Source organism: Mobula hypostoma, chromosome 2, assembly GCF_963921235.1.
Source record: "Mobula hypostoma chromosome 2, sMobHyp1.1, whole genome shotgun sequence".
NCBI classification, from domain to species: Eukaryota; Metazoa; Chordata; class Chondrichthyes; order Myliobatiformes; family Myliobatidae; genus Mobula; species Mobula hypostoma.
This window is the reverse complement of record NC_086098.1, coordinates 24,227,251-24,371,429: the sequence shown is the minus strand read 5'-3', so window position 1 is coordinate 24,371,429 and position 144,179 is coordinate 24,227,251. Positions and strand designations below refer to the sequence as shown.

The following is a 144,179-nucleotide window of genomic DNA, read 5'->3' as shown; positions in this document are numbered from 1 at the left end:
ACTGGAGGAAGAAAATTTACAGTAATGTTACCCAACATAACTCTCCTCATCTCCTTTTATTACATCCAACCTATTTATCTGCAGAGAAGCAATACGAAATCTACTGCAAGGAATAAAAGATCATTTTGAAAAGACTCCCATAGTCACATAAGGCTTTAAACATTCAATAACTTTGTTCCTGTTGGACTTTGTGGCAAATCTGTCTAACTCTAGGTAAGAGTACTGTACAGTGTTTGCTTAAGTTCGGAAAAATAAAACCATCACAATGTGGATGTCAGAATGAAATAATGCAGCCATTTGGTCCAATAAACATTTTTAAGTATTCTCTACTTCAAAACCCTCAATTACATCTTTACTAATCTTTCCAAGGTTTCTGTAATTGTTGCAATGTCAATGGTTCAATTATGCCATTTAATATCAGTGAATACACGGTATACAACCTGAAATTCTTACTCTTTGCAGACATCCACAAAACAGGAGAAAAACTCCAAAGAATGGATGACAGAAAAATGTAAGAACCCCAAGCACACCCCCCCCCCCACGCACAAGCAGTAGCCAAAGCATCAACACTCCCCGTCCCCCTACTTACTCCATCTGAAAGCATCAGCTCCCCACCACCCACCGTCCTTGGGCATAAGTAAGGATCACAAAATAAAATCTGAGATTTGGTGATGAACTGTCTGGACCTGACAGGATTAATCCAAGTTAATTTCTAGCAAACCACTGCTCTCAGACAATGCTTTGGTCTGTTCCAGCAATGATGACGTCGGTAACAAAATATGTTTACATAGCACATCTGCAACTGTGAATCTGAGAGCCAGCAAGGAAGGTTTCTGTTTAGTGCAGATGGTATCGTGTATAAATTTACCATTGCATTTATTTTTTTTAATCAAGTGTCCTGAAAGTACACCCCACAAGATCAGGCAAAGTGCTTCACTAACTAATATAACACATATTCAGCCGAAGTTCCAGTATCTATTCTCTTTTCCCTGACATGAATTTGACATCAGAATTTTGAACAGTACGCTGATAAATGAGGCCATGAAAAGTTGCCACATGTTAAGAGTCAAAGCATCTTGATGTATTAGAATGTATTAAGAAACATTAATTTCAATCAGGTTGCTGAGTCGAGTGGAAGCTGATTTTGATTAATATTGTGGTGAGTGATTCAAAGAATTGATATTTTGTGGTGATTTATTTTTTTGGCTGGCTTTAAATTAATGCATCTGGAAAGCACATGCAATGTACAGGTCGCGCAGTGTCGTTCGATTACAGATGCTGGGTGTTTTAGTACTCGATGTACGCTGGAGAAAGCATGTACAGTTTCAATGCCACTGATTCTATGATGTCCTGGTCTCCTGGCTGCTTCTGCAGAAGGGGATCACTTTAAGAATTTGTAGAAAGAAATGGATTATCTGAAATATTGCAGAATATGTTTTAAACCAGTCAACCAGATCACAGCGTTCAATGAATATCCACTTGAACCCCAGAGGAATACATAAGCCAGCATTCTGAAGAGGCAACATCCGCAACTGTGACTGATGATGGCTTCTCAATTGGAGCCAAAACGTCTGCAACATTTTGCCAAGCTCGGCGATCAACCAAACTCCCAAATACATGGATTATATTTGATAATCATTTAGTTGATTTGCTCAGTTACTAAAAATCAATATGGCACCTCATTTCCTGTAAATAATGCGGAAATTATCAAAACCTTCACTGAATTCTATCACAGCACTATAAGACTTCAGTTGAGTAAAATACTATAAATCATTTTATAGTCACTATAAATGGTTAATCTTCTGATCAGTAATTCCAGTTAGCCCATGCAACACCTCCCCCATCCATTACCTCAGTTACTGGCCCTTAAACACTTTAAATCACTTCTAATAATGCTCTTTACATTGTAAATATATGCTGATATTTATGCATCTCCCCTTCCCTCTCAGTCCGAAGTGTCTCGCCCAAAACGTTAAATGTTTATTCTTTTCCATAGATGCTGCCTGACCTGCTGAGTTCCTTCAACATTTTGTGTATGTAGCTTTGGATTTCCAGCATCTGCAGGTTTTCTCATATTTTTGGTATTTATGTGTGTAGCCCCCTGGTAAGCCTCAGGCTCACTCAGCTCGCTTCCGTCTAGGGGGAGCAGCCTTTGGTCCCGCCAAACTGGGTAATCAAGTTTGTGTGGATGCTATGTGATGTACCCCACCCCACCCAATAACAGACAATACACCATATGCAATTAAATGATTACACTTTATAGATCTTACTGGAACTATGTAATTAATAGAGATAAAATATAAAAGGAAAATAAAAGGCGCCAAACTTATCAAAGTTCAACCACTTCGTGCACAACCGTTGGAGCTCAATTAACCCTTTCCACCCTTCGATCCCCTCCGACCCTCTCGACCAGCCGCCTGGGACCAACCACAGTAGTCGACCAGACGCTCCACAGGAGTCTGTCTTCGTCTCCTCTCCTCGCCAAAGACCCTGGGCCTTGGACTCCCGCTCAGGGTCGGTCCCGCCGCCCAGAGTCACAGCATCGTGTCTCCTCTCTCTGTCCCCATGGTGTCTTCTCTCCCCAAAGCCCACAAAAAACTATAGCTTACAGGCACACAAGAAAGAATAACATCTATCCCAATTGGTTAGCAAATGAATACAATTCTCTTTATAACCCAAACAAGCTGCTAGAGAGAGAACTTTCTCAGCAGTTAGCATAACAAAGAAGCCATTTTATTCTAACATAATAAAAAAGCCATTTTGATTAGCCTCAGCAGTAACATAAAAGAAGAAACCCCTTACATGTGTATCTTACTCCATATGCACACTTCTAACATCATGTTTATAGAATTCTTTCTTCTTCATAATTGTTGAATGTTGTTTTTTTGTTGTTGCATGACACACCCTGACCAAAACACCACAGTAAGTTCCTAATACTATAGCATTGTGTAGAAGTCTTAGGCCCATATATATGGCTAGGGAGCCTCAGACTTTTGCACAGTGCTGTAGTAGTCTTACATATTGCACTGTACTGCTGCAACAAAAAAAAACAAATTTCATGACATATGTGAGTGATAATAAAGCTGATTCTGATATTGGACTCTATTGTGGACTGAGATCAATAGATCTGGGGTTGAAAGAGTAAACAGCTTCAAGTTCCTCAGCATCCACATCACCGAGGACCTCACATGGTCTGTGCGCACCAGCTGTGTGGTGAAAAAGGCACAACAGCATCTCTTTCACCTCAGACGGTTGAGGAAGTTTGGTATGGGCCCCCAGATCTGAAGAATTTTCCACAGGGGCATAATTGAGAGCATCCTGACCGGTATGGGAACTGTACCTCTCTTAATCACAGGACTCTGCAGAGAGTGGTGCGGACAGCCCAGCGCATCTGTAATTGTGAACTTCCCATGATTCAGGACATTTACAAAGACAGGTGTGAAAAAAGGGCCCAAAGGATCATTGGAGACCCGAGTCATCCAACCACAATCTATTCCAGCTGCTACCATCCAGGAAATGGTACCGCAGCATAAAAGCCAGGACCAACAGCCTCTGGGATAGCTTCTTCCACCAGGCCATCAGGCTGCTTAATTCACGCTGATTTGAGTATACTCTATATTACATTAACTGTTCTATTTATTATAAATTACTGTGATTGCACATTGCACATTTAGATGGAGACGTAAGATAAAGATTTTTACTCCTCATGTATGTGAAGGATGTAAGAAATAAAGTCAATTCAATTCAGAATGGGAGCAGGTAGGGAGAGGTAAATCATGTCTGGGAAAAGGGGAAGGGAGGGTGGAGGGAGCGGGAAGCACCAGAGAGACATTCTGTAAAGATCAATAAACCAATTGTTTGCAATCAAATGACCTTGCCTGGTGTCTCCGCCTTTGGCACTCCTTCTGTCACGTGTCCCAGCCCCTTGCCCCGGAACTCCACTCTCACCATCCACAACATCCATTGCTACCTCCAGATTTGACAAACTCGCTCTCTGCTCCATGTTGACAAATACAGTACTGTGCAAATGTCTTAGCACCCTAGTTATATATATGTGTGCCTAAGACTCTTACACAGTACTGTACATAGTACATAAGGCCAATCCTTGACCCTTTAAATGCAATAAACATGCAATGCCGAGGAACAAAAGATACTCAGTGGTTGACGACAAACATGGAATACAATGCCATTGTCTTCTACTTGAATGCCTACGATTTCTCAGTAATTTTGGAGCTACCGCAAAATCTGCCAGGGGTCTTAGTTAAAGGAAATAAAATGCAGATGCCACATCTGCCTTTGTACCTGATACCACAACCTAACCATTATTTGCATTCTGTGAAACCCTAGACTCTGACAAGCTGTCCAGCTCTAGGTGAGAGCACATTGTACGTTTATTTTCTCTGAGATAAAACTACCACAGTGTGTATGTTGGAATGAGGTAATGCAGCCACTTGCTTCAGTAAACATTTCAAAATCACACTTGTGAAGCATTCCTGTACTTCAAAGTTCTCTGTTACATCCTTGTTAATCATTCCAAGGTTTCTGTAATTGTTGCTTCGTCTTTGGCCATAATCAAGGATTGCAAAATAAAAGTCTAAGATTAGGTGATGAACTGGATTTGATGGCAGAAATACTCCAGGTTCTTTTCTAGAAAATGCTGATTTTAGTCAGTCTTTGGTTGACTTCAGTAACAATGATGTCAGTAACAAAATATGTACTCGATGGCCACTTTATGAAGTGCACCGGTTCGTTAATGCAAATATCAAATCAGAATCAGGTTTATTATCAACAGCATGTGTCATGAAATTTGTTAATTTAGCAGCAGCAGTCCAATGCAATACATAATTTGGAAAAAAAAACAAAACAAAATAGTAATAATAATAAATAAGTAAATCAATTACAGCAGGGGTGGCCAACTTTTTACATTCCATGCATCAATTTTTTCACGCACAAGTTTAGATGCACCATACAACTCTTGCACCCCCATTCAATTCTTGTAAAAATATGTTAATACAGACATATTTAGCATTTTTACATGATATATTGACTTAATATAAAACAAGATAAACATTACTTACCTTAATGAGACTTTTGAGTCTGTTTTGATTTCACCAAAGCTTTAATGTTTGGAGGTAAATTAGATACTGAGAGCAGCAGAAAATTCTTCAAATTTGAATCAGTCAATCGCGACCTCATTTTCTTTTTAATCAATTTCATGGCTGAAAATGCTTGCTCACATCTGTACATCGTTCCGAAATGACAGATATAACTCTGGCCAAATTTTCTTAGTTCTGGAAAATGTTCACAGGGTAATGATCGCCAGAAATTAATCATGTCAGAAGCATTTGGGACTGAAGGAAGCTCATCAAATTTCATGTTCAATAATGAATTTGTTTTCAATAAGTTCCATTTGTATGTTACACACATAAAAAATGCTGGTGAACACAGCAGGCCAGGCAGCATCTACAGGAAGAGGTACAGCTGACATTTCAGGCCGAGATAAGGGTCTCGGCCCGAAAAGTCGACTGTACCTCTTCCTATAGATGCTGCCTGGCCCATTGCGTTCACCAGCATTTTTTATGTGTTTTGCTTGAAATTCCAGCATCTGCAGATTTCCTCGTGTGTCCATTTGTATGTTACTAGGCATCTTCATGATTTTTAGTTCACTAAATGAAAATGCGTTTATAAATGCAAGTATGTAGTCTTCTTCTTTAGCAAAATCACGAAAACAACTTTCAAATTACTCTTGCAATAACCTGATTTTTTCAATATATTTTGTAAAATTGCCATTATCTTCAGCACATTCACTTTGCTCTTTTAAGTATGGAAATTGGCTCAATTCCTCATTTTCTAACTGAGAGGTGAACAGTTTTAACTTCATCTTGAATGCATTGATATCATTTACTAAGCTAGGAATCAATTTGTTCTTGCCCTGGAGTTTCAAATTTAGATCATTGAGATGGCTGGTAACATCAACTAAAAATGCTAAATCAAATAGCCAATTGTTATCATATAAAGGGGCTCTTTCCTCAGGCAGCTCATTTTTCTCTTCTAGAAAATTATGAACAGTATTTTTCAGTTTCCAAAATCTACTCAGAACCTGTCCCCTAGAAAGCCTGCTCACCTCACAATGAAGGACGAGATCGCCATATTCCAAATCTAACATTTCACAATATTCTCTGAATTCTCATCTGTTTAATCCTCTTGCTCTAATTTTATTCACGCATTTCACAACCAGTGACATAACATGCTGCAAATTTAAAAACGCAAACACGAGGAAATCTGCAGATGCTGGAATTTCAAGCAACACACATAAAAGATGCTGGTGAATGCAGCAGGCCAGGCAGCATCTCTAGAAACGTCAAGTGTACCTCTTCCTAGAGATGCTGCCTGGCCTGCTGCATTCACCAACAACCTTGATGTGTGTTGCTACAAATTTAAAGTTTTTCCACACAGTGACTCTTGGTGATATTTTAGTAGAGGACAACCTAAAAGGTTTTCAAGCAAAGCTGTAGTCCCAGCAGCATTGACGGTGCTCCGTCGGTACAAACACCAATGAGTTTACTAGAATCTAGTTGTAGATTTTCTAGGCATGATTTTACTTTGTCAAATCAGTCGGATCCTCTTGTTTTTCCAGGAAGCGACTCAAGACCGATAAGTTCTTCAAAGACGCTAAAATGATCATGAATTTCTCTTATAAAAATGCTTAACTGGGCTACATCACATATGTCAGCAGATTCTTCCAAAACTAAAGAAAAGAAAGTACAAGCATGGACAAGGTCTTTCAGTTGCTCAGATACATCATGGCAGAGTTCCTCGGTGTGTCTCGTAACTGTTTGCTTTGACAGAGCAATTTCTTCTACTTTCCTTTCGGTATTTTTATCACCAATACATCTTGCAAATATTTGGAGACAAGGCTTAACAATTTCTTCTCCATCAGAGAAAGTCTTCCATTTTTTGGCCAATACTAAAGCAATTTCATAGGACGCTTCTGTCATCGCCAAACTTTCACAACTTGTTTAAACAAATATATTTTGTCTTCTTTTGATTTCCTCCTTTTTCTTAATCACATATTCTTTCTGTAACTCAGACCCAAGCACTAGTTTCAGTTTTCCTTCTATTTCAGTCTGATGTTGTGCTTTATAGTGTCTGTTAAGATCATGTCTTCTATTATGTGAGAAAGTGTTTTCACAAACAATGCACAACGGTGTTCCTGATGGACCCGCGATAAATAAGAACTCATTTTCCCTCTGTTCATTGAATTCACGCTTCCTATCACTTTCTGGTTTTCTTTTGCTCATTTTCTTTTGCACTGTGATGGGTAACTGAATGTAAAAACAAGGCTTAATTTTCGAAAAAGTACAAAACTGCAAATGCTCACAATGGACGAACAAAGCACAACTCCGTAGCGTACGAGTGTCAACTGTAAACTGACTGCCAAAACCTGCGATGCACCGCTGGTGCAGACGCCTGGCGCCTCAGGATCAAACAAGTATCAAACGTGCATTGAACAATTATGGAACGACTGCAGAACAAAAGTCCTTCTTTCCTAGTTTGACTCATTGAACATTTTTTAAAAATTGAAAACAGATTAATGTTAAAGAAGGTAACATTCGCCAAAAGATGTGCATGAAATAATAAAATCGCTAAAAATAATTGCTAAGTTTTAGATTTATTCTCAGTAAAACCCATTTCTAGCTCTAAGCTACTTGAATTCCTGTTGTAGATTTTTTTTCTACAAATCGGTTTTTGGTTAATACCTTTTGCATGAGTAGGCTTACTTTTTTATTATTATCACTGGGGTGCAACGCGCCACTTCTAATCATCCAATGCGTCACTTTTGGCACATACGCCATAGGTTGGCCATCCCTGAATTACAGTATACGTATATTGAATATATTAAAAATCGTGCAAAAAACAGAAATAATATATATTACAAAAGTGTGGTAGTGTCCAAGGATTCAATGTCCATTTAGGAATCAGATGGCAGAGGGAAAGAAGCTGTTCCTGAATCGCTGAGTGTGTGCCTTCAGGCTTTTGTATCTCCTACCTGATGGTAACAGTGAGAAAAGGGCATGCCCTGGGTGTTGGAGGTCCTTAATAATTGACGCTGCCTTTCTGAGACACCGCTCCTTGAAGATGTCCTGGGTACTTTGTAGGCTAGTACACAAGATGGAGCAGACTAAATTTACAACCCTCTGCAGCTTCTTTCGGTCCTGTGCAGTAGCAACCACACCGCCCCCCCCCCGCCTTACCAGCCAGTGACGCAGCCTGTCGGAATGCTCTCCACGTACAACTATAGAAGTTAGAAATCAGCCTATCAATGTGGCAGCAGCTCAATATACAAAGGAATACAGACATGGTCAAGAGGTTCAGTTGTTCAGACCAATCATCAGAATGAGGAAGAAATGGTTATCTAAGTGACTTGGACTATGGAATGATTGTTGGTGCCACACAGGGTGCTTTGAGTAACTCAGAAACTGCTGATCTGGGATTTTCATGCACAACAGTCTCTAGAGTTTACAGAGAATGGTGCAAAAACAAACAAAACAATCCACTAAATGGCTGTTCTGTTGGGGGAAATGCTTTGTTAATGAGAGAGGACAGAGGAGAATGGCCAGACTGGTTCAGGATGACAGGAAGGTAGCAGTAACTCAAATAACCAGGCATTATAACACTGGCGTGCAGAAGAGCATCTCTGAACACACAACACATTTGTCCTTGAAGTGAATGGGCTGTAGCAGCAGAAGATCACGAAAATACACTCAGTGGCCGCCTTATTAGGTATGTGAGATAACTACTAAAGCGGCCACAGAATATATTTACTTCACACTTTGAAAGCTGCTTAATGGGTAGGACTACTAGCTGGACCACAGGGTAACAGTGAGCACAGAGGACAGAGTAAAACTTGTTAACTCTCCGGCCCTTTTGATAGACACTGAAATACAATTAGAGCATGAAGGAAAAAGCAGAAAGCAGAAATCAGAAATTAAAGTCACTTCTTTGCCAGTATGTGAAGCATACCAGAATTAATTGTGGTGCAGTGCCAAGCACAAACCACACTAATTCAATTTAAAACAAACAAACAGTACTGAGATGAACTCAATTGTATATAGAACATAGAACATTTCGGCACAATACTGGCCCTTCGGCCCACAATGTTGTGCTGACCTTTTAACCTACTCTACGATCTATCTAACCCTTTCCTCCTGCATAGATTAGATTAGATTATGAGGACACGCAGTCCTCTTTTATTGTCATTTAGTAATGCATGCATTAAGAAATGATACAATATTCCTCCAGTGTGATATCACAGAAACACAGGACAGACCAAGACTGAAAAACTAACAAAACCACATAATTATAACATATAGTTACAACAGTGCAACAATACCATAACTTGATGAAGAACAGGCCATGGCACAGTAAAAAAGTTCAAAGTCTCTCGAATGTCCCACATCTCTCGCAGACGGGAGAAGGAAGAAAACTCTCCCTGCCATGCCCGATCACAGTCCGACTCCGAGTTGTCCGAAAACTTCGAGCTCTGATCAGCCCTCCAACACTGAGTACCGAGCACTATCTCTAACCGAGCACTTCGACCTCAGCCTCGATCGCCTGCAGCAGGCAAAGCCAGGGATTTTGGGGCCTTCCCTCTGGAAGATTCTCGATCGCACGGTAACATTGGCAGCTAACCAGCATTTCAGAAATTTCTCCAGATGTTCCTCTGTGCTTTCACATCTGTCTCCATCAAATCAGAATTGTCCACGGCCCCTATTTAACAGATACGATATCATTTTTAGCCACCCATTTTTCTAATTTCATGTGCTGCTATTCCAAGATGATCTTCAATCTAGGCAGCTAACATTTTCTTCAGTGTTATTTTTGTTGAATTTCACATTTCAAGCTTTCAATCTGACTTCTTTTGAAACAAATTACTTACTTCCAATGCATATTTACCTGAACTACAATTCAGAATGAGGTGATTGCCGAATGGCCTACTTCTGCTCCTTTGTCTTGTGATCTTGTGAACTCGGAACAAGGTCTTGAATTTCACCATTATTAAGGTAGTTTCTAGCTCCATATTAATTATTTAGGCATTGTCCAGTGCCAGAAGGAGTATTGAGTATGTGGACCAGAGGAGGTACAGAGATACTGAAAGGAAGGAAATAGCTATCAATGATCCTGTCTTTCAGAAAGCATCTGGCACAATGACAATGCATTATGAATCTCTGCCTCTCCCCAAAGCCATTCATTAAGGGGATATTTGAAAATGTAATACCTACCAAATGACAACAGCAAGAACATGAGGCACATGAGAGACTAATGCTTATATTGAGTTGATGGCAGTATCTGATGCAGTTGGAATAATCACTCTGGTACTTGTCTAGCTCAGAACCTGAAATCTGCACAGGTGGACATTTGGGATGGGGTTGGTGGCAAATCAATGGGGTCTGAACAAAGTTAAAGCTAGACGGACAAAATGCCGGAGGAACTCAGCAGGTCAGGCAGCGTCTATGGAAATCATTGAACAGTCGATATTTCCACACAAGCCCCTTCTTCAGGACTGAAATAGAAGGGGGAAAATGTCAGAATAAAAAGGTGGGGGGAGGGGAAGGAGGATACCTGCAAGGTGATAGGACAAGACAAGCAGGTGGGAAAGGTAAAGGGCTGGAGAAGAAGGAATCTGATAGGAGAGTGGACCATAGGAGAAAGGGATCTAGGGGGAAGTAATAGGCAGGTGAGATGAGACCAGGGAAGGGAATAGAAGTTGAGTGGAGGGGGAGGAGAAATTACCAGAAGGAGAAATCGATATTCATGCCATCATGTTGGAGGCTACCCAGACAGAATATAAGGTGTTACTCCTCCACTCTGAGCATGGTCTCATTTGGCATAAGAGAAAGCCATGGACCGACGATGTCTCATGAAGCTAAGGCTCATTCCATCTTCTGCAAGTATTTGTTCTCTTGTCCGCATGTACCCTGAATTAACAGTATCTTTGATAATTTCATTAATGTTTTAATCAGCAGGGCCATTAGAAACAACAAGGAAGGTGCTCCTTTCTTTCCAGGTTCAGATAGAGAGTCTCAGATCCAAAGTTTCTCTTTTCAGTGATGCAGTCTAACTGTTTGAATGTCTCCAGTATTCTTTGTTTTTATTTTAGATTTGCAGGGTCGGCACTTTTTTTTTAAAGAAAATTATTCACAAGGAGCATTGTCTATTTTTAGATTTTTCTGTAAATCATGTTTTTATGTGGTTAGCAAGAACATAACCCTACACTCTTCTGACATTTCTGCCGTGGAGTGGGGGGGCAAATTAACTCCAGCATTTTTGCCTGGAAGGTGTTGTGGTTGGCTCCTCTCCCTGTTCTGATTGGCATTTTACAAAGCTTTGAGTGGATACTTGATGCTTCATGATCACTCCTTCTTAAGGCAGGGGTTGTGTGCAGGATGGTATCCTTGGTCCCTGCTTTACACAAGGTTCTGAAAAATCCCCCACAAGCCTGCTCTATAGGACAGGATCGTTATAATCTTTCCTCATGCCTTGTTGTACTGTAATTCTCCCCTGGTTACATCAAAGTCGTCTGTTCTCTTTTTGGAATGTGATGTGGCTGAAGTCCAGTACAGATCAGAGTTAGCCTACCATTACCAAACAGGGGAGACCCAGGCATGGTCGAGGCAAGAGAAAACAAGAGATGCTAGAAAATGTTTAATGTTTTTGTATGTTTTGTCAAGATTAGGGGTGCATCTGCAAATGCCATAAACCATAATACATTTATCGAACATTGTATTTCTTCCTCCAGGTCATTAATGTATATAGTGAACAACTGGGGGGGAGTTATGTAGAACATGGTGTGATACTGAAGATGGATCGCCATGAGCTGAGGTGAACCTGTATAGATCACGGGCAGCAGGGAGCAAATGGCAGATATAGAAAAGGATACGTTAAATCAAAATTCTGCATCCACCTTCACCATTAAGGGCACTGCAAACAGCCCTCAGGTAACAAAGGGGTTCATTTCAAACAACAGGGAGGAACTTGTAAAAGTTCCAGTCAGACAGGACAAGATGAGACTGGACGCAGGGCTAAAAGGACAGACAGAGTGCTGGGACCAGATGGCCTGCTCTTAAGGGTCTTAAGGGAAGTGATGGCCACAATTGCAGACTTATTGGTTAAATATTTCAGAACTCTGCTAAATTCCAGGAGGCTACTAGAAGATCGGAAAACAGCCAACATGACTTCCTCGTCAAAGACAAGGCCAGTTGGTATAACATCAATCATTGGCAAGATGCAAAAGACAAAACTCAAAGAGGAAATAATTAGTCATTCAGAAAGCTGAAGTTAATCAAAACAAGATAAACCTATTTACCTTTACAGAAGGTAAATTAGTTATGACAAATTTGCCTGTAGATATAGAGTATATAGATTTTCAACAGCATTTTACAGGGAGGACCTATGCAGAAATTAAGAGCCAAGATGCTGGGGAAGTCTGTCAGCATTGTTTGTAAACTGACTATTGCTGTATGTAGAAAACTAAAAGATAGAATTAATGGTCAGTTCATTTTAAGGCCTGAGAGATACAGTTAGAGGAATATGCCATGGCAGCAAGGAGGTTAGCGCAATGTTGTTACAGTCCGGGGTTTTCCGGTGTTCACAGTTCAATTCCAACACCATTCTGTAAGGGCTCTCCGTACATCCTCCCCATGGAATGCATGGGTTTCCCCCGGATGCTCCAGTTTCCTCCCACAGTCAAAAGATATAGTGGGAAGGTTAATTGGTCATTGTAAAAATTGTCCTGTTAGGACTTAGGGGTAGTCGAGGCTGTGGTGTTGTTGGGGCAGCGTGGCTCAAACAGCCAGAAGGTATACTCTTTGCTATATCACTAGATAAATAAATACCCCAGGGATTGGTGCTTGGCCCTCAGTTGTTCACAATATTAACTAATGACCTGGAGAAGGTTTACGGGATTTGTGGATGCACCCCTGATCTTAAAAAATCATGCAAAAACAGTAAACATTTTTTTGTCATCCCATTTTCTCTTCTGAGCACATGTCTGATGTGGACAATGTACAAGCATAGTCTTACTGAAAAGCAAAGTAAACTCTAAGGTCCATATTGTCCACTTGGACTTCTGTTTACTATGTTCTTATTTAAAAACTAGCCACAAATGTGAGCTGAGGGTACTTTCATCTCATTACAAGATCTGTTGGAGAGTAGGTCATCACAGCTGTTGCTCACTGGAGAGAAGTACTGGTGGTTATGAAGCATTCTCTTTATTCAACAAATTGAGACACAGCAGGCATCATATTGAGCCCCTTTCAGAGGAAGATGTCTGCTAGACCCAAAGCCTAATGACCTGGAGAAGGTTTACGGGATTTGTGGATGCACCCCTGATCTTAAGTGCTAAAGATCAAAGGACAATTCCATGGTTACAATGCTACCTTTGAACTACACTCAAACTTCACAGCTCCCCCTTCACACCCATACCACAAAATGCATTTTAATCAGTACTGTCTAGTCTTCCTGTTAACTGTGATTCATGGCCTTTAGGAACCCATTGTTCAGAGCTGCATTTTGAATTTAATCTACAATCTATATTCATATTTGAAGTTTGGAGGCTGAAATTATTTTTATGTGCTAACCCCAAAAACAGTGTTTCAAAAAATATTGCATGAAATAAACATTGCATTTGGAAGAGCCATTTAAGTGTAACGAATAGTATTAACTGTTCTGCAATAATAAAAATATTAATGTGCCTCAGTTATCTATCCATCTAAAGATAGTAAATTGTCTCAGCTCATGATTCAATTCTGCAGAACAGGCTGACATGAAGTCTTCTCCCTTAGTTGTTCTAACAGCCCTATGTTCACGGTGGAGTAGTGCCAGCCCCAAATGAGGTTCTGCTCTTTATTAGCCTTCACCCTCCCACTCCCCCTCTCAATTTGTCTTTGTCTTTCTTGTGAAGTTTCTTTCATGTTCATAAAGGGATTTCTCCCTCTGAACGAACTGAGTTATCTTAGTGCATAGAGCAAAGACCAGCTGAGTGTTTTAATAGATATAAAAAGAAAACAATGCAAATTTTGCCAACACTGGAAATATAAGTAGGTCAATCAGCATCTGCAATTGGAATGATCTCAGAACGATTAACGTTACCTCCTCTTTCTCCCTCTTAGTTCTCCCTTGGCCAAAGTTCACTCAATGACAAACTGTGGCTACTTTCAGAACCCACTGAATTATTTTGGCTTTTATCTTGAGTAACCCTGCCCCCTCTCCCCTTGTAGTTCAGTCCTGCCAGGAGAGCAACAAATCCACATTTTCATAGATTTGTTGCAGTTCCAGGAGAAAGGAAGCAGTCTTGTTTATATCATGGGACATAGCCAACAGAGGAAGATCAGTAGACTTGTCATCAGCTACACGTGTGAGTTGAAAAAGCTTTTGTCAAACAAAACCCACACACTTCCAGTTTATATTGGCAGTAAAAAAAAATCACCATTGAGATTTTTAAAAAACTGGGCAAAATGCACAAAAGAATTTTTTTTGGTTTTGTCAAAATAAAATGCCCTCTAAACTTCAAGAGCAGTTTGTTCAGCCAGTGTAAATTACCAACATATTGATGGCTGTGATTGCAGTAAATGACAGTAGCCACGTTGGCAAAGACAAAAAATCCATGTGGGTTTTATTTTTGAGGAGTAAATATGAATAAATATAAAGATTCTAAATAATTGCTTCCTGCAATGTTGCTACCAAACTATTAAGCTGTCACTGAATTTTTCATTCAGGTTCAGTACATGGTGATGGTCAAACATTTACAACTAGAGTACACTGACATTCTAAATGGCTGACCATCCAGCAGGTTCTCAGTCCAGGTAGCAAAGTCTGTACTACCCAGTTGCTACTCACTGACAAAAGACTATTCTCCCAAAGGGTTTAGCACCCACTTCAAGAAAGGGTGAGTAAGTGAGGCCGCAGGATATATGCATATCCTTGAACATAGTGCACACTGTAGGTCCTGGAGTAACTGGATCCAAAGTTATGTCAAAAGAGCCAAACCCCATAGCCCAGCCTTCCCCCTATGCTACAAGCACTTACTTGTCCTCAGCTTTGCATTTTATCACAACTGATTTCTACCTCATTCCAGAAACTATCAGAAAGGCCCTAGCGGGGTTGAAATTTGCAGACTTTGGCCAGAGAGAGATGGAAGATGTACGGATGTTTTGTTTTGCCCACTAGAAGCTGTCTATCTGCTTCCCTAGGGCTGAAATGATTGAAAAAAAATGTTAAACTGCACTGCTATGTTGCTTCTCTCAATTTAAGGGGTGGGGCCTTGAATCCTCCCCTCAGATGCCAACACAGTATTAAAATCAGTGCCATTTGATACTCTCAGTTGTCAACATTGCAATTTATTGGATCCAAGAGCTTACTACATGCTTGCACAGTTAATAATTGAGAGAAATGTGCATATCCTTGAACATAACTGCTTTAAGGAGAACAACAGAAGATTGTCTCATCTCCATGCATCAGAAGTCACCCTGCCATCTTTTTCCAAAGCCGTGACATCCTATGTAAAACTTGCTTTCCAGAATTGACACAATGTCACTAAGGCTGAGGGTTAAATATTGATTTAATATCTGTTGTCCCATAACTCTTCTTCCTCTCTGTAATCTATTTATAAAGATCACAAATTTTGTTATGTTACATATTTTTTTAAAGTTAAGATGTGTTTGGTGATAGGTACAGTAGATGACCCCAATGGATTTGCAGGTGAAGTGTTATCTCACCTGGAAGGACTATTTGAGACCCTGAGAAGGGGAGTTAAGGTCCTACCCCTGAAATCAATATACAGTCGGCAACATAACAGTCCTGTTTAAAACTTCTGATTCATTTCACCTCCTCCCTCACCTCCATTCAAGGTGCCAAACAGTCCTTCCAGGTGAGGGAAAACTTCACCTACAAATCTGTTGGGGCCATCTACTGTATCTAGAGCTCTCAATGTGGCTTCCTCCACATTGGTGAGACACGACTTGGAATAGGGGGGACTGCTTTGTCAAGCACTTTCACTCAGCAACAAGCAGGAGTTCAATGCTCACTCCCATTCCAACATGTCAATCCATGGCCTCCTGTACTGACACGGTGAGGAGACTCTCAGGTTGGTCAGGGTTGTCTCCAACCTAATGACAAGAACATTGATTTCTCTAACTTCCAGTTATTTTCCACCCTCCCACATATCTCTTCTTCCATTCCCCACTCTGGCTCCCCTGTTACCTCTCCTTGTCGCCTCCCCCGGTGCTCCTCCTCCTTCCCTTTTTCCCATAGTCCACCCTCCTCTCTTATCAGATTCCTTCTTCAGCCACTTACCTTTTCCACCTCTCATCTCCCAGCTTCTCACTTCATCTCCCCCTCCCCTACCCATCTAGTCTCACTTATCACTTTCTAGTTTGAATTCCTTCCCCACCCCTGACCATCTACTCCCTTCCTTTCCAGACCTGATAAAGAGTCTATGTCTGAAACATCAACTGTTATTCCTTTCCATAGTTGCCGCCTGGCCCACTGAGTTCCTCAAGAATTTTGAATGTATTATTTTGAATTTCCAGCATCTGCACTTCAACAAAATAATCCAAATTTCCTTCCTTTCCTTTCTTAAATTCAGATTGAATTTTGGTTTACCCACAAACCATGATTTCCCAAAGCTGTGCAAATCTTTTTTGATCCTATGTCAAGAATACTATTTGCATTGCAACAGAGCCATAATGCAAAGATTTTTACTCCCTCATGATGTGGGATAGATGTAAGATTTAAACAAATTCAAATTCAAATTCAAATTCAAAATTCAAGTTGAAATACCGTGGCGTGCAAAAGTTTGGTCAAATGGTCAAAATTTCTGTTACTGTGAATAGCTAAGCAAGTAAAAAGATGAACTGATTTCCAAAAGGCATAAAGTTAAAGATGACACATTTCTTTAATATTTTAAGTAAGAAAACGTTTTTATTTCCATCTTTTACAGTTTCAAAATAACAAAAAAGGAAAAGGGCCTAAAGCAAAAGTTTGGGCACCCTGCATGGTCAGTACACACTTAGTAATACCCACTTTGGCAAGTATCACAGCTTGTAAACGCTTTCTGTAGCCCACTAAGAGTCTTTCAATTCTTGTTTGGGGGATTTTCGCCCATTCTTCCGTGCAAAAGTCTTCTAGTTCTGTGAGTTTCTTGGGCCGTCTTGCATGCACGGTTCTTTTGAGGTCTATCCACAGATTTTTGATGATGTTTAGGTCAGGGGACTGTGAGGGCCATGGCAAAACCTTCAGCTTGCGCCTCTTGAGGTAGTCCATTGTAGATTTTGAGGTGTATTTAGGATCATTATCCTGTTGCGGAAGCCATCCTCTTTTCACCTTCGGCTTTTTTACAGATGGTGTGATGTTTGCTTCCAGAATTTGCTGGTATTTAATTGAATTCATTCTTCTCTCTACCAGTGAAATGTTCCGTGTCACTGGCTGTAACACAAGCCCAAAGCATGATTGATCCACCCCTGCGCTTAACAGTTGGAGAGGTGTTCTTTTCATGAAATTCTGCACCCTTTTTTCTCCAAACATACCTTTGCTCATTGTGGTCAAAAAGTCCTATTTTAACATCATCAGTCCACAGGACTTGTTTCCAAAATGCATCAGGTTTGTTTAGATGTTCCTTTGCAAACTTTTGAATAGAACTGTTTGGCAGAGCCTACCATAGCTGGGACTTTGGACCTGGACATTTTTCCATTTATTCACCAGAAGAGTAAGGGCAGATACTAACTCAGAATGCTCACCTTTCCCTGTGGGACGGGGACTAACTAAACATTCCAAATCCGACCACTCCTTCCCCTCACTCCTCACAAACGATAGAACCCTGGCTTTGAAGTCTCCACCCCCAGCTACGGGAAACTCGACTTGTGATTCGGCCTGCTCCACTGCCGCTACATCAGCGCTAGTCTGCAGTAAAACGAGGTCTCTGCCCACCATTTTATCAAACCTCTGCCCCTCAATTGTAACTTTGCCGACAACTTTAACAGTACTTGGCAGGCAAATTAACAATTCATCCAGAGTACAAATATCTACCCCACTCAACACACACGCATTAGTTACCGGTAACCCCCGTGGATGAACACCATCACTCCACCCCGGCAGTGTCCATACTAGCACAAACTTAAAACACACAGCCCATCGGTTCAATGCCCAGGGCAATCACGCAGCATCCAACGAAATCAATCCTGGAAAGATACCCCCACAATTGTAACCCCCAGGTTCAGCAGGCTGCATTAGTCTAGGGGAAGACAGTCGCTGCCCCCGCCAAACTGGTGAAATCTCGTTTGGGTGGATGCTGCGTGATGTGTTTGTTTGTTACAAATCAGTACCACAAAATAACAAACAGTACACCATATGCAATTAAAGGATTTAGCTTTATAATTCTTAATTTGAGGGAAGGTTAGTAAAGAAAGCAAAAAGAAAGGGGCCCATTTTAAGGAAACAGTCTAACGTGCACGTTGGAGCTCACAATTTTCCCGTCCATTCATTCTCCGTCGATTTCCCCCAGGTGTCATCGACCCCTGACCCCATTCCACATCCGCTCAGTCCTGTAGTCTACGACCTCTCCATTCCAGCATCTTCTCTCTCCATCTTCCACCGAACAAAAGTCCGCGAATACCTTGCTCTCAGGCACACAAGAAAGAAAAACCTCCCCTCATTGGATGCTGCACATTCCAAAGCCCCCCGTTATCTCTAGTCATAACCCAAACACACTGCTGCTACAGAGAAACCATTACATGGGCAGCGAAACCTTTCCCAGGTCGTTACACTTGCCACCATCCTCATAGCTCCCTTAGCCCATACCTCCCGTTTCTACCTCGAACCCAAGATCCACAAATCTGCCTGTCCAAGTAGACCCATTGTTCCTGCTTCTTCCTGCCCTACCAAACTTATATCTGCGTACCTTGACTCTGTTTTAAGCCCCCTGGTCCAGTCCCTTCCTAGATACATTCGTGACACTTCACACATTCTGGATATTTTCAGTGACGTCAAGTTCCCTGGGCACGATCAGCTCATTTTCACTATGGATATCCTGTCCCTATACACCTCCATCCCCCACCAAGGGGGCCTTAAATCTCACCTCTTCTTTGTAGATAACAGACACAACCTTTTCCCTTCCACTACCACTCTCCTCCATCTGGCAGAACTGGTTCTCACTCTCAATAATTTCTCCTTCAGCTCCTTCCACTTCCTCCAAACCAAAGGTGTAGCCACGGGCACTGGCATGGCTCCGAGCTATGCCTGCCTTTTTGTTGGTTATTTGGAACAGTTTATGTTCCAAGCCTACAACCCAATTTTTCCTATGCTACAATGAGGCCACACTCAGGTTGGGGGAGCAACACCTTATATTCCGTCTGGGTAGCCTCCAACTTGATAGCATGAACATTGATTTCTCGAACTTCCGGTAATTGCCCATCCCCCACTTCACCATTCCATTTTCGTTTCCCACTCTTGCCTCATTTCCTTACCTAGCCATCACCTTTCTCTGGTGTTCCTCCCCCTTCCCTTTCTTCCATGGTCTTCTACTCTTTCCTATCAGATTCCCTCACCTCCAACCCTATATCCCTTTCACCAATCGACTTTCCAGCTCTTTACTTCACTCCTCCCCCTCCCAGTTTCACCTATCACCTACTACTTTGTATTTCTTCCTCTCCCACCTTCTTACTCTGACTTCCCATCCTTTTCTCCAGTCCGGATGAGGGGTCTTGGCCCAAAATGTCGACTGTTTACTCCTTTTCCACAGACGCTGCCTGACCTGCTGAGTTCCTCCAGCAGTTTGTGTGTGTTGCTTGGATTTCCAGCATCTGCAGGTTTTCTTGTCTTTGAGTAATGTGGGCCAAGAAACAAAGTTGATGTTTCAGACTGATAGTCTTCCATTAGATTATTATCACAGCCTGCTATGGAAACACCAATGCCCATGAACTGCAAAGCCTACAAAAAGTAGATGATACAGCCCGGTCAACCACAGGAAAAGTCTTTCCCACCATTGTCCACATCTACAAGGAGCACTCCACAAGAACCCCACCATCCAGGCCACTGCTACTATCAAGAGGGAGGTACAGGAGCCTTAGGAACCACCACCATCAAGTTCAGGCACATTTCCTACCCTTCAACCATCAGGCTCCTTCACCAGCGTGAGTAACTTCACTCACTGCAACACGGATCTGACCCCGCAACCTTTAGACTCACTTCCAAAGATTCTACATCTCATGTTCTCAAAATAAATCATTACTTATTTATTTATTATCATTTTCTTGCACTTTGTATTCACACAGATAGCCTCCTTTTGCACAGTGGCCATTTGTCCATCCTGTTCATGTGGTCCTTCATTGTGTTTCTTGTACTTACTGTGAATGCTTATAAGAAAACATATGTACTTTGATAATAAATTTACTCTGAACTTGGGACTTTGAGATAAAGAAAATGTTCCAATTAAGTAAAATTTATTTATGGAATTTGTGAATTTGCTTTATAAATAAATAAAAGTCATCCTAAGCTGCAGAATACAAACTGTCAAATACAGAAAACAAAATGAAATCTAAATGGCCAGCAATGAAACAACGGCATTGGCGGAAGGTCCTCAGACCTGGTCTACAAATCAAATCAAATATCTTCATAATCTATCCCAGCCAGGAAAGTAACTATTAATATGAATGTAACTATTTATGTGGAGGACTATAAAGTCACACAATCCTCCAAGAGGAAATTCCTCTCCGTCATTGTCCTGTGGTTGACGTCTTATAATGCATAGTTCTAGATTGTACCAGCAAGAGAAACATGTTCATAACGTTTACCCTGTCAAACCAATCCAATCTAGAAGCTTATCTCCAGATTGAATATGGTGTACCAGATTTTCTTTAGTTTGTTTGGATATTAGATAACTGGCCAGTGAGAACACAAACCGGTCTGTGGGTGAATGAGAATTCTGTCATTCTTCTGAAGACGTAGACAGTGGAGGGACAGCAGTTCCAAGAAAATCCTGTGGAAGCACAGCGGTGAAGATGTCATACCCTTAGAGAGCCTGCCCAGGATTATCGCATGTTGGAATTTGACTCTGCAGCCCAGGCTTCACCTCAGAAGACCACAACTTTGTCATACTTTGGAGTCTCGCCTGCCTCAGTGACCCAGAGAGCTATGCTGGCTGGAGTCAGGGCGTTATGCTTTGGCCCTTGGTAGGGTCACTCATGCCAAACAGGCCAGACTAAGAGTGGTCCATCAGACTTCCAGGTTCAGGGGTTCAGCTCAGGGCTAACAACCCTGGCTTGTCAAACAAAACTGTTGTGGAAGTAGCAATGAAAAATCCTTCTACATCTGAGTGCGGCAGTATTCCTGCATCTCCACCGTGGACTTGCATGACTGACGGTGGTGAAAACTGAGAGGAAGCTATAACTTGGCACCGTACCGTAGAGACAGAAATAAGGACCACGAACCACACATGGGATACAATAGAAAAGATGTCCAAGGACAGACAGCAATGGAGGACCTTGATTACTGCCCTAAATGCCAGCAGGAGTAATGGACAGTAAATATGTAACAGAGGTTAATTGGGTGCGGCACTAACTGGCTCTGGCAAGAAAATATGATTCAATGACCTAGATCACATAGAACAGTGCAGATCCTACAGACCACAATGATGTGCTGACCCTATAACCTACTCTAAAATCAAATTACCCTTCCATCCTTGTAACTATCTAAGAGTTTCTTAAATTTCCCTAATGTATCTTCAAGGAGCGGTGCCTCAGAAAAGCGATGCCTATTATTAAGGATCCCCATCAACCAAGGCATGCTCTCTTCTCATTGTTACCATCAGGGAGGAGGTACAGAGGCCTGAAGACACACACTCAGCAATTCAGGAACAGCTTCTTCCCCTCTGCCATCCGATTCATAAATGGACGTTGAACCCATGAACACTACCTCACATTTTTTAAAAATATATGTTATTTCTGTTTTGCACTATTTTTAGTCTATTCAATATACATATATATACTTACTGGAACGGATTGATTTATATATTATCATGTAAAGCATTGAACTGCTGCTGCTAAGTTAACAGATTTCACGAAATATGCTGGTGTTAATAAACCTGATTCTGATTCATAAGACATTCTGAATTCCTGGAATAATCAATTACTGGGAGTTATAGGTTATAAAGCTGTAAGTTACTGTTGCTGCTGCTAACAGCAGAATACCTAAAGCACTTCGATAGCAGAATTGTCTGCTATTGCAGCAAACCCATTAATCTGTTTAATCAACATAACTACTACATTGAATGAGGACATTGAAGCAAACAGCTTTAATGTGTTTACCTTGTACACCAGCAATGGCATTTACAGACAATCTGGTATTTACTTGAAGCTGTTCAAATTAATCACAAGATAGAGTTTTCTTGTGGATTTCCTGATCTGGGATGTGCACGACGGCTGAAGTTTGACAGAGTTGCCGTTGATGCTGTGCCACGCTAAAGATGAGACACTGAAAGAACCCATTCAGGAACTGAGTGTAACTAAAAACAAGACGGACTTAGAGGTACAGATGTGCTAAATACCGCAAACAATAACATTTCCCCAACTAGAAATGTAATGCAGTCAGACTCCGATGTGAATGGAAAGATGAGAGGCTAAGTTTTCCTGACTTTTAACATGGCAGAAAACATCCATCATCAACTCTAAGAAAGCGGTATTAGAATTCATTTTTCTCAGCTTTGAACATAATCTGTAGCGCACGTGCTAGAGAAATGATATGTGCCCAGCCTCTCTTCCAGTGCTGACTTGCTCCATCCTGTGAGAACATCCGTGCCAGACTGTCTGAAATGTTGTGACTTTTTATCTTTACCCTTGTCAGGGCATTACTGAGTGATGTGAGAAGTTGTGAATGGCCTATTCTGTATAAGAAGAACTTGGTGTCAATGTCATCCTGGATTTAATGGCTTCCAACCATTCCCTGGGGATGCGGGATACTCACATCTTCACAAATGCCAGTACTACCCACCCCCACCTTCCTTTCAGCTGCTGTCTTATATCGAGCATTGTCAAAATAAAACAAAGTTCAAGCTATCTACTTCCTTGCCTGTTTAATAAAGTCTAACATTTGCATTTAAACAACACCTAGAAGAATGTCAGCTTAATGTATTTGGTGCTAATTTGTTACCTGCTGCACTTCATAAACAATAGATGAAAATTAGTTGAGACCATTTAAAATGACCAGCATAGCGAATTTCCATGGGGGATTCCTGATCTACCTTATCTATGATGGATGATCAGTGGCCTAGTGGCATAAATGAAAACATACACTTTCGCCATTGATTGTCTTTTGTAACATTGGGCAATATTAATCCTCCAGGAGCGGTGGGTTTCGGCCCAAAACGTCGACTGCACTCTTTTCCATAGATACTGCCTGTCTTGCTGAGTTCCTCCAGCATTCTGTGTGCATTTGAGTATTGCTCCTTTTTCATTTAAAAACTGTAGCAAACGTCCACTGTACTAAGATGAATTATGACAAGAATGATCCCGGGAATGAAAGGATTAATGTATGAGGAGCATTTGATTCCTCTTGGCCTGTACTCACTGGAGTCTAGAAGAACAGAGGGAGTATCACATTGAAACCTATCAAATATTGAAAAGGCCTAGACAGAGTGGATGTTTCCATTAGTGAGAGAGTCTAGATCCAGAGAACACAGCCTCAGAATGGAAGGACAGCCTTTCAGAACAAAGATGAGAAGGAATTTCTTTAGCCAGAGAGGGGTGAATCTGTGGAATTCATTGCCACAGACAGCTGTGGAGGCTAAGTCATTGGGTATATTTAAAGCGGTTCACAGGTTCATGATTAGTAAGGGGTTCAAAAGTTACATTAAGACCATAAGACCATAAGATATAGGAGTAGATATTAAAGGCAGGAGAATTCAAGTAGCAAGGGATAATAAATCAGCCATGCTCGAGTGGCAGCAAAGACTCGATGAACCGAATGGCCTAATTCTGCTCCTATGTTCTACAGTCTTAATTAAGAAAAGTTTAATATCAGTAGATTAAGAATATATATAGAAAACATAAATATTGTTTTAGGTTCAAGTTATTTGGAAATATCATGCTGTCTTATCATTCATATTTAAGGAAGAGAAATAATTCACCTCTAGAGGTACTAGCACAAGGTGGCCTTTAAAGGTGAATTTGGCGAGCCTCACAGTGTTTGTGCCCTGTTAATATGATGAACTGAGATGGCTAATATGAATAGGCTTGGGCCTACTCCGGCTTGCACCAGGTAGCAGACCTAAGGACTCATTCTGGTTCAGAATGCTGTCGTTTGCTTTTATTGTTTGCTTGATGTGTGTTTTATTTTCTCTTTTATGGTCTTTTTTTTTAATTGGGTTCTTCGGGTTTCTTGTTTAGTGGTGCCTGTAAGCAAACAAATCTCAAGTTATATAATTTATATAACTTTGATAATAAATGTACTTGAATCTTGAAACGAACTTGAATCTTGAATCTTATTTCTTGCTGCAGTGGTCTTGAAGCCTGATAATTTTGGTGTTATTTGATTAAAATTTGACTTTCCTGGAGTGAAACATAACATCGATCATTTCTGAGTTGCTTCAAAATTTGGGATTGTATTTCGGTAAAATTCAACCAAACACATCCGGCAATGATTTCCCAGTGCACACCTGTCAGACTTCTTTTGGAAACCAGCAGAGTTAAACCACAGCAGATGGAGCTCAACTTGTAGAAGTGTGAAATGATACACTTTGGAAGTTCGAACTTGAAGGCAGAACAGAAGAATAATGGTAGGTTTCTTAGCAGTGTGGAGGAAGAGGGGGGTGGTGGGTCCACATCCACAGATCCCTCAAAGGTGCTGCAAAGGTTAATAGGATGATTAAGCTGACAGAAGGCTTGTGGTGTGTTTGCCTTCATTAGTCAGAGGATTGAGTCAAGAGATAATGTAGCATCTCTATAAAACTCTAGTTAGACCACAATTACAATATTGCATTCAGTTCTGATCACCGCCATAAGAAGAATATGGAATCTATAAAGATGATGCAGAGGAAATTTATCAAGAAGCTGCCTGGATTAGAGAACATGTTTTGTGAGGAAAGTTGCACAATCTAGGGCTTTTCTCTGGAGTGAAGAAGGATGAGGGGCGACATGATAGAGGTGTATAAGATGATAAGAGGCACAACCAGTACTTTTTTTCCCAAGATTGCAAAGACCTATACCAGAGGACATGTGGTTAAGCAGAGTGGAGGAAAGTTTGGGGAGATGTCAAAGGTTATTTTTTTTTACTCCGAGTGGTGAGTCTGTGGAACATATTGCCAGGGATAGTGATAGATGCTGATACAGTAGTGACATGGATGCAAGAGAAACAGAGGGTTATGGGCTGTGTGGGAGGGAAGGGTTAGATTGGTTGTGGAGTTGGTTTATATAGGTTGGCACAACACCATGGGTTGAAGGTCCTACACTGTGCTTCATTGTTCTATGTTATACGTTCCATGGCTCTGGGACTGTATTCGCCAGAACTCAGAAAAAGAGGGGTGACCTCATCGAATCCTATCGAGTGGTGAAAGGCCTTGATAGACTGGATGTGGAGAGGATGTTTCCTATGATGGGAGTGTCTAAGGCCAGAGGGCACAGCCTCAGTAGAGGGGAGTCCTTTTGGAACAGAGATGAGGAGGAATTTCTTTAGCCAGAGAGTGGTGAATCTGTGGAATTCCTTACCACAGGCAGGTGTGGAGGCCAAGTCTTTACATATGTTTAAGGCAGAGGTTGATAGATTCTTGACTGGTCAGGGCATGAAAGGATATGGGAAGAAGTCAAGAGATTAGGACTGAGAGGAAAATTGGATCAGCCATGATGAAATGGCAGAGCAGACTCAATGGGCCAAATGGCCTAATTCTCCTAAATCTTATGGTCTTATGTTTATGTTTTACTAGGAGTGATGGTTATTTAGTCCCACCTCTAACCCTTACACAGCATCTATCCCTACACTGCCATCCACGTTCTCACTCCCAATCAACTGATTTCCACCTCACCAACCTTCCAAAATTCCAATCAACCTGCACCTCAGATTTTCTCCACATCCTAGTCCTCAACTGCTTACCCTTGGACTGACCACTGTCCAGGAACACCCACCACAATCTCACTTTATTTGACTTGAGGACACGAGTATTTGGGAAAGATTGAGTAGGTTAGGACTTCATTCCCTAGAACATAGAAGATTGAGGGGATATTTGATAGAGAAATAGAAAAAAGACAAAAAAACACGTACATTTGAATGCTCTTCATAGATTCAGTTCAGCATTCAACACAATCATTCCTCAGCAACTGATTGGCAAGCTGAGCCTACTGGGCCTGAATACCTCCCTCTGCAACTGGATCCTAGACTTCCTTACTGGGAGACCTCAGTCAGTCCGGATTGGAAGCAGCATCTCCAACACTATCACATTAAGCACGGGGGCCCCTCAGGGCTGTGTGCTCAGTCCACTGCTGTTCACTCTGCTGACCCACGACTGTGCTGCAACACACAGCTCGAACCACATCATCAAGTTGGCCGATGTCACGACCGTGGTGGGTCTCATCAGCAAGAATGACGAGTCAGCATACAGAGAGGAGGTGCAGCGGCTAACAGACTGGTGCAGAGCCAACAACCTGTCTCTGAATGTGAACAAAACAAAAGAGATGGTTGTTGACTTCAGGAGGACACGGAGCGACCACTCTTTGCTGAACATCGATGACTCCTCCGTAGAGATCGTTAAGAGCACCTAATTTCTTGGTGTTCACCTGGCAGAGAATCTCACCTGGTCCCTCAACACCAGCTCCATAGCAAAGAAAGCCCAGCAGCGTCTCTACTTCCTGCGAAGGCTGAGAAAAGTCCATCTCCCACCCCCATCTTCACCACATCCTGCAGAGGTTGTATTGAGAGCATCCTGAGCAGCTGCACCACTGCCTGGTTCGGAAATTGCACCATCTCGGATTGCAAGACCCTGCAGTGGATAGTGAGGTCAACTGAGATGATCATTGGGGTCTCTCTTCCCGCCATTACATTCACACCACACGCTGCATCCGCAAAGCAAACAGCATTATGAAGGACCCCACTGACCCCTCATACAAACTCTTCTCTCTCCTGCCATCTGGCAAAAGGTACCGAAGCATTCGGGCTCTCACGACCAGACTGTGCAACAGTTTCTTCCCCCAAGCCATCAGACTCCTCAATACTCAGAGTCTAGACTGACACCAACCTACTGCCCTCTACTGTGCCTATTGTCTTGTTTATTATTTATTGTAATGCCTGCACTGTTTTGTGCACTTTATGCAGTCCTGGGTAGGTCTGTAGCCTAGTGTAGTTTTTGTGTTGTTTTATGTAGTTCAGTGTAGTTTTTGTATTGTTTCATGTAGCACCATGGTCCTGAAAAACATTGTCTCGTTTTTACTGTGTACTGTACCAGCAGTTATGGTCGGAATGACAATAAAAAGTGACTTGACTTGACTTGAAAATTATGAGGGGTCTAAATGGGCTTTTTCCACCAAGTTTGGGTGAGACTACAACTGGAAGTCATTGGTTAAGGATGAAAGGTGAAATTTTTAAGGGGAACATGAGGGCAAATTTTTACACTCAGACAGTGATGAGAGTGTGGATCGAGCTGCCAGCACAAATGGTGGATGTGATTTCAATTTCACCATTTAAGAGAGATTTGAACAGGTACATGGATGGCAGGAGTATGGAGGGCTATGAGTCCTGGTACAGGTTGGTGGGACTAGGCAGTCAAAATGGGCCAAAGGGCCTGTTTTTGTTGTGTAGTTTACTATGACTCTATAAGATCCATTCCCACCAACCCTAACCACCTTCTCTTAACCTAAACCTCTTATTGCTAATCCAATCCCTGCGTCTGATCCTCAATCTATCCCCACATACCCCCTTTCTCCCCAGCCATGCCCAATTTGGAGAAGCATGGTCAGATTAGGGTTAGTCTGCATGGCTTTGTGAGGAACAGATCTAACAGTCTATCCAACAGTTTCTTAAATGCCCCTAGAGTATTTGCCTCTATCACAATTAGATGATAAGATGCATCAACTGAGTGGATAGCCAGACTTCTTCCCAGGGCAGAAATGGAAATTACCTGGTGCATAATTTTAAGGAAAGTATAGGGTGGATGTCAGAGTTAAGTTTTATACACAGGGTGGTGAATGCATGGAATGCCCTGCCAGGGGCAGCGGTTGAGTGTGGGGGTATGGGATGTCCGATGAGGGGGTAGCACCTCTGGAGAAGAGGCTTGTTGTGTCCATTCCGTGGCACCTCACTCTCATGTGGTCCCCACTGAACACTCAGCTCTCACTGGTGGTTCCAAGTAGCTGTGTGTGTGTGTGTGACAGTGGCCACACCCCGGTACACCGCTTTGACAGGTGGTCTAAACCAGGTGAGGTTAACCAGTGGCCTCATACCCCAGTGAGACAGGGAAATGCCTGTCCTAGCATGTGAAGGCAACTCCAGTGGGCTGGGTGGATGAGATGTACAGTGAGATCCAACGGCCAAGAAAGTGGTTCTGCAATGCTCCACGGAGAGTGAAGAGCTTGGCAAGGCACAGGAGGTCATCCACTGCAACAAAGGAAGACCCCAGTTCGTACCACTGGACCTGGACTTCTGAAGTCGAGAGAGTAGAACTACCCCAGTGCAATGACTTTTCCACTTTAAAAACTCTCCTCCGCTTCCTCTCATCATTAGACCTGCTGGACAGCAACCAGATAGGAACATGGATGATAGAAAAATGAAGGGTTATGTAGGACAGAAGGGTTAGGTTGACCTTAGAATAGGTTAAAAGGTCCGTACAACATCAGAGGCCGAAGTACCTGTACTGGGCTGTAGTCTTCTATGTCCTATATAATACTTAGCCTGCGCAGCCTACCTAACTCAATCTTGATTCTTATGAAATACTCAGCAGTCTTCTCTTCTTCACCCCACCACCCACCTACATAACTTACCTTTCCGTTCAAAAAATCTTAAACATCTCTCCAGGTATTAGGACACTAAGGGGTGTGGTAGAATACAGGGATATGGGAACATAGATCCATAATTCCATGAAAGTAGCATCACAGGTAGAGAGGACTGTAAAGAGAGCTTCTGGTAAATCAAAGTATTGAGTACAGGAGTTGGGATGTTATCTTGAAATTCTTTCAAAGTTTCAAAGTAATTTATTATCAAAGTACATTTATGTCACCATATACATCTTCTTGCAGGTATTCACAGTAAGTACAAAAAAACCAAAGAAAATAATAATAATAAATGAGTAATAAATATCAAGGACATAAGATGAAGAGTGCTGGTTGTGGGAAAAGTTCAGTGTTAGAGCGAGAGAAGTTGAGTCAGGTTATCCCCTCTGGTTCAAGAGCCTAGTGGTTGAGGGGTAATAACTGTTCCTGGTGGTGTGAGTCCTGAGGCTCCTGTACCTTTTTTCTGATGGCAGCAGTGAGAAGAGTGCATGGCCTGGGTAGTGGGGGTCCTTAGTGATAGATGATGTTTTTCTGCAACAGAGCCCCAAGTGGATATGCTCAATGTTAGGGAGGGCTTTACCCATGATGGACTAGGCTGTATCCACTACTTTTTGCAGGGCTTTTTTGTTCCACAGCATTAGTGTTTTCATACCAGGCCACGATGCAACCAGTCAATATACTATCCACCGCATATCTATAGAAGTTTGTCAAAGTTTTAGATGACATGCGAAATCTGCGCAAACTTCAAAGAAAGAGGCACTACCATGTTTTCTTTGTAATGGCGCTTACGTGCTAGACCCAGAACAAATCCTCTGAGATCATAACATAAGAAAGAAAACATAAGAAATAGGAGCAGGAGTCGGCCATCTAGCCCGTCGAGCCTGCTCCACCATTCAATAAGATCATGGCTGATCTGGCCATGGACCCATCTCCACCTACCTGCCTTTTCCCCATGTAATGCCCTGATTCATATTTTCACTGTTATGCTGTACATATTTCATTTTGGCAGTTCTGTCAGAGCAGCTTGTTTGGGTTACTATTGAAGGTAAGGGATAATGTGAAATGTGTGCTTACCAATTAGTGGGAGGTGTTCTTGGTGAGGGACAATAAGGTTGGTCTTGGTCTTTTTTCTGTTCGGCAGGAGGCAAAAAGAGACGATGCAGGGGAGAACTGGTCATAGCGTACGATCCAGTGGGAGACCCGCTTGTTCAAGATGGATTGCGAGCGACGTTCAGAAGGTGGTATGGGTATTAACACTGACCGAGGGCCCAGTGCGTGACTGACAGAGAAGTTCAGAGGGGCTCCAACTTGTGAACATTTGACTGTTTAATTAGAATGGGGCCTTTTCTTTTTTGTTATTCTTTACTAACCCTTTAGTTAAGTAAAGATTCATAAATATAATTCCTTTACTCATATGCAGTGTACTGGCTGTTATTTCATGGTTCCAATTTGTAACGGGTAGCAAATTACACAGCATCCACACAGACTGGGGTTTGAGGTGGAAGAGTTCCTCAATCTCACTATTTTGTCTTCCCTAAACTTATGCAGCCAAGCAAACCAGGTGTTTCACCCATAACCCTTAATTCCCCTACTATGCAAAAATCTATCCTACCTTGTCTTAAATATATTTACTGAGGTAGCCTCCACTGCTTCATTGGGAAGAGCATTCAATAGATTCACCACACTCTGGGAAAAGCAGTTGCTCCTTATCTCTGACCTAAATCTACTCCTCTGAATCATGAGGCTATGTCCCCTAGTTCTGGTCTCACCTACCAGTGGAAGCGACTTTCCTGCCTCTATCTTATCTATCCCTTTCATAATTCTATATGTTTCTATAAGATCTCCTCTCATTCTTCTGAATTCCAGCAAGTACAGTCCCAGGCAACTCAATATCTCTTCATAGTCTAACCCCCGATCTTTGGAATCAACCTGGTGGACCTCCTCTGCGCCACCTCCAAAGCCAGTATATCCTTCTTCAACTAAGGAGACCAGAACTGCACGCAGCACTCCAGGTGTGGCCTCACCAGTACCTTGTATGGTTGCAGCCTAAACTCCTTGCTCTTAAATTCTCTTTAACTCAATCCTTCTAGCAATGGCCAACATTCCATTTGTTTTCTTGATAGCCTGCTGCACCTGCAAACCAACCTTTTGCGATTAATGCACAAGCACTCCCAAGTCCCTCTGTACAGCAGCATGCTGCAATCTTTTACTATTTAAATAATAATCTGCTCTTTCAATTTTCCTTCCAAAGTGGATGACCTCGCATTTGCCTACATTGTACTCCAACAGCCAGACCTTTGCCCGTTCACTTAACCTACCTATATCTCTCTGCGGACTCTCCATATCTTTTGCACAATTTGCTTTTCCACTCAATTTAGTATCATCAGCAAACTTAGATATATTACACTCAGTCCCCTCTTCTAGATCATTAATGTATATCGTGAACAGTTGCGAGCCCAGCACTGACCCCTGCAGCACACCTCTCACCACTGATTGCCAACCGGAGTAACACCCATGTATCTCAACTCGTTGCTTTCTATTAGTTAACCAATCTTCTATCCATGCAAATACATCACCCCCAAATCTATGCATCCTCATCTTATGCAGCACCTTATCAAACCCCTTCTAGAAACCTAAGTAATTCAGGTCCATTTGTTCTGCTCCATCCACTGCGCTCATTATATCTTCAAAGAACTCCAGTAAGTTTGTCAAACAGAACCTGCCTTAGCTGAATCCATGCTGCATCTGCCTGATGGATTCATTTCACTGAGGAATTTAAAGTTGCTGACTCTCTCCAGCTCCGATCCCCCAATGAAGACAGTCATGTGGACCTCGTGTTTCCTCTGCCTGCAGTCAATACTCAGCTCCTTGGTCTTGCTGACATTGAGCGAGAGGTTGTGTGGCACCACTCAGACAGATTTTCTGTCTCCTTACTATATGCTGATTCATTACCTTTGATTCAGCCAATGACAGTGGTGTTGTCAGCAAACTTAGATATGGCTTTGGAGCTGTGCTTAGTCTCACAGCGTATAAAATGTTGATAAGGCCATTTTTTAGAGTACTGCTTTCAGTTTTCACCCTTTATCTACAGAAAAGATACCAATAAGATTGAAAGACTAGAGAGAAAATCTATAATGACTTTTCTGGGACTTGGGGACCTGAGTTAGGGAAAGATTGAATAGCTTAGGACTTCATTCCATGCAGAACAGGAGAATGAGGGGAGATTTGAGAGGCTAAATACAAGCAGGCTTTTGAAGAGCTTATTCACTCAGAGTGGTGTGAGTGTGGAACTAGCTGCCAGTGAAAGTGATGGGCTTGTGTTCAATTGCAACATTTAAGAGACGTTTGGATAGGTATATGGATGGGAGGGGCATGGAGGATGATGGTCTAGGTGCAGATTGATGGGACTGGGCAGAATGACAGTTTTGGACTAGATGGGCCAAAGGGCCTGTTTCTGTGTTGTGGTGCTCTCTGACTCCACGTTGATTCAATGCCAGCCTTGTCCTTTGTTCTGTGTCCGCCAAACCTCTCTTCCACATTGCTCTCCTGCTGGATTGCGCCCCGTCCAGAGATGGGGCACTGGGTCATGATCGACTCCATCTCAAAGCAGCGAGGAAGATCGAAGCATCGAGGTGAAGGCCAGGGGGTGGGGGGGAGGTGGTCAGCCATCACTCCCGATGAAGGCCACCGGGGTGACTCCGCAGCCTGGTCGGCGGCATGGCGGTCACTCTTCACGGAAGGATTGAGTTTGCGCGGGCACTCACCTCGTATGCTGATGGAGATGTTTTCGATATTCTGAGATTTATGTGATTATTGGACTGTACTCTATATTGGTCTCCTTCAGGTTTTTGGCGTTTTCTTTATTATAGCCAAACTGTTAGTTTTTTGTGTGGGGGAGCAGATTTTGATGCTACTGTCGCTGCTCTTTTCTGCGAGTGAGGGGCTCGGAGATTGTTATTGTGTCTGTTTTTTTTCTGTGGGGAAGAGATTTGGGTTTTTTTTTATTAAATGCAATCGTGAACAATAGCCAGATGAGAAATGCTGATCAAGTCAACTAGTTCCCAAAGAGAACTCTGATAAGCCAAACAGATGGTTCACTGCTGCTCAGCGATAGAACACAAAAAAAAATCATATGTACAATTATGTAAATCGCTGCAATTCCTCATTTCCCTCTGATGTAGATACCTTGCCCTTATGTTCTCAGAAATGTTCTCCAGCGACTGTATGTTTGTTATCAAGATGTTGGGTAGAGGGAGTGTTCTGCCTTTGCATCTCAGCCTGCCTTGGAGTCCTCCCCTCCTCCCTCTCTTCTGGCTATGGCGATGTGCCTCCATCCACTTAAAGGTGCAGTACCTGCATACTTGAGAGCCAAGTCTGCCCAGTCCTTCAGAGGATCATCAAATCACTAGTTCATTAATTCATTACGATGGTTCAAAAATAGATTGCTCAAAGGGAAATTATGGGCTGCAGTCTGCAGAAGAAGTTTATTTAGAAGTTTTGTAAGCATCCCAGAAAACGTCGCTGTGGCTCAGAGATACCATCCTGCTTTGAGCAAATGTTGGTTTTGATAAGGCACACATCCTAAGAAAATAAAAAGAATGCTCCAGAATTAACTGCAGAGCACCCCAAGCCATCTAAATCCCTGTTTGAGGACCCAGAAGACTATTTCCATGATGACCTCGTGCCTCTCATTTTCACAAAATGTTTCGGAGATTTGTTTCTTTTTATTTTTCATGCCAGCCAGTGAAAGTTGATACCTTTTCTTTCAACAACCCCCATGCTCTTTCTGTACTTCCTGGCTCTCTGGAGAAGACAAATATCAGAGTTGTATTGTACACGCATACTCTGACAATAAAATGAACCTTTCAACCTTCGGATACTTGCATGTCATTCCTATTTCTGGTTAAGATGGCACTACCGAACATGTGTGACAGCTTTCAGTGGTCAAAAAGATAAGAAATCTAACTAAAAATAACTCTAAAAAATACCTTTTCTATGGCAAATTGTGTTAAATTACTGGCACAAACAGTGAAGGGGCGAGCGATGGTGAGGCGAGTCGTGAGGTGTTGCAGAATCATTGCAGATGGAGTACCGATGCCCGTAAACTGACCCAGGCGTGAGGTTGGGATGCTCTGGGTGCCAAAATAAGTCAGGGCCCAGGCAGAGAAGTTCTGGTGCTTGTGCAACTAGCCCAGGTGTGAGGTTGGAACGCTTTGGCCTCTGAGCTGATCTGAAGAAATTGAGAGCGGCTTCGGGCTGGGGGGGTGGGGGGTGAAACTTAGGCCTGGAGTGAGTCACTGGGCGCCAAAATCTGGGGCCGGAGCGAGTCGCTGAGCAGTGTGGTCTAGGTCTGGGAACCTTTGTAGCAGTGGTACCTGAGTCATAGTGCAAGGCACTATCTGCTGCTTAGAAAATTTAAATGCCGGCCCAGATCAGAGGTGAGAGCCAATTTTACTCACTCTCTGTGATCTTCACTCCTCTCTCCAGGCTTCCAGAGCCTTTCACTGTTTCGTCATTGGGTCAATTCAAACACTGGCCCAGATATACTGAAGAGGTAGGCTGTCGGGTCGGAACAAGTGCTGATTTCACTCATTCTCTGTGATGGTCATCTCCATGGCATTGAGACTACAAAGACTGCCCTGGCTGCTAAGCTCCTTGCCCGCCAATATGGTAAACTGATAAGTGATGCTTTGGGCCTACTACGGGGTTTGGATGTTGGGACACCATTTTGGATGTTAGGAAAGCTGTTATTGTTCGCTTCAATTGCTTGCATGATTCTTTCTTCCTTTCTCTTGTGCATTGAGTATTGGTCTTTTATTTTTATTTTTACAATTGTTTTCCTTTAATTGGGTTCTTTCAGGTTTCTTGCTTTGTGGCTTCCTGTGAGCAAGCAAGTTCATACAATCTTTAACAATAATAAGTGAATCTTGAACCTTGACTCTTGCTCCTCGGCCAATGGCCTCTATCCCCACCAAACCCACTTTATACTATTTGGCACATTTTCCGCTCTATAAAGTGCAATGCCCTCACAGTAGTCATTGAATTATACAGAGTAATACAACAGAGAAATAGACCTTCCCACCCAACGTGGTCATGAGCTGGTCACATTTGCCTGGGCTTGGCCTATGTCCCTCTATACCAGGGATTCCCATTCTGGGCTCTGCAGACTCCTTGCTTAATGGCATTGGTCCATGGCATAAAAAATGTTGGGAACTTCTGCTCTAAATCTTTCCTATCCATACACCTGTCTAAATGCCTTTTAAATATTGTGCTCATACCTGTCTTTAACATTCTGTAGTTAGTACTACATACTCATCACTCTCTCTGTGAAAAGGTTGCCCCTCTAGTCACCTTTTAAGTCTTTCCTCTCTTATCTTAAACCATGTCCTTAGTACCCCCACCATGGGACAAAAAATGTGGTGCTCGGGGCCTTGGGTAACCTTGAAATTTGCCCCGTCAGTCTCCTGGCAAAATGAGTCAGCTGTAATACCCATTTGGATGCACGAGACCCTTCAGGCCACAGTTTATCGATATCTGGCCCTTCTCAAGAGGACAGCACTATTTTTCTGCAACCTTTGCAGAGCAACTGAATTAAAGGCCCAGCTGCTCTATCAGGTAAATGTATAATATCCTTCATTACCAGAATCAACATTTACCCTCAATCTATAGCACCAAAAATAGATGCACTGGTTATTAAAAACTGCTATTTGTAAAGGCTGATTTTGGACAAATTATATGTCTTCCCACCACTGTAATGGTGATAGAGTTCCTTGTCCTTACCTACCACCCCATCAGTCTCCATATCTAACACATCATCCTCTGCAACTTTGACCATCTTCAACGGGATCATATCACTAAACATACCTTTACCTCCTCATTTAGCTCCACTTTCTGGATTGCTCCCTCTGCAATTCCCTTGTCCATTCACCCCTCCACACTAATCTCCCTCTCGGCACTTATCCCTGCAAGCAACCTGCCCATTCACCTCCTCCCTCACCCCCATTCAGGCCCCCAAACAGTCCTTCTAGATGAGGCAACAATTCACCTGCAAGCCTGCTGGGTTTGCCTGTTGTGTCCGATGCTCCCGATGTGGCCTCCTCGACATTGGTGAGACCTGTCATAAGATGGAGGACCACTTCGTCAACACCTTCACTCCATCTGCTACAAGCGGAACCTCATGATGACCAAACATTTTCATTCTCCTTCCCGTTCGGACATGTTAGACCATAGCCTCCTCAGGGTGGAGGAAACAAGGCCTTATAATTCAGTAGCCTCCAACCTGATGGCATGAATATCGATTTCTCCATCTGGTAAAAGAAAACTCCCCCCCTCCCCTTTTTCTATTCTCCACTTCCCCACTCTGACCTTTCACCTCTTCTCACCTATCTTTCACTTCCCTCTGGTCTGTTTCTTCTTTTCTTTGTCATACTGTCCACTCTCCAGCCCTAGGCCTTTCCCAGTCACCTGGCTTCACCTATCACCTTTCAGCTAGCCTCCTTCCCCTCCCCCCACCTTTTTACCCAGGGATCTTCTCAGTCCTGAAGAATGGTCTTGGCCTGAAACGTTGACTGCTTATTCATTTCCATAGAAGCTGCCTGACCTGCTGAGTTCCTCCAGCATCTCCCGTATTCACAAATTAAATATCACCTTCTTACTCTACAACTGTAGTGTAAATGCTGTCTTATTGGCTGTATAGCACTATGGATTATCCAGAGCTAATAAGTTGAATTATGAAAACAAAAGATGCTTTCTCCAGACATAAAAGACAGAAATGAAGAAGTCTGTTCCCATCAAATCTACAAGGTAAAGCAGAGTCAATGGACTCCTGATTTATGAAAGACCTCGACCCGAAACGCTGACATAGATGCTGCCTGATCTGCGTAAGTTCCTCCCAGCACTTGGTGTCAATGTCAGAATCAATGCAAACTGGATTGCTTCTGCTTGAAGCAGTTGTTTTCTATAAATGATTCTCCTCAGATTTTAAACCCTAAATATGAGATGGAATAATGTTCTGTCAGGGATCTGCACTGGGCAATGTAATAGAACAATTACAATAGAACTGTATCATGTTACAAAGAAATAAACTTTTTTTTTGGAAACATTGTTTTATCAACAATATTTTCAGGATGTCTTTGACATAATGCCGATAAGAGGACATTGAATTGATTCTTTCACTTTTTCAAGCATCGTGTCAACGAAATAGTCTGTCAATACTAAGTTGAGTCGCGCTGGCTGGTGGCGTAGTAGCATCAGCGTCAGACTTTGGATCAAAGGCTCCTGAGTTCGAATCCAGCCTGTTCCCTTGCACGCTTTCCATCCGTGCTGGGTTGAGCATCCAGCTAGCAACTCGGCCTTGTAAAAATAAGAAAGCCTACTAAAAAAACGCCAACATGATGGTGTCCCAATGACTTCACTCTTCTTCTTTGACTAAGTTGAGTCAGTACCGCATCCTTCAGTTCGATGCTGCCACTAAAGGATGTGTTTATACAGTGCTTCATATTATTTTCCCAATGTACACAAAAAAACTTCTGAACTGCACTGAATAAATTCAAAAGCTAAGATCAACAAAAGCAATGATGTAATGTTGAGGCTTTCTAAGGCAATGGTGGGGCCTCACTTGGAGTATTGCGAGCAGTTTTGGACCCCTTATCTATGAAAGGATGTGCTGATATTGGACAGGGTTCAAAGGAGGTTCAGAAAAATGATTTTGGGATTGAAAGGCTTATCATACGAGGAGCGCTTGATGGCTCTGGGCCTGCACTCACTAGAATTCAGGGGAATGAAAGGGGATCTCACTGAAACCCGTCGAATGTTGAAAGGCCTCGATACAATTTTATTCACACTGGAAAAAAATGTTTTAACTACATAACAGCTCATAGGCTTGATTTTATTCTCACAGGTCAATGAATATGTTGTTAAAAAAAAGATCACTCCCTACTCTGTACATAGTTTTCTTCTTTCGATTGTTCTTTCTTTCCTCTCCTTTCCATAAGTGGAGATAAGTATTATGTGGAGATTTGTGACAACTATGATTATATGATATATATGTACAGTATCTGAAATACAGATGTCCATTTGTACATCTATAAATGTACAAATTTATACATTTATAAATTTGGTAATGTTGCAGCTATATAGGACCCAGGTCAGACCCCACCTGGAGTACTGTGCTCAGTTCTAGTTGCCTCACTACAAGACGGATGTGGAAACCATAGAAAGGGTGCAGAGGAGATTTACAAGGATGTTGCCTGGATTGGGGAGCATACCTTATGAGAATAGGTTGAGTGAACTCGGCCTTTTTTCCTTGGAGCGACGGAGGATGAGAGGAGACCTGATAGAGGTGTAGAAGATGATGACAGGCATTGATCATGTGGATAGTCAGAGGCTTTTTCCCAGGGCTGAAATGGCTAGCACAAGAGGGCACAGTTTTAAGGTGCTTGGAAGTAGGTACAGAGGAGATGTCAGGGGTAAGTTTTTTTACGCAGAGAGTGATGAGTTCATGGAATGAGTTGCCGGCGACGGTGGTGGAGATGGATACGATTGGGTTTTTTAAGAGACTCTTGGACAGGTATATGGAGCTCAGAAAAATAGAGGGCTATGGGTAACCCTAGGTAATTTCTCAGGTAAGGACATGTTCAGCACAGCTTTGTGGGCCGAAGGGCCTGTATTGTACTGAAGGTTTTCTATGTTTCTCTGTTTCTACGCAGCGGTATGCTGGGGCAATGGTATCAACATGGCATCAAAGGCTGGCTCTGATATAGGAGTCAAAGTGGGCACACTGGAGGCTATGGTAGAACAAAAGACCCTACAGAAAACCCTGTCAATACTGCACAATGTTTCTCACCCTCTGCATGCCACCTTGGCTGAACAGAGGGGCACTTTTAGTAATAGTCTAAGACAACTGCTCCAAACAGTATTATATAAGGTCATACTTACCCTCGGTCATTAGGCTCTATAATGTGTCAACCTATAACCGGGGAAGTGATGACCCCTTCCTGTTAGACTGTTTGATGTAACTTATTTTTTATTCTTTCTTACTACTCTTGTAATATTTGTATATTTGCACATCTATGCACTTGTAATGCTATTGATACACTGTAATTTCCTTTGAGATCAGTAAAGCATCTATCTATCTATCTAAACCCAGACCCTGACAAATCATGCTTGGCTACTGTAATCACGACTCTTACTGATGGTGAACTTCCATATTTCCTAAATCCCGTTTCCTCAGAGCTCATTTCTAATGTAAATTAAAATTATTATAGTACCATAATTGGCATTGGATAGCTTGGCTTGCCACTGCTGATCTCCACTTTTTCAAGTTCATAGTGATCCATTCCATTGAATATTGTGAAACTCAGAAGATCATTAATATCCTTAACAAAGTTCAGCTAAGGAAATTTGGCTGTACACTGTCATCTATGTTTTTCCAATTTGTTAACTTTGTCAATTATTTAGAAGAGAAATTGCCCAGCAGGGCAGATTGAGACTGCGCCAGCATTAACTTCAACATTTGAGTAAGACACCAGTAAGATAGAGCCAGCACCCTTCATTGAACCAAGGTCTGCAACTCTTCAAGTTGTGAGCTGCCAAAATTAACACAGATTTTTGGCCCCATAAAAAGCAGTGCCACAATTTTCAAATAGAATACTTATAAAGAACTTAAAATTAAGTGAGAGTGGTCTTTTTCTATCTTTGTGATAGTTTTAAGGTCAAAGTCAACTTTTCTGCCATTCTAAATTTTAAACCATTAACTATCTCAGGAACTACAATCTGCAAAAAATAATAAACCTCTGTGTGCATTCTTTAAATTTTAGAACATAGAACATGGAATAGTACAGTACAGTACAGGCCCTTCGGCCCACATTTTTGTGCCGACCCTCAAACCCTGCCTCCCATATAACCCCCCACCTTAAATTCCTCCATATACCTGTCTAGCAGTCTCTTAAATTTCACTAGTGCATCTGCCTCCATCACTGACTCAGGCAGTGTATTCCACGCACCAACCATTCTCTGAGTAAAAAACCTTCCTCTAATATCCCCCTTGAACTTCCCACCCATTACCTTAAAGCCATGTCCTCTTGTATTGAGCAGTGGTGCCCTGGGGAAGAGGCGCTGGCTATCCACTCTATCTATTCCTCTTAATATCTTGTACACCTCTATCATGTCTCCTCTCATCTTCCTTCTCTCCAAAGAGTAAAGTCCTAGCTCCCTTAATCTCTGATCATAATGCATACTCTCTAAACCAGGCGGCATCCTGGTAAATCTCCTCTGTACCCTTTCCAATGCTTCCACATCCTTCCTATAGTGAGGCGACCAGAAATGGACACAGTACTCCAAATGCGGCCTAACCAGAGTTTTATAGAGCTGCATCATTAGCTTGTGACTCTTAAACTCTATCCCTCGACTTACGAAAGCTAACACCCTATAAGCTTTCTTAACTACCCTATCTACCTGTGAGGCAACTTTCAGGGATCTGTGAACATGTACCCCCAGCTCCCTCTGCTCCTCCACAATACCATAGGACCATAAGACATAGGAGCAGAATTAGGCCATTTGGCCCATCAGGTCTCTGCCACCATTTTCATCATAGCCAATTTATCATCCTTCTCAACCCTATTTTCTTGTCGTCTCCCCGTAACCTTTGACGTTCTTACTAATCAAGAACCTATCAACCTCTACTTTAAATATACTCAATGACTTGGGTCATTGTACTATTAATGAACCAATTTCTTATTTAATTTCAGTGTGTGAGAGTGACAAAGGCATTGGGGATAGCTAAAAGGCACATGAGAGAGAATGGTGAGGGAATGGGGCTGATGGGATTACTGAAAGAGTCAACAGAAACTTTATAGGTTGAATAGCCTCCCTTTACATCACAAGAAGATAGGAAAAGATGCAAAACCAACAGGGGACTAAAAGGAACTCATTTAAAACATCTAAAAGTAGACAAGAAGATTCTCCTTTTGATCTGAAGCAAACAAATGAACCCATAATCAAGATGCACTTTTTTTTCACATTCCTGACAAAGTACAGAAACTGTGAATTTTTCCCATTTCTATTCAGAAAATATTGACTAAAGATTTCATTTGAGTTGCATAAACATTACTTTGTCAGATGTGGTAGTAAACAAGAACATTAATTAACTGTGTTTATGAAAAAGAGATTTGGAGAAAGAACATTCAAAGGCATGAAATCAACCCAGATAGAGTCGATGTGGAGAGCATGTTCCCAGTAGAATCACAGAGTCATAGAAAAGTACCGCACAGAAACAGGCCCTTCAACCCATCTAATCAATGCTGACCCATTTAACCTGCCTACTCTCTTCGTCCTGCACCAGGACCATAGCCCTCCATACCCCTACCATCCATGTACGCATCCAAACTTTTCTTAAACGTTGAAACAGAGCTCACAGGCACCACGTGTTGGCAAGCCGTTCCACACTCTCACGACCCTCTGAGTGAAGAAGTTTCCCCTCATGTTCCCCTTAAACTTTTCACCTTTCACCCTTAACCCATGACCTCTAGTTGAAGTCTCACCCAACCTCAGTGCAAAAATTTATCCTCTCTGTACCCTTGTATATAGTGGGAGAGTTTGGGATGAGATGGCACCATCTTAGGACGGAGGGACTTATCTTTAGAACAGAAGTGAGGAGGGATTTCTTTATCCAGACGCTGGTGAACCTGTGGAATTCATTGCTGCAAATGACTGCAGAGGCCAAGCCACTGAGTGTATTTACAGCGGAGGGTGATGGGTTCTTGATTAGTAAGGGCATTAAGTGTTACAAGGAGAATGGGGTTGAGAGGAAAAATAAATCAGCCATGATTGAATGGCAGAGCAGACTCAACGGGCCTCATGCCTTGCAATTATTTCTGTTTCAATTCCTTCTGAAAGTCACCATTGAATCTCTATACACCAACCTTTCAGCCACCGGGTTACTGGTAATGACAATTTCTAACATCATTCTTCTTTGTTGATCTCACTAGTTCTTCTGGCAATTAACTTAATTCTTTGTACAAGTGCTTCTTTTTAAAATTTGCTGTTAAAACTCCTCAGAATTTTGAGTAAGTCTCCTAAATTTCAGGTGAACCTCCAATGCTCTAATGAAAATAAATACTGACTTCCAATGGAATAGTAAAAACACATTTCTGATTTAGTCAGATTTGGATTAAAACCATGTTCAGTAGGTTGTTTATCTTGTGTTCCTGGCATTATAAATGCTGGTGAACAAAGTCAAGATGAATAAGCTTGGCAGCCATCAATGTCGCATGTTCCATCTGCTCTCCTTCAAGCAGAAAGCTTATAAATGGCTCATTATTTTATGTTTCTAAGAATAAGAAGTGGCATTATTCTGAATAAAACTTTATTATTAATACTTCACACTCTAGAATGAATTACCCCATTGCCAAGTGCTACTTGGGCAACAACACAATTTCAAACTCAAGACAATCTTGTATGAATGGTGTACTTCTTAACAATGAGCATCAACCCCTCCTACTTCCTTACTGTGGTTAAGCTGCACTCTGATCCCTAGGCAATCAGCCCTGGTTTGAACTGCTGCTTAGATATGGGGGAGGAGTCAGTAATAAATTTCCTCTGGATTTTAGGCTTTGGCTTGTGGAAAAGCCATTGACTAATCAATATCATTAGGGACTGGACCTTTGAGGCATTTTCTCCTACAGTTAGCCTGAGTTATTACAAGATGCCCTCTCTTTCTGGTTCCTCGGCTGTACTTACCCACACAGACTCCATCATATGCCCCGATACTGTAAATACAAGGAAATACAAGGTTATTTCATTCCGTCTTTTTTAAATGTATCATCGGTGACAAATCTGATCATTTTGATTATAATTTCTGACGGGGACATGGGCTGCTGACAGCCATTTCTGTAATTCAAAACGGTAGGAGGTCCCAGAGTTTAGCCCCGCAGCTCTCCACTTAGAGACATCACTCCCCCACACTAACACAACTCCTCCAACAAGTACTCCTTGCTTCCTAACCTTTGACCAGTGTCTTATCCTTATGGGCTATCTTGAAAGTCCAGAGCTTTGAATTTAATTGTTCATTTGAATCTACTTAAGTCAAGATGTACCATGTTAAGGAAACTTCCAGAGCTCACTTGAGATAATACTTCTTCAAAGTCACAGAGGCATCAGACATGATATTCTCTGCTGAATGCATTCTGTCAGTCACTAGACTGCTATTGCACAGATGTCCTCGAATTTACTCTGATTGTAAATTCCATTATCTCACATTTATTTTTGGACATGTTGAGAACCAAGTGTTTTATTCTTTGATAGAAACAGGATGTTAACAGGTTGGTACACTGGAGAAGAATTCTGAAATTTTGAGAAGTGTGTGTGTGTGTGTGTGTGTGTGTGTGTGTATGTGTGTGTGTGTGTGTGCTTGCGCGCGCACGCACATGTGCGTGTATATGCACTGGCCACATTACAGATTACAAAATTCAACAAGATCCATTAGTTAGTAGGATTTCATGGATCAAGATAATTATGGATGTAAAGGGCCATTTAACCCAAATTAATTAATCCATCCTAATGATTTTATGATTTCCCCTATTTCATCATTACTTACTTACCCCAGCTGAAGAACAGACCACAAACAGCAGTTGGCCAGAGTCCTCTGTCTTGGGACAGTCTTTTGAGTTGTCCCCAGATGCAGCCCGCCTTCAAAGATCCTTCCTCTCCCAGGGATGAGGTCTTTGGAGCTTCTGTTGGCATTTCTGCATCTCTGGGTTTTTACGGGGTGGGGTTGCTAGAGCCATGCCCAATCCTCCTCCTTTTGCAGCCATGGCAGAGTTCATCATATAACTATTTTTCACATAGTTCAGTCATTTTCACTATTACAGTTCTCTTAGGAAGCCATTCAATTCATAGCTTACTGTGTAATGCATACTTCTACATTATGTTTTAAACTGACTTATTTCTGAAACTGTATCATTTGGTCCTAGTCTCTTGATTTAATTTATTTGCCACAGGATAGCAGGATTATCTCTTGTATCTGAGGTTTTATTGCACTTGAAATTTTGTGAGCAGGTTTAGGCCCTTATCTAAGGAAGATATGCTGGCCCTGGAGTCTGCACAGAGGCAGTTCACAAGAATAATCCCAGGAAAGGGTTAATGTATGAGAAGCATCTGATGGCTCTGGGCCTGTACTCACTGCTGTTTACAAAAATGAGGAGGACCTCATTGAAGCCTGTTGAATATTGAAAGGACTAGATAGAGTGGATGTCTCGGACCAGAGAGCACAGCATCAGAATACAAGGACGTCCCTTTAGAACAGAGATGATGATAAATTTCTTTAGCCAGAGGGTGGTGAATATGGATGGATGGATGTGGAGGTCAAGTTATTGGGTATATTTAAAGCAGAGCTTGATAGGTTTTTGCTTAGTAAAGGTGTCAAAGATTATGGGGAGAAGACAGGAGAACGGGTTCATGGGAATAATATATCAGCCATGATGGAATGGTGCAGCGGACACGACAGACTCCTATGTTCTTCTGGTCTCTATTTCCTTAGGAGTCTACAGAGATTTGGCATAATATCAAAGACATTGAGTAACTTCTACAGATGTGCAGTGGAAAGTGTATTGACTGGCTTCATTACGACCTGGTATGGGAACAACAATACCTTTGAGCAAAGGGTAGTGGATTTGGCCCAGCACATCATGGATAAAGCCCTCCCAACCATTGAGCACATGTACCTGAAACGCAGTCATGGGATCCTCACCACACCAGCCAGGCCATGCTGTTTTCTCATCGCTGCCGTTAGGTAGAAAGTACAATTGCCTCAGGACTCACACCGCCAGGTTCAAGAACACTTACTACTCCTCAGCCATCAGGCTCTTGAACAAAAGAGGATAACTACACACATCTACTGAGATGTTCCCACAACCAGTGATCTCACTTTAAGGACTCTTTATCTTGTTAGTTCATGCTCTCGAAACTTATTCTTATTTACTTATAGTTGCATTTGATCAATTTGTTGTCTTCTATGCTCTTGCTCTTTTATTGATCCTGTTTACAGCTACTATTCAACAGATTTGCTGAGAATGCCTGCAGGAAAATGAGTCTCAGGGTTGTATGTGGTGACATACACATACACTGATAATAAATTTTACTTTGAACTTTCTTTGGTCTTATAGTCTATTGACCTTTTCGTACACGCCATTATTTTAATACATTCTACTTTCCTTTGTATCTTTCTCACTTAACAGTTAGTTGTACTTAATGCCTATAAAAGGACAATTATTATTTTAGCTGATTATGCATATTCTATTTTGTCATTTAATATTAAAATACATTTCACACTAATTACTTCCATATCTGAAATAAGAAACTATGACAATCAACTAAAAGGGATCTGCATTTATTAACTTAAAAAGTCTCTTACAGATGAAAATATATTTGAGCTTCTCAGTTCTGGGTATTTCTATTTTCCTTAGAAATCTTCTTCATGACTCCACTGAAATATTTCTCGCGGAATGAATTGTGGCCGACATATGGATTATACCTGGCATCATTAAGGTGGGCATATCGATCCTTATCCTAAGGGATGAAGAAGAGAGGTAAGCTTGAAGGAGGTTGTTCATATCTAATGTAACAACAGTAGAACTCCCAATAAATTGTGGGCTGCTGTTGTTTTGTAACATATGCGCTTACAGTCACAAAATATAAATAAACACATATCTGCAAATGGACCCATTTCATGTCAGAGCCAAGTAAGATGAATGATTGAATTCTTTTCCAATCACTCTCACTATAATATTGCCCCCTAGCTTTTCCCTTCAAAAAGCTTTCCTTGTAAGCTTGTCATCTTCCCTCTCTCCTTTTGAATGTCACTTATTTCTTTCGCAGGGTAAGGGATCACTGGGAAAGGACCCGTTCCCACCCAACCACATCTCCTCATCCCTGCTTCCCAACCTCATGCTTTACAGTATTCTTCAAAGATAAATTTGCTTGATTTTAAAAATGAATTCAATGAAAACGCTCGATGTAAAATTCACAAAAATGAATGCTGTTCTCTCAAAAGAGGATTCTCACTCCCAACTTTGGTGTCTCTTAACTGCCCCTGATGCTGATCTTGCCCTGCCTGATTCCAGCTCAGGGCTCCCCATGATAATAATTTCTCTCCCTATTTCTCTTGCTCTCTGTTGTCCTGGTCTTTCGTACATACATACGAAACAGAAGGGTTGGCCATTTGGCTCCTTGAATTGTCTTTGCCACTCACTGTTCAATTCTAGCAGCATCCCTGTACATCGTCCCCATGGAATATGTGGGTTTTCTCCAGGTCCCCTGGTTTCCTCCCACAGTCCAAAGATGTACCAGATCAGGTTAACTGGTAATTGTAAATTGTCCTGTGGTTAGGTTATTGTTAATTGGGTTTTTTCGGGAGTTGCTGGGACAGCATGGCTCGAAGGGCCAGCGGGCTGTATTGATAAATCAAAAATAAATAATATGGGGGAGTTAAAGAACAAGTCGGATTACTGTCAGAGTAACGTAAACAGGAGGTTGCTGGTCAGTGGCCAAAGAGCCTGTTTCCCTGCTGTATCTCTCAATGACTCTGTGAGTATGGGATCGACCTGCTTCACTTCTTTTCCTAAAACAACTCTTTCATCTTCAGAGTACAGCAGTGACCCAGGTCCGAACTGACTACCGGGTATGTAAACGCCTTCCTAAACAAGGAAACCAAAACTGAACATGGGACTCTTAATTGTGAGCTTGGTAATATCCTGTGCAATTGTAGAAATGTCGACTGTTTATGCCTCTCCGCAGATGCTGTCTGGCTGGCTGAGTTCATTGAGCAATTTGTGTCTGCAACCCATTATCCTTGATTTCCGTTCATTCTGTGATCCTCTATTCATGCTAATATACTATTAGCTCTTACTTTGCTGCACTTTCTTTCAATCATTTATGATTTATTCAATATAAACAAAAAATCTGGTAAAGCTGTGCATTCTAAACACTGGTTCTTTCGTGTCTGATGTGTGCAGTTTCCTATAATTTTTTTTGAAAAACATAACATGGATCTAACATAACATATCAGTAACAATGTTATTTGTGAAATTGTTAGGTATTAAGTAACAAACTGAGGAAAAACACTGATGCACCTTTGGAAACTGGGTACACTGCACATTCAAATCCAGTTCAGAATTTCAAAAATAGATTAAATCTCAAAGTCTTTGTCCAGCTTTTTAATGAGATGTCTTCAGCTAAAACCTGAATGAAGGCACTGAATAGTGGGCAAAAAATAGAAACCACAGTGCCTATTCTGGTATCATCAGCAAATTTAAAACCATAAGACCATTAGATATAAGAGTAGAATTTAGGCCATTGGCCCAGTGAGTCTGCTCCGCCATTTCATCATGGCTGATCCATTTCCCTCTTAAGTCCATTCTCCTGCCTTCTCCCCACAATTCTTCATGCCCTGTCTAGTCAAGAATCTATCAACCGAGTGCCTTAAATACATCCAACAAGTTGGCCTTCACAGTCACCTGTGGCAATGAATTCCACAGACTCACCACTTTCTAGCTAAAAGAAATTCCTCCTCATCTCCATTCCAAATGGACTTCCTTCTATTCTGAGGTTGAACTTCTTTATCAGGGTACAGGTTCTCCCAACAGGTTACACATGCCTGACTTAAGTACTGCCTATACATATGAATGAGAGCTTGAGAGACAGTTAGGATAAAATTGCCAGCTGATTCAGGACTGGAACTCAGCTTGCAGCTGCATTTTGATTTTGCAAACTGTCTGGGTTAAGAACAGAACCCTGTTGTAACTCCACTGTATTATGTAACACTTCATTTTCTTTTTAAAGAGTACTTATTGTCAACATTTCATCAGCCATTGAGTAGGAGACTGGATATTGACTCACTGCAAAGAGTTAATCTTACAACAGACAAATCCAATGTTTTGAAAAATAGGGTCCATTAAAAAAGTGGAGGGAAATGAAACTACCCCGAGCTCCATCAATAAGAACAGAGCAATTTCTCCAGAAAAACGTAGTGAACGAAGAATAGTTATAAGTTCTCCCAGTAGCCACCCACTTCAACTCTGCTTCCCACTCCCATTCAGATATGTCCATACATGGCCTCCTCTACTGCCATGATGAGGCTAAACTCAGGTTGGAGGAGCAACACCTCATATACCATCTAGGTAGTCTCCAGCCCCTTGGTATGAACACAGAAATCTCCAACTTTCAGTAATTCCCTCCCCCTTCCTTCCCCTATCCCTATGTCACTCTGCCCCCTCCCCCAGCTGCATACTGCCTCCCTCTTGGTTCCGCCTCCTTCTACTACCCCTTGTGTTTTCCCCTATTCTTTCTTCACCTTTCCTGCCTATCACCTCCCTGCTTCCCCTCCCCCACCCCTTTATCTTTCCCCTTACTGGTTTTTCACCTTGAACCTACCAGTCTTCTCCTTCCCACCCTCCCCCCACCTTCTTCATAGGGCCTCTGCCCCTTCCCCCTACAGTCCTGACGAAGGGTTCCGGCCCGATACGTCGACCGATCTTTTCCACGGATGCTGCCCGACCTGCTGAGTTCCTCCAGCGTGTTGTGATAGTTATAAATTATATGCATTACATTAATCATATTATTTTTCAGAAGTGTGGACAACAAACTACAAGGGAATGATCCATTCACCTGCTTGGATGTAGTTTCATCTATATTGCCCCTTTCTCCCCCTAAAGCTCTTTGTAAACTATTGATCAACTTTATTTCTCATCAACCATGAATAACATGTTGAAAACTTAACATGCTAAATATGTTCATTAATTAGTGATCATTTCAAACAAGCACTTTAACCTCAGCCTCAGATATGAACATTTGTCTATCTTTTAAGAACGTACATAATTATCTATTTAAATGTTTATTTTCCTTTTATATCATCTCAATGTCTACTTAAGAATGTATAAATAATTGTGGTTTTGTACATATAAAAAAATGGAAAAGGTTATATGTGTGAAAAAAGTACATGATAATTGTGAATTCCTTATCCAAATAAAAATAAAATTAAAAAAAAAAGAATGTAAATTTAATTTGTTCTGCTATACTTTAAGTTAACCGGTTTTGAGGAAAAAAAAGACATTTAATGGGGTGGCTGTGATAAAATTGAATTTAATATAACCAATGATTGTCACTGTTCCTCCAATGAAGCAATTGAGAATGAAACAGTCAAAGCATTTATCTTATGTTTAACATGCCTGGATTTCATTCCAATCAAACAAATACTCCAAATTATCAGGAAGGTGGGTGGCACAATGCTTTACAGTACAGGTGACCCAGGTTCAATACCCTGTGATCGCGTGGGTTTCCTCAGGGTGCTCTGGTTTCCTCCCACAGTCCAAAGACGTACCGGTTGGTAGGTTAATCGATCATTGTAATTGTCCCATGATTAGTCTAGGATTAAATGGGGGGTTGCTAGGTGGCATGGCTCGAAGGGCCTGAAGGCCCTATTCCACGCAAAATCTCAATAAGTAAAAATAAAAGGGGTCAGGTTCAGATCAGAAATCAGCAGCTAAAAGCAGCCAATTTCCAAACCCTCATACTGCAATCCATTTAATCTTTTATCCAGCAATGCAATTGAAACAAGAACACTCACGCACAAATCATTTTCTCATGTCAGCAAGGCATTTTATGTGTCTTTTACCAAAGTTGTTTTGTGCAAATCAATGCAGTCAGATAGCTGGCGATATTTTTGTGCTATGATCAGCATTTCTACTTAAAATGTTGCACTTGGATCAAGAATTACTACAGAATGAAATTGTCTGCCAAGTATGGTGGAAGCTTAGGCTTGGATCAGAAATGCATTTAGCTAGACCTACGTTAAACCTCTAAATTTGATTTATTCCTTTCAGATGTTTGAGGGTTAAACAGTGTCATCTTTGACCTTCAGTGGTTTGTGCTACTATTGTTACATTAAAACTTACAGGCCCTCTTCAAATGATAACATAATCATTGGTTGCAGTGTTAACCACAAGTCATTTAGAGACCTTTTAAAAACCAGCTGTTTGAAGAGAGAAATGTTATCTGTAAACTTTAGAGGCAAATGGCAGTTGAAAGCATAAAATAACAAAAGAAACTTGTTACTCAGTGCTTCTCACCTCAGCTCTGGAATTTCAAACTCACCCTTGATAATTGGTTTCTTCATAAAAACTGACCTAAAGCATTGCTCTGGCACTTACGATATCTAATCTGTTATTAGCTATGCTATTGCCATATTATAAACAGGAAAAAGAAAGTACCAGGTAGTGCTGCTTTTGCTTACACTTTTTAAAAATTCATATCCTACATTTACTCTGAGGGCCTCAGTTCAGCTTCGGGGTAATTGTCCATGTCTGGTTTTTGTTTAAAAATCCTGTCTTTCTTATCACAGCTTTTCACTGTTTTACATCTGCTGCTGTACAGTAGCTATAGAAACCACTTGTGCAAAAGCATACAGCTATAAACATTGTGAAGGACAACTATTTCTGACATAAAACTGCTGACATGAAATTCAGAACACTATAAAAGGGGAACATCAATTTGTAATTAATCCAAAATATATTACTATCCAGCAAACTAACATTTAAATGACAACAGTTTAAAAAATGAGACACAAGACATCTATTAACTAATATCAAAGATTAGATTCTCCACAGACCAGCTTGTTGACAGAAACTATTACACAAAACAAAGAGACTTGTCAACTGAAATTCTTAAGCAAAACTTAATAAATAAATTTACTGTAGGTAAATTTAAAGATAATAAATTTACTTTGAACTTTACTCCGGATCCAATGCAGCACAAAAAAAACAAGATAAGATAGAGAACAAAATAAATGTAAATACATAACTTGTATACATAGATTTATTGTATGTACATGAAGTGACGCTAGGCACAGCAGTGTCTGTACATAAGGTGAATCTGACAGGAAATGATATAGTGGTGGTGGTGGTGGTGACTTGATGGGACGAGTGGCCTAATACTGCTCCTTTGTCTTATGGGGCTGTGGTGAGGTGGACTGGCGAGCGGAGGTGTTGATCAGCCTTACTGCTTAGGGAAACTAATTGCCTCTGGGCCTGGTGATCCTGATGTGGATGCTACGTAGACCTTTCCCCGATGGGAGTGAGTAAACAGTCCATGAGCAGAGTGGGTGGGATCCTTCATGATATTGCTGGCCATGTTCCTCAAACACCAAGCTCCGCAGCTTTGTCTTTGCAGAATTTTTGTTGAAAATATGATTTTTCCACTCAGTAAATTGGCAGAGATAATTCTTTAAAAACACATATTATCCTTTTTAAAAGAAAAGCATTTCATTTTTACATCAAATGGCAATTTCAAGTAAAGGTTAGGTCTCCACAATGCCATCTAATGTATTCCTGTACTTCAGAAAAAAATAATTCCAGTGTACTCCAGAGACGAGGATTTTCATGCCAAGATGTTTGTGGCTCCTATGAATATACAAATAAAGTTATGTATAGCATTGTGCTGCTGAACTGTTGTGGGTAAGAAATTTTAACGTGGTTGGAAATTACTTTCTCCACAACAAACAGAGAGAGTATGAAGTCAATTTGAATTAGATTTCTCCAATGGCATTTCAGTATGATTAAAAAAAAGTCTGTTCTTGATCCTTGTCAAATGTGTGTGCTTATATAAAACTTGAATTATAGGGCTTACTGGTTGATCTTACCATCACTCCAGAGATTTCCTGAAGATAACCACATTCTCTCATAGCCACCTTAATTTCTTTCTTAAGATACAAAATTGTAAGACTAGAATTCATTATTGATGAAGATGAGCCTTACGTTGCAGATGTTATTCTTAAAGCAATTTGAAACAGTTGAAATAACTACCAAGAAAAGGCAGTTAATCATGGTGGTATAAGACCAATCACGTCAGTAGTACTACCACTGCTCTCATCTCACTTAACCAGAAAGTTAAAAAAATGGAGTCTTGAATAATAATTCTTTATTATTTAGAAACCCCTTTTCACCAGCTTATTTTTCTTTCAGACGGTGGCATAAATGCATGTATTGTTTCCGTTTAAATTCTAGAGATCTGTCTTCTAATCTCTTTTCTACAGTTGGACTCCACAACATAACTCCAGTTAAAAATTATATTTTGCTCATTTTTCTTTTTCTATAAGCTGAAAACAAAGTTTTCCAGGACAGGCATAACAAATCTGCTTTCATTTCACCAAAGACCTGCGTGGAGCAATTCTGCTGACCAGTGGAGTTTCACACCAGCAGATACTGTGCCCCACTGATAACAGTGCTCTTTCCTCCCTGTACTACTTTACATCTTATCCATGTTTTAAAGCACCGTCAAGGACACCTTCACCAAGTAGTTTTGTAAAAATTCTACTGTACAAGGATGCTAGTTAATAACTTAGCATTTAGTCTTTACCACAGATATCCAATTTCCACCATGTAATTCAATTTTTATCTAACAGTCACACCGATGCAATTATCTGTCATCTGTACCTGAACAGAAGATTCATTATGAAAACTGCAACACCAGTTCTGAAGAAGGCATCAATTTATGCACCCCTGATATGAACATTTTCCAAATCTGTGCATGTTGGGGCAGCACAGTAGCACAGAGCTTAGCACAATGCTTTACAGTTCCAGTGACCTGGCTTCAGCTCCTGCCACTGACAGTAAGGAGTTTGTATGTTCTCCCCGTGACCGCATGTGTTTCCTCAGGGTGCTCGCGTTTCCTCCCACAGTTGGTAGGTTAATTGGTCATCGTAAACTGTCCTGTGATTGGGCTAGGATTAAGTCGGGGGAGTCGCTTGGCTGCACAGACGGAAGGGCCTACTCGGCATTATATGTCGATAAACAAAATAAATAACTACATTTTTAAGGTTGGATTACCTGCTTCTAACATGATCTTTTTAGTTACCTAAACATGGTTTTGCACCTTCTGCAACTGTTGTTTTTAATCTCACATAGAGATTGTGAAATACTGCTAGGTTTTATTTAATACTGAACCCTTACACAACCAGTAAATAGGATTATAACCATCTAACAATTACAGCACGGAAACAGGCCATCTCAGCCCTTCTAGTCCATGCCGAACTCTTACTCTCACCTAGTCCCACCAACCTGCACTCAGCCAATAACCCTCCATTCCTTTCTTGTCCATATATCTATCCAATTTAACTTTAAATGACAACATCAAACCTGCCTCAACCACTTCTGCTGGAAGCTCGTTCCACACAGCTACCACTCTCTGAGTAAAGAAGTTCCCCCTCATGTTACCCCTAAACTTTTGCCCTTTAACTCTCAACTCATGTCCTCTTGTTTGAATCTCCCCCACTCTCAATGGAAAAAGCCTATCCATGTCAACTCTATCAATCCCCCTCATAATTTTAAACACCTCTATCAAGTCCCCCCTCAACCTTCTACGCTCCAAAGAATAAAGACCTAAGAAGAATAAAGATTCTCACCCATCAGTAATCCCTCTGGCTTTGTCCTTTTGTCCAACATGTGGTAAAATACTGAGGTTTACCTACCACTTTAGTCTCTGGATTAAATGACCTCATTCATTAATAGCTATTTTGTAAAGGGGTTCCCAGCCTCTTTTATCCCATGAACCTCTACCATTAACCAAGGGGCCAGAGGAACCTCAGCCTGAGAACCCCTGATCTTATAGATTTGGTCTGGTGCAATTTAAACAAACAAATGTTCTCAGACAGATTCACGTTCTCAGTATTATTTATTTACTATTTATTTATTGTTATTTGTGTCTTTTTTTGTATTTGTATAGTTTGCCTTCTTTTGCAGGTTGGTTGCTCATCATGTAATTTTTCATTGATTCGGTTGTGTTTCTTGGTTCTACTGTGAATGCCGGCAAGAAGGTGACTCTCATAGTAGTAATATGGTAACATATATGTATTCTGATAATAAATTTACTTTGAACTTTGAACAAATGTGGAAACCTAATGCTACTATCTAAATATTGCATTAAATATTGAATTAAATACTGCATAAAATAACAATAAAAGATGCTGAAATTACTCAACATGTGTGGCAGCTTCCAAGGAAACAGAGCTGAAGTTTCAGATCAATAACTTTTCAGAGTTAGTAAAAGTTAACGATCAAGCAAAGTTAAGATATCAAGAAGGAGAGGGAGGCGATAACCGAAGAGAATGTGTACGGCGTGATTCAGACAATGGAGAGGCAACAAATCACATCTGAAGAAACAAGAAGACATCATTAAAGTAAAGCTGAAACACATTTTCATTGAAAGAGCGATAAAACAAAATCCTACAATCATTCACAACAACTGACTTGAACCAAGACTCAAGCAAAAAGATATCCATGTAATAGAAAGGAACACCCTTGTTTCCAACTTTGAAAGATTATTTAAGATTCACTAAGGCTTAGAAAGAGGCCATGTCACTCACAAAGCACAAAACTCTCTGTTTTGCAAACTTGGAAACAGTAATCTGGAGTAGGTAAAAGAAACTTTTCATGACATAGATTTGCACCTGAACATATGTGTACTTGATGGTACAGTTTAGGAATAATAATCTGGGAAATGGGTTGCAGAAACAGAGGAGTAAAATTATGTGACTTGTGAAGCACCATCTTAACATTTGAAGTAGTTTCTTTTATTCCTGGTTTACAAAAGCCTGTAAAACTAATTTTTGTACATACAATGAAGAAGAGTCTCAGGGCACTGGAAAAGAAGTGATGGGCAACAATAAAACAGTGGATTAATTTTAAATTATTTCACCAAAACAATTGTCCTATTTGACAAGGAAGGAAACACAGCCTTCAATAAATTTAAGTTTGACACAGTAGCGCAGTGGTTAACACAACGATTTACAGTACCAACGACCTGGGTTCAATCGTTCTCCCCGTGACCATGTGGGTTTCCTTGCAGTGCTCCGGTTTCCTCCCACAGTCCAAAGACCTACTGGCTGGTAGGTTAATTGGTCATTGTAAATTGCCCCATGATTAGGTTCAGATTAAATGAGGGGAACGCTAGGTGGTGTAGCTCAAAGTGGCGGAAGGGCTGTTTCTGCACTGAATCTCAGTAAGTAAATAACTAAATCCTTTCGATGTATGTGACAATGTGTTCAACTGGTTGTGGTGCTCAGGCAGAATATCTACAGGTTCAATTAAGTTTATTCCTAAAAAAATTAAGTAGTAACTAGCTAAGCAGAGAAATAAAATAGCTGATTTTGTAATAGTGGAGCGCAAATCAGTTATTTTGAGGGAGTCTTCAAAATTCAAAGCTATCACAATTATTGTGGTCATCTGAGCAGCAGATTGCACAAGACATGATCCAAAATCACTGTTGTTGGAGATTATTGGAGTTTAGAGGCTTTTTACAGTTTCCTTTGATCATAGTAATTGCTTTTTTTGGCCATACCTATGAAACACATGAAAACTTTGGATAGGGTACAGAAGAGATTCGTTTGATTGATCCAAAGTATAGTTATGCAGATAGACTACGGACTGTCTCCTTCGGGAAGAGTGTAATTTATGTATATTCAAGTTTATGTTAACTTATATTTGTCATGTACTGTACTGCTGCTGTTTTCATGGCATTTATACCCTTTATAAACATGCCTAAGACAATAAACTTGAAGTCACTAAAAGAAGATTTGGTAGAGGTAGTTAAATCTAAATAAAGTAAAAATATTTTCTAATAGCTGAAGGCATAGTTTTATGATGTTTGGCAAAAGAATCAGAGGCAACAAACATTTTGTGCAGAATACGATGATTTGCAATGCCTGTGCTGATGAGGTAGATAGGAACAGGCCAAATAACAATTTTCTAAAGTAAACTGGATAAGTACTTCAAAGATTCAAAGTTCATTTATTATCAATGTATGTATGCAGTATACAACTGAGATTCGTCCTCTCGCAGACAGCCACGAAACAAAGAAACACCACAAAACCCGTTCAAAGAAAACATCAAACACCCAACAGCCGAAAAAAAGAACAAATCACGCAAACGGCAAAATCATAAGCGAGTAACTCAAACAATATGAAACATCAAACCGCAGAGTACTTGGACAAACAAATGAAGCATTATGGGGAAAGAATGGAACGAACTCCATTTGATTACCTTCTATAGGCTGTTTGTATTTGACTGTTTGACTGGCTCTTGGGAATTTGCAGCCAGACCTTAAAAGACGAAGTCAGATGCAGAAGGAAACTTTTGGAGATATTTCTGTGGATCAGGTTTTTGAGCATTTGGGAAACCATGCCATAAATTAGGACCAGTAAGCGTGGCTTTGAACAGGGCAGGTTGTGTCCACCAAACTGAACCGAGCTTTTTGAGGATAAAGGTACAGCTGTGGATGTTGTCTACCTGGATTTTAATATGGTGTTTGACAAGGTCCCTCATGGGAGACTCATCCAGAACCTTGGATTCAGAATTGGTTTGCCCATAGAAGACAACGAGTAGAGGTCGATGAGATTGGAAGTTGTCATTAGTAATGTTCTGCAGGGATTGATACTGGGAACACAGCTGCTGGAAACATATATAAATGACCCGGGTGAAAATGTAGATGGGTTGGTTAGTCAGTGTGCAGATGATACAAAGGTTGACGGTATTGTGGATAGTGTAGAAGAGTTCCAAAGGATACAGCGTGACCTAGGTGATTTGTAGATACAGTCCAGGAAATGGCAGATGGAGTTGAATCTGCTAAATATGAGGTGCTGCATTTCAGGAGATCAAATACAAAGTGATAGTCCACTAGTAACGCCAAGGCGCTTCACAGTGTTGATGTGCAGAGGGATTTTGAGTTCAAATCCATAGCTTCCTAAAGTGGCTGCACAGGCTGACAAGGTGCCAAAGAAGACATATGACACACTTGGCGTTATTAAGTCAAGGCACTGAGTTCAAGAATTGGAAGTTATGTTGCAGCTTTATAAAACGACAGCGGGGCCACATCTGGAGTACTGCATTCAGTTCTGGTTGTCCCATTATAGAAAGGATGTTGAGGCCTTGGATAGGGTGCAAAAGAGGTTTATCAAGATGCTGCCTGGATTTGAGAGCATGTGCTATAAGTTGATGTTGACCAAACTTGGATTCTTTTCATTAGAGCGGCACAGGCTGAACATACACCTGATCAGGACGTAGAAGATTATAAGAGGCATTGATAGAGTAGTCAGATGGTATTAAGAGTCAAAATGCCTAATACTAGAAGGCACACATACAAGGTGCTGGCCAGTGGTGTAGTGGCATCCACACCTGGCTTTGAGGCAAGTGGGCCTGGGTTCGAATCTGGCTGGCTCCTTGCATGCTTTCCATCTGTTCTAGCTAGCAACTTAGCCTCGTAAAAAACAGACAAAATGCTAAAAAAACAGCAAGGTTGCCACCTGATGCGCCACAAGGCGCAGAAAGGAACAACAACACATATAAGATGATAAGGGGCAAGTTCAAAGGGGATGTCTAATTAGTTCAGCACAGCATCATGAACTGAGGGATTGTTCCAGACCTGTACTGTTCTTCGTTCTATATTCTGTGACTATGGGACAACTAAATCTAACCTAATTGGGAGCTGCTTCATTCACAATATCGCCAATAGCTGCAATATGATTAAAATCTGAGTATCACCTCCAGGAATATTGGACTAGGATTTGACTGACAGGAACATTGATAAGCCTCCAAATCAGAAATGATGTGCAACTTGGATGAAAGTGAAAGTGAAAAGTATATGTTGCATAATTTATTATGGTTAAGTGTCATTGATATGAATTAGGATGAAACGTAATGTCTATCATGGCCAAGGAGGAGACTAAATCTGGGTAGCCCCCAAAGCAAGCCAACAAGAACATAGGTCCATAGCAAACCCTTTTTCTCACTTCAATCATTGAACTGGCTATTTATATTAATATTGGCTTCTATGATTACAGTATGTCCATTTGTTTCGCTCATTCAGTTCTCATGGACAAGAAGCAGCATTATCTATCTCATTTGTTTTTGGAAAATAAAAGGCTTTTGCTACAAAATATAAGCAAATTAGACTAAAGTGAATTAGACTAACTTTATTGTTCAAAGGTAACATACTCAATGTGCTTTGTGACCAGTTCGATATAGGCACCGGATGAGTGCCATGATAAATGGTAAGCCGTGAGGAAGGCAGAAAGCTTCCACATCCTCAAACAACTCTGGAGCATCTTCATCAGTACCAGTACTCTCTTATATTAAGCTCGATGGACTTGTAGCTTCCTATTACAATTGTCCATGGTTCTGTAGCAACGTTCTAATGGAATGTGTGCAAAAACGCCATTCCTTTTCATGCCACTACCTGAGAAATTCTCAAAATGCCAACCATTTGAGCACCTATGATTCATTCATGATTGCCTAGAAACCTTAACCAAACTACACTTACTATACCAAAGTCTGAGGCATATATGTATACAGGTGGCCCCTGTTTTCCGAACGTTCGCTTTACGACACCTTGCTGTTTCGAAAGACCTACATTAGTTACCTGTTTTCGCTAACAGGTGTTTTCACTGTTACGAAAAAAGGCAGCACGTGCCCAAACAGCCAAGCTCCTCCCCCAGAACTGCATTGTAGCCGGCATTGCTTAAACACGTGTTTTATCTCGATTTATTTCGTGCATCCGTTAGCAAGATGAGTTCTAAGGTATCGGAAAAGCCTAAAAGAGCTCGTAAGGGTGTTACGAAGTGTAAAACTAGACATAATTAAGCGTTTCAATTGTGGTGAATGAACTAAGGACATTGTCCACTTGTTGAACTTGCCTGCGTCGACCATTCACACTATTTATACGCAGAGCGAAAAAATTTTGAAAGCTGCCGATGTTACTATTGGTTTTGCTCGTAGCAAAGTGGTCTCTCTTAGTCGGCATCCAATAATGGATAAAATGGAAAGTCTACTGCTTGAGTGGATTGATGGGTGTACAAGGCGTGGTGTTCTGTTAGGTTTTCTTATACTTAAGGAGAAATCAGTCAGTCTTTTTAATAAGCTGAAACAGAAAGCACTGGACAATGGTGATGAAAGTGTTGCGAAAGTGGAATTTAAAGGTAGTTATGGGTGGTTTGATCGGTTTCTGAGGCGAGGGCAGCTTCATAGTTTAAGCAGTGGTCCCCAACCTCTGGATAGATTGCCGCGAAGAATGCAGCGGTAGTCAGAACGCACCCAGCACATCTTTAAGAAAAAAAGCCGAAACAAACAAGCTAATTAATTAGGTGCCGCCTGGCATGTAAATGTTGGTCCACATCAGAGGTGATTGCTGATTGCGTCAGGTGCTTATTCATATAAGCAAGTGTTTAACTATGATGAAACTGTAATTTATTGGAGTCTTCCCGATTCCGGTAAGTGAAACTACACTGTATATACATTATTTCTACTTTATATAGGCTGTGTATTTTTATGTGTTATTTGGCAAGATTTGGCAGGTTCAAAGCTTAAAGATTACTGGAGAGAGTGTTTCTGCCGAGAGTGCTTCTGCGAGTTTTTCGCTGCGCTAGACAGTGCTGCAGGAAAGTATTTCTACTTTATATAGGCTGTGTATTTATCATATCATTCCTGCTTTTACTATATGTTACTGTTATTTTAGGTTTTGTGTGTTTTTTGGCATAATTTTGGAGGTTATTTTTTGGGTCTGGGAACTTTCAAGAATTTTTCCCATATTAAAAAATGGTAATTACTTATTCACCTTACGACATTCCGGCTTATGAACCATTTCATGGGAACGCTCTACCTTCGGATAGTGGGGGAAACCTGTATTCCACTCCTCCCCGTTTCCCAACCATGACTCCCCTCTCCCTGCTCCCTTCCCATTCTCAGTCCGCATATCAGAACCAGGTTCACTATCACTCATATATGTTCAAAAAATTGTTTTCTTTGCAGCAGCAGTATAGTGCAAAACAAAAATTATTACAACACTGTGCAGAAGTCTCAGGCGTTCTTGATATGTATATATGCCTAAGACTTTTGCAGAGTACTATATGTTGGTAAAATATCTTAGGAGCTTAGACCCCGAAAACCACATTAACGGTAATGGGAACATTTATGAGGTGAGGGTCATTTTGACTACGCCCGGAGCTAACCAGATCAATTTTGTATGCTTCCAATAGAGCTGAATGAAGACGCCAGTCAGAGAATATAGGCTTGCCAGATAAGAGCCGTGTAATTGACAGTTACAGCACTGACTTCAGTGTCTGATAAACAGAATTTTTAGTGCACAGAAACAGCCCTAAAACTGAAAAAACAGATGGCTAAAACCTCAAAGTCTAGGGTAATAAATTAGGATTCCTGAGTTTACAACCATATTGTGATAAACAGAAAGGGGGGGGGGGGAGAGAGAGAGAGAGAGAGAGAGAGAGAGATGGGGGAGTGAGGGGGAGAGAGGGGGAGAGAGGGGGAGAGAGGAGGAGAGAGGGGGAGAGAGGGGGAGAGAGGGGGAGAGAGGGGGAGAGAGGGGGAGAGCATAAATGGTTTCTTTTATCTTAATTGGTGACAAAAATGCTTGTATTTTACAGGCAAGACAAAGGAATGAAAGGTCTAAGCTTTATCTTGAACCACAAATGCTTATTGGTGAAAACAAGAACTTTGTGATGTCCTCCCATTCAAATGGATACTTTTTTGAACCTTTATCATGTTCTTCACTGGGTATCAACAGAAAATATAGACATTATGATAAATATACAACACATTAACAATTCCTTGTGCAAAAACAAGGTCCAAATATTAGTACAAGACATCTTCAATCATTTCTTAGCAAAATTTTTTTTAAAACCTTAACCCAGTTCTTCAGTAAAACCCTTTCTACTGTGGGTTAGTAAAGGATTCTCTAATTTTTCTAACAGCTGTTATATATCTGTGCTGCTATCTTCTAATATTTATTCATAATCTCCATGGTCTTTATTGTGAAATCATCCACTCTTAGCAATTGACACCAAGTTCAATACCAATTACACAATGTAATGTTGACTGCAATTCTATTTGCTGGACAATGGGATCCCCAATACATTGGTGATGCGGTCTTAGTAAAGGGAATGTCTTCAAAAGTCACTGGGTCTTTCATGTTGGACATAATTTATTCTCTGCAACTAGATTTATTTATTTGATTTGTTATTTATTTAGCGATACTGCCCGGAGTCGGCCCTTTCTGGCCGACGCCGGTCCAGCAACCCCACAATACCAATTAACCCTAACCTAATCACAGGACAATTTACAATGACCATTTAATCTGCTTGGCATGTCTTTGGATGGTGGGAGGACATAAAGAGACTGTAATAGTTCCGCACTAACCTCTACACTACCGTGACACCCGTCACAATGTCATGAATGTTATCCACCACTTGGTTGCCCAAGCCCAAATGCTTTTTCTGGTTTTGTATCTGGGTAGTAGCTGGTGCTTTATTTTTGGATGTGTTGCAAATACTTTATACTTTATTGTCGCCAAACAATTGGTACTAGAACGTACAATCTTCACAGCGATAGTTGATTCTGCGCTTCACACTCCCTGGATTACAAATATTAAATATTAAAAATAGTTTAAATTAGTAAATATTAAAAATTTAAATTATAAATCATAAATAGAAAATAGAAAAATGGGAAGTAAGGTAGTCCAAAAAAACCGAGAGGCAGGTCCGGATATTTGGAGGGTACGGCCCAGATCCGGGTCAGGATCCATTCAGCAGTCTTATCACAGTTGGAAAGAAGCTGTTCCCAAATCTGGCCGTATGAGTCTTCAAGCTCCTGAACCTTCTCCCAGAGGGAAGAGGGACAAAAAGTGTGTTGGCTGGGTGGGTCATGTCCTTGATTATCCTGGCAGCACTGCTCCGACAGCGTGCGGTGTAAAGTGAGTCCACGGACGGAAGATTAGTTTGTGTGATAGAGTTAACCGCAGCATGATCAGCCAGGTACCCTGCTCCAGATCTTACTATTGTTGTTGCTCTCTGCGTCTTGTGGAGCATCAAGCAGCAATTGCTGTTCTGTTAACACCTGTCTGTTTTTTTTTCCAAAAAGAGCCCAGTTGCTAGCTCGACGCTCAACCCAGCACAGATGGAAAGCGTGCAAGGAGCCGGCCGGATTTGAACCCAGGACCACTCACCTCGAAGTTCAGAGCGGGTGCCACTACGCCACCGGCCAGCAAGATGTTACAATACTGGGCAGTAATTGATCCATGAAGATTAGGCAGCCATGGTTATAATGGAATTTATAATGGTTAAATAGTTATCTGTTTCAGCATCATTAAAGGATTGCCCACATCAGCTTAGGCTCATTTGTCACACTCTTCTCAGGCAGTCTCTCAGGTTTAACGATAACTTGCTTAGCCTCCAGTTTTTCCAACACCCCAGCTGTAATACTGAAGGCATGCTCCAGTATACTTACAAAACTAGCATGTACACAATGTGGGAAGTTGCCCGGATATATCCCATTCACAGAATGCAAGGTAAATCCCATCCAGCTGTTTACCAACTAATCAGTCTACTTTCAAACAGAGACATGATGCAATAGCCTTCGAAATTCCAAACTAACAATTCTAAAGCAATTTAATTTGCTGGCCCAGATCTTATGAAAATATGGATTTTGTGCATGTAAGGTCCAGGGAGCAGTGGTTGCTATCAATAGATAGGAAAAACAAACCAATCCAGACTCATTATAAAATATCTTGAAAATATTATACTTTGTTCAGTGAGGTCTGAATTAATTTTAGTGGTATACCAACCTATATTTATTGCTTAGCAAAGTATAAATTCAGTTGAGTAAATATTTCAAAGTACAATGGCTTTTTAATGTATTTTTATACGTATTATTTAATCTAACTTGATTACAGATGCATGTAACATTTTTATAAAATATATTGTATACTTTATAAAAATTGTTACATGCAGTCCTATAAAATTTTTATAAGGCTTATAAAAAGTCTGTTTGCTTTCATATGATATTCTCTCTGTGACAATGTGCCAATGTGATTGGCTGTTCTACAACCAGGGATCCTTTGAAATGGTGATACACAGCCATAGAAGGAGGAGGAAACTGTACGTCAAGGTCTATGGGTTTTGTTAGGATGTTTAACAAGGCCATTTACTATTTCTAGAACTGACTGTACACAAATCTGACTGCCATACAACTCAGGTGGTTATCTTTTAAAACTCATTAGATCCAATGTTGCAGCGTGTACTGAGGTACAGTACAGATGCATATTCTTCATTTTGTTGCAGCTGCACAAAGTGTTTATTTTGCTTGCCATATTGTAACTGTATTCCCAGAAATACACATTTCATAAGATATGCATTCTTCAGTGTTTGTACCAAGACATGATATCCATTAAAAGCATGACATTTTCCTTTTGTAAAAGGGAAAGCTTACTATTTAGTATTCTATAACCATCCAATGAGCCAATTCTTGGCAGGTCCATGAAAGACAGGCTTAAGTAATCAGAAACAGTGATAGTCCACTCACATAGTTCTATATTTTTTGCGGACATGTAACAATAAACAACCAAATAAAATTATTTCATATCTGGGCAACAGAACAAGTGTTAATCTGCATAGTTTTGCTCTACGCAATGCTAAGTAGAGAAATCTATTAGCGTTACTGGAAAATTTCCAACATATGTTCTATATATGTATGAATTGAGGTAATAAACACAACTTCTCAAAAACAACATTGACAAAGACCTTCAGAAGACAAGAAAGTACTTCCATTTTATCTCAATCAATTCATTATAACTGTTGAACTATGTTAGCCATGGGTTTGTTCCCTGATCCGGATAGGTACAAGTGCCAAAATTGTAACCAAGTAAGGGGAAGTATTTCTGCTCACAATCCATTCTAAATTACCACTATTCTACAGTGCATCTTCACTGTCAAAATGCAAAACAAGATTCACTATCCATGTTCATAGACTAAGTATCCCAACTTGTTTTGCACAATGGTCAACAACTGCATCTGATATATCACAGAGTATGTGATCATTCTTTTCAAATATTCCCAATGACTTTGTGTTGCAGTTTGTTAACCTTTCATGAATGTCCCTTTCTTAAAGCCATATTTCAGCAGTTCTTTTTCTTCTTCCCTATCAGGATAACTGATGAAGTGCTGGGGGATAGACATAACATTGGCTGCAGGTGACATTTGTTGGGGATGGGGAAGTATTAGGGAGTGGACATCTTCAAGAAAATCAACCTCTTTTCCCCACAAGGTTACTTTTTGAACATAGCCAGAATCACTTTGTCTTACCTCTAAACATTTTGCCTTCCTTTCATACCTTCACTCTCAACTCTTTAGCAACAGCTGATGAGCAATGGTTGAGATTGCATATTGTCCAACTCCCCGTTGTAGCAGAAGACTAATTGCCCAACAGAGGGATGAGACACTGCTCCTAAATGCTTGCAGTGTAGAGCGGATGATCCTAATGTGAGTGAGATACAAGAGCAACTACAATGCAAGGGCTCATTTGCCAGCTGAATAGGGTGTATTCCACAAACCAGTCAACTAATGACCACATGCAATGCAGAGGAAATCCTACTGTTGAGAACCTGTATCAGATTTCCTGGATCCATAGCTTTTTTTTAAAAGGATGATTTAAAGTGTTTAAAGATACTGAGCATTAAGCAATAAAATCAATATTAAACTGCAGAAATAAAATTGCTAAATGTAGCCCAGAGGATGAACTGCATAGTATAAGCTAGTCATAGAGATGTACAGCACAGAAAAAGGCACTTTGGCCCATCTAGTCCATGCTGAAACCATTTACACTGTCTACTCCTATCGATCTGCACAGGACCATAGCCATCCAAACCCTAGTAATCATATACCTATCCAAACTTCTCTTAAACATTGAAATCAAGTTTGCATGCACCACTTGGGGGAGACAGCTCATTCCACACTTCACAATCCTCTGAGTAAAGAAGTTTTCCCTCATGTTCCCCTTAAACTTTTCACCTTTCACCCTTAATGCATGATCTCTGGTTGCAGTCTCACCCAACTTCAGTGGAAAACCTGCTAGAATTTACCCCTCATAACTTTGCATACCTCTATCAAATCTCCTCTCAACTTTCTAAGTTCTAATGAATACAGTCCTAACCTACTCAATCTTTCCTTATCACTCAGGTTCTCCAGACCCAGAAGCATACTTGTAAATTTTCTCTGTATTCTTTCAACATTATTAACATCTTTCCTGTAGGTAGGTGACCAAAACTGCACACTTGTATGATGGACTCAAGATGATCTCTTGACTTCACAATCTACCTCGTGATGATCTTACACTTCTTTCTTTACCTGCACTGCACTTTCTCAGTAGCTTTTACACTTCATTCTGCATTCTGTTATTCTTTTACTTTGTTCTACCTGAATGCACTGTGTAATAATTCAATCAAAACAAGCTTTTCTCTGTATCTTCATACGTGTTCAAGATCAAGATTGTCATTCAACCATAAATGCGTATATGACTGAACGAAACAGTGCTCCTCCAGGGCCAAGGTGATAAACACTGTACATACAGTCACAATAGCACATACAGGCTCAAAAAATTATCAGCACGAGTCCCCGAGTGGCATGGCCTGAAGACTGATGGTGCGTGGGATGTTGTCCCGGAGCCGCGCTCCTGCGAGAACAAGTATGCAGCAGTTCCTCATTTCTCACTGTGTCAGCCGCAGACGCAGACAATCCAGCTTGTCTCGTGCTGCGTCAGTCTCAGAGGAAGGCAATCCAGAGAGTGAACAATGGAGAGCAGCATCAAAGGGAGAGCCGACCTGAAGATTTCGGTGCGCTTACTCTACCTCTGTCCATTCCCATATTCCCACATTGCCTCCAGCGCCTTCTCATCTGATGGCTGCAACAGGTGATGCCGTGGTATGAGGGCCTGGTCCATGCAACAACCAAGGCTACGCAGCTTCCCTGCTGTCAATCTTTCCAATGAACTAGACATTGGTATTTTGTATTACCAATGTTCAACAAGGTCTTGTGTTCACAAGGATAACATCTAAGACACACATTTGCTCCATTTATTGGACCCAGAGAGGTTGCAGCGACTAAGCACATGGCCATCTTACCGGAAGCTAATTTGACAATTATAAAACCAATACCAACAATATTCCAGTTATCTTACACCTTCGGTTCAGTCAGTAGGTCAATCAAGTATTGGAGGCAGTCAAATAACCAATCTCTAATATTGGGGCTCTGAGTTATGAGAAAGGACTGATGAATATCAGGCATTTCAATCTAATAGATAAGCAATCCCACAGAAATAGGTAGGATATTGTTAAACAGGAAAGATAACAGAATGTTGCTACATGGAGAGCTCTGGGTATCCATATGCTAAAGTTTTATAAAGCATTGGTGAGGCCTCACTTGGAGTAGTGTGGACTGTTCTGCTGACATTGGAGAGAACTCAGAGGAGGTTCACAAGAATGATTTTGGGCATGATAGGGTTAGCGTATGAGGAGCATTTGATGGCTCTGGACCTGTGCTCGCTGAAATTTAGCAGAATGATGGGGGATCTCATTGAAACCCATCATAACAACTTGATGCTTAATGTCACCAAAACCAAGGAGATGATCGTCGATTTCAGATGGTCTCAGCCTGAGCACGTACCCCTCAGCATCAGCAGCTCCACAGTGGAGAGAGTGGAAAACATCAAGTTCCTTGGGGTGCAGATCTCAGACAATCTCACCTGGTCCAGGAACACCACTGGGATTGTGAAACGGGCCCAACAGAGATTGCACTTTCTGAGGAAGCTTAAACAAGCATCACTCCCCACTAACATCTTAACTACATTCTACAGAGGCTTGGTTGAGACTGTGCTGACCTTTTGCATCACAAACTGGTACTCCAGCTGCAGTGCTGTCGACAAAAAGGCCTTGCAGAGGGTGGTTAGAGGAGCAGAGAAGGTTATTGGGGTCTCCCTACCTTCTGTCCAAGACCTCTTTCGGAGTTGATGCCTCCAGAAGACACGGTACATCATTAAAGACCCCTCACACCCTCTCCATGAACTGTTTGTTCTTCTGCCATCAGGCAAACGTTACAGGAGCATCAAAACTAAAACCACAAGGCTACTAAACAGCTTCCTCCCACAGGCAGTCAGACTGCTAAATAGCTGCTCTACCTGACTCTACTTTGGACACTTTTAACTTGCACTGGACAGTTATAACTTGGTTTTAACTGACATGTGGCTGTTGTGTTTTACTATTTATTGTTATGTTTATTATTTAGTGTTGCGTTTGTTATGTTATGATTGCACTGCTCCTGGGAAACGCTGTCTCATTCTGCCCCGCAGAGCTGATATACAGTTAGAACGACAATAAAGTTTTTTGAATTTTGAATCTTGAATCATGAAAGGCCTAGATAGAGTGGATGTGGAAGAAGATGATCCCTATAGTGGGGGAGTCTAGAACCAGAGGGCACAGCCTCGGAATAGAGGGATGTCCATTTAGAACAGAGGAATTTCTTTAGCCAGGGTGGTGAATCTGTGAAATTCATTGCCACAGGTGGCTATGGAGGCCAAGTCATTGTATATATCAGGCAGTGGTTGATAGGTTCTTGATTAGTCAAGGGTTGAAAAGTTATGGGAAGAAATCAAGAGAATTGGATGGAGAGGAACAATGGATCAGCCATGATGAAATGGTGGAGCAGACTCATTTGGGCTAAATAGCCCAATTCTGCTTCCATTTCTTATGGTCCTATAGGATGTGGGAAGTAGAACCTGGCAAGTTTCAGCTCATCAGACCCTAGACTCAGGCTACATCAATCCACATTCTAAATCCCGGCACTGTCCATAAGCCTACCCCCATTCCAGACCCCAGTATTCCCAACCCAAGCACCAGCCACATAGCCAGCCTAACACTCCCTGAAATACACAGCCGACTCTGCAAGCAGGTGAATCCACAGACGGAATAAAGAGGATTCAGTGTATTAGTGTGTGAGCCAGATGCTGAAACATAAGGATTTCTAGAAAATTAGATACTGAATTAAACTACAACTAATACGGCTTTTACTGATGCAATAAACTGATCAACACTTCTCCATGGATTGTCACCTTGTCGTGGTGGAGAAGCTTGTGTGGTCCTGTGATCCCGAGAGCGATGCCGTCTGGAGCTATGCTCCTGGCAGGGTCACCCATGGCGGTAAGGTCGAGGGTGAGGTCCCTGACAAAGAACAATCCAGCCAAGTCCTCAACGGTGGAACAGGCGGACGAAGTTACTTCGAACTCAATGGCTGTGAAGGCGAATGAAGGCTGCAACAAATCCATCAGCTCCAATCTCGTGGTTTCCATGTCATTGGAATCAGTTGGTTGATTTGTGAAGCATCAAGATGATTTGTGAAGCATCTTGGAGTGCAACATCAAGTACACGTTAAACAAATACACGCACAGGCATCTTCGCTCTGTGGGCCACTTCTTCAGAATGAAGATCATCATCCTCGACCTCGAGGGATAGCCACAAAACTGATCAATTATGTAAAATCAACAAAATGAAGAATACAACTTGTCTGATATGACATCAAATTTTAATTCTTGTTATTTTGTTCACACTGTGTCAGTGCAGAAAATCGTCGGATCAAATTTTCATAATCCAGATAGGACTGATTTCCAAATCTAATTTGGACAACAATCATAAACAACATTGCCTTAAATCTTGTGATTACTATTAGTTGATAAATATATTACAGTCATCTTTCTATATTTAAAAATTTTCTCAATTTTGTTCAAATGGACAGCATTTCAGAGTGAAAGGCCTACTAAACTTTGCTTCCAACAATGTGGTAACAGCTCGCACATATTACTGTTGAAACACATGGAATTCATACAAAAGATCAAGAACATAGTGTGCTGGAATCAGTCATTACATCTGAAACAGCACTGAAGGATAATTTATGCTCTAACATAAATACAGGCAGATTATTTTTACAAACAGTATCCATGAAAATGAGAAAGGCAGCCAGTCTGTTCTCATCAGAGACTGGCATCATGGTTCTGAGAGTCAATGGAGGTGATAGGGTAGGTAGCAAATCGGAGCAAAGACCCGAGTCTTATCCACTTTCTTGTTTAGATCACTGCTTAAGCAAATCACAATCATTCTAGCACCTTAACTCCATCCACAACAGGGAGGATGTCCCAGTAGCCAACCATTTTAATTCCACTCCTGATTCCCATTCCGACATGCACAGCCGCTCTCAAGTTGGAGGAGCAACATCTCATGTTGTATTTGGGTAGCCTCCAACCTGACAGCATGAACGTCAATTACTACGATTTCTGCTGATTTCTCCCCTTTCCTTTTCCATTCCCTATTTTGGCTGCCCTCTTGCCCCTTTCTCTTCTCCTCACCTGCCCATCATCTCCTTCTAATGCCCCTCCTCCTCACCTTTTTCGCATGGTCTACATTCCTCTCCTAACACATTCCTTCTTCTTCAGCCCTTTGCCTTTTCCAACCTAATATCTCCCAACTTCTCTTCATATCCCCCACCCCCACCCACCTACCTTCCCCCTCACATGGCTTCACCTATCACCTTCCAGCTTACACTCCTTCCTACATCTTCCCCCTTTCCCCCCGCCCCCTTTCTAGTCCTGGTGAAGGGACTCGGCCCAACACGTCGACTCTTTATTCCTCTTCATAGGTGCTGCCTGACCTGCTGAGCTCCTCCACCATTTTGTGTGTGTTACTCAGGATTTCCAGCATCTGCAGAATCTCTTGTGTGTCACAATCATTCAACACCAGTTTAATTAATTCACCTTCATGCAAGTGCAAACTTGATGAAAATTTCTTCCCAGCTTGAGTCAGTGAATAGTTTTAAAATATGAATTTAACCATATATGACCTAGATCCTTCGGAGTCCATTTTCAGAAGACGTGCTTTCAGAAGAGGATGATTACAGGTCCAACGTAGAAATAGTCCATACATAAAGCAGACATGGAAACTGGGGTGGGAAGGAGCACTAGGCAATGAATAGCAATGTGCTGCCATTGGTCTCTGCCCAAGCACTGCCAGAAGGCACGGCTTCCAGCACAGTGTCATTAAAAATCTGAATATATGCAAACAGGGGACAAAAATTACCCCTTTTATTGGCATGGGACCTTGAATGGACCTTCGGGCAGCTGTATCTTAAGACTAAGTACAGTGCACAGACAAGACACAGAGTAACTAATCTTCTCTGTTTACTGCCTACCAATCGTCATAGTTTCAATATAACATAAGAAATAACTCCTTACTGATAGAACACTCTTCCTAAATTCCGCTTTTCCAACAGGAGTGGAAAATCACTAACTACCAAACAGTAAAGGACAGAACATATAGCTGAAGTGTGCAGTCACAATGTCATGCTTGGATTCCGACCATAATAAGAAAGAGGAGTGTCAAGTCATTGACATTAAAGAATTGCTACTGAATTCCACCAGAACCACAGCTTTACTTCCCAGAAAGACAACAGACTAGGAATATGAAAAACAAATTGAAGCTTCTGCCTAGATGAATCTATTGACGTGTCAGCAGATCACACAGTAAAATGATAAAGTGTAAGAACCAGCTCTTTTAACCACGCCGCCGGCCAAGCTCCACAATGAAAGCTGGGGGAGGGGTGTTTGGAGGTCAAGACCAAGTTACTCAAAAAGAGAAAACTTCGGCCGTGTATTCAAGCTCTCAATTCCACAACTTATCAAACAGTAAAGGTGAGATCAGATCAGCATCAGTGTTTAGAGTCAACACAGAAACAGGACCCTCATCCCACCTAGTCCATGCCGAACTATTAATCTGCCCGATCCCATCAACCTGCAAATTGGTGTAAGTTGTTTTTGACGTTTCAAGGAACTGTAGGGATAGCAATAGATGGACCACATCCCTAGAGAAAATGATATAAATTTCTCTATATATAATATAGGTTGGGGTCTGATGCTCTAGCTGCCGTTTTCCGTGTGGGCGGTCAGTTAGTTTTTGTGCGAGGGTGGGGTGGGGGGGGGTTAGGGTTTGATGTTCCAGCTGTCAATTTTCATGTGGGTGATCTGTTAGTTTTTTTTTGTGCAGGGGAGGATGTGGGTTTGGGGTTTGCAAGTTTTGTTGATGTCTTTTCTTTCAACGACTGCTGTGGTTTTTCTGTATTTCGTGGCTACCTGGAGAAGAGGAGTATCAGGGTTGTATTGTACATGCATAAGTTGACAATGAAAATGAACCTTTGGTGTGTTGTCTATAAAATAAGCCTCTTTGAGCATATTATTGGTTGACAGTTATTCTAATTTACTATTTAGTTTGCCTTACAGAAGACAACAGGGAAGTACAGGGATATCTACAAGATAACAGAAAGGCTTCGGGCAGGGGCTTCATTGTCTACGGCTTGGATTGTATGGCAAGATGTTGGCATTTTCTAGCACACCGTAGGATCTCTATACAAAATGTGGAAAGTCTTAAATAGTAGTCTGTGGTTTACTGTTCTCTGAAGCCAGACTCCTCATGGAGTTCAGTAAGGAAACAAAATCACCCTGGCCCAGACTGGACAGGGCAAAGACTGCTTTATCATTCACTCAATGGGTTGGGGGGGTGGGGTAGAATGGCGACACAGGACTAAGACAGAATTTGGTTAATTTAGAAATTTGTAAGTACTTTTGAATGTTTCTTAAATGTTTAAAATGGTTCTCTTAGTTTTTAAACCTTTTTCCAGTTATTATTTTTAGAAATATTCTCAGTATCTTTTGAAACTTACTAGCGTCAAACACATTCAATGTTTTCACACATAAGCTAGATAAATGTGAATTTTATTCTTCTTTTTCTCTGTACCTTCACCCCACAAATACTCTTCCTCCCCCTCCCCAACCACCTGTGATCCTTCTCAGTCACAAAGACTCTGTTTACTAACAATAAGAAAAACATGCAGACTCCATACTCCAAGCTGCCACTGTAAGGATTGGTCCTGATACAGAATCTTGGCCCAAAATGTTGATCATCCCTCTGTCTCCACAGATGCTGCCTGACCCACCGTTTGTTTTTCGATCTAGATGGAGGGCTATGGTCCAGATATAGGTTGGTGGAACAAGGCAGAACAATGCATGGACTAGATGGGCCAAAGGGCCTGTGCTGTGATGCTCTATGACTCTATCACTCTATCACTATGACTATGCCAGCACCAGTAGTCTATAGTGTCTTCTAGGGATAAACTTATCTGGTGATCTGTGTTGAGCACACTGACTGCAAATCTGGGTTTAACTACCCACAAAACTTATTGTGAAATTTGATATTTGGGTTTAATTCGAACTTCCAAATGAATGTAATCTAGGGACTGGTGAAAGGAGTGACCAGTGAGGCTGACCCGGAGAGAATTACAGCTGTTAACCACTAACCTCACTTCAAGTTACCAATGCTACTTACTGTCATTCTGGATTCCCGTCAACCAACACGCACAACTTTCTGTCCCCTGAGCAACTTCGTAATCAAAAAAATCCACAGGTCCCAGCAGAGAACCTTAGTTGCTTTGCAAGCAATAATACCAGGAGAGTCATGAGGTAAACAACAGGAATTCTGCAGATGCTGGAAATTCAAGCAACATACATCAAAGTTGCTAGTGAACGCAGCAGGCCAAGCAGCATCTGTAGGAAGAGGTGCAGTCGATGTTTCAGGCCGAGACCCTTCGTCAGGACTAACTGAAGGAAGAGTGAGTAAGGGATTTGAAAGCTGGAGGGGGAGGGGGAGATGCAAAATGATAGGAGAAGACAGGAGGGGGAGGGATAGAGCCAAGAGCTGGACAGGTGATAGGCAAAAGGGGATACGAGAGGATCATGGGACAGGAGGTCCGGGAAGAAAGACAAGGAGGGCGGGGGTGACCCAGAGGATGGGCAAGAGGTATATTCAGAGGGACAGAGGGAGAAAAAGGAGAGTGAGAGAAAGAATGTGTTCATAAAAATGAGTAACAGATGGGGTACGAGGGGGAGGTGGGGCCTTAGCGGAAGTTAGAGAAGTCGATGTTCATGCCATCAGGTTGGAGGCTACCCAGACGGAATATAAGGTGTTGTTCCTCCAACCTGAGTGTGGCTTCATCTTTACAGTAGAGGAGGCCGTGGATAGACATGTCAGAATGGGAATGGGATGTGGAATTAAAATGTGTGGCCACTGGGAGATCCTGCTTTCTCTGGCGGACAGAGCGTAGATGTTCAGCAAAGCGGTCTCCCAGTCTGTGTTGGGTCTCACCAATATATAAAAGGCCACATCGGGAGCACTGGACGCAGTATATCATCCCAGTCGACTCACAGGTGAAGTGATGCTTCACCTGGAAGGACTGTTTGGGGCCCTGAATGGTGGTAAGGGAGGAAGTGTAAGGGTATGTGTAGCACTTGTTCCGCTTACACGGATAAGTGCCAGGAGGGAGATCAGTGGGGAGGGATGGGGGGGACAAATGGACAAGGGAGTTGTGTAGGGAGCGATTCCTGCGGAATCATGAGGTAGTTGGTCCCAAGTGATGATCACAGACTCATTATGATCACTGAAATGTTCCCACCACTTTAAAGCAACTTCAGTCACAGCTCCTCTACTCTAATTTGCTCAGAGAAGGGGTTCCTAACCTGGAGTCCACAGACCCCTTGCTTGACGGTATTGGTGCATGACATAAAAAAAAGTTTGGGAGCCCCTGGCCTAGACGCTTCCTTATTCTTGTAAGAGCAATTGCCAAAAGCATTCAAATTAGCGCAAGAACAACTTTGCTTGCAGTATGATGAAATACATTAAAATGAAGTTGAAATATTTAAATTGCCAAAAAATCAAAAACAATGGTAACAGTGACTGTACAGACTGGCTTAACAAAAACGTCCATCATTTTCCATGCGATAAGTCTACATAAAATGTGCCTACAGTATCAAGTTACATTTTTAATAATGAAATCTTATTTTCAAATTGCGAAACAGAAAAGCGGCTTGAGGCAGAGAGCTTGACAGTTAACATCTGAGTTAGCATCTCAGAATAGTACATCTCCAATTACATCTGACTGAGGATTCATCCAAATGAAATATCCATTTTACTCATGGATTTAAAAAGGCCTCTTGTGCCCTACTAGATTATTAATTAATTGTGGTCGAAGCAAACAGCAGCCCCAGCCATTGTCTGGAGGAAGTACACTGGAGGATGGTGCTGAGAGCAGAGAGACAGGAAAACGACAGATAAACAACTACTTTAACACTATAAGCACAATCCTTCCATCGCAGATAAGCAAGAGGAACAACAACTAGGCAGCGCAGACCTACAATTGAACTGTTGTTTCCAGGACAGAAAGTTGGCCCATCAACTACTCCTTCAGCATTCCCAAACCACAGTCACCTCACTTGCTCTCTTGAGGAGAATTCTCGATGTTTCTCTGCGCTCAATCATAACTAAATATTTGAATTACACTGGGCAAAAGTCTTAGGAACATGTATATGAGTGCCTAGGGAGCCTAAGACTTTTGCACAGTACTGTATTTGTCAACGTGGAGCGGAGAGCGAGTTTGTAAATCTGACGGGAGCAAAGGATGTTGGGAATGGCGAGGGTGGAGCGCCGCGAGAGGGGTATGGGACCGATGACAGAGAAAGACAGCCCTGGGACACCAGGCAAGGTCATCTGATTCCAAACAATTGGTTTATTGATCATTACAGAATGTCCTTCTGGTACTTCCCACTCCCTCCCCTCTTCCCAACCATGAATCCCCTCTCTCTGCCTTCTTCCCATTCTCAGTCCACAATAGAGACAGGTTTCTAATCAGAATCAGGTTTATCATCACTCACATATGTAATCAATTTTTTTGTAGCAGCGGTAGTACAGTGCAATACAAAAAATTACTACAGTACTGTGCAAAATTCTGGGGCACCCTAGCTATGTGTGCCTAAAACTTTTGCACAGTCCTATAAATTCCAGAATATCGCAATCAAGAAGAAAAATCTTCAAGTTCTGGAAATCTAATGTTCCTATGTGCTTCAAGGTCACCACCATCGTCTCCGTGCCGAAGAAGTCTTCAGTGTCCTGCCTCAAGGACTACCGTCCCGTTGCACTCACTTCCATCATCATGAAGTGTTTCGAGAGGCTCGTCATGAGGCACATCAAGACCCTGCTGCCCCCCTCACTGGACCCCCTGCAGTTCGCATACCATCCCAACCGTTCAACAGACGACGCCATTGTCATCACCCTCCACCTCGACAAGAAAGACACGTTCGTTCGAATGCTGTTCATAGACTTCAGTTCAGCATTCAACACAATCATTCCTCAGAAATTGATTGGAAAGCTGAGCCTACTGGGCCTGAACACTTCCCTCTGCAAATGGATCGTAGACTTCCTGACTGGGAGACCTCAGTCAGTCCGGATTGGAAGCAGCATCTCCAACACCATCACACTGATCACAGGGGTTCCCCAGGGCTGTGTGCTCAGTCCACTGCTGTTCACTCTGCTGACCCACGACTGTGCTGCAACACACAGCTCGAACCACATCATCAAGTTCGCCGATGATATGACCGTGGTGGGTCTCATAAGCAAGAACGATGAGTCAGCATACAGACAGGAGGTGCAGCGGCTAACGGACTGGTGCAGAGCCAACAACCTGTCTCTGAATGTGAACAAAACAAAAGAGATAGTTGTTGACTTCAGGAGGACACGGAGCGACCACTCTCCGCTGAACATCGACGACTCCTCCGTAGAGATCGTTAAGAGCACCTAATTTCTTGGTGCTCACCTGGCGGAGAATCTCACCTGGTCCCTCAACACCAGCTCCATAGCAAAGTAAGCCCAGCAGCGTCTCTACTTTCTGCAAAGGCTGAGAAAAGTCCATCTCCCACCCCCCATCCTCACCACATTCTACAGAGGTTGTATTGAGAGCATCCTGAGCAGCTGCATCACTGCCTGGTTCGGAAATTGCACCATCTCGGATCGCAAGACCCTGCAGCGGATAGTGAGGTCAGCTGAGATGATCATCGGGGTCTCTCTTCCCACCATTACACTCACACCACACGCTGCATCCGCAAAGCAAACAGCATTATGAAGGACCCCACTCACCCCTCATACAAACTCTTCCCTCTCCTGTCATCTGGCAAAAGGTACCGAAGCATTCGGGCTCTCACGACCAGACTATGTAACAGTTTCTTCCCCCAAGCAGGACCAAAAGCAGGGTGTATCAAAATACTGAACTATTTTCCTGATCCCAAATCCACTCAAATGTTTATTCAGATCACAAAAGATCAATACTTTGTATGTATTATTTTCTAAAAAGAAATAAAATGTGAATAAAATCATAACAACATAATTTTCCTTTACCACCTGATAAAAGCAGACAATTAAAATTAACCCTTTTTCTTTCCCTTTTCCAGGTTACATAAAAGACATAAGTTCAGCTTTCATACCTCAAATTCTTTCACCTTTTCCATTGTTATTAGTTGTCGAGATGTATGAGTTGTAAGAGGCTGTTCACAGTTACTAATAAGCTTCAGGCAAGGATGTTGAGGGATAACATCTTCAGAGTAGCTGAAATAAAGATAAAACAGGCAAATGTGAGACATAGTCTAAGGAATGACAACTCTCAAACTGACATCTTTGAGGCCCCTGTTCACTCCCTGACCCGTACCTTGTATTTGTATATATTAGCAGGAAGACAACTCACGTAGGTGGGATCAAACAATGCAGCATCCAAGTGGCACAGAGCAAAATCATTTCCACAAGGCCATAATTTTAAATGAGTATTCCACTGTACAAATTCAGCTTCTCCGATTAAGGCATTAGTGCATTGAAAGCACAACCTGTGAACCCTGGTGTCATCTTATTTCCCATTTACATGCTGTCGTTAATTATACACGGTGGCGCAGTGGTTAGCACAATGCTCCACTGTACCAGCAACCTGGGTTCAATTCCCGCCGCTGTCTGTAAGGAGTTTGTACGTTCTCTCTGTGACCGTGTGGGTTTCCTCCCACAGTCCAAAGACGTACCGGTTGGTAGGTTAATAGGTCATTGTAAGTTGTCCTATGATTGGGCTAGGGCTAAATCGGGGGTTGCTGGCTGGCACAGCTCGAAGGGGCAGAAAGGCCTATTCCTCACCGTATCTCAATAAACAAATAAATAATCAAGCAACTCCTGATTACATTGTGTACTAAAAGAGGCATGATACAGAACATTATTTTCTCCTCCTCATCTGTATTCATTTCTGGTCATAAATATGTGGTGTTTTCTAAACAAGAAGATTACCAAAACAATGACATTTGTATTGTATTGTCTGCTGCACTTGTATAAAACTTCCATGAGGTGATATTTGTCATATTTATCTGCAGTTCGGGTCACCAAACTGTAGAAAGGGTGTAGAATAGATAATATTAGGGTGATCTCAGGGAAGGGAGGACCAGTACTTCTTTGGCAGTCACTTTGACACAGTACATCCTGCACTGAGTGCTCAAGAGGAATTACAAGGCAGTATTAAATTGTTTTAATTGCCAGGGATATTTGCCTGTGCAAAGTCTTACATTTTTGCTAATATAAATTTCTAACTTATTAAATGAATTTTATAAGTTACATAAACATATTATTGTTTGAACACTATATCCCCATGAAGATCATAGTCTCATTGTAAAAACTTCCAAACCAAGTTAACGGAAAAGTTTTCTCAATTTCTTTTCATTATAGGGCTGTACCATCAAATAAATTTTGCTGTGGAATTTCCTTCCAACTGTTTAAGCGAATGTTAAGGCAGATTCTGGACTTGGGCTATATAGCAAAATATCAACTTTAGCAACAAATCTTTAGACCTGAACATGGACGGCAGATTAAGTTTTAAATGCAGCTCTGGACAATATGCTCCTAGAGCTGTGAACAGCAGCTAATTGGAAAACCGAACAATGCTGATTATTTGACATTGCTGATCTAATACTGAGGTGGAAACAAAAAAATAGAATACAATTATTAATGGATCTGTGTCCCAAATTTCCTAGTAGTGTGTCACACATCACTGTTGTAGATATGGAATCACACTGATCATAACTACTTGGTCTGTCACCTTTGTGGTAAAAACAGCAAAGTGAGAGGAATAAAGAAATGATCCTCCAACACTGTGATTTATCTGCATTGTAGACACTGTAATCTCCAGACACCAATGGCGGAAAGAACTGTAGCAATCTGTGATAAATATTCTTGTTTAAGAATGAAGTGGCCGATCAAGTATGGCATTTGCACATAATCTTTGAATCTATAGGATACATTGCACCACAAAGATTTACTCTGTGCACTATCAGCAATTAAATAACTATAATAATTATACCTCAGTTCACAGCAAAATTTGAACCCAGAGATCTGCAGATCTTGCGGCACAGTAGCATAGTGGTTAGCACACCACCTTACGGTATCTGCGACCTGGGTTCAAATCCCGCTGTTGCTTGCAAGGAGCTTGTACATTCTCTCCCTGACTGCGTGGGTTTCCTACAGGTACTGTCCAAAGACATACTGGTTGGTAGGTTAATTGTTCATTGTAAATTATCCCATGATTACGCTGGGATTAAATTGGAGGATTGTTGGGCGGGGTGGCTCAAAGGGCCGCAAGGGCCTATTTGGTGTTGTATCTCAATAAACAGACAGATTTCCCTTAACATGCATTTATTACAAGAATTACGGGTGTATAACTCAATAATTTAGCTGAATTATTGGTTTGCAGCACCCCCATCTGGCATTATTTAGGAACTACACAACATCCGAAAGTTACAATGTAAAATCATTCCCCTTGTTAAAGAATCAGAATCAGGTTTATTACCACTGACATACATCATGATATTTGTCATTTTGTTGCAGCAGTACAGTGCAAGACATAAAAATGACTGTGACAATAAATATTGCAAAAGAGGAACAGAGAGGTCATTTTCATGAACCTTTCAAAATCTAAAAGCTCAGTTAATATATATGCACAGACTACCTACCCGCCTGTATCATCAGTTCACACTTGTCCCACTTACATAAGACCATAAGACATAGGAGCAGAATAAGGCGAATATAAACAGTGTGGTTCCCACACTGGCTTCATCAAGCCACAAACCTGGAGTGAAAACAAACTAAGCTCAGTCCTGAGAGCTTGCTTACAAAAGGGTCACTCAGCCCAAGTATAAAAAAATGGAAACAAATTACTTCAATTTTCAAAGAAGAAGATATATAAACAAAGCCCAGGTGTATTAAAGCACCGATTGCTAAAGACATGAGTACCATAAAAATAATTATTAAAAAAAATATATAAAAGAACACAAATACAAAACCAAGGGGTTGTATGGTTACATATAATCAGAGGTCAGTCAGAGTAATGCATCTAATTTTGCTCAAGCCAAGCAAAAGGATATTAAAGTCCTGGGAAGAGTGCCACATAGATAAGATGATATATTTACGATGAAACAAAAGTAAGTTACTAGTTTTTATACACAAGAACAGAGTTTAATATGTGCCAGACAAATTATAAAAAGAGACTGAGGAGGATAAATAGTTAAAGATCATTTTACCATTTAATGAATCAGTAACAGGGGACTGAAACTCAGGGTTAGTGCTTTCAGAGCAAGATTTACTCTGTTTCCTCTATCTAGTACACATTCAAATTTTGCTAAAATGTACGAGTTGAAATGCTTTATATTAAAATATTCAAAAATGTGCTATTAACAAATGCAATGCTGCCTTCTCAATTTCCAAAATAGTTTGCAGCCGGCTACCAGATTGTGAATCAGCCTCTTTTTAAAATGGAGACTTCAGGCAGAACTTTTTTATTTGTGATCCTTCAAGCCAGTGGAAAAATGTGAGCTGCACTGGGTTATATTTTGTGTGTACAACTGCCAGGCTGATTGGTATTTCTCTGCCCACGAGATTTCCTGGTGGTGGCTAATGGAGTAACAGCAATATGCCAGTGCTCCAACTTTAATTATCTTACTATTTCCAACCTGACTTGAAACTTCTTTTTTTAAGTGTGACATTCTTTCATTATAGATACAAGGAGGGCCAGAGGTACTAAAAAGGATGATTTCCCTGCTTCTCTGGATTCTATTATAGATTTGCTGCAAAGTCATACACGAGAAGCCTCTGAGAAGTTTCAACAATTCAGCTCTGAATTTAAACAAATAGATGGTAAATTGGATTCTATTCAGCAAACTCTTAACAAACACGATAAACGCATAAAAAATAACGAAGAAATTTTGGCGTTTCTGGAAACGGAAGTGGATGAGTTGCAAAAGCTTTGTGAAAAGCAATCGAAGTCCAACGAAAAGTTAAGACAGAAGATTATCAACCTAGAAAATAGAAGTAGAGGAAACAACCTGCAGGTGCTGGGTGTTGAAGAATTAATTGAAGGTAATCATTCTATGGAATTTTTTGCAAACTTTTTGCAAGAATTATTTCCGGAGATTTTGATGGCTGTGCCTATGATTGATCGAGTTCACAGATCTCCTGCGTTTAGACCTCCTAAGGGTCAGAGATCAAGATCAGTAATAATCTGTTTTCAGGAATTTAAAACAAAGGAACTCTTATTTCATGAATCTCGTCAAAGAGGCATGATTGACTATCATGGTTGTAAGATTAGAATTGTTGAAGATTACTCGCCTGAGGTTATGCAGGAACGATTTAAGTTCAAAGAAGTTCTGTCCGAGCTTTTTAATCAGGATTTCAAGCCTTCCTTTTGCCCAGCCCGACTCAGAATCACATTGAAAGATGGATCTTTCGAATGGTTCCGTTCGACTGTTGGAGCACAAAGGTTTTTAAAATCCGAAGGTTAAATCCAAAGGCTAGCTGTTTAGTTTGTCCTTACATGAAGACACAAGATTAAATGAGAAATTTTTAATTCATAAATCCCGTCAAAGGGGTATGATTGGTTATAGGGTGGAATATTAAGTTTCTCGAAGATTATTCACTTGAGCTTATGCAGGAACGTGCTAAATTTAAATAAACTTTATTGGGATTTTTTTTAACAAGTGATATAACCCGTCCCTTGGCTACCCAGTTTGACTGAGAATCTCATTAAAGATGGATCCTTCGAATGGTTTCGTTTGAATGCTGAAGCACAAAGATTTTTTAAATTTGAAGGCTAACTGCTTAATCTGTTTTTAGATTAGATTAGATTTGATTCAACTTTATTGTCATTGTGCCAAGTACAGATATGAAGCCAATGATATGCAGTTAGCATCTAACCAGAAATGCAAAGAATAGCGTTATTTACAAAATAACTGCGAATAAAAAGGAAGTGCTACAGCACACAAATATAAAAGTACTGAGACAGTACAATATGGGTGCAATACTGCTTAGCGCTGTGATGTGAGGTTCAGCAGGGTCACAGCCTCAGAGAAGAAGCTCTTCCTGTGCCTGCTGGTGCGGGAGCGGAGGCTCCTGTAGCACCTACCGGATGGGAGGAGAGTAAAAAGTCCATGGTTAAGGTGAGATGCATCCTTGATAATGCTTTTCGCCCTGCCTAGGCAGCATTTATGGTAGATGTTCTCAATGGTGGGCAATTGGGTGCAGATAATCCACTGGGCAGTTTTCACCACACACTGGAGTGCCTTGCGGTCCGATACGGGACAATTGCCATACCACACTGAGATGCAGTTGGAGATATAAGATTAAATGCTTAATGTCTTTCTGTATGAATAATTGTATCTTTTACTTTTGGTAAACCTTCGTAACTAATTTCCTTTCATATGTTTTAATACTGTATTTTTGATATACGAGAATTGATTTTCTTGTTTGGATATTGTTTAGTCTAGGTTGGAATATAAATAACCTTGAAACTAATTGGAGCAATCACCAGGTTTTCTTGGGGGGTTGTCCGTAGTTGTAGATGCCGACTTTCTATTGGTCGGTCTTCTTTCTTTGGGAGGTGGGTGGGGGTTTGGTTTTTTTTTCTCAGAAGCTGTTTTCGGATTTTTGGCCACTTGTTGCTTGGTTACCGTTTCTCAAGGTTTATGGCTTGGTTTTAACTTACATTTTAACCCTTCCTTTCAATAATATTAAAAATGGACCTACTATTAATTTATTTAGTTTTAACATGAAAGGGTTAAATCACCCTGTTAAACGTAAGAAGGTTTTTACTTATATTAGGAAATTTAAGGTCCCTATTATTTTTTTTTACAAGAATCTCACATACGTAAATGTGATAATTCACATTTTTTTAGCCATTGGAACGGACTTTGTTTTCATTCTTCTTTTCAGGCCAAATCTAGAGGAGTTTCCATTCTTATAGATAATACACTTTCCTTTGTCCAACATAAAGTAGTGTCTGATACTAATGGATGTTTTGGTATAGATTCAGGAAAACCAGATAATAAATTAATAGTATTTGCCAATGTGTATACCCCAAATGTAGATGATCCAGGATTCTTTGAGCGTCTTTTTTACCAGATCTGAATCTTTATTCTTTGGTGATGGGAGGAGATTTTAACTGTTGGCTAGACCTAATTTTAGACCGATCATCTTCTAAGCCAGCGTCTCTTAATAAATCAGCTTTGTTTATTCAATCTTTTTTATTGAAATGTGGTATTGTTGATGTTTGGCTTTTTTTTACATCCTTTAGATAGGGAGTACTCGTTTTTTCCCTCATGTTCATCATACATATTCCAGAATTGATTTTTTTTATTGATAGTCAAATGATTTCATCAGTTCATTCCTGTGAATATAAGGAGATAGTTATTTCAGATCATGCTCCTGTATTTCTATCTTTAAATCTCCCTGGTCTTCCTCAAACCAACAGATTTCAACGTTTTATAACAACTTTGTTATCTGATAAGGAATTTTTAAAATTTCTAGACAAGCATATTATTTTGTTTTTTGAAGAAAATAAAAAGGAAGAGACTTCTAATCTTATTGTATGGGATACTTCCAAGGCCTATATTAGAGGACAAATTATTTCTTATACTGCCAGTGTTAAGAATAAAGCTAATAAAGAAAGAATTGAAACAATTGAACCAGTTAGATCAAAAATATGCTATAGCTCCAGAAAAACAACAGGAATTCTGCAGATGCTGGAAATTCAAGCAACATACATCAAAGTTGCTGGTGAACGCAGCAGGCCAGGCAGCATCTCTAGGAAGAGGTGCAGTCAACGTTTCAGGCCGAGACCCTTCGTCAGGACTAACTGAAGGAAGAGTGAGTAAGGGATTTGAAAGTTGGAGGGGGAGGGGGAGATCCAAAATGATAGGAGAAGACAGGAGGGGGAGGGATAGAGCCGAGAGCTGGACAGGTGATAGGCAAAAGGGGATACGAGAGGATCATGGGACAGGAGATCCGGGAAGAAAGACGGGGGGGGGGTGACCCAGAGGATGGGCAAGAGGTATATTCAGAGGGACAGAGGGAGAAAAAGGAGAGTGAGAGAAAGAATGTGTGCATAAAAATGAGTAACAGATGGGGTACGAGGGGGAGGTGGGGCCTTAGCAGAAGTTAGAGATCCTGTTTATATAAAAGACGCGTTGAAGTTAAAACTAAATATGATCTTCATATCCAATTGAAACTCAACTTCTTAAAGATAAATGCAAACACGAGGAAAGCTGCAGATGCCGGAATTTCAAGCAACACACATAAAAGTTGCTGGTGAACGCAGCAGGCTAGGCAGCATCTCTAAGAAGAGGTACAGTTGACGTTTTGGGCCGAGACCCTTCATCAGGACTAACTGAAAGAAGAGCTAGTAAGAGATTTGAAAGTGGGAAGGGGAGGGGGAGATCCGAAATGATAGGAGACTCTTGGCTCCATCCCTCCCCCTCCTGTCTTCTCCTCTTCCTAGAGATGCTGCCTGGCCTGCTGCGTTCACCAGCAACATTTATGTGTGTTTCTTAAAGATAAAACTCAATTTTACATTCACAGAGATAAATCAGGCAAAGTATTGGCCAACCAATTAAAAACTTCTGTAGTTAAACGACAAATTAAAGAAATTTGCAAAACTAATGGTGATCGGACAACTGATTATTCTGAAATAAATGATAACTTTACAGAATTCTATTCTAAACTTTATAGTTCTGATTCCCCTAAAGATAATACTGTAATGAATATTTTTCTACATCAATTAAATATTCCTGAACCTTCTGCAAATAATTGCAAACAGATGGATCAACCCATTTCTTATGAGGAAATTGCCGAGGCTATACGTTCATTACACTCGGGGAAGGCTCCGGGTCCGGGTCCAGATGGATTTTCTGGAGAATTTTATAAGACTTTTTCTTCATTAATTATACCACAGTTACTCTTAGTCCTTATGGATTCTTTCAAATTGGGTAGTTTTCCTCAATATTTTTATGAAGCTTCTATTTCACTTATACTAAAAAAGAACAAGGACCCAATCTATTGGTCAATGTAGGCCAATTTCATTATTCAATGTTGATACTAAAATTCTTTCTAAAGTTCTGGCTCGTATATTTAATATAATTTTAGTATAATTATATTTAATATAATTTATATTAAATTATATTCCCATTTTAATATACGTCGTGTATTATATGTTATTTACTCTCCTTCTCAAGAGATATTGGAATGTGTGATATCCTTAGATGCTGAGAAGGCCTTCAATCAGGTTGAATGGAATTATTTATTTAAACCTTAGAAAAATTTAATTCTGGACCAGATTTTATTCAATAGATTAAATTACTTTATCTATCTCCTTCTGCTTGGGTTCATACTAACTTTCAAAATTCCAAACCATTTAAACTTCACCGCGGAACTAGACAAGGCTGTCCGTTGAGTCCTTTGCTTTTTGATCTAGCTTTAGAACCCCTTGACATTGCTTTTCGAGAATCTAATCATATCTGTGGTATTTTAAGGAGAGGTATCACCCATAAAATCTTGCTTTACGCTGATGACATATTGCTTTTTTATCTCTAATGTTGAGACCTCTCTACCTTGCATAGTTTCTTTACTCACCCGTTTTAGCCAGTTTTCAGGATATAAATTGAACCTACATAAGAGTGAGTTATTTCCTTTAAATAATTTGGTATCAATTAATACTAATCTCCCTTTTAAAACTGTAAGGAATGAATTTACTTATTTGGGTGTAACAGTCACTAAGAATTACTGACTAAGAAAAACCGACATTCCCATTTTAGAACTAAGAACCTGTTTAAAAAAAACTTACTTACTTTGTTGAACCACGTAAAAAGGATATCACTAAATTGGTCACCTTTTTCAATAGTGTTGATCGGATGAATTAATTCTATTAAAATGAATATTCTACCTAAATTTATATATCTTTTTCAGGCTTTACCTGTTTTTATTCCTAAATCCTTTCTTGACTCCCTTGAATCTAGTTTATCCTCCTATATATGGATAAATAAACGTCCTCGTTTAAATAAAGTTCATCTTCCAAAACCTAAAAAGTCTGGAGGTTTAGCCTTAACTAATTTTAGGTTTTATTACTGGGCAGTTAATATACGATATCTTAGTTTTGGCTATGTTATTTAATCGCGTAGACTGTCCGGTATGGGTTTCTTTAGAAGCTAACTCTGTGAATAAATTTTCTATTATTTCTCTTCTTGGATCCTCACTTCCTTCATTTGTAAGTAAACTAACTGATAATTTAATAGTTAAACATACTCAGAGGATCTGGATACAATTTAGAAAACATTTTGATTTTCCCTTTCAGGTCCCACTTATTCTAATTTTTTTTAAACCATCCATGACTGATTTAGTTTTTAAAGAATGGGACAGGTTGGGTATTAAATGTTTTTGGGATCTGTTTGTTGGAGTAAATCTCTTTTTCATTTTGAGCAATTGTCAGCTAAATATAGCTTACCCAAAACTCATTTTTTTTTAGGTATCTACTAATCAGAGACTTTCTAAGACCTCAATTATGCACATTTCCTATAAGCTCAGATAAGAACTTACTAGACATAATTTTTAACTTGACACCTTTTTATAATGGTTCAATATCTGACATTTATGGTATGTTACTGGAGACGAGGAATGTTCCTTCAGACAGAATTAAGAATCTCTGGGAACAAGATTTACCGACATCAATATCTGAGGAACCTTGGAATGAAATTTTTAAACTGGTTAATACTTCATCGCTATGTGCTCGCAATACAATTTAAGGTGGTACATAGAATCCATATGACTAAAGATAAGCTTTCTCGTTTTTATTCGGATATATCTCCCCACTGTGACAGATGTAATAATGGAGAAGCTTCATTATTTCATATGTTTTGGACTTGTCCGAGTCTTGAAAAATATTGGAAGGAAGTTTTTCAAACTTTTTCTTTACTTTCCAAAGTCAATTTTAAGCCGTATCCTCTGACAGCCCTATTCGGTATTGTTGCAGGACAAGATATCAAGCTGAAGACATCTGATTTACATATTTTGGCCTTTAGCTCTCTTACAGCTAGGAGGGTGCTTTTGTTTAAATAGAAAGATGTTTTTCCTCCTACTCGTGCTCAATGGTTATGCGACATTATGTCATGCTTAGATTTTGAGAAGATTCGTTGTTCAATTTCTGAATCTCATCAAGACTTTCAAACATTGTGGGGGCCTTTTCTGAATTATTTTCAAAACTTTCAAAACCTTCAATTTGTTGTTTAAATTCAGATGTTGGCTATTATTAATTTTTATTATATGAGAAGTTATTTTACCTTTTTTTCTCCTTAATAAACAGCTTCGGTCTTGGTAGGGGTTAGACTCTTTTTCTGTTATAAATTAGTATATTTCAATATAACTATTGATTAACTTACATGAATACAGGGTAATGAGATTGTTATTAAGAATAGATATAATGTAACTGGTAGTTTTTTAAAATTTTTTTGACCTTTTATATATACTTTCTTATACTCTGTATTCTTCTATGTAGAAACTAATAAAAATATTGGAAAAAGGTATTTCTCTGCCCACGAGCTTTAAATACTGTTCATCTCTTTGATTCTATTACTTCAGCCAGATATTTATGATGCTATACTCATGCAGCTCCTGGATACACACTTCACTGCAAGCAAATAATTCCAAAATATATTCCGAACTAAATTTTATACAGAATTTTCAAATGAATATAAACAACATCCCAGCAATAAGGGGATTTAAAGTTGATGGGAATTATGTACTAACATAGATAACAGAAATTGAAGTAGCGAAAGAGGATGTATTTCTGGACATTGCACATAATAAAAAGCATTACATGAGGTGAACTTAAAACTATCTCAATCCATTAGTTGTTCGATGAGATACACTAAAAAGCATATTTATCATGGGGCTGGCCTGAGCAAAGCACAATGTAACACATGAGCAAAACGTGCTGCCATTGAGCAGTAATATCTGCAGCTTAAAGTAATTTTATTAAAGAAAGATTTTATGATATAATTCATTCTATGAAATCATACCATTACTTCCAATATTTAGTATGTGTTTGTTTTCAAAAGGAAAAGCCTATTTAAATGAGGTTCTTTTTTCAATGCAAACAAATGTAAGTACTTTGCGCACGGCGCCACATGAAACAGAAACACAAGAACAAGATAACATCCTGAAGATTTGAATAACATTCCAATATTACAATAATATGAGCAGTTCATCTTACTTGTGAAATGTTTCTGATAACACAATTGTTACAATACCACATGTGACACCATTCCTGTGAACAGCATTGCAAAAAATAGCCAACTGAAGATTTGGAATGCACCAAAATTCAACCATCTCACTCACCAGACTGATTCACTTGCCCCACCTCACCTCCATCACCTCGGACAAGATCTGCCAATACCTTGTTGTACTCATCAGTCCCTTTATAACCGAAAGAATTGGTGTAAAAGCAAGCCAGCCTTGAAGGCAAGGTACTGTCAATGAAGGTTAATTGGATAGTTGTACTCCATTTTGTGCAGATATTTCAAGTTATGCCATAGGGGTCACAAGGGAAAGGAAAAGTGCCTTGGTGTTGTAAGATTTCATCTATGATACCATCTTCCTATTGAATTCATCCAAGGGGAAATGCTCTACTTCAACAATGCATGAAGTGCAGATACTTCAACTGAGTAATGTTACCTCTCCTCCCAACTAGCAGCCCAACAAAAATAATTCACTTTGCATTAACTTGCTTTTCTATATTTAATTGAAACATAGTGTCAATATGGTAAAACATCGAACCATTCCCTTTATGGGGGAATGGTTCGATGGTATAAATTCTTAAACAGAATTTCAAAACTCTAACCACAGACCTTGGGTGGCGGGATGGAGATCTTTCTCTACAAAAGGAGGTGTAAGATGCTCCTTCCCTCTGCTAGCCTGCAGGTCACCCTTGTGCAAGGTGTAGAACCTGCTGAGCACCCCTGCACCCCCAACTTCTCCCCCCCAATCAGGGTCACGTGAAGCCAGGTCGTATGAGCAGCTGGTGCATACCACGAGTCCTGGTTATGTGACCACTGACATCAGGCAGACAGTCTCTGAAGGGCTGGGATCACCTGTCTTGTAAAGACACTGCCCAGTAGAAGGTAATGGCAAGTGACTTCTGTAGAAAAATTTGCCAAGAACAATCGTGCTCAAAAGACCATGATCGCCGACGTCATATGACACAGCAGGTAATGATGATGATGAATCACAGCCTGCTTCTACATGTCTTTCTTGGAATGGACTGCTTTTCGACATGTATTTCTTAAACAAGTAGGGGTTTTTTCTATTAAAAAAAAATCAAAGGAGAATCAAGAATAACTTTGAAGAATATATTTTACATTCTTAGTCCAAGGAAGTGCCACTTATAATTTAAAATATAGCTTGCTTCATGAGATAAATATATGTAATAAACCAATTCATAAAATATCAAATACATGGCTAAGACCAGACTTCTTTTTACAGGTTCCTGAAAAGTTCAAATATAAGACGGTATAATTTTCATTAAGGACAAAAATAAATTGATACATACTCCAGTTTATACACAGGTAGCCAGTATACTAGCCGACCATTCATGACCAGGTTTTCTGCGGCCAAGTTCAGTAGGTCAATAAAAATATCACTCAGATGATAATTCATGGAGACTGGGACGTGACTTTCAATACTGAAAGACATAAAACAAACAATTCCAATCAATCATTTTTCAGGTGACACACAAACTTTATTAAGCAAGAAGCCCTAATTCGATTCTTTTTGTGATCTACTTTTCCTGTGTCTTAACAATAAAAGCTAGATTTATCTCTTTGTACAGTATTGTGGTCATTTTATGCACTGCTGCTGCTGCAAAAATAAACAAATTTCATGACATATGCGAGTGATGATAAATCTGATCCTGATCTGGGTCTCTATCAAATGACTTTGCCTGGTGTCTCATGGTTGGGTGTATCTGTACCCATGCCACCCACCGCCCTGGCACTCCTTCTCTGCCACCTGCCCCACCCCCCTCCTGTGGCGCTCCACCCTCACTATTCCCAACATCCTTTGCTCCCGCCAAATTTACAAACTCGCTCTCTGCTCCACGTTGGCAAACACAGGACTGTGAAAAGGTCTTAGGCACCCTGGTTATATATATGTGCCTAAGACTTTTGCACAGCACTGTATATAGTAAAGGATAAATGCCAACCTCTCACTGAAACTACCTCTTAACTGTGTGACTGTGAAGAGAACAATCTGATAAATGTGATGTTGGTTGTGGGAGAGTAAGAACAGGTAAGAAATTTTAGTTTTGCCAAGTAGAAAACTAAGTATTTCTATTTAATATTAAACTACTCATAAAGTGAATACCAATAGGAAGGCAATTCAGATTCTATATTCCCAAAGGGCCAACTAAATCTTAATTAACTCAATTTCTCTCTGAATAAATCCAAATTGATCATCCTTTTTGATGACCTTTCTAGCATCTAGCATTTTTTTTCCTCTCCTTTTCTCTGGTAATTCTTGGAACAACCTGAAATATAAGCACAGATTCTTCTGGCTTTTCTTCAAAACTAAGACTTCACATACTAAGACATCCAGCAGTGAATGTCTCTCTCAATGTATTAGCCAGAATAGGTACGAGACTCAAATAGTTTTACCTATACTCTTTGAGTTTCTATAGTAAACACTCGATTTCAGGTCGGAGATGAGGAGGAATTTCTTCACCCAGAGAGTAGTGAATCAGTGGAACAATTTGCCACAGATGACTGCGGAGGCCAAGTCATTGGGTATATTTAAGGCAGAGGTAGATAGATTCTTGATTAGTCAGGAAATAGAAACATAGAAACATAGAAAATAGGTGCAGGAGTAGGCCATTCAGCCCTTCGAGCCTGCACCACCATTTATTATGATCATGGCTGATCATCCAACTCAGAACCCTGCACCAGCCTTCCCTCAATACCCCCTGATCCCCGTAGCCACAAGAGCCATATCTAACTCCCTCTTAAATATAGCCAATGAACTGGCCTCAACTGTTTCCTGTGGCAGAGAATTCCACAGATTCACCACTCTCTGTGTGAAGAAGTTTTTCCTAATCTCAGTCCTAAAAGGCTTCCCCCTTATCCTCAAACTATGACCCCTCGTTCTGGACTTCTCCAACATCGGGAACAATCTTCCTGCATCTAGCCTGTCCAATCCCTTTAGGATTTTATACGTTTCAATCAGATCCCCCCTCAATCTTCTAAATTCCAACGAGTACAAGCCCAGTTCATCCAGTCTTTCTTCATATGAAAGTCCTGCCATCCCAGGAATCAATCTGGTGAACCTTCTTTGTACTCCCTCTATGGCAGGGATGTCTTTCCTCAGATTAGGGGACCAAAACTGCACACAATACTCCAGGTGTGGTCTCACCAAGGCCTTGTACAACTGCAGTAGTACCTCCCTGCTCCTGTACTCGAATCCTCTTGCTATAAATGCCAGCATACCATTCGCCTTTTTCACCGCCTGCTGTACCTGCATGCCCACTTTCAATGACTGGTGTATAATGACACCCAGGTCTCGTTGCACCTCCCCTTTTCCTAATCGGCCACCATTCAGATAATAATCTGTTTTCCTATTTTTGCCACCAAAGTGGATAACTTCACATTTATCCACATTAAATTGCATCTGCCATGAATTTGCCCACTCACCCAACCTATCCAAGTCACCCTGCATCCTCTTAGCATCCTCCGCACAGCTAACACTGCCACCCAGCTTCGTGTCATCCACAAACTTGGAGATGCTGCATTTAATTCCCTCATCCAAGTCATTAATATATATTGTAAACAACTGGGGTCCCAGCACTGAGCCTTGCAGTACCCCACTAGTCACTGCCTGCCATTCTGAAAAGGTCCATTCTAAAAATGAAGGGATACGGGAAGATAGCAGGAGATTGGGGCTGACAGGGAAAATGGATCAGCTGTGCTGAAATGGTGGAGCAGACTCGATGGGCCAATTGGCCTCATTCTACTCCTATATCTTATTTTGTTCAGGATTGTATTATTCAGTTTGTTGATGCTTGATCTTTGGTAGTCAGCAACATTGATCATCGACCCACAGATTATTTTAAAATTTATTCTTTATTACAGTCAGCATGTTTTACCTATTTATACAAAGCTAAAGGAAAATAACCTTGAATTCATGAATTACAGATCAGCCCCTCCCTCTCTTAGTGGAGTTAAAGATGCAATATCAGACACACGACTGCCACCTGGTGGATGAAGTTAATACCAAGAAATAAAACTAACGGAAAACATCAAGTCAACAAGAAGTGGCCCCGGGAAAAAATTCTTTCTCATATATAACGTTCTTTTAACATCCAGACATCCAGACATCCACAGCTTCATTCAAAACAAGTATTTAAAGGTGGCTCAGTGCCTTTTGATGGCCCAGTAATTTAAGCTTAGTGCTGTACAACAGAGTATTACTATTCGAGAGGGAGGTTAATTCCAGACCTGAGCCCAAACTACTTCTTGATCCTCAGAAGCACAATTTCTTCTTCTGGCCACAATAACTTAAATTTTAAATGGGTCATCTGTCAGGTAGAATCCTAATCTGCATATTTTCATGAGATTCCTGCCCTAATCATCAATTGTTGAAGACAACAGCAATGCCAAAACAGAGCTGTAAACAAGCAGAAAGATCACTATAAATATTTTACTTTCCCTTCTGCCCAGTTGCTCCCTCTCAAAAACGTATTCAAGTTACCATGTTTTTAAAAGCAACAAATATATGAAAAATTGTGCTGTTCATCATTCAATGACGTTTGTTTACTTCTATCATAATAACATTCTCTCCTGCTTTCCCCAGTTCCTTTAGTCCTGAAATATATTTATTTATTCCATATATTTATTCAGCAACTTGGCTTATGTTCACCACCACCCTCCGAGAGAAGAAATGCCTTTTCATCTCAGAACCAGATCTCTTATAACCTGAGAGAGTGCCCCTACATTCTAGACACCATAGCTATGGGATACATTTCTCTTCCATCCAATTCACTTAGTCCCATCAGAACTTTGTAACTTTCAATTAGATTCCCTCTCATCCTTCTAAGTCTGGTGAATAGAAATCTAGTTAACCTAATATGGCAGTTCCACCACAGTGACTCAAACTGGTGAATCCTTGTTATACTCTCTCTATGACAAATATCCTTTCTTGGATACTCCAAGATTGACATGTATATGAAATGCTGTCACAGGAAAGCAGCATCCATCATCAGAGATCCCCACCACCCAGGCCATACTCTCTTCTCGCAGGTGGCATCAAGTGAAGGTAAAAGAGCCTTAGGACTCGCACCACCAGTTTCAAGAACAGTTACTACCCTTCAACGATCAGGCTCTTGAATAAAAGTGGATAACTAAACTCACTCTCTCATCCACTGAGATGTTTCCAATAACCAATGATCTCACTTTAAGGACTCTATCTCATTATCTCATGTTCTCATTATTTATTGCTATGTATCTATATTTGCATTTGCACAATTTGTTGTCTTCTGCACTCAGGCTGATCTTTCATTGATCCTGTTATAGCTACTATTCTATAGATTTGCTCACAAGAAAATGAATCTCAAGGTATATGGTGACATACGGTGATAACAAAATTTACTTTGAACTTTGAAGTGTGGTCTCACTGAAGCCCAGTGTAATTGTAGCAAGGCATCTTGCTCCTGTTCATAAATCTTGTCACTGTAAAAGTTAAAATGCCATTTGCCTTAACTGCTTGCTACACCTGCTTGTTTGCTTGCAGTGACCACTGTACGAGAACATTATTTGAATAATACATTACTATTATGCTTCTTCCCTTTTGAAGTGGATCACATTTGTCCTCATTAGTCTATTAGCCATGATTTTTGCACAGTACTGTTTATTTAGATAAACAGGTCTTCCAGCCCAACAAGCTCACAATTATACCCACATGACCAATTAACCAACTAACCCGACTGTGGAATGGGGGAGGAAAGTGAAGCACCCAGAGGAAGCCCACACAGTTCAAACTCCTTACAGACAGCGGCAGGAACTGAATCTGAGTCACTGGCGCTGTAATAGTGAACACTAACTACTATGCTAACTGTGCCATTAAGTCACTTGAAGCCTCTTTGCATCCTCCTCACAATTCATAATCCCACCAGCAGTGTTCAAAATTGCACTCTGTTCCTTGTTGACAAATATCATACAAAGTAAGGTGAAGGGAGCTGTTAGAGTGAGTTTTTGGGTAGATGACTCATTTACACTTAAATGCCTCTGGCCATCAATCTTCTGTTTTGACTAAGTACTGTGGATTCAGTTCACAACAATGCATTTCCTGAAAACTGTGAATATCAGAATACTAGCCAGACGCTGCGGGTGGAAGTGTGAAGTTTACAGGTAGTTTCGAAGACAGCCTTATCTATACTTTATAAATATTAATTGTCCTCTATGTTAGCACATACAATACCAATTAAATGTATTGTGGATTTAACTTGCATTCCTAAATGCTGTACCAACCCAGACATGTTGGCGTCGGGAGGAAAGGATGAAGTCAGAAGGTGTGAAGTTTTATATGTAGCTTCAAAAGGAAGCATCAGCTGTGCATTGACTATAACTTGGTAAATAGTATGTTGTGTTTAGCATATGAATATTGAGCCCACATTGAGCTAACAGTCTTTTCCACCAAAGGGTCTCCATATGATGCTTCTGTACCTTGTTGTGTCGAATAAAGAAGCTGCTTTGTATCTACCAGTGTCCGATGATTTCATCCACCCCACAACAGGAGCTATTTGGAGATGGGAATAGTCTCTCTTTATAATTTATCTTCACACAGTAGCCAATGAAGGAAAGACGTCAAGATGATACATCCCTCAGACTGCTAGAAGGTTTTATGAAGAAGACTTACACACAATGTTTTAGAAGATAGAACATAGAACATAGCACATAAAATAGTACAGCACAGTACAGGCCCTTCAGCCCACAATGTTGTGCCGACCCTCAAACTCTGCCTCCCGTATAAGCCCCCACCTTAAATTCCTCCATATACCTGTCTAGTAGTCTCTTAAACTTCACTAGTGTATCTGCCTCCACCACTGACTCAGGCAGTGCATTCCACGCACCAACCACTCTCTGAGTAAAAAACCTTCCTCTAATATCCCCCTTGAACTTCCCACCCCTTACCTTAAAGCCATGTCATCTTGTATAGAGCAGTGGTGCCCTGGGGAAGAGGCGCTGGCTATCCACTCTGTCTATTCCTCTTATTATCTTGTGCACCTCTACCATGTCTCCTCTCATCCTCCTTCTCTCCAAAGAGTAAAGCCCTAGCTCCCTTAATCTCTGATCATAATGCATACTTTCTAAACCAGGCAGCATCCTGGTAAGTCCCCTCTGTACCCTTTCCAATGCTTCCACATCCTTCCTATAGTTTTATAAAATAATTTCAAATTCCCAAATAATTTTTTAAAACTTTGGTACATTAACAGTGGTTTATAGAGTTGAGACATAGATAGCAATTGTATTTAAATATTTAAGTCAAATTTAAACTTACTATTCTTCTGCTGGTTTTATACTTCCTTTCTGTGATCCTGTTTTTCGCGTAGATTCCCTGATACCATATGGAGCTTAAAAGAAAAGTACTTTAAGTTGTCAAGGAGGAATTCACATTTTTAACAATTAAGGAAGTTAACACTGCTTTATTTTATGCTCATTTTTGAGTCAATTCAACAACATTAATTTTAATGCAATGGTACTGACATAAGCATTTTTTAAAACTCAGGGGGAGGCTCACAGGAGTGAGACAGGTCAACTGGTTGAGAGGTGTTGCCACAGCAACCTTCGCACTTCATGTCAGCAAGACCAAGGGATTGATTGTGAACTTCAGGAAGAGGAAATGTGTCCTCATTGGGTCAGCGGTGGAAAAGGTAAGGAGCCTCTAGTTCCCAGGCTGTCAATACCTTAGAAGCAGAAGGGACATGAGCGGCTCTGTCAGGAGTTTGTGGTGACTTAGTACATCACCACCTGGTATGGAGGGTTAAATACACAGAATCACTGGAGGCTACTGAGGGTTGTAGATTCAGTCAGCTCCAACGTGGACACAACCCTCCCCATCTTCAAGAGGCAGTGCCTCAGAAAGGAGGCATCCATCATGAAGGGCCCTCACCACCTGCAACATTATTACCATCAGTGAGGAGGTACAAAAGCCTGAAGACCCATATTGATATCATTCGGGACCAGTTTCTTCCCCAAGGCAATCCGATCTCTGAACAAACTCTAAACCCATGAGACTACCCCATTAATTCATTTTTTTAGCACCATCTATTCTTTATAATGTATAGATTTTTATGTCTTTGCACAGAACTACTGCTGCAAAACAACAAACTCCAGATCACAAGTTCGTGATAATAAATCTGATTCTGACTGATCAATTTGCGGTGACTTCACAAAGCATAACCTAACATAACATCATGTGTTTTCTTCAAAATCAACTTACGATCTGTAATGATTGCATCAAAAATATTCGCCTTCCTCCATATATTTTTGGAAGTGTCTGAAACGAGCACGTCAACATAGAATTTCTCCAGGCCATACTGCCGGAGGTTAGCCCGGATGTTTTCATCAGGTCCTCTCCATTTCTGGTTCTTCCTACTGGCCTTGCCTGTAGATTTATAGAAATAATATATTAATCATCCCAAAATAACAAAACCTACCTTTAGTTGAGAGCTCTCTTGAAGATTAAAGATAAATATTAGCATTATTTATCACTTGTACATTGAAACAACAATGAAGTGCACTGTTTACAGCAAATGGGTTAACACAGTAACGAAGTGGTTAGCACAAGACTTCATTGTACAGGCGACCCAGGATCAATTGCCACCACTGCCTCTGAGGAGTTTATACGTTCTCCCCATGACTGCGTGGTTTTCTCCCGGGTGCTCCCACAGTTCAAAGATGCGCCGGTTGGTAGGTGAATTGGTCACTGTAAATTGTCCCATCATCAGGCTAGGGTTAAACTGGGGGATTGCTGGCCAGCACAGCTCGGAAGGCCGGAAGAGCCCTGTGTGTATCTCAATGAAATAAAAAATCAAATTAAATCAGTGGGCAGCCAACAGGTGTCACCACACTTCCAGCACCAACACAGCATGCCCACGTCTCACTAACCCTAACCAAACATCTCTGGAATGTGGGAGGGTACTAGATGGCCTAATTCTGCTCCTATGTCCAATGGCTAAGACTACCCCACCATCCCATATGGTAATAGATTCTCCATGCTAGCCTCAGCTCCTCTGACCAGACACAGGAGCAGAATTAGGCCATTTGGCCCATCGAGTCTGCTCTGCCACTCAATCATGGCTGATCCTTTGTATTCCCCTCCTCAACCCCACGCCCTGGCCTCCTCCCCGAAACCTTTGACGCCATGTCCAATCAAGAATCTATCACGCTCCACTTTAAATACACCCAACGATCTGGCCTCCACAGCTGCCTGTGGTAATAAATTCTGCAAGTTCACCTCCCTCTGGCTGAGGAAATTTCTCCGCCTCTGTTTTAAATGGATGCCCCTCTATCCTGAGGCTGTGCCCTCCTGTCCTAGACACCCCCCTCTACCCACCGTGGGAAACATCCTTTCCACATCTACACTGTCTCAGCCTTTCGACATTTGAAAGGTTCCAATGAGATACCCCCTCATCCCTCTAAATTCCAGCGAGTACAGACCCAGAGTCATCAAACGTCCCTCGTAATTCCCAAAATCATCCTTGCGAACCTCCTCTGAACGCCCTCTAATGCCTGCACATCTTTTCTTAGATGAGGGGCCCAAATCTGTTCACAATACTCAAGGTAAGGCCTCACTTGTATTCTAGAAAGGTGCTAACATTGCATCTGCCTTCCTCACTACCGACACAACTTGCAAGTTAACCTTTAAGGTGTTCTGCACATTTATTTCTTCTACCAAAGTGCATGACCATGCATTTTCCAACATTATATTTTATTTGCCACTTTCTTGCCCACACGCTCTGCTGTGCCAGATCACCATAGCCCACCTTGATCCTTCAAGTATTTATCTGCATACTAAATATATCTGATGATCTGACCTCCACCCACCTCCACCGTCATCAGGTCCTCAAGAAGGGCTTCAGCCCAAAACGTCCACTGTGTACTCTTTTCCATAGATGCTGCCTGGCCTGCCGAGCTCCTCCTGCATTTTATGTGCATTGGTTCACTGTACATTTTAATGTGATTGTCTCAAATAAAGCTAATCCAATCTAATTTAAAAATTAAAACGCAAACAACAGGAATTCTGCAGATGCTGGAAATTCAAGCAACACGCATCAAAGTTGCTGGTGAACGCAGCAGGCCAGGCAGCATCTCTAGGAAGAGGTGCAGTCGACGTTTCAGGCCAAGACCCTTCGTCAGGACTAACTGAAGGAAGAGTGAGTAAGGGATTTGAAAGTTGGAGGGGGAGGGGGGGATCTCTCCCTCCCCCTCCAACTTTCAAATCCCTTACTCACTCTTCCTTCAGTTAGTCCTGACGAAGGGTCTCGGCCTGAAACGTCGACTGCACCTCTTCCTATAGATGCTGTTTGGCCTGCTGCGTTCACCAGCAACTTTGATGCGTGTTGCGTTAATTTAAAAATTAACTCATTTAAGTTAACAAGGAAAAATGTAATCAGACTCTTTTTTTAAACCAAACAAAACTTTCTCAGGTACAGCAAAGTAACTTACTTTTTTTTAAACGAGACATCAGTAAAGATAGATTACATATGCAAGTATAATGAATGTTAATAAAAGTCTTGGTTCTTACCACGCCCATGAATAATGTTGTAGTCAATATCGGTCCCACATACGTATGCACCAAAATGAGCACAAGCAACGAGAAGACTGCCTGAAGAAACCAAAATGTGATTATATAATATGAACGGCAAAACAGACTAATAGACTGACCATTATAGAACATTATATTGAAACAGCCAGAGTTTGTCCCATCTCCCACTGGAATTGTGAAGGAATCCCCAAAAAACTGTCCTAAAACCAACATAAAGAGCTTCCTAGATGGTAGTTCTGAAGTTTGAAAATTATCTTAACGACTTAGTGTGACCCTGAAAGATAGTCAGAGTGTAGCTAATGCACTGAGTACATATGACAGAACACAGGTTTGTTGAATTGTGTAATGCTGAATCAACAACCGTAGGGTTTTTAATGTTAACTTGTCTATCCTTCCCTTGTTAGGATTTAATGAGCCATTCGCAGTTTCACTCATTGAGCCATGTGGGTCGAGCATCTCCTCTTCATCCACCAAAAGTGGAACTTCCTTGTGGCCAAATATTTAATTCTGATTCCCAATCCCATTCTGACATGTCAATCCATGGCCTCCTCTTGTGCTATGATGAGGCAACCCTCAGGGTGGAGGAGCAATACCTTATATTCCGTGTTGGTAGCCTCCAACCTGGTGGCATGAATATTGATTGCTCCTTCCAGTAAAAAAATTACGCTCCCCCTCTCCTCTTCTTCTAATCCCCACTCCGGCCTCTGCCCTCTTCTCACTTGCCTATCACCTCCCCGAGTCCCCTCCTTCTTCCCTTTCTCCCATAGTCCACGGTCCTCTCCTATCAGATTACTTCCTCTCCAGCCCTTTACCTTTCCCACTCACCTGGCTTCACCTATCATCTCCCAGCTATCCTCCTTCCCCTCACCACACCTTTTCATTCCAGAACCTTCCCACTTCCTTTCTAGTACTGAAGAAAGGTCTCAGCCCCAAACATCGACTGCTCATTCATTTCCATAGATGCTGCTGATCTGCTGAGTTCCTCCTGCACCTGGTGTTGCTTGGGGTTTCCAGCATCTGCAGAATTTCTCATGTTCATGTGTGTTATGACATGTTTGGCTTAATCTTAAGCATATGCCACTGGCAGGATCAACCAGTCTTCAACTTAAAATCTTACATTTCTTTATCTTTCTCAAGATGCTTCATAACCTGCTGAGTGAATCCAGCAGTTTGGGGATTACTTTCAGATTTTTAACACATGGAGTACTTTTTTCCATAAAGTTGCTCCACTTGCCCACTAAATATGAGAAAAGGATTTGTTTGTTCGTTATATGCCCAGTTGAGAAAAAGGTTATGGCACCATTATGGCACAAGTTTATGGTAAATGAAAGGTTATGGTTAATCCCGATGATAGATCTTGGCCCAAAACGTTGACTGTTCATTACCCTCCATAGATGCTGTCTGACCTGCTGAGTTGCTCCAGCATTTTGTGTGTGTTGCTGAGAAAAGTAACAGCTTGGCATTTCAAGAGAAAGTGATTTTTTTGAACAGTGGGATAAGTCTCAGATAACCACTCTAACACTGAAAGAGCTTGTGAGCACAATAACACTGAAAGTGCTTGAGAGAACAGACCATCGTTCTTACTGATTTTAATTATTGTGGATCTGCTAACATCCATCTAGATCTGTTGACAGTTAAGTTTGTAACTGGGCTAATCCCAAGCATAGACTGCCACTCACACAAACACTGAATCTACCAGCTTTATCAGATACCCACTGCTCATGCTGGGAAATCCGTCTGGGGCCTGTGCCATATCTATGGAGCAAAAAGAACAGGCTCCATGAAATGAATGGGAGAAATCTGCTCTGTGGAGAAAGGCAGATAAAAATTAGTGTTTGAAATCAGTTTTAATTGTAATTGTGTGGGTGTACATGTTTGTATTACTTTCTGACAAACTTAATCAGCTGAGTGTTTCTGAATGTTTATAAATGCCACAAACATTCCCTAACAGTGACTACTTTGAGACAAGCAGATTCTGTGCGTTGTGCTGTACTGGCTGAAATGCTGGGTGTCGGTGTCGGTGTCAGTCGACTCCTTCTTACCTGTTCCCACAAATGGATCAAAAACCAAGTTGTTGGCTCCTGCTTTAGCGTGATTTGCCATTAAAAAGGAAAGGCAGGCGTCCATGCTGGTATTACCAATGAAGTGACGTTTCTTCACACTGTACAAGTTGATTAGCTCCCTCTGACCATCAGCAATCTAAAGAGGAAACAAAATCAACATTTACTTCATTACTTCTCCAAAAGATTTTAAAAGAATATGTTATCTTTTGCTTTCCTGATCAAAAAAGGATTATCACAATCTTGTAATCCAAATTTCAAGTTTTAACCAAACTGCTGAATTTACCAGCTCTCATTACAAAGAATAATATTTATTTACAAACACAAGAGATTCTTCAGATGCTGGAAATCCAGAGTCATACATATAGAAACAAGAGAAAACCTGCAGACACTGGAAATCTGAGCAACACACACACACAATGCTGGAGGACCACGTCCTGCCAAAGGGTTTCGGCCTGGAAAGTCGACCGTACTCTTTTCCACTGATGCTGCCCGGCCTGCTGAATTCCTCCAGCATGTTGTGTGCGTTGTTTTAATACTCAGCAGGTCAGGCAGTACCTATGGAAATGAATAAATGACTGATGTTTTGGGCCAACACCTTCATCAGGTGGAAAGGAAGGGGGAAGATGCCAGAATAATAAAATGGTGGGGGCGGGGGGTGGTGGGAGAAGGAGTAAAAGCCAGAACATGACAGGTGGAGCCAGGTGGGTGAGGTAGAGAAGATCCTTCAAGAAACGTCAACTGTTTATTTATTTCCACAGATGTTGCCTGACCTGCTGAGTTCCTCCAGTATTTTGCATATCTAACACTTAGAATGTGTGTGCTGCTGAGAAGGCCAACTTTTTGTATCACTTTTTATTCTTTATAATTGTTGCATGGTGTTGTTTTCTGTTGCCTATCACACCAACGCACCACAGCAAATATCCAACACATGTAAATGTCCATCCTCCAAGAGGGCCACAACCTTATCATAGGGTTTGGAGGCTTGTGTGCCTCAATGACCTGGAGAGCTACGGTGGCTGGAGTCTGCACTTTATGCTTTGGCTCTTGGTAGGGTCATCCATGCCATACAGGATAAAGGGTAGAGGCCAGACTAAGAGTGGTCCACCGGTCCTCCAGGTTCAGGGGTTCAGCTCAGGGCTAACAACCCTGACTGGTCCAAAAAACAATTGTTACAGAAACAGCAATGAAGAATCCTTCTAAATCCGAGAGTGACCACATTCCTGAGTCTCCACCCAGGTCTTGCACGACTGTCAGCTGTGAAAACTGAGAGGAAGGTACTGACATGATGAAGGAAGCTCTGAACATGGCCAGAAATGGAGGACCATCACTACTGCCTTAAACACCAGCAGCATAATGGGCAGCAAGTAAGTACGTAAATATATATGGCGCATAAACTGATCCCTGATCCTTCATTCTTGTTACAGCCTATCCCTGACTGCTCTTGAAATGATTCTGGGGAAGACTACATCTAGACCTGCTGCAGTCCTTCTGGTGAAGGTACGTTCATAACGTTTTTGGGCTGGAACTCAGAATTTTGATCCAACAAAGGTCATGGAATGCTCATAGATTTCAAGTCAGGATGATGCAGAACTTAAAGGGCATCCTGAAGATCATGGAGTTCCCATTCACCTGCTGCCCTTGTCCTTGTTGTAGAAGATATTGCAGGCTTGGGAGATGCTGTCAGTGATCTTAGTGAGTAACTGCAGCAGGTTGAGCTGAGAACAAACAATGCAGAGCTAGTGAAGGGAATGAATGGTTAGGACAGTGCACAGGTTCCAATTAACCCGGATGATTTGTCTGGACGATATTAAGTACATACAGTTGATGTCAGAAGTTGACATACACCTTAGCCAAATACATTTAAACTCAGTTTTTCACAATTCGTGACATTTAATCCTAGAAAACATTCCCTGTCTTAGGTCAGTTAGGATCACTACTTTATTTTAAGAATGTGAAATGTCAGAATAATAGTAGAGAGAATGATTTATTTCAGCTTTTATTTCTTTCATCACTTTCCCAGTGGGTCAGAAGTTTACATACACTTTGTTAGTATTTGGTTGCATTGCCTTTAAATTATTTAACTTGGGTGAAATGTTTTGGATAGCCTTGCACAAGCTTCTCATAGTAAGTTGCTGGAATTTTGTTCCATTCCTCCAGACAGAACTGGTGTAACTGAGTCAGGTTTGTAGACCTCCTTGCTCGCACACGCTTTCTCAGTTCTGCTCACAAATTTTCTATCGGATTGAGGTCAGGGCTTTGTGATGGCCACTCCAATACCTTGACTTTGTTGTCCTTAAGCAATTTTGCCACAACTTTGGAGGTATGCTTAGGGTCATTGTCCATTTGGAAGACCCATTTGCGACCGAGCTTTAACTTCCTGGCTGATGTCTTGAGATGCTGCTTCAACATATCCACATAATTTTCCTTCCTCATGATGCCATCTATTTTGTGAAGTGCACCAGTCCCTCCAGCAGCAAAGCACCCCCACAACATGATGCTGCCACCCCCATGCTTCATGGTTGGGATGGTGTTCTTCGGCTTGCAAGCCTCACTCTTTTTCCTCCAAACATAACGATGGTCATTATGGCCAAACAGTTCAATTTTTCTTGCATCAGACCAGAGGACATTTCTCCAAAAAGTAAGATCTTTGTCCCCATGTGCACTTGCAAACTGTAGTCTGGCTTTTTTTTAATGGCGGTTTTGGAGCAGTGGCTTCTTCCTTGCTGAGCAGCCTTTCAGGTTATGTTGATATAGGACTCATTTTACTGTGGATATAGATACTTGTCTACCTGTTTCCTCCAGCATCTTCACAAGGTCCTTTGCTGCTGTTCTGGGATTGATTTGCACTTTTCGCGTCGAAGTACGTTCATCTCTAGGAGACAGAATGCGTCTCCTTCGTGAGCGATACGACGGCTGCGTGGTCCCATGGTGTTTATACTTGCGTACTATTGTTTGTACAGATGAACGTAGCACCTTCAGGTGTTTGGAAATTGCTCCCAAGGATGAACCAGACTTGACATCATTTTCTGACCTCAATCCGATAGAAGATTTGTGGGCAGAACTGAAAAAGCGTGTGCGAGCAAGGAGGCCTACAAACCTGACTCAGTTACACCAGTTCTGTCTGGAGGAATGGAACAAAATTCCAGCAACTTACTGTGAGAAGCTTGTGCAAGGCTACCCAAAACGTTTGACCCAAGTTAAATAATTTAAAAGCAATGCTATCAAATACTAACTAAGTGTATGTAAACTTCTGACCCACTGGGAAAGTGATGAAAGAAATAAAAGCTGAAATAAATCATTCTCTCTACTATTATTCTGACATTTCACATTCTTAAAATTAAGTAGTGATCCTAACTGACCTAAGACAGGGAATGTTTTCTAGGATTAAATGTCACGAATTGTGAAAAACTGAGTTTTAATGTATTTGGCTAAGGTGTATGCAAACTTCTGACTTCAACTATAACTGCTACTGGAGTTTCACTCATTTAGACAAGTGGCGGTTGGATAATAGAAAGGCTTTCGGGTGTTAAAAAAATGAGTTTCTTGCTGCAGAATATCCTGCCTCTAACCTGCTATTGCTAGCACCTTATTTATGTGATTGGTCCAGTTGCCATATCAATAGTAATCCTTAGATTATAACTGGTGGGTGACCAAGTGATAATATTGCTGTTAAATAATAATTAGATTCTCAAACTTAAATAATTGGCAAAGTCTCTATTTTTGCGACGTTCCGTGATAAATATACATGAAGACATTGGGGATCCCACATGCTCATACAAAGCACCATGAAATAATTTTTACATTCACCTGAGATGTTGTCAGTATTATTTGATTTTATTTAGAGATACAGACCAGAACAGGCTGTTCCAGACATTGCACCACCCAGAACCCCCCCTCCACGCCCCCCCCCACACGTTTTAACCCTAGCGTAGTCACAGGACAATGTACATTCGCAAATTAACCTACTAACCAATATGTCTTTGGACTGTGGGAGGAAACCGGAGCACCCGGAGGAAATCCACACCTTCCACAGGGAGGACGTACAGACTCCCTTCAGATGATGTCGGAATTAAACTCTGATCTCCGATGTCCCAAGCTGGAATAGCATCGCACAAACCGCCACGCGGCACCCGGATGAAGGTAACATCATAGAAACACCATACTTCAGCCAGTCCAGCATTCTCTTAGCAAAGCTTTGAGAACGTTAACGTAGCTTTTAGCACTATCAGGAGTGGGACTTGAACCCAGCCCCTTTACACTCAGAGGAGAGCCAATTATAAATTGAACCACAACCAATACTCACATCTACCACGGAAGGCATACACCGAGTATTCAATATCCAGTGCACTATCTTCTTCAACAGTGAGAATCCAGACAACCTCCATTCAACTTAGACACAGAGGCCAATGAAATGATCCACTGCCACAGTTTGTCTGACCAACCAATTCACCACTGATTAGGGTTAAACATTTGACATTTTCTGGTATCAGTCTGTGAGTTCATTTCCACAGGATAATGGCTTAAAATTATAAATTAATATTCTATTTCTATAAATCTCACCCATCTTCCAAAATAAATATGAAAGGGCTTCTCTGGGGCATTATTGGGATCTGTTCCGTAGTCTTCGAGTAACCAGAACACATGTTCTGGTTCCTTTAGTTTCACTGTTCCTTGAAATGGCAAAAATCCTAAATCCTGTAAATACATGAAATAAAGTGAAAACAAGAGCATATGCAACACTGACGGAAAGTCAGAATAAATATTTTGTTAACTTCTTGAAAACATAGATTAATCACAAACAAGAGAAAATCTGCAGATGCAGGAAATCCAAAGCAACACAAACAAAAAGCCGAAGGAACTCAGCAGGCCAGGCAGCATTTTGTGTGTGTAGATTAGATTAATATACACTTTCAATACATTAAGTGTCTTAGTGCTGTTTGTCATCTTACTTCCCATGTCTATTTTATAATATTTGCCTCATGGTAAAACTGTGACATCTTTCCAATTTGCAAAACATTTTAACCGTATCTTTATAACTGTCAGGGGGAAAAAATGAAAGCTAGTATGTTTTCCAAAAGTTTCCACGGTGAAACTCGGGGGTGGGGGGGCATTATATCATTATATCTTTTAATGTTGAGAGCAAATTATAAACAGTGTATGTTTTCCTTGTGTAGTTGATGCTCAACACATCAGATTAGTTCTCCCTTCCTTATCCTCTTCTATTCTTGTGTGGATGTCATTGGCAATACCTTTTCCCAATGCTCTAAGTACTTTAAGAGATTCTTGAATTTTAAGAGATTTATGGTCATTGGATTTATTGACTATGCCCACAAAAAACTGAATCTCAGGGTTCTATATGGTGACATACATATACTTCGATAATCAATTTACTTTGAACTTGGAACATGAGCACTAAATCAGTACAATTGGCAATACTGCTGAACAATAATTACCTATTTGGGCTTCATTAGCAAATCACCCATTTGCGTAGTCATTTTTTTTTGAACAATTATCAATAGCCTGCTCTGATGTAAATTTCATGTGTGACATTCATGGGGTTGGTAGTTTCAACTTCCAAATTATCTGCACTACCTGACACCCACTAACTAGGCTTTGACAGTTTTACTTGTGAATGAAAGGATAAGTTATCTTTTTGCCAGAAAATATTTCTTTTCTAACCAGTTATCATTGTCTCAATATTATTGAAGGTGGCCCCTCTTGCATTTTTAAATGCAATGAATTGTTATCTTCCATCATCTTGGGATTGGGGTGGTATTGTGATGGCTGCGTTAATCAATAATATTAACAATTAATAGTTACTCAGGGAAGTATTATGAACCATCTTTCAATTTCACTGCAGCTTTTGAGGTATTAAGCTTTCATAGGATATAGGTAGGAATATGATAGGGACTTACAGAATATTTAACAAGCAATAATAATACTGGAATGACAATGCATGTCCAAATCACAGTGATGTGTAACTCTGAAGTGATAATGTTTCTACAAGACTTCTATTTACCATAAGACCATAAGATATAGGAGCAGAATAAGGCCATTTGGCCCATCGAGTCCGCTCTGCCATTTCATCATGGCTAATCCAATTTTCCTCTCAATCTCCTGCCTTCTTCCCGTATCCCTTCATGCCCTGACCAATCAAGAATCTGTCACCCTCTGCCTTAAATATACACAAAGACTTGGCCTCCACAGCTTCCTGTAGCCCTGTAGCAACGAATTCCACAGATTCACCACTGTCTGGCTGAAGAAATTCCTCCTCATCTCTGTCCTAAAAGGATACTCCTCTATTCTGAGGCTGTGTCCTCTGGTCCTAGATTCTCCTTCCATAGGAAACATCCTCTCCACAACCGCTCTATCAAGACCTTTCAACATTCGATAGGTTTAACATCCTCACTAGTTATATCACCAGGGTGGAACTGATATTAATATGATATCAGTACATTCTCTAGATTGTGTGTACTGTAACCTCAGTGGAGTGACTATACAAAGATTAAAATATCGTCTCTAAAGATTAGCTTTATTTACCACATCCACATTGAAACATACAGTGAAATTTATCAGTTGACCTAACGACCATCATAGTTCGAAGATGTGTAGGCGGCAGTCTACAAGTGTCACCATGATTCCCGTGCCAACGTAGCATGTCCACATGTTAACAACCTGACACACGTCTTTGGAATGTGGGAGAAAACCGGAACGCCTGGAGGAAACCCACACAGTCACAGGGAAAACATACAATCTCCTTACAGTCAGCAGTGAGAATTGAACCCGGGTCACCAGCACTGTAAAGAGCAGTGCTAGCTTTTTGCCACATTAACCCCAGCTACATAAAGCTGAGGAAATAGCCAGCTGATTCTCCTTCCCTGTCGTGGTGCCCAAAATGGAAGGAGATACACAGCATGAACTTAGCAATTTATCATTCGTGAAAGGAAAGTGGACTATTAAGTTACTAAAATGGGATGTACATTAGTTAAAGAAAAGTTATGCAGCATGCTTTAAGCATTTTTGGAATCATTAATATTTATATTTCGAGTGGAAAATACAAAAAGGCAGAATTTCCAAGATGTAAGAAAATCAATAATCCTCAACTATTTTGCCAAGTGCATTTTGTGTCTGATATAATTTTTTTTCAGAAATGAACCCTGTTGTTTTCTGAAATGTGGCCAACCAGTGCAGATGCTGTCTGAAATAAGGCCATAAGATATAGGAGCAGAAGTAGGCCATTCAGCCTATCAAGTCTGCTCCGCCATTCAATCATGAACTGATCCAATTCTTCCAGTCATCCCCACTTCCCTGCTTTCAACCCATACCCTTTGATGCCCTGGCTAATCAAGAACCTATCTATCTCTGCCTTAAGTACACCCAATGACTTGGCCTTCACAGCCACTCGTGGCAACAAATTCCACAGATTTACCACCCTCTGACTAAAGTAATTTCTCCGCACCTCTGTTCTAAAAGGACGTCCTTCAATCCTGAAGTCGTGCCCTCTTGTCCTAGAATCCCCTACCATGGGAAATAACTTTGCCATATCTAATCTGTTCAAGCCTTTTAACATTTGGAATGTTTCTATGAGATCCACCATTCTCCTGAACTCCAGAGAATACAGCCCAAGAGCTGTCCAACGTTCCTCATACGGTAACCCTTTCATTCCTGGAATCATTCTCGTGAATCTTCTCTGAACCCTCTCCAATGTCAGTATATCCTTTCTAAAATAAGGAGCCCAACACTGAACACAATACTGCAAGTGTGGTCTCACAAGTGCCTTATAGAGACTCAACATCACATCCCTGCTCTTATATTCTATACCTCTAGAAATGAATACCAACATTGCATTCGCCTTCTTCACAACCAACTCAACCTCGAGGTTAATCTTGCACAAGGACTCCCAAGTCCCTTTGCAGCTCTTCATTTTGAATTCTCTCCCCATCTAAATAATAGTCTGACCGTTTATTTCTTCCACCAAAGTGCATGACTATACACTTTCCAACATTGTATTTAATTTGGCACTTCTTTGCCCATTCGCCTAAACTATCTAAGTTTCTCTGCAGGCTCTCCATTTCCTCAACACCACCCACTCCTCCACCTATCTTTGTATCATCTGCAAATTTAGCCACAAATCCATTAATACCGTAGTCCAAATCATAGACATACATCGTAAAAAGCAGTGGTCCCAACACCAACCCTTATGGAACTCCACTGGTACCGGCAGCCAGCTAGAAAAGGATCCCTTTATTCCCACTCTCTGTTTTCTGCCGACCAGCCAATGCTAGTAACTTTCCTGTAATTCCATGGGCTCTTATCTTGCTAAGCAGCCTCATGTGCGGCACCTTGTCAAAGGCCTTTTGAAAATCCAAGTACACCACGTCTACTGCATCTCCTTTGTCTACCCTGCTTATAATTTCCTCAAAGAATTGCAGTAGGTTTTTCAGGCAGGATTTTCCTTTCCGGAAACTATGCTGGCTTTGGCTTATCTTGTCATGTGGCTTCAGGTACTCCACAATCTCATCCATAACAATCAATTCCAATAACTTCCCAACTACTGATGTCAGGCTAAGACGTTTTATAGCTATCCAGGCATGTATTATAAGATAGTTTATCAGCTGTAAATCTAAAGTGAAAGGCATGAAAACCAAATCCTGAACACATTTCCACCTGAAGTCACTGAGAATAGTTACACTGATTTAACACCTCTTCTCTCACCGCACTTAGTACTGAGACGAACTGCAAAGTTTGCACCTAACTATCTAATCTATTGAAAATTGGGAATAAGTTAGCTAATAAAGTAAATGTGACGTTTTACCACACGATGTTAGTTACTACCTAAAACACTGAAGGAACCTCTTTATTCCAACACATTATTACCAGAACTCTGAACAAACCAAGTAGCAGTACAAATGTCAAAAATTAAATTAGAGACAGTAAAACGAAAAAGTTTGATACATACGTCTATCTTTTGAATTCTCTCATTATGCGACAAGGTTTTATTGAATGCATAAACTTTTATCTGATATGTTGAACCTTGCTGAAGGAATGGGATCTAAAGCAGGAAAATAAACATTGTAAATAGAACATAGAACATAGAATAGTACAGCACATTACAGGCCCTTCGGCCCACAATGTTGTGCTGACCCTCAAACCCTGCCTCCCATATAAGCCCCCACCTTAGATTCCTCCATATACCTGTCTAGTAGTCTCTTAAACTTCACTAGTGTATCTGCCTCCACCACTGACTCAGGCAGTGCATTCCACGCACCAACCACTCTCTGAGTAAAAAACCTTCCTCTAATATCCCCCTTGAACTTCCCATCCCTTACCTTAAAGCCATGTCCTCTTATATTGAGTAGTGGTGCCCTGGGGAAGAGGCACTGGCTATCCACTCTATCTATTCCTCTCATTATCTTGTACACCTCTATCATGTCTCCTCTCACCCTCCTTCTCTCCAAAGAGTAAAGCCCTAGCTCCCTTAATCTCTGATCATAATGCATACTTTCTAAACCAGGCGGCATCCTGGTAAATCTCCTCTGTACCCTTTCCAATGCTTCCACATCCTTCCTATAGTGAGGTGACCAGAACTGGACACAATACTCCAAGTGTGGCCTAACCAGAGTTTTATAGAGCTGCATCATTACATCGCGACTCTTAAACTCTATCCCTCGACTTATGAAAGCTAACACCCCATAAGCTTTCTTAACTACCCTATCCACCTGTGAGGCAACTTTCAGGGATCTCTGGACATGTACCCTGAGATCCCTCTGCTCCTCCACACTACCAAGTATCCTGCCATTTACTTTGTACTCTGCCTTGGAGTTTGTCCTTCCAAAGTGTACCACCTCACACTTCTCCGGGTTGAATTCCATCTGCCACTTCTCAGCCCACTTCTGCATCCTATCAATGTCTCTCTGCAATCTTTGACAGTCCTCTACACTATCTACAACACCACCAACCTTTGTGTCGTCTGCAAACTTGCCAACCCACCCTTCTACCCCCACATCCAGGTCGTTAATAAAAATCACGAAAAGTAGAGGTCCCAGAACAGATCCTTGTGGGACACTACTAGTCACAATCCTCCAATCTGAATGTACTCCCTCCACCACCACCCTCTGCCTTCTGCAGGCAAGTCAATTCTGAATCCACCTGGCCAAACTTCCCTGGATCCCATGCCTTCTAACTTTCTGAATAAGCCTACCGTGTGGAACCTTGTCAAATGCCTTACTAAAATCCATATAGATCACATCCACTACACTACCCTCATCTATATGCCTGGTCACCTCCTCAAATAACTCTATCAGGCTTAATCGAATACAGTCAAATATCTTTTACTTATATAAAATACTTCGCAAAAGTCTTAGGCATATATATATATATATATATAGCTAGGGTGCCTCAGACTTTTGCAAAGTACTGTAGTAATTTTATGTATTGCACCGTACTGCAGCTACAAAAAAAAAACAAATTTCATGACATTTGTGAGTGATGATAAACCTGATTCTAACAGGGGTTTCTATTGTGGGCTGAGAATGGGAAGGGGGCAGGGAGAGGGGAATCATGGTTGGGAAAAGGGAAGGGAGAGGGGACAGAGTGGGGAGAACCAGAGAGACATTCTGTAATGATCTCGCCTCAGGGCTGGGTGTGTCTGCACTCATGTTACCCCTCCCCCCCGCAACCCTGGCACTCCTTCTCTGCCACCTGTCCCAAACCCTTCTCAAGGTGCTCCACCCTCACCATTCCCAACTTTGTTTGCTCCTGCAAGATTCACAAACTCAATCTCTGTTCTACATTGACTTAAGTACCCTTGCTATATGTGACTATTGTGACTAAGACTTTTGCACACAACTGTGTGTGTGTGTATATATACACATATATATACACACACACACACACACACACACACACATTCAATACACACAGACACACACACATCAGATAGTGAGGTTGATTCCTGTGCATACATACCATCTTGTCAACAGGATAATTTCTCAGTGAGTTATGCAGTTCTTCATGCGTTCTTCCTTGACCCCACAATTCAAATATTGACCTGCAAAGTGAAGAACGGATGCTATGGCAAAAACAAACCCTTCAGACAAATTATGTAGCGAAACCATGCTCAAGGTACAATACCAAAACTCATTATTCTGTAAACTGCAGAAGGTGGAAACGCAAAACAAAAACAGATAAGGCTGAAATACTCAGAAAATCAGGTACCTTTATGAAACAAGAATCAATGAACATGCTAAAGTTCACAAAACTCATTAACAGCTTTTTTGGGAAGTATGTTGCAAACATTTACCCATTCTGTTTGTGAAGAAATGCTTCCTACTCCAGTTAAATCATTTTAGACTTTTCATCTCCATCTATATCTTTTTCCTTCTGCTTCTTCTGATCATGAATAATCCTTAAAAATGTTATTTCAGTGCTAACGCAAACCTGTAGATAAACACTGGGGCAACTTCATAATTTCCCTGTGTGAGCAGTCGACTAAAAGAGGAAATAAGAGGCACAAAGTCCAGAATAGCAGAGCGGAGCGGGAAGGATTCCATAACAATGTATGGACAATCTTTCCAGTACATAGGATAAAGCACAGTATATTGACTCAGTGCTGCACATGAAATGGCTGGAAAATGATTTAGTCATAGTCATACTTTATTTATCCCGAGGGAAATTGGCTTTTGTTACAGTTGCACCATAAATAATTAAATAGTAATAAAACCATAAATAATGAAATAGTAATATGTAAATTATGCCAGGAAATAAGTCTAGGACAAGCCTATTGGCTCAGAGTGTCTGACCCTCCAAGGGAGGAGTTGTAAAGTTTGATGGCCACAGGCAGGAATGACTTCCTATGATGCTCAGTGTTGCATCTCGGTGGAATGAGTCTCTGGCTGAATGTACTCCTGTGCCCACCCAGTACATTATGTATTGGATGGGAGACATTGACCAAGATGGCGTGCAACTTGGACAGCATCTTCTTTTCAGACACCACCGTCAGAGAGTCCAGTTCCATCCCCACAACGTCACTGGCCTTACGAATGAGTTTGGAGAAGCAGAGGGAGAAACCAGAATTCACACTTCAAAATGGAAGCAGTTATAAACAAAAGCGAACCTCTGAAACATCACAGAGGGATGTTATAAAACTCAGAAAAAAAAACAGTCAATGCTGGAAACACTGAGCTGATTTTCTGTTTTTGAATGCTGAGATTATCCCTTCTCACAATAGAATCCTCCCTTCCATTCTACCAAGACCCAGGGTTCCTGATAATACTCTTAAATTGTGCATACGGCGGTTGCAACTCATTTTAACCAGATATGTTAACCAACCATAACTTATTGTTGGATTATAAATACTTGCACAACAGCCAAATGCCTGAAGCTAGTGCCGACAATAATATTTAACTAGCGCTGTTCCTTCCTGCGCCTTGTAGCGCATCAGGCAGCATCCTCGCCATTTTTTTGTCTGTTTTTTCATCAGGCCAAGTTGCAAGCTCGACGCTCAACCCAGCGTGCAAGAAGCTGGCTGGATTCAAACCCAGGACTACCTCCCTCAAAGTCCAGTGCGGATGCCACGACACCACCGGCCGGCTTAGTGTCCGACTGAATTTTGTGTAAATTCCCGTAACAAGGGCACTCACTTTGCACACACTGTCCGCCTCATGACTGCTTTTGCCAGCTCCTCGGAAGGAATATGTACGATCCAGAAAGGAGACTGAAACGCAAAATAATCTTAAAATCAGCTACAATGTTGACATCAGAAAATGACCACCTTTAAACTGATAAAGCGCTAAAATTACTGAAGCAAGCTGGTAAATACGAATCAACATCAAAAAGACCTTGGCATTAAATGGAACTCTGTTGCCAATAAACTTCCAGAACTCAGTTTGCTGCTCTAGCAAGCATGCACTAACATATTCACTGAAAGAAAATTGCAGTGTTAAGAAGGCAAAAACAGATCAGTAATTTTAGTTACATTTTCTCTTTATCCAGTTTTGAGCTCCCTGCAGTTTTCTGGCCAACACTCCACAGCAGTAATTGCAGATCTCTTGTTAGATCTGTCATCACTGAACACCTATCACCATTTATGTTTAAATGCATGAAGAATGAGGAGGCAAGGCACTGTGTTGTCTGACATTTTCCTTTGTCAATCATGTGGCACAGGATTTGATATTTATTTCTTGCACTGTAAACTACAACACTCACACACCACATTTAATAGTAAGTATACCCCACTTTCCATCATAGCCATCTCCCGCTACAGATATATAAAAAAATTGAGGGAGGTAGATAAGGTAGATCATAAAAATCTTTTTCCCACCGTGAGGGTGTACAAGAAGAGAGGGCGTAGATTTGAGATGAGAGTTAAGCGGTTTAGAGGAGATCTGAGGGGATTTTATCACACAGAGATTGATTGCCATCTGGACTGCACTACCTGTAGACGGAATAGAGATGGATGCCCCCATGATATATAATAAACAGCTGGACAAGTACTTGACTCACAAGGCATAGAAGGCGATGGACCGAATATGGATAAATAGTATTGTAGTGGAGTATGTTCGAGTAAGGTGGCAGCGCATTCGATTGCAGTGGCTTCTAAGGGGTCAGCAAAGATGTTATTGTACTTTTAAACGCAATTTTTTTTTACAGTCGCAAGACCTCGCTGGACGTTAAGAACTTAAGAGAACTGCAGCTCACTGGTGGAGAAACTGAAGGAGCTGGACTGAGGTGCAGATGGTGCTGCTGCCTGTGTCAGAGAGGCGTCGGAGGAATCAGTGTGAGAAGGAGGCGCACAGTCTAACAACGAGTGATCGAGTGATCTTGTGATTGCAAGACCCCACTGGACATTGTTAATATGGAATACTGCAAGTTCAATTCACAGATTTATCAGCTGACAGCAGGGGTGGACGGTAGGGGAGCTGTGTGGCCTCGGTCACAGCACGGACTTGGCCTCAAGCTGCAGAGTCGCCTGCTTACAGCCACCCAGGGGAGAGGCATCAGAGTCAGTGTGCTCCATCGGAGGCAGTGTGGCACGGTGTCCAAGCTGGACTGCGTGCTGCTCCCCATCGTTCACTCAGCAGAAGACAAGCCATATTGTGGTCAATTGCAGACTGCTACAACATTCATTGACTCAGGGTCTTGGACTATATTTATTTCTGATATCTTACATGTGTTATATGTGCCTTGTGCTGTGTGTGTGACTGTTGGTACTGTGTTTTTCACACCGGCCCCAGAATAATGCTGTTTTGTTTGGCTATATTCATGGGTATTCATGTACAGCTGAATAACAATTAAACTTGAACAAGGTACATAGTACATTTATGTACATGGTGATGTATGAGTTTAATCAGCATATCATTCTTCCTTGATGTAAGAACCACTCAGTAAGTGAACAAATGACTTAATAAAGGTCACAAGACTAGAACATTAACCTCTGCAGTTTCTTCAACAGTTGTATTCCAACTTGCTTAGTGATGCTATTTCTGATTTTCAACAACTGTGGTATTTTCACTTTGTGTGTGTGTTGTTCCTTTCTGTGCCTTGTGATATTAGCTGTTTCTTTAGCGTTTATCTGTCTTTTACAAGGCCGAGCTGCTAGCTCGACACTCAACCCTGCATGTTAGAAAACGTATAAGGAGCCAGCCAGATTCAAACCCAGGACCGCTCGTCTCAAAGTCCTGTGTGGATGCCACTATACTAACCACCAGCTATATATTTTTAATTTTGCCTTAATAAAATCGCTCATTTTACAAATATTAAGTTATAAGTGATCCAGATAACAAGATAGCAATCAGTAGATATGTAAATAAGTAAATCAGTAATTATAAACCCAACCAAGATATTAAGTTGTTGCTCTGCTTACACGTTACTATTACAAAATATAAATATAACATACCCTCTCATCAAAGTTTTCTTCAGAACTGAACTGGCATTTACAAAGCGAGAACAAGGATTTAATTTCCTGCAACCAAAAAATAAATAAAAATTTAGTGTGTACTGAGAATGGTATTAATGTTGAGACACAGCTGAATCAAAATTTCTTTCAAATCAAAACTTACACTTAATATTTCCAAGCATTTACTTGGTTATAGCACAGGTCTTTTTAATCTAAGGAGCAATATTCCTCTGTCTTTTGTTCATGGCGTTTTAATTGTGGTAACAGCTACATATTTGCACCAACAAGTGAATAAAAAGTTATAAAATTTACAAAATAACATAATTTTTTAAATCACACCGAGCAAGTGAGAAGTCAAATGAATCACCGGTAAGCCACTGGGTTGGATTAAAACAATAACACTCATTCGAATTATTTCTGCCAATAACATTAAGTCACTAAGAATACAGATTGTCCATTGCCCATTCAATCCCTGATCTAAGAAGAGTAACACAATGAGGCAATCTGAAGCACGCGTGCGTGTATACACACACACAGACACACACACACACACACACACACACACACAAAGATGAAAACTCAATGCCAGCAGGAAACTCACAAATGTTGGCCTTCAACATGACAGATCTTTGTTTTCCCTTCAATTAACTGCATACCTTCACCAGAACTAAATTATTCATTGTCCTTCACAAATATTCTTCTCACACTTCAACACATGCTGAAGATGGCAGTAGTGCAGATTTAAAGACCATGAAATAAACAATCTAAAGTAAGCTCATTTAAAAGCTTTATCACAGAGAGCAATCATCTGAGCACAAATAATGGTACCAGGAATGAACAGCAATGATTTAGCTCCAGCAATCATCCTCTCAAGAACTTTACATGAGGGCTATATTAACAAAATTAGCATGGCAATTGCTCAAATTACTTCTATATTAAAAGAGAACAGACGTATTTGGTTCCAATTCAGAAAATTTTTTGATCTTAACCAATTTGGGCTAGCGATTCCTATTTTAGGTAACATATTTTTTCCTCCCTCTTTTATGGATCGTGCTTTTCAAATTTGGAAGACTAAGGGTATTTCACGGTTTTTGGATTTATTTTTAGATGGTTCCCTTATGTCTTTTGAACAATTATCTAATAAATACAATTTATCAAGAATACATTTTTTTAGGTATCTACAAGTTAGAAATTTCCTAAGTACTATACTTTCTTCTTTTCCAATGCTTCCTCCTATATACATTTTAGATACTATAATTAACCTTAATCCATGTCAGAAAGATGCATCGGCTATGATTTATAATATTATTATGAAACTTAGGAAAGCTCCATTTGATAAGATTAGGGTAGATTGGGAACAGGAATTGGGGTCTATCATTTCCGTGGATGACTGGGGGCAGATTTTACAATTAGTCAATACTTCCTCTATCTGTGCTAAACATTCCCTAATTCAATTTAAAGTTGTTCATAGAGCACATATGTCCAAAGATAAATTAGCTTGCTTTTATTCTCATATTAATCCTTCTTGTGATAGATGTCCGGGGCAGATAGCCTCTTTAACTCATATGTTTTGGTCTTGTCCTACTCTGGAAACTTTTTGGAGAGACATTTTTAATATTATCTCAAAGGTATTGAATATAGATATCTCTCCTCACCCTATTACTGCTATCTTTGGACTACCTAAAATTTCCAGTAATCTTTCTCCTTCAGCCCGTAGAATGATTGCATTTCTTACTTTAATGGCGAAAAGATGTATTTTACAACATTGGAAAGAGCTTAACGCTCCAACCACCTTTTTTTGGTTTTCTCAGACGATATTATGCTTGAATTTGGAGAAAATTAGAAGCAATCTTTATGATTCCTCACTTAAATTTGAACAGACCTGGAGATCTTTTATTGAATATCTTCATTTAATGTAATTTTTTTTTCTTCTCTTTTTTGCTCCATATTTATATACCCTTCTTGTTTTTTTTTTACTGTTTTTAATGGAGGTCGGGTTTGAGGACGTGATTTTAAGTTTTTTAACTCTACTTGGTTCCAAGTTAGCCCATTGCTTTGCTTTGCTTTTAGTTTAGTTGCACGGTGGTCTTTTTTGGGTTTTTTTTTTCCCTTTTCTCTATTGCTATATATATAAAAATTAGTATACTATTATGTTACCTTAGTATGTTATGTTTAAATTACATTGTTTGTATCACTTTTTTTTCTGTATTAATATTTCCTGTAATTTTATTATATTCTAACAGTGCCTATATGGCTTACCCTTTTGTATACTTATTCAATAAAAAGATTTAAAAAGAAAGAAAGAAAAGAGAACAGAAAGTAATGCTTACATTTGTAGTATGTCTACAAGATAGCTTTTTAGAGCAGCTTGTGGTTGAGCCCACTAGGGGAACTGCAATTCTAGATTGGCTGTTATGTAATGACCCAGATTTCATTAGGAAGCTTAAGGTGAAGGAAACCTTAGAAGGCAGAGATCATAGAAAATAGAAAACCTACAACACATTACAGGCCCTTCGGCCCACAATGTTGTGCTGGCCATGTAACCTATTCTAGAAGCTGCCTAGAATTTCCCTGCTGCATAGCCCTCTATTTTTCTAAGCCCCATGTACCTGTCTAAGAGTCTCTTAAAAGACCCTATTGGATCAGCCTCTACCACCTTCACTGGTAGTGCATCTCACGCACCCACCACTGTCTGTGTGAAAAACTTGCCTCTGGCATCCCCCTTGTACCTACTTCCAAGTACCTCAACACTATGCCCCCTCGTGTTAGCCATTTTAGCCCTGGAAAAAAACCCTCTGACTATCCACATGATCAATGCCTTTCATCATCTTATACACCTCTATCAGGTCACCTCTCATCCTCCGTCGCTTCAAGGAGAAAAGGCTGAGTTCACCCAACCTATTCTCATAAGGAATGCTCCCCAATCCAAACAAAATCCTTGCAAATTTCTTCTGCGCTCTCTCTATACGATCCACGTCCTTCCTGTAATGAGGTGATCAGAACTGAACACAGTACTCTAAGGGGTCTAATTAAGGTCTTATATAGCTGTAAAATTACCTCACGGCTCTTGAACTCAATCCCATGGTTGATGAATGCCAACACACCATACACCTTCTTAACAACACTGTCAACCTGCACAGCAGCTTTGAGTGTCCTGTGGACATGGACCCCAAGATCTCGCTGATCCTCCACACTGCCAAGAAACTTACCATTAATATTATATTCTGTCTTCAGATTTGACCTACCAAAATGAACCACTTCACACTTATCTGGGTTGAACTCCATCTGCCACTTCTCAGCCCAGTTATACATCCTATTGATGTCCCACTGTAACCTCTGACAACCCTCCAGACTATCCATAACACCCCCAACTTTTGTATCATCAGCAAACTTACTAACCCACCCCCCTACTTCCTCATCCAGGTCATTTATAAAAATCACAAAGAGGAGAAGTCCCAGAACAGATCCCTGTGGAACACCACTGGTCACTGTCCTCCATGCAGAATATGAACAACCATCCTTTGCCCTCTGTGGTCAAGCCAATTCTGGATCCATAAAACAAGGTCTCCTTAGATTCCATGCCTCATAACTTTCTGAATGAGTCTCGCATGGGGAACCTTATCAAATTCCTTACTTAAATCCATATACATTACATCCACTGCTCTATCTTCATCAATGTGTTTTGTTACATCCTCAAAGAATTCAATTAGGTTCGTAAGGCATGACCTGCCCTTGACAAAGCCATACTGACTATCTGTAATCTCCAAAGGCTGATAAATCCTGCCTCTCAGGTTCTTGTCCAACAACTTGCCCACCACTGAAGTAAGACACACCGGTCTATAATTACCTGGGTTATCTCTACTCCCTTTCTTGAACAGGGGAACAATGTTTGCAACCTTCCAGTTGTCTGGTACTTCTCCTATCCCCATTGATGATGCAGAGATCATCGCCAGAGGCTCAGCAATCTTCTCTCTCACTTCCTACAATAGCCTGGGGTATATCTCACCCAGCCCTGGTGACTTGTCTAACTTTATACCCTTCAAAGGCTCCAGCACATCCTCTTTCTTAATGTTTATAAACTCAAGCGTTTCAGTCCGCTTTGAGTCATCCCCACAATTGCCAAGGTCCTTTTCACTGGTGAATACTGAAGCAAAGTATTCATTAAGTACCTCTGCTACCTCCTCTGACTCCATGCACACGTTTCCACTATCACACCTGATTGGTCCTATTCTCACATGGCTCATCCTCTTGCTCTTCACGCTCTTCACGTACTTATAGAATGCCTTGGGGGTTTTCTTTAATTCTGCTCACCAATGCTTTCCCATGGCCCCTTCTGGCTCTCCTAATTCCGTTCTTAAGCTCCTTCCAAGCAACCTTGTAATTTTCTAGAGCTCTAACAGTACCTAAGTTTCTTGAACCTTTTGTAAGGTTTTCTTTTAACTAAATTTTCTACATCCTTTGTACACCATCATACTTTAACCCTACCGTCCTTTCCTCAATGGAACATACCTATGCAGAACTCCATGCAAATGTTCCCTCAACATTTGCCACATTTCTGTTGTGCTTTTCCTGAGAGCATCTGCCCCCTATTTATGTTCTCAGGTTCTTGCCTAAATAGCATCATATTTCCCCCTACCCCAATTAAATGTTTTCCCAAATTTTTTGTCCTATCACTCTCCAGCGCTATGGTAAAGGAGATAAGAGTTGTGATCACTACATCCAAAATGCTCTCCCATTGAGAGATCTGACATCTGACTAAGCTCATTTCCCAATAGCAGATCAAGTACAGCCTCTCCTCTAGTCAGCCCATCTACATATTGTGTCAGGAAACCTTCCTGAACACACCTAACAAACTCCACCCTATCTAAACCCCTTGCTCTAAGGAAATGCCAGTGAATACTAGGAAAGTTAAAATCACCCATTCCAGAATCTGCCTCCCTATCTGCTCCTCAATGTATCTGTTATAATATGATAGAATTCATATGAACTCAACCTATGGACTCAGTTCACCTCATGTTCTCAATATTTATTGCTTATATTTTAGTTACTTTGAACTTTGAATTCACCTTGCAGTTTCAGAAGAAAATAAAATCAAATGTATCAGTATTACAGAGGAGTAAAGGGAATTACAGCGACACGAGAGAAGCTGGCCAAAGTTTATTGGAAAGGGACACTAGCAGGGATAACGGCAGAATAGCAATTGCTGGTGTACCTATGAGAACTTACTGAAATGCCCAAATCAAAAGCCATAGATGAAGCAGGAGCTTCGTAGTCTGATGAGGGCTAGACCTGTGGCATTTAAGTCTGGCGACCGAAGCCTGTACAAGAAAACCAGATACGACTTGCGGATGACTATTTCAAGAGTTAAGGGACAATTCCGAGCGAGGATGGAGGCGACATCGGATGCACGTCAACTCTGGCAGGGTGCCTACGAAGCAAAACCCAACATCATGAACGGTAGTGAGCTCAATGCCTTTTAAGCTCACTTTGAAATGGAGAATAAAACTACAGCTATGAGGATCCCTGCAGCACCCAGTGACCCTGCGATCTTTTTCTCTGAGGTCAACATCAGGTTGTCTTTCAAGAGGGTGAAACCTTGCGAGGCAACAGGCCCCAATAGAGTATCTGGTAAGGCTCTGAAGACTTGCGCCAACCTACTGGTGGGAGTCTTCAAAGACATTTCCAATCTCTCATTGCTACAGTCGGAAGTTCCCACCTGCTTCAAAAGGGCAACAATTATACCAGTGCCCAAGAAGAGCAGGGGGAGCTGCCTTAATGACCACCGTCCAGTCGCACTCACATCTATAGTGATGAAATGCTTTGAGGTTGGTCATAACTAGAATCAAACTCCTGCCTCACCAAGGACCTGGACCCATCGCAATTTGCCTATCACCACAATAGGTCCATGGCAGACACAATCTCATTGGCTCTCCACGCAGCCTTGGATCACCTGGGCAATACAAATACCTATATCAGAATGCTGTTTCTAGCTCAAAGTTTATACATGATGGTATTTCTACAACTCCGATCGAAAAGCTCCAGAACCTGGGCCCCTGTACCTCCCTCTGCAACTGGGTCCTCAATTTTCTAACTGTTCGCAGCTCATTCCACCTTTCACCCTTAACCCATGAGCTCTAGCTGTAGTCTCACCCAACCTCAGTGGGAAAAAGCCTGCTTGCATTTACCCTATCTATTCCCCTCATAATTTTGTATACCTCTATCGAATCTCCCCTCAATCTTCTACGTTCTAGGGAATAAATTTCTAACCTATTCTATCTTTCCTCATAACTCAGGTTCTCCAGATCCAGCGACATCTTTGTAAATTTTCTATGTACTCTTTCAACCTTATTTACATCTTTCCTGTAGGTAGGTGATTAAAACAGCACAGACTACTCCAAAATAGGCCTCACCAACGTCTTATACAACATCAACATAACATCCCAACTACTGTAGTCATTACATAGATTTATGAAGGTCAATGTGCCGAAAGCTTTCTTTATGACCCTGTCTACCTGTGATGACACTTTCAATGAATTATGGACCTGGATTCCCAGATCCCTTGTCCAACCACATTCCTCAGTGCCCTACCCAAGAAAGTTTTAGATTAAAAGCAGTAATGAAGTTGTCATATGCAATGACTGAGACTTTTTCAAAGTGAAGAAGGAGAAACCAGGATGAAACTAAACTGAAGGAAAACAGTTAAAAGCTCGTGCTTGTGCATTGTAACGAAAAGATTGATGAAAATAAAGATGAATGCCTCGGAAGCAAAGTAAGAAATTATAACAAGGATCAACAAAATGGTGGAGACATTAAAACAAATATTTTGTGTCTGCCTACACAGCTGAATGCAGAGGAAAACATATCAGACAATTTAAGGTCTGATGATAATGCAGAAAAAGTAAGAATTGTTATTTTCCCCCCATAAATTTGTAACTAAACTGAAGGAAAGTAGGAAAACAGTTAAAAGCTTGTGCGTTGTAAGGAAAAGATCGCTGAAAATAAAGTTTGTGTGTAAGAGTCATAGAGAACTACAGCACAGAAACAAGCCCTTCAGCCCATGTAATCCAATCCAGCCTGATTTTCTGACTCATCCCATCTACCTGCATCTAGACCAAAGCCCTTCATACCTCTTCCATCCATGTACCGATCCAAACTCTCTTAAATGTTACAACTGAACCTCCATCTACCACTTCCACTGGCAGCTCCTTTCGCACTTGGCCCATCAAGGGCTCCGCCTTTCAATCATGTCTGATCTTTTTGTCCCCTCCTCAACCCCACTTCCCGACCTTCTCCCCATAATCTTTGATGCCGTAGCCAGTCAAGAACCTATCAATCCCTGCCTTAAATACACCCATCAACCTGGCCTCCACAGCTGCCTGTGGTAATAAATTCCACAAATTTACTACCCTCTGGGTAAAGGAATTTCTCTGAATTTCTCTTTTAAATGGACACCCCTCTATCCTGAGGCTGTGCCCTCTTGTCCTAGACTCCCCCACCATGGAAGACACCCTTTCCACATCTACTCTGTCTAGGCTATTCAACAGGTTTCAATGAGATCTCCCCCCTCATCCTTCTAAATTCCAGCAAGTACAGACCCAGAGCCATCAAACATTCCTTGTATGAAAACGCTTTCATTCTGGGAATCATCCTTGTGAACCTCCTCTGGACCCTCTCCAATGCCAGCACATCTTTTCTTAGATGAGGAGCCCAGAAGTGTTTACGTTATTCAAGGTGAGGCCTCACCAGCCTTTCAAAGCCTCAGCATCACATCCATGCTCTTGTACTCCAGACCTCTTGAAATAAATTGCAATTGTCTTCCTCAAGACCGACTCTACCTGCAAGTTAACCTTTAGGTTGTTCTGCGCAAGGACACCCAAGTCCTTTGCATCTCAGATTTTTGGATGCTCTCCCCATTTAGAAAATAGTCTGCACATTTATTTCTACTACCAATGTGTATGACCATGTATTTTCCAACATTGTATTTCATTTGTCACTTTCTTGCACATTCTCCTAATCTGTCTAAGTCCTTCTGCAGTCTACCTCTTTCCTCAACGCTACCTGCCCCTCTGCTAATCTTCATATCCTCTGCAATCTCAGCAACAAAGCTATCTATTCCATCATCTAAATCATTTATATTCAGCATAAAAAGCAGTCCCAACACCGACCCTGCAACCACTAGTCGCTGGCAGCAAACCAAAAAGGGATCCTTTTATTCCCACTCGCTGCCTCCTATCAATCAGTCAACGCTCCTCTAATATCATGGGCTCTTAACTTTGTAAGCAGTCTCGTGTGGCACTTGTCAAAGGCCTTCTGAAAGTTGAAATATACAACATCCACTACATCCCCTTTATCTATCCTGCTTATAATCTCCTCAAAGAATTCCAACAGGTTCGTCAGGCAAAATTTTCCCTTAAAGAAACCATGCTTACTTTGTACTATCTTGTCCTGGGTCACAAAGTGCTGCATCAGCTCATCCTTAACAATTGACTCCAATGCCTTCCCAACCACTGAGGTCCGGCTAACTGGTCTATAATTTCCTTTCTGCTACCTTCTTCCTTTCTTAAAGAGTGGAGTGACATTGGCAATTTTACAGTCCTCTGGCACCATGTCAGAGACCAACGATTTTTGAAAGATTATTGCTAAAGCCTCCACAATCTCCAACGCTACCACTTTCAGAAACCTAGGGTGCAGCTCATCTGGTCCGGGTTACTCATGTCCCCTTAGATCTTTCAGCTTTTTGAGCACCTTCTCCCTTGCAATAGTAACTGCACTCATTCTCTTCCTTCACACAACATCTGGCACACTGCTAGTGTCTTCCACAGTGAAGACTGATGCAAAATACTCCTTGTCCCCCATTATTATTTCTCCAGCCTAATTTTCTAGCTGTCCTATATCCATTCTCATCTCTCTATTATTTTTTACATACTTGAAAAAGCTTTTACTAATTACTTTGGTGTCGTTTCTTAGCTTGCTTTCATATTTTGTCTTTTCCCTTCTAATGATTATTTTAATTGCTTTCTGTAGGTTTTTATAAAACTTCCCAATCCTCTATCTTCCCACTAACTTTTGCTTTGTTGTATACCGTCTCTTTTGTTTTTACTTTAGCTTTGACTTCCCTTGTCAGCCATGGTTGTATTATTTTGCCATTTGAGTACTCCTTCGTTTTTGGAATACACATGCCCTGCACCTTCCTCATTTTTCCCAGAAACGCACACCATTTCTGCTCTGCTGACATCCCTGCCAGCAGCCCCTTCCATTTTACTTTGGCCAACTCCTCTCTCATACCACTGTAATTTCCTTTACTCCACTGAAATACTACTATGTCAGACTTTACTTTCTGTCTATCAAATTTCAAGTTGAACTCAATCATATTGTGATCACTGGTTCCTAAGGGCTCTTTTATCTTAAGCTCCCTATCGCTTCCAGTTCATTACATGACACCCAATCCAGTAAAGCTGATCTCCTAGTAGGGTCAACGAGAAACTGCTCGAAAAAGCCCACCTTGTGGGTATGCAACAAATTCACTCTCTTGAGATCGATTACCAAACTTATTTTCCCAATTGACCTGCATGTTAAAATCTCCCATGAGTATCATGATATTGCCTTTTTGACACACCTTTTCTACTTCCTGTTGTAATCTGTGGTCCACAACCCAGCCACTGTTGGGAGACCTGTATACAACTGCCAACAGGGTCCTTTTACCCGTACCGCTTCTTAACTCAACCTAGTTAACTCTTCCGATCTGAGTCACATTTTGCTACTGATTTGTTGCCATTCTTTACCAGCAGAGCCATGCCACTCCCTCTGTCTACCTTCCTATCCCTCCGATACAACGTGCAACCTTGAACATTCAGCTCCCATCTACCACCATCCTTCAGCCACAATTCAGTGATGGCCAGAACATCAAACCCAGCAATCTGTAAAAGTGCAACAAGATCATCCACCTTAATTCTTATACTCCGTGCATTAAGATATATTTTCCATTTTTCTATTTTCTATTTATGATTTATAATTTAAATTTTTAATATTTACTATCGATTTGTAATCCAGGGAGCAGGAAGCACAGAATCAAATATTGCTGCGATGATTGTACGTTCTAGTATCAATTGTTTGGCGACAATAAAGTATAAAGTAAAGTAAAGTAACACTTTTGAGTACTGTATTTGCTACGCTTTTTGATTTTGCATCCCTAATGCACTGATACTCACCCTGCTGGCTGCAATTTCGTCCTATCATCTGCCTGCCCTTCCTGACAGTCCAATGCATGCTATCTTTGCTTTTTTACCATCCGTCCTATCCTGAGTCCCTTCGTTCCAGTTCCCAGCCCCCTGCCAAATTAGTTTAAACCCTCCCCAACAGCTCTAACAAACCTGCCCACAAGAATATTGGTCCCCCGTGGGTTCAGGTGCAACCCATTCTTTTTATACGTGTCATACCTCCCCCAGAAGAGATCCCAATGATCCAAGAATCTGAAGCCCTTCCCCCTGCACCAGGTTCTCAGCCACACATTTATCTACCAAGACATCCTGGTTCTACCCTATGTAGCACGTGACACAGGCGGCAATCCAGAAATTCCTATCCTGGAGGTCCTGCTTCTCAGCTTTCTGCCTAGTTCTCTAAATTCTTTCTTCAGGACCTCATTGCATTTCCTTCCTATGTCATTGGTACCAATATGCACCAAGGCATCTGGCTGCTCTCCCTCCCTCTCCAAAATGCTGTGGACATGATCAAAGATGGCCCTGACTCTGGCACCTGTAATTACCCAGCAACACTATGGGAATCCACTTCTCCAATCATTTGCAGAATCAAAGTTATTTGAATGAACAATCCTGGCCTCCTTGAGGCTTATACTTTTTTTAAAATCTTATTTTGTACGTTTTAATTAGTTTTACTTTGGAATGTTATGATTTTAAAATACATCAACTAGAATATAAAAGCAAGGACGTAATGCTGAAGCTTTATAAAGCACTGGTGAGGCCTCACAGAGTATTGCCAGCAGTTTTGGGCCACTGATCTAAGAAAGGATGTGTTGACATTGCAGAGGGCTCAGAAGGGGCTCAAGAGAATGATTCTAGAAATGTGCGGATTATCATACGAGGAGCATTTGATGGCTCTGAGCCTGTATTCGCTGGAATTTAGAAGAATGGGGAGGGATCACATTAAAAACTACTGAATGTTGAAAGACCTAGGTAGAGTGGATGTGGAGACCGTGTTTCCTATAGTGGGGGAGTTTAGGACCAGAGGACACAGCCTCACAATAAAGGGACATCCATTTAGAATGAAGATAAGCAGGAATTTCTTTGGCCATCTGATGGTAAATCTGTGCAATTCATTGTCACAGGCAGCTGTGGAGGCCAGATTATTGGGTGTATTTAAGGTGTATTAAGCGTGATTAGTCAGGGCCTGGAAGGTTACGGGGAGAAGGCAAGAGAATGGGGTTGAGAGGCAAAATAGATCAGCCATGATGGAATGACAGAGTAAATTTGATGGGCTAAATGGCCTAATTCTGCTCCTATGTCTGAAGAAATGTTGGATTTAGATTTTAACTTTAAAGAGGTTATTGAACAAAGGAATAAGTATTGGAACGTTACAGAGAAAAGTCTAACGTTTTGCTCTTTCAAAGAATTTCCAAATAATCCCTAGCTGGAACTGAACTGTGGAATTGGAATCATTAAGTATATTGAGATGGAGATTCCAAGAGATTGTCTACAAAGTCAAGGGACATGGGTAGAGATTGGGAAAGTAATCTGAGGGAAAGATTGGATTGGCCTTCATCTTATTTTAATGGCAGAGCAAGATTGAGAAGACAATTGGCCTCCTTTTGCTTTGTTTTATCATGGAAATAGAAATAAATCAAAAACTACAGATGTTGAAAGTCTGAATTAAAATTAGAAACTGCTGAAAACACTAAGAGATTGAGGGAACAACTGTGGAGGATGCTTCCTGACCTGCTACGTTTTAAGTTCTCCATTTTCCCAGAAATACTGTCTAACTAAGTTCCCCCCCCCCCCACAGTAGCCTTGAATATTAAGAAGCAGTTGTTCTGCATCTTTATCCCAAAAACATGATATGGATCACTGGGCTCTCTTCCAGTGATGGTGGAACCTGTACAGAAGAGACAATTTGCACCTCAGCAGGGAGGGGACTAATTTCCTACCGGAAAGGTTTGCTAATGCTGCACAGTGGGGTTTAAACTAGAAATCCAGGGTGTTGGGAACCAGAGTGTCAGAACAGTTAGTGAAGAGGTTGTGGAGACAGATGCTGATACGACCTCAGACAATTTCAGGAATCAAAAGTTTGAGCCTGGTGCGAGTAGTGTCCTGAGCTGCATATATTTCAATGCAGGAGCCGGTGATCACAAATGATTGAGTTCAACACATGGAATTATGATCCTGTCGCCATTAGTGAGACTTGGTTGCAGGAGGGGCAGGACAAGCAGCTCAATATTCTGGGGTTCTGCTGTATTAGATGCCACAGGCTTGGGGGGGGCGGAATTAAGGGAGGAGGGATGGTGTTACTAGTTAGGGAAAATGTCACGACAGTTCTCAGTCAGGACAGACTGGAGAACTCATGTAGTGAGAAGTTATGAATGGAACTGAGAAATAAGAAAGGTATGACTATGTTAATGGGGCTATATTACAGACCACCCAACAGTCTGAAGGATTTAGAGGAACAAATTTGTAAACAGAACACAAGCTGTTGCAAGAAACATAAGTTTGTTATAGTAGGTGATTTCAACTTTCCACATATTGACTGGGAGTCTCATACTGTAAAAGCAGGCAAGATGGGATAGCGTTTGTCAAATGTGTTCAGGAAAGTTTCCTTGATCAGTACGTAGAATTCCCAACGACAGAGTGTGTGATAACTGATCTGGTATTAGGGAATGAGACAGGGCAGGTGACAGAAGTTTGTGTCGGGGACACTTTGCATCCAGTGACCACAATGCCCTAAGTTTCAAAGTAAATCTGCAAAAAAGGTAAGTCTGATCCATGGGTTGAGGTTCTAAACTGGAGAAAGGCCAATTTGAGGGCATCAGAAATAATCTGGTAAGTGTGGATTGAGACAGGATGTTCTCTGGCAAAGGTGTACTTGGAAAGTGGCAGGCCTTGAAAAGTGACATTTTGAGCGCACTGAACTTATATGTACCCAACAGAATAAAAGGTAAAGATAACAAGTGTAGCAAACCTTGGGTTTCAAGAGATATTGAGGCCCTGTTTAAGAGAGAAAAGGAGTCTCATAGCAGGTATGGACGTAGGAAAAAATGAGCTGCTTATGAAGTATAAGAAATGCAACAGAACACTTAAGAAAGAAATCATTAAGACTAATAAAAGGCATAAGTTTGCCTTAACAGACAAGGTGAAGGAGCATCCTAAGGGATTCTACAGACATGTTAAGAACAAAAGGATTGCAAGAGACAATATTGGTCCTTTGGAAGACCAGAATGGTAATCCACATGTAGAACCAAGAGTTAGGGGAGATCTTAAATAAATAGTTTGCATTTGTATTTACCCAGAAGATGGACACGGACTCTATAGAAGTGAGGCAAAGGAGTATCAACTGCATGGACCCAAAACGGTTTACAAGGGAGGAGGCATTTGCTGTCCTGAAGCAAATCAGCGTGGATAAATCACCAGGGCCTGACAAGGTGTTCCCTCAGGCCCTACAGGAGGCAAGTACAGAAATTGCCAGGAGCCTAGCAGAAATATTTAAATCATCCTTAGCAACAGAACTTCCAGAGGATTGGAGGATAGCCAATGTTGTTCTGCTGTTTTAAAAAAGGCTCTAAAATAAAGCAAGAAATTATTGACCACTGAGTCTGACATTGGTAGTAGGAAAGTTATTGGAAGCATTCTAAGGGACTGGATATATAAGTATTTAGATAGACATGGACTGATTAAGGATAGTCAGCCTGACTTTGTGCATGGTAGGTCACGTCGACCAATCTTATAGAGATTTTCAAGGAAGTTACCAGGAAAGTGGATGAAGGCAAGGCAGTGGATGTTGTCTACACGTGCTCTAGCAAGACGTTTGACAAGGTCCCGCATGGAAGGTTGGTCAAGGAGGTTCAGTTGCTCATCATTCAAGATGACGTAGTAAATTGGATTAGACGTTTGTTTTGTGCGAGAAGCCAGAGAGTGGTAGTAGAGGGTTGCCTCTCTGACTGGAGACCTGTGACTCGTGGTGTGCCTCAGGGATCAGTGCTGGGTCTGTTGTTGTTTGCCATCTATATCAATGATCTTGAATGATAATGTGGTAAACTGGATCTGCAAATTGGGCATGTAGTAGACAGCGAGAAAGGCTGTCATGGCTTGCAAAGAGATCTGGGTCAGCTGGAAAAAATGGGCTGAAGAATAGCAGATGGAATTTAATGCAGACAAGTGTGAAGAGTTGCACTTTCGTAGGACCAGCGAGGGTAGGTCTTACACAGTGAACAGTAGACCATAAGACCATAAAATATAGGAGCAGAGTTAGGCCATTTGGCCCATGGAGTCTGTTCTGCCATTTCATCATGGCTGATCCAATTTTCCTCTCAGCCCCAATCTCCTGACTTCTCCCTGTATCCCGCCATGCCCTGACCAATTAAGAAATCAGCCTCTGCCTTAAATATGCATAAAGACTTGGCCTCCACAGCTACCTGTGGCAAAGAATTCCACAGATTCATGACTCTCTGGTGAAATTCCTTCTCATCTCCATCCTAAAAGGACGCCCATCTATTCCGAGGCTGTATCCTCTGGTCTTAGATTCTCCCACCGTAGGAAACATCCTCCCTACATTCACTCTATCAAGGCCATTCACCGAGAAGTGTGGTAGAACAAAGGGATCAGAGACATAATTCATTCAAAGTGCTGTCACAGGTAGAAAGGGTCATAAAGAAAGCTTTTGGCATATTGGCCCTCAAATCAATGTACTGAGTACAGGAGATGGGATGTTATGTTGATGTTGTAGAAGACATTGGTGAGGTCGAATTTGGAATATAGTGTGCAGTTTTGGTCACTTACTTACAGGAAGGACATAAATAAGGTTGAAAGAGTACAGAGAAAATATGAACCTGGGCCTTACAGTTACAGGGATGTTGCTGGGTCGGGAGGACCTGAGTTATAAGATAAGATTGAATTAGGTTAGGATTTTATTGCTTAGAACCTAGAAGATTGAGAGGAGATTTGACAGAGGTATACTAAATTAGGATGGATATAGATAGGGTATATGCAAGCAGACTTTTTCCACAGAGGTTGGGTGGGACTACAACCAGAGTTTATGGGTAAGGGTGAAAGGTGTAAAGTTTAAGGGACATGTTAGGGGAAACTTCTTCACTCAGAGAACTGTGAGAGTGTGGAATGAGCTGCCAGCACAAGTGGTGCATGCGAGCTTGATTTCAATGTTTAAGTTTGGATAGGTACATGGATGGTAGGGGTCTGGAAGCCTATAGTCCTGGTGTAGGTTGATGGGAGTAGGCAGTTTAAATGGTTTTGATATGGTCTAGATGGGCCAAAGGGCCTGTTTTCAGCACTGTACTTCTCTGTGACTTTATACTTGTGATTCACCTCCGCCAGTCAGTTTGAAACCCAATGGTCCAAAAATTACTCTGGCCATTTCATTAGTCAGAATCTCGCTCATCACATAAGGTAGGCCACTATTCTTTCACCCATTGTACGAGAATGGTTTAATAACAAAATTTGACAAAAATCCAGGTAACCCCAACACTCTACCTCCCTAGTGTTTACCCTGTGGAGGATTGATGGAGGGGCCTTAATTGGCTGAGGCTGGCAAAAACTAACAGTTTGCAATGTGACTGTGTGGCTCTCTGATTAATCCAGGGTTGTCGGAGCTCACTTTCGATCTAAAGAGCCACTTGGACAGATGGCCTTAAGATCAGACATCGCAGGAGCAGAATTAGGCCACTTGGCCCATCGTGTCTGCTCTGCCACTCAATCATGGCTGATTTATTATCCTTATCAACTACCTTCTCCCTGTAACCTTCAACACCCTTACTAATCAAGAACCTAGCAATCTCTGCTTTAAATATACCCAATAACTCAGCCTCCAGTCATCTGTGGCAATGCATTCCACAGATTCACCATCCTCTGGCTAAAGAAATGCATCCTCACCTCCGCGCTATAGGGATGTTCTTGTATTCTGAGGCTGTGCCCTCTGGTCTTAGACTCCTCCACTATTGGAAACATCCTCTCCACATCCACTCTATCCAGGCCTTTCAACATTCAATAGGTTTAAATGAGATCTTTCATCATTCTTCTAAACTCTAGCAAGTACAATCCCACAGCTATCAATTGCATGAACAGGATGCTCCCGAAAACAACCAGATCTCGAGGAAGAAGAGGACACACAGCCGCGTGTAGATATTGGAGGATGGGAAGGGGCAACTAGAACTAAATATGCTGGAGGAACTGAGCAGCACGAAAACACCAGTCACAATTTCGGGTCAAAACCTTGAGAGTAGAGAGACAAGATGGCAGCAGATAGAGCAGAAGTATAGCGGTTAGCACAACAATATGACAGCATAGGGCATCAAAATTCAGAGTTCAATTCCGGCATCCTCTCTTGGAAAGTGTGTATGTTCTTTCCATCTGCGGGTGAGTTTCCTCCGGGTGCTCTGGTTTCCTCCCGCAGTCCAAAGACACACCGGTTAGTCGGTCATGGTAAATTGTCCTGTCATTCGGCTAGGGCTAAAATTGGTGGGTTGCTATCTCTCTCTCGACATATAATAAAATGTGGAGTGATAAAGAAAGGATTCTGATGCGATTGGTGGACTGAGGAGGGATGTGAGATGACAGGTAGGGGGAGCGGAGGTGAAAGTGCAAGACCGCAGCAGGTGAAATGATAGATGGATACACACAAAGAGATGATGACCCGCTGAATTCTTCCACCACACCGTGAGATGCTCCAGATTCCAGCATCGTGTCCATCTCGTCCCTTTTCCGCTGCAGTCAATACACCAAGCGCAGGAGCATCAAACAATTTTACTCGGGGAACTGAGTCCACAGGCAGGGTCTCGATCCGCCGAGATTCCTCCGTAGACAGGCGGCAGTCTCCTATCCCCAAGCGCGACTCTCCGGGCTTTCCCCGCAGTCACTGCCCACAATTAAACCGCTTCGAGACTGCGTGACCGATGTGAAACCTACAGCCCCGCTCCCGACACCGGGAACTCACCGGGAGCCGGAACTCCACGTTTTCCTGGGCTAAAAGAAGCAAAAACCTCCGACCCAAGAACCCACTGGACAGCGCCATCTTCGCATCCGTCACAAACAACATCCCAGACCTGCAGGCACCCTCAACACCGAAAATCAGTTCCGGGACCGACTATTAAACAGCACTCAAACTCTTTCATTACAACCCACTGATTAATACTTATTGCTTAAAATTATGTCCATTCGAATTATTGTTTGAGTTCTTTAGGCTCTTAAACTTACATTTGTTGCCTGTGAAATATTTGTTTTGAAATGGTCTTCGGCAACTTAAAATAAGCTAATGTTTTAATACCAAAAAATCATTTTAAAAACTAAATTCAGACATGAAGTAGAAATTAGTTTCCTCCTTCCATCCAAAATTTCTTATATCGTCCACGAAACATGTTATAGCAATTTTATTTTCTCCTAAATCAACTTCTTGATATCATTTGCGTAGTCGGTGCTGCCCTCTAGTGTTCACTCAGCAGAAGACAAGTATCATTGTGCTCGACTGTAGACTGCTGTAACAATGCTGCCTGACCTGCTGAGTTCTCCAGCATTTCATGTGTCTTGCTTTTAATTTCCAACACCTGCAGAATTTCTCGTGTTTATGATTCATTGATACCTTATCTGTGTTTGCTTTCTGTATGTGCTTTATATGCCTCGTACTGGTGATACTGCATTTGCACCTTGGCCCCGGAGTAATGCTGCAATAGCGCTAACAGATGCTAGAGTTCGGCTGTATTCATAAGTATGCATGCATGGTTGAATGACAATTAAACTTGAATTTACAGGAACAAGTTATCACTGTCGTTTTAATAACGCGCGCTTCTGTTTTCTGAATGAGTCTGGCCGGTAATACTTCATTTTCATATTTCTCTGTAAGTCTATTTATAAAGTTTCCATCAACCCTCCACTATTGTGATATAGAACTAAATCAGATTAGGCAGGGTGAGATGTACTGCACTTAACAAATACATGCTGGCTGTTCTTAATGCATGTGATAATTAATTCTGCCTTTGCCAATGACCTTGAGTGATAATTCCACTATCGATGTTACACAGGTTGTGCTGTTTGTTCTTTCGTTTTCCGAAAAGGGATATAATATTTTCAGTCTTCCAGATCCCCTGAATCACTCCCACATCTAATGAAGATTAAAATATTGTTGCCAGTGTCGTTTATATTTCCATTTTAGCTTCCCTTGATAACCTATATATCAACTATAAGTGTATATTATTTGGACAACGTGACATTAATTTCGAGTGATAATACAAGAAAATAATTGGGAAAGCCGTCATGTATAAAATGGACTGATTAGATCCGAACGTCGTAGGCAAATATGAGAAAATGTGAAGCTAATTTAGTTAACACCATTCCTTTTCATCTTATCATTTTCCTCTTTCCCCGTCGCAGCATTAACATTTCCCTCCTCTCAGGAAAACATTAAAATATAGAAACAAAGAAATCTGCAGATGCTGGAAATCCAAGCAACACACAAAATGCTGGAGGAACTCAGTAGGCCAGGTATTATCTATGGAAAAGAGTGAACAGTCGACAACGAGACTAGTGAAGAGTCTCGGCCCGAAACGTCGGCCGCGGCCTGCTGAGTTCCTCCAGCATTTTGTGATTAAAATATAAAGTTTCATAGCTTAGCTTCGCACAGCACGTTTAACTTTTATGACCATGTTCACTTGATGAAATTTATCATTGCTTGTTTATTCCTGGCCAGTCTTGGTGTCCAAGCGCTCGATCGATTTGGAACGGCTCCTCCCAAGTAAGTGTTCTGATTTTCATTTATCCTGTAATATCCGACAACACTTGAAAAAAAATCTCTTAATTGAAACATCAGATTTGCGCTATTTTTCACTGTATTCTAATTATTCCCCCAACCATTACTCATTCTCGACTGGAGAAATTAACCCCAACCATCCTCAATTTGACCTAGAGGCGGTCGTAACAATAAAGGGGTTAAAGGCGGTAACGTGAAACATTGTCCAATAGCCAGCCGCCGTTCCCTGTTTTTCTTGCCCATTGGTGCGATGCTTGCCGAGTTATTGGTTGATTAACTTGTCGATCATGATGAGCACCTCGCCTTCGTTCTGATCGGCATCTGCTGATCCGGTGGTTTGCAAAGCTGTGCAGCGGAACAATTGGTTTTCGGGTTTCGGAAAGAAACGCTGAGACTAGCCGGGAAATGATCTGCCCAACTCAGGAGAATGATGTGCAACAAATTCAATCCAGCTGTTGACTACACTGAAGAGTAACTCCGAAAACTTCTCCTGGATTGAAGGATTGTAATGTCCGGGAGAAGGATATGGGAGAGAGTGAAAGTGTTCGCAAGGACGAACTGCGGACGCCGGAACCTCACGGAATAGCGACGCTGAGGCAGAGGTGGCAGAAGTGGGCTGGTGACCACAGGGAGTACCAGAGGAGTAATCCTTTCAGTGGCGCCCATGTCCCGTCTTGGGAACCGCACAAAGCGGGAGAGGAATACGGGCGTCCGAAAAAAGGATCAAAAACTGAGCGGAGGGGGAAAGATGCACAGCGCCTGGTCGACAGAGAAATCGAGGAATTGTTGTATATTATTAGAAAGAACGGAGAATCCGGTCCAGATGGGAACATTTGTGTGAGGTTTGGAAAATTGTTTGACGCCTATGTGACAATTTCCAATAAAGTGGTGGGGCTTCTCTTACGAGCGAGGAAACACGGTCTGATTGACTTTGACGGGGAAATGCTGTGGCAAGGAAGGGACGATCAGGTTCTCATCACGCTGCTGGAGTGAGATTAGGTTCCCAGTCGTTGTTAAGAAATGGTGCCGAGCAGCTTGCGAAGTTTCGCTGATAACTGTTGACGGGTTTGGAGATGGAATTGTTTCTGACCTCCAAACCCGGGCTCCGCGGCTCTAGGTTATTTTTTTAAACAGTGAATCTGCGCTTATCGTACAGCGAATAACCAGCAACTTGAGCTAATGCTTTTGACTCAGAGTTCAAAGTACATATATGTCACCATATACACCCCTGAGATTCATTTTCCAGTGGGCATACTCAACAACTATAACAGGATCAATGAAAGATCAACCAGTGCAGAAGACAACAAACTGTGAAAATGCAAATATAAATAAATAGCAATGAGTAACGAGAACATGAGATAATGAGACACAGAGTCCTTCAAGTGATGCCATTGGAAACGTTTCAATGATGGGGCAAGTGAGTGTGGTTATCCCCTTCTAATCAAGAGCCTGATGGTTGAGGGGTAGTAACTGTTCATGAAACTGGTGGTGTCAGTCATGAGGCTCTTGTACCTTCTACCTGATGGCAGCAGCGAGAAGTGAGCATGGGCCGGGTGGTGGGGATCTCTGATGATGGATGCTGCTTTCCTACGACAGTGTTTCACGTAGATGTGCTCGGATGGTTGGGAGGGCTTTACCAGTGAAGTTCTGGGCCAAATCCACTACTTACTGCGAGGATCCACTCCCTACTGCAGCTCAAGGACATCAGTGTCTCCATACCAGCCCATGATGGAGCTAGTCAATGTACTCTTCACTACACAACTACAGAAGTTTGTCAAAAGTTTTGGGTGTCATTGCAGAATCTCCACAGACTCCTAAGGAGGTAGAGACACTGCTATGCTTTCTTCCCAATTGCACTGAAGTGTTGGGCCACTGAAGTAGTAATACCCAGGAATTCGAAGCTGTTAACCTTCTCCATCTCTGATCTTCTGATGAGGAATGGCTCACAGACCACTGGTTTCCTTCTCCTGAAGTCTATAATCAGTTCACTGGTCTTGTTGACATTGAGTAGGAGGTTGTTGTTATGACAGCACTCAGCCAATTTTTCAATCTTCCTCCTGTATGCCATGGCAACCGAGAAGTCAAAGCCAATATAAAAGCCAAAGAGAAGTTGATATAATAGAGCAAAAATGAGTGGAAAGTTAGAGGATTGGGAAGTTTTTAAACACTTCATAAGGCAACTAAAAAGTCATTAAGAAGGAAAAGATAGAATACGAAAGTAAGCTAGTCAACAATATTAAAGAGGATACCAAAAGTTTCATCCGATACATGAAGTGTTAAGGAGAGTTGAGAGTGGATATCGGACCATTGGAAAATGATGCTGGAGAGGTAGGAATGGGGGACAAGGAAATGGCAGACAAACTGAATAAGTATTTTGCATCAGATTTCACTGTGGAAAACACCGGCAGTATGGTGGAAGTTCCAGAATGTCAGGGGTCATGAAGTGTGTGAAATTGCCATTACTAAGGAGAAGGTTTATAGGAAACTGCGAGCTCTGAAGGTAATCACCTAGACCAGATGGTGTACACCCCAGGTTTCTGAAAGAAGTAGCTGAAGAGATTGTGGAGGCATTAGTAATGATCTTTCAAGAATCACTAGATTCTGGAATGGTACCAGAAAACTGGAAAATTGCAAATACCCCTCTACTCTTTAAGAAGGGAGGCAGAAGAAAGAAAATTATAGGTCAGTTAGTCTGACCTCAGTGGCTGGGAAGATGTTGGAGTCGATTATTAAGGATGTGGTTTTGGGGGTTATGTAATGCCCTGGTTAAGATTTTTACTGCTAATACTATAGGGTATTTCATTTAGTAGCTTTCTGTAGCAGCAGTATGTCCTGCTGATAGTGTTTGGGTTTCAGTTAAAGCTAAGGGGCTATGATGTTCAACTTAGGAATGTTGTGTCAGCTAATCAGGATGGTGGAATTGGGAGAAGGTTCTAGAGAAAGCTAGGCAGAGAGAAGGTTATGAAGGACACTGGTGCTCTTTTTTGCGGGAGATGGAGAGGGGAGAAGATCAGGAGAGACAGCCATAGGATTCGATCCAGCAGGAAGAGGCCATTGCAAGGAGTGCTTTGCGAGGCAAAGGAGTCCAAGATGGGAAGCTCTGCCAGTGATTGTTGATGAGAATTCAGCACCGTGAGTAACGGTCATACCCAGCTTATGGAAGATACGAGCTCCAATAATGTGCCGATTTAGACTGGTTTTAATTGTAATGGACCCTTTTATTTTTTCTTTTTCTTTTCCTCTTAATAACTGGTTGATAAAGCTGAAATTAGAAATACACTTTCTTTAAAATTGTATGCAGTGTACAATCTGTTATTTCTTGCCAACGGATAATTATGTATGGGCAGTATTTACACAGCATTCGCAGAAGTCGGGCTTCTGTTAATTGAAGCACGCACACATGTTTTTCAACCAGCGCACAAAGGAAATTAATGTGCACACAAAAGGTTAGTTACCTAAAATAATGTAATAATTAATAATTATACTTATTGAAAATAATCTTTTAGCTAAATGTTTCTGTTAACTAGTCAGTCAGTTTTTCAAATACCACAATGCACGTCACTAATTTACGTCACCTCACCTTTCCTGTTCCGGTTTGCACAGCTGCATCACGGCGGCAGCCCTGTTTGGCGGACAGTGTTCATATCATAAAGTTTACAAAGATCTGTTTCAAATCTTGTAGATAGCTTACTAAGTTTTTATTGAAAAAAATACTGTAAGTAAGTTTAATGATTTCAAATTTTGCATGCAAGAAAAAATTAAATCCAAACTGATTTCAAACTTTGCTCAAATGGTGGCATTTGTACTTCAAAATGAACAGTTTTGCGACCTTGCACAGTTGATGAACATTGGGGGAACCTTCCTTGCGTCTAGTGCGGACTGTGAGCGAGGTTTTAGCCTAATGAATTAACTCAAAAACAAGCTGAGAACCCGTTTGGGTGAATGTCATTTGGATATGTTAATGAGAATCAAAAGCTATCAATTGGATGAAAGTTCTATTAGATAGAGCTTACAAAGAATGGGTAAATGCCAAAGACAGGAGAGAGAAAAAGTAGCTGAGTGACTTAAATATGTATGTTATTTTGTTGTTGTTCTGTGCAGTTTTATTTCAAATATTTTGCAAACCTACATAAACCGTGCCATGTGTGTATTCAGTGTGCACATACTTTTGTCACAGGAAAAAATTGGCACAACGTAAGATTTTTGTGCAGTTTGACTACTAAAAATTAGAGGGAACATTGATCCCAACTTTGCTGTTTGGTTGGTCCCAAATCATAGCGATCCTAGACCTTGTTTAAGAAAGGTGGCCTTCTCACCAGTGGAGTCCATTGGCTGTTAGCAGAGTTGGCTAATGAGCCAAGTTTCTATATGAGCCCGGTGAGGGGGCTTCATTGTGGAGGCCTGGCTGGAATTCGCTGAATGTTGTATTATTGCTGTAAGAATTAATTAAGTGGTTTGTGTGTTTAAGACTCTGTTTAAACTAGTGTTGGGGAAAGTGATTAAGGTACTTTATTATGGATGCCTTAGGGATTGATAAACTTTAGTGTGATTCAAAGAGATTATCCACAAATAATGCTTGTGTTCTGAGCAGGGTGGGTATCCGCAGCCCTGATGAATTGCTAATTAGAGTGTTAAGTTCTGTGAAAGAATTGAGGAAAGTTACGCTGGCTGGATGGCGTTTTGATCAATTGGTGGATAAGGATGTTGTGTTAGTCCAGACTAGTGGTGACATGACTGAAGTTGTGCTGCCTGATAGTGTATAGACACATGGTGAGGTGGGGCCATGGGCCGTCCATACTTTTAGAGAAGTGGGGAATGTAGCTGAGGGTGAAGAATTTAAAGACAAGTTCTCATTTCTGTGAAGTGAGGGGGTAGATATTGTCTGATATGAAAGGCCTAATGCAGACATCCCACCTCTCCCGGAAGTTCCGGGAGTCTCCCGCGGATCGATAGTGGTTCTCTGACGCCCGGAAATTATGTACAATATCCCGGAAATAGATTTTCTTGAGAGGGAGTGCGAGCATCCTGATTGGTCTCTCTTCGTGCTAAGAGTGGTTCCCAACCACCGGGCCGTGAGGAAACAATATGATTTGGCAGTATGAAACGATATGAGTCATTTGCACGTGAGGTCATTACCCGCGCGTCATCCATGTCAGCGCGGGAAAAAGATCAACTCCTCGAGCTTGCAAATGACGGCGGGCTGAAAAGTATGTTTGACATAACATCTCTGCCGGCATTCTGGATCAAAGTCAAGGCTAAATATCCTGAGATAGCCACGAAAGCACTGAAAACGTTGCTTCCATTTCCAACATCATATCGCTGCGAAGCGGAGTTTTCGGCAATGAATGCAACGCAAACTAAATTGCGGAATAGACTGGACATAACTAACCCCGTTCGAGTATCGCTGTCTCCCATCACCCCTCCATGGTACCGTCTTGTTGCAGGAGAACAAGCCCAGGGCTCCCACTGATTCAGCGATATTGGTGTGTTGCAATGATTTTATATGTTCATATGGGGAAAATATGCGCTGTGTGTTTAATATCCAAATGTTACTTAAAATGTTATGAATGCTATTAACTTATCACTTATATTCCACTTGGGATTAACACCCCTCCCCCCCCGGTCGACTGGTCCGCAAGAATATTGTCAATATTAAACCGGTCTGCGGTGCAGAATATGTTGGGGACCCCTGCTAAGTAGACCTATCAGTTTTCTCTGTGGGCGGGCTTTACAGTCGACCTCAAAAATAATGACTCTGTTGCTCGCTGCACTGTTTGCAAAAGTGACTTTTCTATTGTCCATGGTGGGTTAAAGTGTAAAAGACATGTTGAGGTGAGTTTAACAGGTGTCATTCGTTCATTAGCATAGCTAACATTATTTAAACTAGCTGGCTAGCTGCTAAGGAGCTATGCTATTGATGTCCCACATGATGAGGCCAAACTCCCTGTAGACTTGCTTAAAGTTGTAATAGAATAAACATGATAATATAATATAAGTACATATTTTAATGTCACATTTGCTGCATATACCCAACTTGGTTTACAGATTAGACAAAGTCACTAAACAAAGTATTACATACACCCTTGGAGGTCGATGGTGGGGGGGGGGGTTACCTCCCTGAAATGGTGGTGATACCTCCCTGAAATGAGTTTTTGCAGGGTGGGATGTCTGCCTAATGGGCTCTTCAGCTGGTGGTGAAAATTCTGGGTTGGATTCGGTAATTACATCCCTGGTAGGAAAATGCCAAAGTGTACAGGTAGAGAGGGAAAGTTGTCACAGGCTGGAAATGTTTTTGGGAGGAGAAATATCAGACTTGGGTAGAGCAGACGTCTCAGTTACTAGAGGACTGGCAGTGCTCAGATTATATGAAAAGACAGCAACTGGTGGAGAGTTTAAAAGGTTCAGCTGCTGAGGTGGTGAGGCCCTTAAAGGCAGAGAACCCATTGGTCTCATCCGTGGGCTATGTGCAAGAGTTAGAAAGTGTTTTAGGCACGACGGACAGCTGAGCTTATGATAATGTTCAGGCACACATTCCAGGAGAAAGGGGAGGAACCTTCTGCCTGCATTTTCAGGCTAGAGAGACAACTGCATTGCCTGTGCCGTAAACTTGGCTGAGATAAATCAATTAGGGATGGAGCAAGTAGTCCTGACAAAGGGTCTCGGCCCGAAACATCAACTGTACCTCTTCCTATAGATGCTGCCTGACCTGCTGCGTTCCACCAGCAATTTGTGTGTGTTGCTTGAATTTCCAGCATCTGCAGATTTCCTCATGATTGCTTTAAGCATTTGAATGTCTCATAAGGCGTGCCCCCATCCCTCATAAGAGCTGATCAGAGGAGGAAAACATGATGGAGAAGTGGGAGGCCTCCATCAGCAGGACAAAGCCCTCAGTAATAGCCTCAGTTGCTGAAGTGACCCCTGATGCCACACAAGCGGGGTTTTGCAGGAAGTAGTGAAAAGCCTGCAAGCAGAAGTATCTCGGTTCATGTTGGCTAGTGCTGCCACCAAGCGTGACAAGTCCGATAGGAAACTGGACACACTGGTAAGATGTACTAAGCAGAAGGCTGCTACTGACAAGGGTTCTTTAACCAGGGAAGTGACTAGTATTTTTCTGATACAACTCTGGTGAGGCTGGACATTTCAAGTGGGAATGTGAAGGACAGGAAAACCTTCAGAAAGTGACCCAACGGTTACTTAAACAGAATAGGAAGTCAGGAAACTTCGGAGAGACCCAGTAAGGAAATGGCCTGGCGTCCTGGGGGGATCACATTGCAATCAGTGTATCAAGGAAAACCCCAAAGTGCAAAACCCTTTACCTGAAGGCTTAGTGGGGCTAAGCTCTGGTGTATCCATACAGATTGAGGGCAGTTATGCAAGAGCCATACTTGACACAGGTTCTCAGGCTACTCTTCTATACACATCCCTTTACAACCGGTATTTGATGCATTTACCAGTGACGCCACTCAGTGTGCTAGAAATTTGGGGCCTTAGTACCGATGATCACCCATATGATGGTTACTTGTCATTGAAACAGGGGTTTTTGGAAGCAGATATTGGAGTAGCTGAGGCCTTTGATACATCAGTGTTGGTCTGTCTGGACTTGAAAAGGGTGATGCTTCCATTATTGTGGGAACAAATACTCCCATTGTGAGAAGGCTTGTTGGAGAGAAATGGTGAGAATTTGTCTACTCACCCGGTGTTCAGAGCTGTTTTTGAGAAGGTACCTGTTTCTCCTAATCAGGATGATCATAAACAAGGCACACCCAGCCCAAACCTGCCGTGTTACATCCCAGGGAAGTAGCTGGAGTGATGGGAAAACCCCAAATCCTCAGGAATGCCTGATGCAGAGGCCCTTGTTCTGGATGCTCCAGAGGATCATGAAGAAGAGTCACACTTACTTGCTGGGGCGCTGGTGAGACCTGAAATGCAGAAACCTTCAGCTGTACACGTAAACAGGATAGCGGTGATTGTCAAGAAGACTGCTGGAGAAGATGCTGAAGTTCGACGATGGCTTTTCTACTGAAGAGTTTGATGTGGGTTGCTCCAAGAGTACTCGCCACACCATCCGAGTGGCAGAGGATTACCCCTTTCAGAGAAAGGTCTCGATGGTTGGCATCAGCGGAGGTGAAATGTTTGGCAGCATCTGCTAAAACCGAAGGGAGCTGGAATTATCACTGAGTCAAGGAGTCCCTATGTGTTCCCATAGTGATGGTGAGAAAGAAGAATGGGAAGGTACAAATGTATGTTGACTATCAGACGCTGAACTGGCGTAGTCCCTGACCAATATACTGTTTTACGGATCGAGGATGCTCTGGCCTGCCTGAACAGAGCAAAATGATTCAGTGTGCTGGACCTAAGGAATGGGTATTAACAGATACCCATGAGTGAAGCTGGCAAAAAGAAGATGGCACTTATATGTCCACTTGGATTCTTTCAGTTTGAAAGAATGCCCCAGGGCATATCAGAAGCAATGGCTACTTTCCAACATGTCATGGAGAAGACTATTGGGGACATGAACTTGCTTGAGGTACTGGTGTACTTGGATGATCTCATAGTGTTCAGATCCACACTGGTGGAGCACAAAACAAGGCTACTGAATGTGCTAGACTGCCTGAAACCAGAAGGATTAAATCTGTCCATAAACCATAGAAACCACAGCACAGAAACAGGCCTTTTGGCCCTTCTTGGCTGTGCCAAACCATTTTCTGCCTAGTCCCACTGACCTGCACACGGACCATATCCCTCCATACACTTCCCATCCATGTATCTGTCCAATTTATTCTTAAATGTTAAAAAAGAACCCACATTTACCACCTCATCTAGACAAGTGCCAGTTCTGTAAGTCAGTCAGCTACATCGAGCACATAGTCTCACAGATGGAGTAGCTATGGATCCGTCCAAGATAGAGGTGGTGACCACATGGCCAAGGGCCAAGAATGTGAGTGCTCTACGCTCATTCCTTAGATTCTGCAGGTACTACCAGAGATGTGAAGGACTACTCCAGATCAGCTTCTGTGTGGTTACCCTGGGGAAGAAGGGGAAGAGACTGAAAGGAGAAGGTAAAGTTTATCAGCCCTTCAGAGAAAAAAGGGATGCAAAATGTGAAGAGGCCTTTCATCTGCTGAAAGAGTTGCTGACTAAAGCACCTATGTTGGCCTTTGCAAACTGCCAGTTGCCATATGTACTGTGTACCAATGCCAGCCGTTTGATGGCTCTAGGCCTGTACTCAATAGAATTCAGAAGAATGAAGGGTGACCTAATTGAAGCCTATCGAATGGTGAAAGGCCTTCACAGAATGGATATAGAGAGGATGTTTCCTATGGTGGGAGAGTCTAGAACCAGAGGACACAGCCTCAGAATAGAGAGGTGTCCTTTTATGGAGGTGAGCAGGAATTTCTTTAGCCAGAGAGTTGTGAATCTGTGAAATTTGTTGCCACAGGCCAGCTGTGAAGGCCAAGTCTCTGTGTATGGTTAAGGCAGAAGTTAATAGATTCTTGATTGGTCAGGGCATGAAGGAGTATGAGGAGAAGACAGGAGATTGGGGCTGAGAGGAAGAATAGTGGAGCAGACTTGATGGACCAAATGGACTAATTCTTCTATACGTTATGGTCTTAAGCAGGATGCTTTGTCCTTCATACCCCTGGCTTAGATTTTGTAAATGATTGAAAGCCTTTAGAGTGTCGGGTGAATCACTTGTGGCAAGATACCAACTTCTGAATCCTGGTTAACCCCTTCCGTACTGGACACTGCAATTTAGATTGATGGGTTCACTATACACTGTCAAGATAGGGCTGACGAGTCTCTCAAACAGAGGTGGAGGTGTATGCCCCATGATCAATTCCTCTTGGTGTACTAATGTGTCAGTGATGTCCCATGCTCACCAGACCTTGAATACCTCACAATGAAATGTCAACCATTTTACCTGCTGCAGGAAATTTCAGTGATTGTTTTGGTGGCAGTGTACGTTCCACCTCTGGCCAATGTCAAACAGGCTCTAGACGATCGGAGTGATGTGCTGAACAGGCATGAAACAGCACACCCTGACGGCTTCCTGTCATTTCGGGAGATTTTAACCGCCAGCTTGAAAGTCACAAAATAGTTATCCTAGACAAGTCACTTGTACCAGTGGAAAAAACACATTGAACCATCACCAAGAGTGCTTACTGTGCTATTCCATGCCCACACTTCGGTAAGTCTGATCGCCTGAATGGACTTCTACTCCCTGAGTACAGGCAG

At 41.3% G+C, this 144,179-nt stretch overlaps 2 protein-coding genes across 5 annotated transcripts; one reads left to right on the top strand and one right to left on the bottom strand.

Moving 5' to 3' along the window:
- Positions 1-45,370: 45,370 nt before the first annotated feature.
- trmt11 (tRNA methyltransferase 11 homolog) lies at positions 45,371-132,332 on the bottom strand. Of its 4 annotated transcripts, XM_063070559.1 has the most exons (15): positions 132,138-132,221; positions 120,198-120,399; positions 114,972-115,037; positions 112,717-112,790; positions 111,044-111,125; positions 109,035-109,127; positions 104,636-104,770; positions 100,055-100,211; positions 97,992-98,072; positions 95,685-95,849; positions 94,743-94,815; positions 88,750-88,881; positions 80,490-80,624; positions 76,292-76,412; positions 45,371-45,581 (listed from the first exon to the last, which is right to left on the bottom strand). In XM_063070559.1, exons 2-15 carry the CDS (start codon positions 120,219-120,221, stop codon positions 45,450-45,452), a joined length of 1,470 nt encoding a protein of 489 aa, XP_062926629.1. In that variant the 5' UTR covers positions 120,222-120,399; positions 132,138-132,221; the 3' UTR covers positions 45,371-45,449. The 4 variants fall into 4 exon arrangements, with proteins under 4 accessions (XP_062926629.1, XP_062926619.1, XP_062926647.1 ...); XM_063070549.1 differs by lacking the exon at positions 120,198-120,399 and having other exon boundaries at positions 132,138-132,332; XM_063070577.1 differs by lacking the exons at positions 120,198-120,399; positions 132,138-132,221 and adding an exon at positions 131,824-132,052.
- A 1,830-nt stretch (positions 132,333-134,162) lies between these two features.
- Positions 134,163-137,719, top strand: si:dkey-29b11.3 (actin-binding Rho-activating protein-like). The gene has a single exon (XM_063034366.1). The coding sequence runs from the start codon at positions 134,469-134,471 to the stop codon at positions 134,934-134,936; it is 468 nt and encodes a 155-aa protein (XP_062890436.1). The 5' UTR covers positions 134,163-134,468; the 3' UTR covers positions 134,937-137,719.
- The last annotated feature ends 6,460 nt before the right edge of the window (positions 137,720-144,179 follow it).

Bases quoted from the DNA above. Each gene is read 5' to 3' on its own strand.
- si:dkey-29b11.3 (XM_063034366.1), top strand. From the start codon at position 134,469: ATGGGAGAGAGTGAAAGTGTTCGCAAGGACGAACTGCGGACGCCGGAA.
- trmt11 (XM_063070549.1), bottom strand. From the start codon at position 132,239: ATGTTGTTTGTGACGGATGCGAAGATGGCGCTGTCCAGTGGGTTCTTG. The intron at 109,128-111,043 runs GTATGTATGCAC...TTCCTGCTTTAG, and splicing joins ATTATCCTGTTGACAAGATG to ATCCCATTCCTTCAGCAAGG. The intron at 76,413-80,489 runs GCGAGTAATCTT...TCTTTATTTCAG, and splicing joins TCGTTCCTGCATAACCTCAG to CTACTCTGAAGATGTTATCC.